We start from the raw sequence: 123,488 nt of genomic DNA on the forward strand, positions 1-123,488 counted from the left end.
GGCCTGGCCCGTGGTCGGGGGAGCCGCTCTGGCTGAGCAGGTGCCACTCTGGGATGCTCCACACCTGCCTGTGGTACCCACGGACCAAACGGGGAGGCAGCCAGGCTCACCTCACCCCACGCTTAGCACGTGTGCAGAAGAGCCCTGCCCTAGCTGCTGGCTCTTTCCCTGGGCTGAGCTTCCCCTCTCTCTCCAGGGCTCAACTAGCAAAAAGAAGGGCCCAGCCCGTGGGTGGGTGGAGGTGAGATTTGAGGCACAGAGGGCCGCTGGAGTTTGCTTTTCAGAGCAGGTCTGAACAAGGCTGGGGAGTCAGGAAGCATCGAGAGGGACCCAAGCCCTGCCAGGACCAGAGCTCGGGGGTCCGGCTACAGACCCCAGTGGTGTAGAAGCAGGGGCTGCAGTGAGCCCCTGAAGACATAACTGAGCTCTGCCAGTCATGTTGCAGCAGCACTGCTGGTGCTCTGGCTCTCACAGCTGCTTCTCAGCTGCGAGGGGTCGGGGGGAGAAGTCTGTCCAGGTGCAGCCCGTGCAGAGCCTTCACTTTTGGGGCAGCTGCCAAGATCCCTGGGAGCATTCGTTCCATCCTTTGATGCCAGAACATACCCTGGATGGTTTGCGGGTGCCTAAACAGCTAGGGAGGTGGTGTCTGCCAGGTGCGGGCTGAGCAAGGGGCTTGTATGGCTGCTGTGTGCACACTGAGGTGCAGGGACAATCCTGGGCTACAGGATTAGGAGTGTCAGGGATAGTGCTAGGTGATACACCTGTAAAAGAAAAGGCTTTGTGTAGAACGACTGGCGTGGTCTGCTTGGCAGCTCTCTGCAGTGTTGCTTACAGGGGCCCCGTATTGCTGCCTGTTTCTCAGTTCAGTGCTGTGTCCCCAGTCCACATGCCCCCGCAGAGAGGTGCCTGCAGGATCCATGGCATGAAGCAATGCACTGGTCCCGATCCTGTGACCCTGGTGCCATGTATGATCCCTGGAGGGTGCTGAGAAGGCTCCAAATGCCCCATCAGCCCCAGGATTTGAAGAGAAAAAGCTAGGAGAGGGCCTTAAAGCATCCCGTCACTACACACTCTCAGGGCCTGGAAAGCTACTGTTCTTCCTCAGTGAGGCTTTTGTTGCTGCTTCTGTGGGTGCCAGGCTGGGGGACAGGATGGCACAAAGGGGGCAGCCTCCGCCGGGTATGGAGGCAGCAGGCGGGACTGGCCGCATCTGTGCGGGCTGCACAGGACTCCTGTGTGTGCGTGTTTGTGTGTGCAGAGCTACCTCTAGCGGCCATGGGGCCCGGCCAGGCACTGGGACTTCAAATCAGCCTTGTTCCCAGTTCCAGCCCCAGGAGGGTGCCTCTGGGTACTCTGGCCATAACTGTTGTCCAAGACAATGCCATGTTCACAGCATGTTAGCGTTAGGCACGTACATTTATGCTGCTAGGTAACAGATACCATTATACAGACTCTGTGCTGTTAAGGAGGGCTTCCCCCAGCTCCTCCCTTGCTTCCCAGCCTTCCCAAATCTCTTCTGGTAACGTTGCTCTGTAGAGGTAGTTTAAGGTTTAGAGCAACCTGTTTTCTCAGCATCTGAAAAGAAGTACCTGAGATCCTTGTTTGTAGAAAAGGCCCATAGAGTGCAGATATTTTTCAAGCTATTTCACTTGTAGCACAGAGGGACTGCGAGCAACAACTTTCATAAGGCACTAGAAGGCACCACTGTAAGCTTCATGTGTTATTTCCAAGTGATTGTATTTCTAAACAGAGCATAAAGCATTGCATGTTATTAGCATCCTCTGTTTGAAGGACCAACTTCAGGAAAAAAGCATACAAGTAATTAATTTACTTCAATAATGGTCCATTTTTCTTTTCCTCTAGTTCTTATCTCTCATCAGTAAGTTCTCCGCCCTTCGTAAGTCCCCCAGATGGGACTTCCATCCTCTTTTGCCCAGGCAGAGTTATCATGAAGGGGTGGCGTCTCCAAGGACTGCTCTGGTGAGAGCTGGCTCATTCTGGAGGTAAGCTCATTTGCCACAGTCATGAATGGTGAGGAGTAAGATGAGGTGGCAGCGTAGCTGGGGGAGTAGTGGACATCTTCAAGAGGATGCAGAGGCTGGGCTCCGGGGATGGCTGGGGTCCAACCTGTGCTTCGGTATGGGGAAATGCCTCCGGACTCATGTGCAGAGAGGCAGCTGGCGCTGGCAGGCAGTGCTTGCAGAGGGTCTGAGCACGCGCCATCCAACGGGCCGAGACTGTCAGGTGAGGTCTGCTCCCAGGGCTCTCTCTGCGTGGAAGTGGGGAGAGAAGGCAGGAAAGACCCTTAAGAATAAAAGTTTGTCCTGGAGGTAATGGCCTATCTAGCTTGGCTTCACCAAGCCAAGCTATCTCCAGATCCTAGCTGGGAACACTCACAAGGGTTTCTGTTGCTCTGGAGCAGTATTTGGTGCTAAAACCATTGAAAGGAAACATCCATGCTGTCAATAGTGGGGAAGGCCTGGAATAGGTTCCCGTGGGACTGATCAGCCGTGACCCTGCATGGCCCAGGAGCTCTACCCTGGGAGGGGGGGTGTGAAAGGAGCCAGCAGCAGGGATGGGGACAGGCAACAGCTTGGAGCTGACAAAGGATATTTCTAGAAATTTAAGGACCTTAATGGAGTAGTTTTTTGGGGGAGCAGGGAAGGTTGTTAATTTAGGAGGCTGTCTCCAACAGGAAGAGGGGACAATTAAACAGAGGACAGGAACAAAGAGAAAAACCATTCCCTCTCAGCCCTGCCCCATCTGCTGTGTGCTCTGCTGTGGCTGTCTCCTATGACAGCCACATCCTTCCCACATGAGTCCCCCTGTCTTAACCCCAGCTTTAAATTGGGTAATCTTTCATTGGGTGGCTGAGAACGGTAGACTCACTCACTAGTAGGAAGTGCGCTGTGTCATTAGGGAAAGATGGCAGGAGAGGGGGCACAGAAGAAGGGCTGAAGAAGGAGCTGGTACCAGCTGTAAGGGGAGTAGCACGGTAATCCCCATGTTGGTCGGTGAGATATGGGTCCAGAAGTGCCGGGTAGCCCTGAGCAGCAGAGGAATCGCACGAGAAGGGCTTGGACCCTAGAGGAGATGGGTAGATGTCACTGACAAACTGCTTTGTGTTGTGGAAATCCAACTCAGTTGTGAAGGATCTCCTGACGCCGTAGTAACCAGCCACGGTAGATGAGCCTGTGGTAGTCAGAAAAAAAAAGGGTTGGCTAAAGGGAAACCATAATAGCAGCACCTGGGGAGCCATGGACAGCTCTGCAGGTGCAAAGTAGAGCCCATTTCTCTTTGTCATCACCCAGGGCAGGAGTCAATCCTGTCTTGAAACAGGTGTGTTAGCCCGAGTGCTTTTAGCACGTTGGGCTGCCCTGATCTAGTTGATGACCTCCATCTGCAGCAAACCCAATGTGCTTTGGGAAGCTTCAAGTGTGAGGCCAGGAGGAGTGAGGTTAGTTTTGCCAGCCTTTGCTTCTTCCTTGCTCTGCTGCAGCCCTTGGGGAGGAGGATGGGCTTACAGTTGCAAAACCACCAGCCTCTGTTGCAGCCTCAGTCCCCTTTCCCTGCCCAAGAGCTCAAGGGACAAAACAGGTCAGCTCCTGGTTTTGTACCTTCTCTCTCCAGCTCCAGGGAAAACTAGAAGACGCAGAGGGAAAAGAAGGGGTTCTGCATGGCACCTCTATCAAGAGAGGTGGGAACTGCTTTCATTTCCTCTCTTTCCTTTCTTTAGGAATTTCATGCAAGATTACAGGGGCCTTTCTTTTATTCTCATTGCTCCTATTTTGACTCTTTTGATTACTTTCCTCCTGGGGTCTCTCTGAGGGGTGGCCCTGCTCCAGTGCTCCTTTGCTCACTTAATGTCCTTTGGTGGAGGAGAGACAGGAGCAGTGTCAACTGGTATTTATCAAAGGTATTTATCGGTGGATGAAAACCTCACCTGGCATTTGGACATATGGTGACTGTGGTGTGCTGGTGCTGCCCTGCAAAAGATAAAGATATGTTAAAAAATGTTTTTTCAAAGCAAGGCAGCTCTCTAAGCATGTAGTTTGGGAAGGTGTTGGCATAATTCAGATGCACAATTTGAGCCTTGGTGCTGTCAGTATGAAGAGCTTAACTACAAGATTGCAAGCCTGGGGCCTCTGAAGTATTAGCAGATGTAGGCTAAGAGATTTTGAAGGTCTTGTGTAGAGCTGATAACAGTAGAAATATCAAGATAACTGGCTTCTTTCTCATTTACTGCAGGGTCCCTTAATGCAGGCATAATGCTGAGCAGTTATTTTGATGTTGGCACAAAACAGGTCTTAACAAGTTGGTATCTAAGCCCTTGGCTGGTGAAAACGGGCAGATTCTGCGCTGTCCATGTTCTAGCCCAGCTCTCCTGTGCTGTGTCTACCTGCCATGGAGCCGCTTTAGCTGGCTCTTCCTAGCAGAATGAGCAGGCTGTGTGTAGAAGGCAGTTATTTCTATCCCCTCTTTGGGTGCTACAGCAATACTGATAATAGTAATCTTTCTTGGTCCCTAGATAAGGGAAAATTAGCCCTGAGTGAACCTGGTGCTCATGGCGGGAAATTCCTTACAAAGCACTGGGCAAAGGCATCTGTTCTGAGCAGACCTCATACATGGAGTTTCATTGAGTTCTGTCTCTGGACCTCCAAAACTATAGAGCAGAAATATAGTGCCCATGGCTGCATTTACTTCAGCTGTGCTGTCACCCTGGCCAGTGATGGTGGCATGCTATTTTCAGTTTGCATAGCACAAACAAGAGGTTCCTGCCATAGCAAGCAACCAAATTTAGAGGTTTAGATTTGAATTAAATTTGCCAGTGCTAGGACTTCCTTTTACTGCTGAGGGAGGTTTGCAGCTGCTCCCTGCTCCATCATGAAAATGAGCTCTGAGCCCATGCAAGTCACATGGGCTGCAGGAGTGATAGGAGGTGTCAGGAAGGAGTCCTTTGGCTTGTGGGCAGATGAGAGTGTTCACATTGCAGGGTCAGGGCTGGGGCTTGCACCTGTCTCCAGCTGGGCCATTTCTGGCTGCAGACCTCAGTGAAGATCATAGCCGCTAATGCGCACTGCCCTGCGAAGCTAAAGCCTCCACATGCAAATCTGGTCTTAGCAGACACCCCTCTCTCAGCATCCATCTCACTTTGGTAATACCTTCTCCTGCTTCAGGGGTTTTCCCCACCACCTCCTCTCCCTGCCCATGGCTTTTGTACCCTGCAACCAGTTTGTGTCTGCATTCACTGGGGAGGAATCTCTTTGAAAGTAATGGTGCAGGCCTCTGCACTAGTGTTTAGACCCCAGTCTCAACACCCCACTGGGAAGTAGTCTAGTACTATCATCAGGCATCCCTAATGCTGTGTTTGAGGAAAAAGTTGAGTTAGGAGGTACAGGCGGTGCAGATGCTGCCTACAGATCAAAGGGCTGCAGTGATGAAAGCTGGGATGCTTTGCTGGGGAGACAGGAAGGTCCTGGGCACAGCTGCCAGCCCAGCATTTCAAATTTGGAGCATTTCAAATTACTAGTGCACCTAAGTTCATCTTTGATCCTGTCTGGCTAACAGCCACTGAAACTATCCAACTGTGTGCCATAGGCAGCAGGTCCTCTTGCAAACACCTATGATGGATGGCCACCGAGCTGACATTCGCTGCAAGGGCTTTGCCTGCCTTAAGTCAATTGCAAGAGCCTGCAGCAGCCCATCTTTGGCCTTCATCATAGCAGGCACCCACATGCTTGTAGAGACCTACATTTCACTTGTCTCCTGGCTCCTTATTAGGCGATGAATGGCTTGGCTTAATTGAAGCCCATTAGTTCATTTCCTCCCTGCATTATTTCCTTTTAGTGCTGTGGGACTGGGGTAGCTGGATCTCCTGCAACACATCAGTGTGTCTGTTTAGCATCACTTGAGCCCATAGCATATTCAGCTGTTGATAAGCCCGGTCTCAACCTGCCTCGCACGTGACCAGGCAGAGATACTGGCTGTGTTGTTTCACTGCCTTGGTAACCCAGGAGCATTGCTCAGCTACAAGGCTGCATTGGGGGGACTAAATGTAAAGGATCTGGGTCAATATAATGAACTGGTCCTGCAATGGGGACCTATGGTGCCCTTTGACCTTGCTTTGGCTTCAGCATGTCTTCTTTCTGGGCCAAATCTGTAGTACAGCAGCTGAAGTAATAAAAATCAATAAAAGCAAAGGTTAGTCTGGGCAGGGCACCTCACTGGTTTGCTGACAGCAAGATTGCTGAATGATCTATCCCTGGCCTCTGAGTGCTGCTGGGCATAGTGCTTCATCTGCATACCTACCAGTTTCCCCGCTTGAGAAAAGAGGGTAATCCTCTTATCATGCAGAGGGTAACTGCTTGTTCATGCCTACATAGTGGACAAGCCAAAGGAAAAAAAGTCAGACCCTTCCTAAAGCCCAGGACAAAGCCCTTCTGCCCTGCAGCTGATGGGAATTCAGAAGTCGAAATCGTGCGGTTTTCATCACAGTACACACTAGTTTCCTATCATTTGATGTGTGCAGGGCCTGGCTGTCATGAAATTGTTGCTGCCTCAGTAAGCAGCCCAGCAGCTCACCTCTGATGAGCAACGACCTTTCCTTAGCAGCACAGATCTCCTCCATAGACCTCCCCTTGCACAACAAAGGCTTACTGATTTTGGAGAAAAGATCATGTTCAAACAAAAGATGCAGCTAAATCACACTGCATCATAAATATACAAAAGGGTGTTCAGTTATCTGCCGTTTGCTTTGATTCTGGATTATATTATGTCAGATAAACAGAGCTGCATTTACAGCTGTACTTTTCATGATATGTTTGAGGAAATGCGGATGTTTGCCCTGCACAATAATTTTTCATCTCTTGTAGGGAATAAGCAACAGGGCTGATTTTGCATTAGATAGACGCACAACTGCTAAGCTTTGGAATACAAAGCAAAGGGCAATAAGGCAAGCAGCAAGCATTTTACAGTTCCCAGGGCTTTTGATTGCAGCCGTTGAAGCTGCTGCCTCCAGAAGGGGAGCAGATAAAGCATGATAGTCATCAACCAGGAGCTGTTTTCTCAGTGAGTGCAAACACAGCCGTTGCTTCCTGCTGCTCCCCAAAGCAGTTTTCGTAAATGCCTGCCTTGTGGGAGCATGTTTCCCAGTGACTGTCCATGGCTGGGAGGGTGTCTTCTGCCTTTCTGCATTAGCTGAAGGCTGTGAAGAGGTCTATGGCTAGATCTTGCTTTGGTTGGTAATGCCTGTGCTGTTTTTCTGCCTGTTTTGTTACACAAGCATGAAAGTAACAGCAAGAAATATACTTGCAAGTCACTTTGAGGTCTCTTTGTTTTCCTAAAGGCAAAAAGCCTGAGGCGAATGGCTCACGGGGGAAGAAACTCAAAACTACTAATGTGTGTCTTCTGCTGCCAGTAATTCAGGTCTCTGCTCCCACTGTTTCCTTCCAGGACACAGTTTCAACAGCTTGGCTGCATCCCCTCATCTCTCAGGGGCCCCGTTGCTCCCAGTCAGCCTGGAAGTGAAGTGCTGCTGCTCGGTAAAGGTGAGTCTTGAGAGCACACAGGGAATGTCTTATTGTGGCACGGGATGCCACATGCTGGCACCTGCAATATTCTGTCCTCTTCTGGGGACAGCATTGCTTTTTTGGTGAGTAATTGAGAAAAAACAATGTAGTGTACTATAATTTGACTTAGGTGTCCTGTTGCCGTAGAACCACTTTGAGAAGAAATCATCTTTTACAAACTGATGCTTGGCCTCTTTCCAGACCATAACATCACTGCATCTCCCCTGGCACTCTAGTATGCCAGAGAGGAGCTGAAAGGAGCACAACATTCAGGGAAGAACGTCTATTTTTGTGGCACTGAGTTGCTCAAGTGTAGCTAGTGAGAAAGGAATCTCACTTGAAAAGGTGTCATATGCAGGATGTGAAAGGACTGAGAAATTCAGCATTACTGATTTGCTTAAAAAAATAAGACTTTAATCCTCAAAGATTCAGTGATGTAAAAAATCAAGGAGACACCTGTGATCTTTTAGGGAAAATGTTAGTGTTGCAAATGTTTTTGCTATTCCCTGTCAATACTGGAAGTGCCCTGAACTCAACACAAATGCTCTTTAAACCAGAGGATTACATGCCGTGACTTTTCTAGCTTAAAAAAAAAAAGGGGGGGGTAGGGGGGAAGTGACTTACACTGAAGCGGGAGCCACTGCTCTGCCTGGATCGTTTTTCGGCAAGAAGATCTTTGACTGTGTGTTTCACTCGCACTCCTTGGTACACCCTTTTGCCAAAATCTGTAGGGACTGAAGGAATGAAACGAGCATTAGAGGAGTTCAGTGAAAGTGTAAAGCAGCTAGAAGAGGTTATTACAGAAGAAGGAAATTCATTGCCTCTGTACACCAAGTTTGGAAAGAAGCATATAAGGTTGATATTATTAATACAAAATCATCCCTTAGGAGCCCAACAGTGAGGGCTGCTCATTTGCAGAGAACAAAGACTAAGGTGCCCTACCCTGTATTTTAGCACTGGGTGCCGTGTGGTTTCCTTGCGGCTCCCTCTGTGCCAGATATGGCTGGCTGATGGGTTTTGCCTTTTGTTTTTCCGAAGAGAGCTCTGGGGGATCCTGCATTTCCCCTTTGGGTCAGCAAAATTTGGTTTAACTGTACAGCCCCTAATGCTTTCTGCAGAGATGCTGTGATTTAACCCCTCCTTGCCCTTCTGGAGTTGCTGGCTTTCAGCATGTCCCTCTGTGAGCTTTGATCTCAGTACTGCAAAGGTGGAAGTACCCCAGACGGTTGGAGTGGCTCCTCTGAATGGGGTAGTGAATTACAGTGTAGATCTCGGGAAAGGAAAAGGAGCTGACTGCTCAGTCTGCTTTGTATCCACAGCAAATACAGACAGGTACTTGGGGACTCTGTTGTTTTATCGAGGTTATCGATGAAGGCACAAAGAGGGGTCCAGTGTCTCAGCCATGTCACCCAAGAGGCTGATGGCAGGCCTGGCTCTGTTTTCTTGACCTGCCTGGAATACAGCACAACCTGTCCATAGGGTCTGTGGGACTTGGTGTGAGGCATCTGTCCTCTTCCTCTGCCTGGGTAAAGCTTTGTGAGATCTGTGTCGTGTACAGGTGTTTTGGCACAAGTGAGGGCAGATGGGTAGGAGGTACAATGCCATGGACAGCTCTTTTATCTTGGCCAGCAGGCTGTGCCTGAACAGAGAGCTCACACCTGTGGGGCCAGGGAGGAGTGTCCACATGGGCTTTTATCAAAATCTTCCAGAGAATAACTTAACTTTGAAGCTAATCCCTTGGAAAACAGACAGCTGTGTTTTCCTGAGGGTACACAAACAGCCATTCCACAGCTGATATGTTCGATCTCTAAAATCGTGATTTATATTTTGCCCTTCTGCTTTTCAGGATGTGTCATTTGGCTCCATTTATCACTTTCATTCATGTGGTGTTGTGTCCCCAGGTGCACATACGCATGGAAAGATTAGAAAGGCAAGAGCAGAGGGTTTAAAGAACACAGCATCATAAGTGCTAGCTTGGGATTACCCCAAATGTTTTCTGTTGGGCCATGGCAATTGCAGTTTTGGGCAACTGCAGTTTGGTTTTGGTGTTTGAGTACTAACCAGAGAGACTTCAGCCAAGACTGGGAACAAGGCAAACACATTGCAAGAGACAGTGCCCCAAAAAGCTTATGATCAAAATAGTCAAAATAGAAGTAAATGCCATGTCTGCATATCAACCAGTGGGTATCTGTGGAGAAGCCAGGACACAACCAGAAATGGATATCAACTCTTGCAGCTGAAAGGAAACTGCATACTGAGGCTGGCTCTTTTCCATGGCCCAAGGAAGAAATCTCCCTCACGCAGTTCCTGTTGAGGGCTGTTTTACTGAAAGCAGTTGGAAGTACCTGATGCGCACATGTAGCTGGAGCTCAAAAGCTGTGGCAGAGCAGGTATAACTGGAAGAAACAGCTATACTTTTTGGCATCGGAAACTATGTATCTTTGCATGAGAGTTCCTTTAGAGATAACAGCATTGCAATTTGATGGAAAAGTCTGAACTGTATAGCACAGTTCATTGAGCTCCATCATGGTTTGATACCTGCGATAACTCATGCAGCCTTCGCTAGCTGCATCCGGTTGAAGATTCAGACCTTGATTCAGCACTGAACTTCTGGAGGGACTGAAGCCAAGCAGACAGTCTTATGTTTAATTTTCAGAATGGGCATACTTATAAAATAGCACCACTGTAAAAGCTGTGAGCAGCTTTTATTATTTTATTCTGCAGTCTGATACTGCACAATCCTACAACCTCTTTGTGTTAAATGATCTTATTTCTCTGTGACTGTTTCTAGCAAGTGTCTGATGTTCTGCGCTTCTGCAGTCCTGTTTTCCAAATGCCTTTACTATGGTCTACAGACATTAGAAAAACACTTCCACACCTTCTTACTTTTACACATGGGTGCTGGTGCTATTGAAGTTCACTCGTATACTCACAGTTATTCCCCTGCTCAAATGCTTATAAGTAAGCAATGTAATGGCTCTCTCCTCTACCCCTCTGTTTAACGTAGCAGTCTAGCCTCACATAACTAAACCTGTTGCTTTCAGTGAGTTATTCAGCAGGATCTGATGATGAGCTATTAAAACTCCAGATAACTCTGCTATTGGCAGCATCAGGGAAGGGAATGCTAATTTAGGCCCGAGTTTATATAATTTTCAAGCAAATTGAATCATATTTCACAGCACTTTGATCTAACTGCCTTTTGGAAAAATACTGCATTGTGAAGGAATATAAATTCAGTCTAGAGAAGGCAGAGCATGCTAATAGATACTGTAAAATTCTCAAGACATTAAAGATGCCACACATTGATTTTAGACAATCCTTTCTGCCTTTTTTTTTTATAATATGCTGAGGACAGCATGGTGTGTTCTTTCCCTGATATTTCCATGAAGATGCATCTTTACGCTTGTGAAAAGTCAAGGTGCTGAAACTCACCTGTTTCCATTGTCGTCACTGCTGACAAGTCCCAGCTCTCAGATTCTGTAGGACTTTGCAGAAGGGCTGTCTGTCATGAGCTTCCAAGACCAGAGTGAAGTCAGTGCTCATACTCCACTGGTGAAGTTCCAGCTGACCTTGACGGAAATGTTTTCTAAAATTTAGTGATGTCTCCACAATAGCTTGTTTGGGATTTGCTTAAATGCAAATCTCTTGATGCGCTTTCCACTCCAATTTGCATGGTCAGTGTGGATCATTCCCAAAGAGTCTCTTTCCTGTCTGAGCTGACATTTCATGGATGAAAACTGAGCTGAGTTTTAGGGACAGAAAAAACTTGGGTTAAAGAGAAAGGCTGGTAAGTCTTGCAGTGACGAGCCATCTCCTTACAGGTGAGGAACCTGGCTGAAAAAACAAGGCTTGGGACAAGAGCATCTTCTTGTAAGTGTGAGATACCCGTGTGCTGTTGAAGATGCACACAGCAGGCCTTACTTGGGGAGTAGTACTGTCTGTTTTCTCAGTGTGTTAAGGAAATCATTTTCACAGCCTAGAGCATTTTTATCTCAGTGCTTTTCCACACACGCTGTCCCACAGGCAACCTTTTGGGTACCTGGTGCCTGGGTGACCTTCCTCCACCTCCTTCAGGCTGCTCCCTCCTTCCCACGTCATTTCCACTGACCAATGCCTCTGGGACCCCACAGGCTAGCTCGTGCATTGCACAGTTAAAACTGGCATCCACTAGCACCTGTGGGGAGAAGAGTAATGCTCAGCCAGGGACAGCAGGCTCATGGGGCTGTCAGGAATATCATTTAGCAAACCCACATGCTTCTAGGGGGAAAGCCAGGGTTTGGTTCTCTGTTATCAAGCACAGGGTCCCCTTTCTGAAGGTCTCACCTCCAGTGAGGTGCCAGGAGGGGAAAGAGCAGCCAGAAAAGGACGTGTTCTTACACTGCTGCTGGACCCAGATTAAAGGGACCTCTGGCCAGGCCTCCTATAGCCATTCCTCTGTTCCCAGCCTCTGGATGGTAGCAAGCCAGTTTCTGCAATATCTGAACCAAGAAGCAGAATTAAGCCTTTCATTCAATTCTTCTTAGCACTGTAGCTTATATCCTAGTTCTGAAACATATCCACGTTTGCTCTAAGAGAGCCATTTTCCTGCAACATGGCTAGCAGAACCTGTCAATATGGTGAGGACAGGCTGTGGTGAGGCAGATGATCTCTAGAGTGTTTTGTGTACAAGAAGAGTGGGCTGGTGTGCAGTATTGCTGTGCTCATCTTACATGAGCAGGACAAGACTGGCGCCAATACGTTCTGTAATTAAATATTTCTCCTTTTGTGGAGTCTGCTGCCAGCTTGCGGGTCTATTAGGTAATATCCATCCCTCTTCGTAATCCCATGCGCTTTCCCCAGCACTGGCCTGGAGATTAATTTGGCCTGTTACGTGAACTGCTTTCCTGGGGAAGGCTATTGGGTTTTCAAGTGTAATTGTTCTTCAGAAGAAAAATAAAAGACAAAGAGCAGCAGCTGGCAAAGGCTGCATCTGTTCAGGCCATCAAAGCAACTGGGGAAGGCAGTGCTGAAATAACATCCTGAATAATTCCCAACATTCTTAACTTGCAGAACAACTTTGGTATTCTGCCTGTTCAGACACAGAGCTCAGGACCAAGAGGACATCACACAATCAAGCTCATGGAAGACTTCAGCTCCTGTGTACAGAATCTTTCACCACGTATGTAAGCTTTCTTATATAAGACGGGTCTTATTTTGCCCCATCCATTTCTGGCCACCCCCTCCTGGTACCCACAGGTGTCTCGGATTTGGCTGACAGGTAATAGAATGGGCAGGAAGCACCATGTGGGTCAGGGGAGAATGCGCAGATGTAAAGTTGCAACAGAAGAGGGCTGTCTTTGCTTTGTCAGCAATAGGCTTGGTTTGCCACCTGCCTCCTGGCAGGCTTCCCAGGTAGTTTTGTCTCCTGTGCCGGATGTTTATATACTTTGGTCAGGATATACAAGCTAAATCCCAGCCCCATTCAAGCTAATAGCTTTGCACTGTCTAACCAGTCCAGGTGTTTTCTGTACTGATTAAAAAGTAATTGCATTGAAAACAACAGATCCTGCAGAAAACAAACAAAGAGATAAAAGCTCAGCCAGCCTTCTTTTAGATGAGATCCATCTCTTACTTTACGTTTTCATTTGAAAAAGCATCAGGCACAGCTTTTCTGTACGGTTTAGTGAATTTGGGCACGTGCTTTCCATTCACACCAGAGAGGAGAGCCAGTGTGTATGACAGGAGTTACAGAAGCAACGGTGTATTGGCGAGGCATGCTTTGTGGCACATTTTATACAATCCCATTTGGTTTTAGCGTGGCATTTACCTGTGCCAAAGCAAACTTTCTGACAATTGTATCTGCGTTTTGTCTTACAAAAGCCTGGAACAGCAGATGTAGTAGTCAATGTATGTTTGTTTGATTCAATCTGTCTTCTCCTTAGTGAGTAAAGAGAATTATGTTGCATTATCTCACAGCATGAACTGCAATACCGATGGGTTTTGTATCCGACGCTTGGCTGGGATGCCCAGTTGTGTGGCTTTTGACCGCTGCGAGGACTTTCTCGTTTGGGTGAGGGATGATTCTGGAGGCACCGGGAATTGACATATGTGGCAGCAGAAAACCCTGTTCCACCACAGCAAAGCCAGGTCCCGTGCCAAATCTTAACGTAAGAAAGGCGGTACCGGCTCCCGGGAATAGGGATTTCCCCGGACCGCACTCGAGTTATTCCCGCGGGTGTCGGAGAGGGGTGCCCCGGTCTCCTGCCGGTCGGCCCCCAGCGGTCTGGGAACCTTTGTGCGCCGGCGCCGCTTCCCGGCGGGCCCGCTCCGCCGCTGCACAGGCGCGGCCTCCTCCTTGCGCGGTGATTGGTCGGCGGTCCGGCGGGGGCGGCTGCTATTGGGCGGGCGCGGTCCGTTGGGTTCCGGCGTCCCCCGGCGGGGCGGGCCGAGGGTGAGTGGGGCCGGGCGCCCGCTTCGCCCCGCTCTGCCTGGCGTTCCCCCATCCTGCCTCGCCGCGGTGGCTCAGCCTCCGGCTTCCCTGCCCTGGCCGAGGCCTGCCGGACAGCGTCCGGGCCGATTTCGGGCAGTTGGGTGGCCGCCACGGTGAGGGAAGCCCCCGGCGTCCGCGGCCGGCCATGCCGCCCGCCAAGGCCGGCGGCAAGGAGGCCTTGGTGCTGCAGTGCGAGTGGCAGGTGTGCACCTACGTGGCCTCGAAGATGGAGGAGTTCTGCGAGCATGTGGCCCAGCACCTGCAGCAGCACCTTCCTGGCGAAGAGCGGGACGAGATGGACCCTCTCGGTAAGGAGCTGCCCTCCCTCCTCTCTGAGGTAGTTCACTGTCAGAGAGTCTTTCTTTCCCAGAGGAGAGCAGCGCAGCCTGTTGCAGGACTGGACTCTCATGAAAAAAGCCGTGGTGTTCCTCTCTCTGGGGGAACCTGAGCTTTAGTTGAAGAGTTTCCATCAGATCGTTATGGCCTGTATACCTCCTGTTTGTGTTGCAGAGGAATACACGTGTTTGTGGCAGGAATGCGGTTTCTGTTCCCCAGAGAGCTCAGCTGACCTCATTCGCCATGTCTATTTCCACTGCTACCACACCAAGCTGAAGCAGTGGGGGCTGCGGGCCCTGCAGAGCCAGTCAGATGTGAGCCATTGCCAGCTGGACTTCCAGAGCCGCAATATCATCCCTGAAATCCAGGAGAACTTTATGTGTCTGTGGGAGTACTGTGAGGTGAGAACAGGGGATCCAGTTTCACTTTCCTATGTGTTATCTGTGATGTGGTGGGAGAGCTGCTTCTGTCCTGCAGCTCACCTGCATGCCTCCCTCTTGGCTGTGTTTGTACCTTTGTGAAACCTTCTGTTGTGCTATGGCTGAGCTCATGCTGATCTTTTCAGCCTGTTTTGTCTGCCCCTGCTCCCCAACAGAGATCATTTGATAATCCTGAGTGGTTCTATCGGCATGTGGAGGATCACAGCTTCTGTTCGGAGTACAAGGCAGCAGGGAAGGAGAACCATGTGGTTCTCTGTGGCTGGAAAGGTTAGTGGGTGCTTAATATTGAGCTTTTCATTTATATTTAATTGGTACCTAGTAGAAAATGCTGCGGTTTAATTTTTTCAATAATTTTTCTCTGCAGTGATTGCAGGGAGGGAGACCCATGCCAGTTGAACACTAGTGATCTCACCCTGCTGTGACCCTGGTCCGTGGGCTTTTTGGAGCAGGGAGTTGATCCTTGCTAGTCAAAACAGAAGCAAGAAGCCTGCCATTTAGTCACATTGTGGATCATAGCTTATGTGTGAAGGATCTTAATGGCATTCTGTTGTTTCTGTTTAGACTGCGATTGTACCTTCAAGGGACGCTGCAAACTGCGGGAACACTTGCGCAGCCACACGCAGGAGAAGGTGGTGGCCTGTCCTACCTGTGGGGGGATGTTCGCCAACAACACCAAGTTCTTTGACCATATCCGCCGTCAGACTGCGCTGGACCGTAAGCTCCTGCGGGCGTGGGAGGAGTGGGTTGTGAGCAGTCCTCTGGCTGGGACGCTTGGTTTGCTAGAGCTGCCTGTTCTCTGTGAGCAAAGGGCATGAGTGAGCTTCGCAACAGCCTGGCTTCTCTGATGACTGGGAACTCAGACACTGATGAATCTCTGGGAAGTGTCTTGCAGAGGCAGGAGGGTTGGAGGCTGACAAGGTTGCACAGGGCTCACACTGCTGCAGCCAGAGCTGTTCCTTCTGCAGGGACCCAGGACTGAAGTCAAAGGCAGCAGCTGGGCACTTGCAGCAGCACTGGGATTTGCTTGTTGAGTTCCCTTGTGCTGTGCTGGTGATGTGTATGCGTGTGATGGTTGCTCCCCAGTTCCTGCAATGGCAGCACAAGGAGGCTGTGCAAAGGGGAGGCAGGTTGGCCTTTGCGGGTGTTGGGGTTTTTTTTGGCTTTGGAGTCAGTGTCTGGTATCTCTGCGTGGAGAGAAGGGTTCCCAGCTGCACTGTAACTACCTCTTTTTCTCACTTGCTGCTCTTTGCGCTGTTCTCTCTGCTTTGATCTCTTTTCTCACCACCCCCTCCCCTTTCTCCCTGACCCCGATGCTGCAGAGCAGAGGTTTCAGTGTTCTCACTGCTCCAAGAGATTTGCCACCGAGAGGCTGCTCCGTGACCATATGAGGAACCATGGTGAGTAAAGGCTCCTTGTCCCAACTGAGGCTCTGAAGAGTGTGTGCTCTCCCTTGCTTTGTGGTAATGTTTTTTCCATTCTTTCACACAGTGAACCATTACAAGTGCCCTCTGTGTGACATGACCTGCCCGCTGCCCTCCTCCCTGCGCAATCACATTCGATTTCGGCACAGTGAGGAGCGGCCATTCAAATGTGACTACTGTGACTACAGGTGAGGATCAGGGCTTTCCATCTTCTAAGACTGGTGATGGAGAAGCACACAGAGGCACGTGTGTATATGTTCACGTGCATTCAGCTTTGTTCCCTTATAATTTCCTTTTAGCTGCAAGAATCTCATTGACTTGAGGAAACACCTGGACACACACAGCAAAGAGCCAGCCTATCGCTGTGAGTTTGAGGCTTGCAGCTTCACTGCACGTTCCCTCTGCTCCATCAAGCTGCACTACCGGAAAGTCCATGAGGTAGGAAGGGAGCAGAGGGCTATTCTGCTGTGTATTTTCTCCCAACGAGGCTAAGAACTGCTAAGTGCAACATGCTGTAGAGAAACATGAGCAAAAAAGCTAAAGTCATGTGAAGTGCCCCAGGCTGACCAGGGGCGTAGGAATGTGAGGTCAGGTTGCATTTCTTTCTCACTGCTGCAATGATATGTCATGTCAGTCTTCTCAGGGAACCTGATTCCTCCTTCCATGTATATGTGTGGGTACTAGGCCCTCTCATCAGGCTCGTGGGGTATTCACATCCTTCTTTTTGCCCTTCAGGGTGACTCAGAGCCCCGGTACAAGTGCCATGTCTGTGACAAGTGCTTCACACGTGGAAACAACCTCACTGTCCACCTCAGGAAGAAACACCAGTTCAAATGGCCCTCAGGGCATCCTCGATTCAGGTACTTTCCATCCTTAGCTCCTCGCTACCTGCTCTCTAGTGCAAAAGACAGCTGGAGCTGCATTCTGTGTCTTGCTGGAGCAGAGACCTAGCAGTGACGGGGCTCTGATGTTTGCCTGTAATGGGCTCAAGACCCGTTTCCCAGCGGCTGGGAGGCAGTGGGCTGCAAGCATCTGGTGGGATCTGGCACAGTGACAGAGCAGTGCTGGGTGGCAGCTCCAGCAGTCAGTCAGAGATTAGGGGCAAGGGCAGCTGCATCTGGTGGGATGCTTCTGAGCCTGGCAGGGGCCAGGTCCAGGTGTCCTGCTCTAGAGAGAGCTGTTGCAGATCAGTCTCTTGACCGATGCTTCTCCTGCATCCTCTAGGAAAACCCAAAGCATTTCCAGAGCCTAAAAGCTGGTAGGGGAAGAGGATGGACTTCAAATGCTCCCAGCGAAGCAGAGCGGTGGAAGAAGATGGGCTTGGGTTGTGATAGAGGCCTGGCAGAAAGCTCAGAATCTGCCACATAGATGTGCTTTTAGGGGTAGGGGCTGAAGGGTTTTTATTTTACTTGCCTGGTATCATCTATGTAGTGCTGGGCATTGGAACCTAGAATATAGTACCCTTTCCTTGGCTGCTGCTTTGGGCTGCTACCTATGTCTTGGGAGGGGCTTGCATGACCGGCTTCATTACCCCTGCCTATCTTTGCTCAGGTACAAGGAACATGAGGATGGCTACATGAGGCTGCAGCTGGTGCGTTATGAGAGCGTGGAGCTGACAGAGCAGCTACTGAAAGACAGAGAGAAACAAGGGGAGGCACTGGATGGCCCAACTGAGTGTGTGATGCTGTCTGAGGGTGAGGGCAACCTGCAGGGCATTGTTCTGGAGGCCCCGGCAGAGGCTCCCCTGGTAGAGAACAGTGTTGCTGAGCTGCAAGTGGCCCCACTGTGGCCGGCACCTTGCTCTGCAGACAACCCTGAGTCAGCACGGCCGAGTGCCTTCCCAGGAGCAGGGCTGTCATCGGACCAAGAGCCCAGCACCCCAGCCAATCCCATCATCCATGTGGTGAACCGGACCAACGAGCACGGGGAGAGTGAGACTGTGTATTACGTCATGGCCAGCACATCCTCAGAGGAGCAGGTGGCAGCACCCAGTGGACTGGCTATGGAGCTGGAGGAGAATGTCATGGACCGTCTGCAGAAAACAGCTGAGGAGCTGGGCATCCAGATCGTGTGAGGTGCTCACCTGCCACTCTGCACGTGGAAAACTTGAGGTTCCACGGGTTGTGCTGGTGGGGAAGGTTGGGAAGTGCTTGGGGGCTACGACTGAGCTTGTCTTCACCTACCTGGAGCTGGCTAACTTCCCCCTCTGCTGGCCCAGCCTCACTGGCTGCTGGTTCTGGTCAGCATTGGGGAGGGGGGGAAGGACAGGTCTCTCTCAGTTCTGGGTCAAGTGATCTGAGCTGGAAAGAGCTGTCTGTCTTCTGCTTTTGGGGTAAGGGACTAGCAAGCTTCTCCTACCGTTCCAGGAGGTTTGGCCTTAGCCTGACATAAGTCTTCCCCTCTTGGTTACTCACTGGTGATGTGGTCCCTGCTGCTGTGCAGCTAAGTCGTCAGCCCTTGCTGAGCCTGGTCCTTGGCTAGGATCTCCCCAGGCAGGATGGTATGCTGAACAGATGCTGCGACTGAAGCCTCTTCCCTGGGGAGATGTGTGGCCCTTAGCGGGCTTGTTCTCCCCTATCCATACTTTGGTCTCAAAGGGATGGCACGCTCTACTTCTGCCTTCATCAGCACTTTCCTGTGCGTCATCTTTCCTAGGCCATTCAGCTGGTGCTGTTGGTGGTGTTTACACCACTGATCCTGTTACACCGCACTGATCTCTGTGAGGAGAGGGCTGGAGGTGCTGTCCTTTGCAGGCTACTGCTGCCCTGCAGCACTGGGGGATTGGGAGCTTCTTACTGCTTTTGTCCTTCTCTGGGTTTCCTCCCCACATTGGGGTTTGGGCTCCTGGTTGGGCAAAGTGGACTTTGGCAAGACAAATAAAAGTTAGACTGCCAAGCCAACCAGTGTCTGGTGTCTGTTTCAGCCCCGTCCCTGCCAGCCGTGGCATGTTGTGGTGAGAGGATGAGACTGAGTTGCCTAAACCCTGGAGTGTGGGGAAGTGGGCGCTGAAAAGCCACAGGGATCTCTTGACATGTCCTATGTGCTGCCCCTTGGTGCAGCTGGTGACTTGCCTTGGAGAGTGTGTTGTTCCACATCCCCAGAGGTGTCACTGGAAGGCCAGGATTAGCTCTGGCACTCTTGTTCCCTGCTGTCCTCATGTGGGTTTGATTTTTGCTGCCTTCTTCAGGGCGTGAATGTCAGCTGACTGCAATGTTATTTTTTGAATATAGGCAGTAGCCTGAGCTTGTGAGCAGAGCCAGCTTGGCCTTTGTCGAGTGATTTGGATGAGGATAGCGTGAGGCTGGTGTCCCTGGAACGACACTCAGGCCCTCACCACCCTGTGTGTGGAGATGATGGGCCCAGATGGAGGCAAGGAGGCTGCTGATCTCCTAGGCTGGACAAGGACTTTTTCCCCTCGCTTCCTTTCTCAAGCAGTTCAGCAAGAGCTGTTGGAATTCCAGGTTAATGAAGGAAATCACTTTGTGCTAAATCCTTAGCCATCTGCTCGCTTTCTAATTACAAACATTGTCGGTGTGATTCGTGGCTGTGCCCTTGGGTTGGGGTGATGAGAGCAACCCCTATGCCCTGGGTGAGGGGCTGGAATGAAGGGTGCAGAGCTGCCTGCTGCAGGCTGTGTGGGAAGGTTTCCTGGGGCTTGATCCATGTGTGAAGGCCAATGTGCACCCCTGCCCCCCAAAACTGCTTTCACCAAGGGCATGCATGCAGAGTGCCTCCCATGGGCCAGTGAAACGCATTTAGGGCCATGCACTGGGCGCATTGTTGTTGGGCTGAGGCAGGGTGGGAGGCAGCTGGCTGTCCTAGCAGTCCTGCAAGCATCTGCAGGAGGATGCTTGTGGCCCTGGGGAGGGTATCCCTGGGCTGCCAGCATACAATGTGGCCAGGCCTTGCCCAGCCTTCCCTGCCCATGCCTGGCCCTCGCTCCCTGGTACTTGGCAGAGCTGGGCTGAGGATACCTTCGAGAGAAGGGCCTCCTGCCAGGTTTGCATTCGCAGCGCTTCCAGCTTGGCCCTCTTTCCAACAGGCGGGCCTTGGGGGTCTGCTGCCGGAGCCACGGCTGCACCTGCATAATCTCACACTACAGCACTCCTGCACTACGGGAGTGCTAGGTGCTGGGAGCAGAGGCGAGGCTGTGGTGTCTGGGAGGAGTTGTCCCTTTAAACACTGGGTCTAGGGAGGGTAATCTGCCAGAGATTATCTGCTAGGGAGAGGATTGGCATTAAAGGGAACGTCTCCTCCCTTCCCCCATGTCCTACAGCATCCCCTGTCCTGTGTGTATGGAAACCAAGTTCACTTTCTCCTGGGCAAGCAGAGAGGGGGCCTTTGATTTGAGGGGCAAAGGGAGGAGGGCAGTGAGCGCTATGGGAGTGGGCCTCCTCTTCCTCGCCGTGCTGGCCACGCTGGTCTCCTGTGAGAACCTAGAAGGTAACAGAGTGCTTGGGGGAAGAGGGGCTTACAGGATCCCTCAGAACTGCTGGCACCTGGCTGGACCGGTCTTCCCCAGTACCTTTGTCATGTCCCTGTGCCGAGGCTTGGCACAAGGGAAGTGGGAGCTGGTTTGCAGAAGAGCTTGGGGCCACAAGTGGATGTGCTCCTCATGACAGCAGGGGTGGGGGGTGGGCTGAGACGAGCCTTCGCTGGGGCTTGTACCACCTCTATGTGGGTGTCTGAGGGCTGGGGAGGTGGTGGGAAGGGTGATCCTTGGCCCCCTGCCCCAGCCCTGCTCTGTCTTGCTCCCTGCAACACCAGGAGACCTGGATACTTACTGGTCTGGCACAGCGCCCATCTGCTTGGGGGGCTGCAAGGGGAAGCACAAGGAGCTGAAGAGGAGCCAGTGTGGGAACGGCAGCTGCTGCTGGCTGGGCTACAAGTCCTTCTGCCGAGGTACAGCCGGAGGGGGAAGTTTGCGGAGGGGTGCCCTGGGGATGGCTGCAGGGCTTGGTGCTGCCAGTCTGGGGAGGGCAGGTTTTGTGCCATGCACAAGAGCATGGAGTCTCTCCAACAGCCTGGTCCTTGGGCCACAAGGGGAAGCAGCCTGGGGTACCCACAGAGCCTGCCCAGCACCCTGGTCCTTGCCCAGGACGCGCAACTTGTCTGAGTGCCTCCCTTTGGGCTGCCGTTCTGTCGAGCAGGCTGCACAGAGCAGAGCGCTAGCCCCATGTAAACCTCCCTGTCCCCAGTGAACTGCGGGCGACCTGAAGCGGACTTCAACTCGGTGGTGCATGGCAACGACTGGTGGGTTGGCTCAGTGGTGCGGTACAGCTGTCGGCCTGGATTCCTGCTGCTGGGGGACCCGGCCAGTGCCTGCCAGTCCGACGGCCGCTGGACGCCCAAGCCCACCTGCCTCCGTGAGTACTGCTGGGTGTCACGCTGAGCTCGAGGGGACACCCTGCCTGCATGGGGAGCAGGTGGGAGGGCTACAGGCATGCCTCCAATCCCTCTTTGCCCCCAGCCTGCCGCAGGAGGGCTCTAGGGCTGGTGGGCACCCTGTTAAGTGCTCTGGTCCTGCTCTTGCAGGGATCTGCCTGCGAGGTCGGATTGAAATCAGCGAGCGGGATATTACCGGGAGGTGTTCCTCGTCTTGCAGCACCCAGGCCCACCTGGGAGCCTTCCTCAACCATGGCTGCATCAAGATCTCAGCCTGTGTCACCAAGCGCTCGGGCTGGGCCCGCTGGTTCCTGCGCTGCGACATCTGCGAGTGCGACTGCCATGTCCCATGTGGTGAGTCCCAGTGGTGGCTGCCCACCTTTTGTGAAGGCCTGCCTCGCTGGTGGGAGGGGCTGGCGCAGAGAGCTGGGGGTTGCCAAAAAGCTTAAAATCTGCTGCTCTTGCTTTCCTTATAGCTTCCTCTGCGTAGAGCTGGGCTGTCCAGGATTGTGGCCGCTGGCCCCAGACCAAGGGAGGCTTCCACCCTGGATGTCTGCTTCCCTTTGCCACATGTTTCCATCACTGTGCTCCTTCCATAAGCTCTGTCCATCCTAAGGCTGTCATCTAAGAGGAGAGGAGATGTTCTGGACTCACTCTCTCGCAGGGCTGCCTTCCTGCCTGGCTCCATCCTGTGACTCTCCAGGGGCAGGGGATGCTCTGTGGGCAGTAGGCACTGGGGAGCTGCGTGTGTTTCCTGCAGCTGGGCTTGGGGATGTTGGTGTCTTGGCCTCAGTTTGCCCGGCTGTTTCCTAGAGGAGGCTCGTATCCCCTTTTAGTGGGGGAGGTAGCATTTGTGCCTGCGCCCGTTACAGAAGTATTATCCCATCTGTGCTGCAGGTTGTGATTCCTCCCTGCCAGGTATTTCCTGCAAACAGGCCAGGCTCTGGCCTGAGAGGTAGATCTGCCCTATGTGCTTGCTGCAGCTGTCAGGCAGAGCTGGAGCAATCTTCAGTGGGGTGCATTTATGCTGATGCTGGTACCCGGCTTCAGCCGGGAAGAGCCTTGCGCTTCCTGAGGACAGCCCTGGCTCCCTCTGAAGCAGCAATGGAAAAAGACAGTGTTTTTATTCCCCCAGGGAAGCAGAAGGTGATCTGAGCACGTGTGATGGGATTGCCAGGGGAGCTGGAGGACCAGCAGTACTGCTGTGGGTAATTAAAAATATGTTTACAGGAAATCACACAGGTTTTCCAGTTATGCAAAGAGATTCTGCTGCCTGCTCTGTCCCCAGAGCCCTGGACATACGTGACAGAGCCAAGATGGGTTCCTTCTGCCACTGATACTGTCCTGGACACATGAGCCACCATAGGAACACTGTTATGGTCAAGGCCACTGTAGGAAGGTCCTAGCTGGGGACCAAATGGATGCTGAATGTGCCCATGGCACTGGCCACTAAGCCTTTCTGGGCACTGGACTCCCATCCCTGCTGGCCTTTCACCTTGAAACAACTCCACAGCAGGGTGCTGCAGCAGCTGCTGATTGCTGTATGGCCACCAACTTGGTCTCGGGAGCTCCCAACCCAGCCTCGAGCAGTTGAGAAGGAAGGGGCTTTAGCATCAAGGTGTTTGACTCCCAGACCCTGCTTGTGCCCACCTGCAGGGAAGCAGGACTAGGCTGAGACCTGCTAACGGTGAGTACCCTGGGGACGGGAGTCAGCATGCTGAACACAGAGCAAACTGGATGGGTCCAGCATGCCTTTTGCTCCACGAGGAGATGGCTTAAGACCTCCATATGGACTTTGTCTCCACAACTACCTCCTTGTGCCCTTCCCCTGCCCAGCCTGTGGGCTGCCCTGCCCCACAGTCTTTCCTGTGGCTGTATCGCACTCTGCCAAGGAACTTCATCACTGCCCTAAGCTCTGTCCCAGCCCAAGGCTGGCTGTGGGAGGGGAAGGCTTTCCTTGGCTCAACAGATGGTTTTTTAATTAATACTCTTGTTAGTGCCACTCATTTCCATATGTCTTTCATGTTTAAGTGCTGTGGTGGGTGAGAGGTGTGAGTAACAGCGAGGATGGAGCCAGGCGCGGTGCTGCGGAGGGCGGAGGTGCAGGGGGATGGCAGGTCTCCCACGATGAGCTGCACAGGGGAGTGTGTGCTGGGGGCAAAGCCCTAGGGAGGGAGGGGGCACCCTCCTATCAAGGCCCTTTGTGGTCAGCTTTTACCCCACCAGCCCTAGCTCTTGATGCCTCGTGTGGGCTTCCCAGGCAGTCTGCTGCATTGCAGCCCGAGTTTCACCCAGCTTGTGCCCCCATTGGGGTGTCTGCGTGGTGGGTGGCACCTGTCCCAGGTCAGTGCAGGGCTGAGCGGGAAGCAGGACCCTGGGATGTGTGGCCACTGGGTTGCAGGAGTCCTGGGATGCCCAGGACTCAGGGGCAACCAGATGAGGGAACCCCGGGATGCGGGGGCATTGGGATACAGGAGCCCTGGGATGCGCAGGGGCGCGGCCAGAAGCTTCCCGGTCAGGAGCGGACTTCAGGAGTGTTGTGCCCACAGGGTTTTGGGCTAAGATGGCAACAGAGGGAGCTGCAGCAGGCTCTGCCCCACACGGAACAGCAGCGGGGCGGGGTGCTGGGGGGCTGCGGCAACAGGGCTAGCAAACCCCAGGCTTCTGCGCTGAGGACGCTCAGGGCCTTCTGGCTTGCTGGGCGAGGAAATCGGGCCGGTCCCTTTAAGAGGATTTTTCGCTGCCTGGCACTGCTGCCTGCCTGGGCAGCCCATCCTGCCGCCCCGACAGGCAGAAGCAGCAGCAGGGACAAAGCTGGCGGAGAGGGGCACAGCCGGGCCCGGGGGGCTGCTAGCCACTGCTGGGCTAGGGGTTTAGAGCAACCCTCCCGCCCTGCCCAGCCCAGCCCAGCCCAGCCCAGCCCAGCCCAGCCCTGCGGAGCGATGGGGAGGAGACCCCGGCTGGGGACCCGCGGGGGCAGCGCCCAGCCTGGGTCCCGGCGCTGAGGACCGTCCGGCTGCCGCCGAGCCGCTCCCTGCCCGGCCCGGCCCGGCGCCGGCCCCCGGCCCCCGCCGCGGGCATCGCCCCTTTGTCTGCGGAGGAGGGAGAGGCGGAGGGCGCTGCGGCGGAGGCACGGCCGCAGCCGGCGGAGAGAGGAGCTGCCGCGCCCGCAGCCTGCCAGGTGAGCCTGCGGGAGCCCCTTCCCCGGAGGAGCCCCCTCCCCTGCCCGGGGTGGGGGGGCGCCGGGGGCGGCCGGGGATGGAGGGGGCCGGCGGGGAGCCGGGATGAAGGAAGAACATCCTCGGCAAAGCTGCCTTCCCCGCTCCTCGCCGCGGGGACGGGCTAAGCCGCGGAGAGCGGCTTGTGGGATTTAGCGCTCCTTGTAACGCCCAGCCGAAGGAGTCAAGGTGAGCCCGAGGGCGCTTTGTGCCCGGTCCCCCCCCCGTTCCCGTGGCCCCGCACCCTGGGGCTGGGTGCCACGGTGTGTCCCAGAGCTCGCGGCTGCTGAGAGGGGGATCTGAGTGCTGGGATCCCGCAGCCCTCCTTCCCACCTCTTCTTCCCCAGGGCTGGGGCTGGCTGTCGTCCAGCCCTGAAAGGGATCTGTCTGCAACGGGGAGAGGGGCTGGGAAGATCTCGGCGCAGCTCCTCGCGAAGCCGGCTTCCCGTTTCAGGGGACTGTGTGTGCATTGCAGCTGTAGCGAGGAGCTGCCTGCAGCCTGCACCTCAGCAAAATGTAGGTTAGCGAAGCATTAGGACCCTAGCCTTGGAGGTGAGATGGCTGCTGGGCCCAGCCTGCTCATGCACAGCTCAGGCTCCTTTTGCTGGTGCTGTGGGGATCCCCAACCTTCTGCCAGTCTGTGGTGCCGCAGGGCGATCTGGGGTTAGGATGCTCCGCACCCTGCTTGGCTCAACATCCCCCCAGCACCGCAGAGTCTTCAAGCCAAGTTGGGGATGCGGGGAGCTTGGCCGTGCTGCAGCAGGCTGTGGGGAGGACTGCAGGCAGAAGACACTGCCTAGCAGGAGAGCATTTGGGTAGATGTCTGTATTAGCATCATGCAACGGCCCCAGTTAAGTTCTGGCCTGGTCTCTGAGGCTGTGCTGGTAAGAGCCAGGAAGGTGAAACGAGCCAAGGGAGGCAGAGAAGGACTGGCACTAGCGGGGCCCCATCCCTGCTCTATTAAGTCATAGAATCGTAGAATCATTTAGGTTGGAAAAGACCCTTGGGATCATCGAGTCCAACCATCAAAGTCTTTCCCAGCGAGCCCATGGGGACTCAGCAGAGGGTCCAATCTAGCCAGGACTGCTCTGCCCCTGGAGCCTGGGTGAAGCACAGCATGCTTTGTCCAAGGAACTGTCTGGGAAGAGTCTGCTTACTTGGCACCCCATACCTGTGTCCCCTGAGCCCTGGCCAGGCCAGGCGGGGGTAATTCCTGGTGAGCCCTTAAGGACATCCAGGTGCAGCTGAGTGTCCCCCACCCCATGAGGGCAAAACATCAGCTCTCTCACCTCTCATCCTGTGCCCACTATGGTGGACAGGAGCAGGGCAGGGAGCCCAGCAGCAGTGGGACTATGGGAGCTGAACAGCCTGACAGCTCTGCTGCCAGAGCTAGACCCAGCCGCAGGAGGTGCATGAATTATTGACTGTGGAGCTGATCAGCTCCTCCTTGCTGTGAGCCCCTTGGTACCGGCTGAGCTGCCCTGGCCAGGTCTATCCTTCCATCCCGGCTGTGGGTGCCAGACCCTGGCCTTGAGAGAGGGGCCCACTGTGAGTCAATCCCCGTGTGTTTCCTACAGAGCAGCAGGATGGCAGAGAAGGGTATGGATCCTGCATGTGTCTCCATTGCCCTGGAGGACACAGTGTGCCACGCCAGCCCCCCAGATGCCCCGCTCCTCACCACCCATTTGAAGAAGGTGGAGAACCACATCACAGAGGCCCAGAGGTTTTCCCACCTCCCGAAGCGCTCGGCTGTCAACATTGAGTTCATCGACCTGTCCTACTCTGTGCGGGAAGGCTCCTGGTGGAGGAAGAGAGGTAGGAGCTGCCAGCTGAGGAAGGGCAGGGGAGGGGACCTGGCAGGGCTACCGCACCCCTCTCCTGTTCCGCATGCCTTGATCTCACCCGGGTCTTCAATGTCTCATTCTGTGCTGGATTCATCACTTCTCTGCCAATTCCTGCTCCAGGCATTCCCAGCCTCTACAAGCACAGAGTGCCTCAGCTCCCTGCCTGCCGGCAGGAGCTTGCCTTAGTGTGTGGCAGCGGGGCTGCACACCGGGAGCCACAGCAGGAGATGCTGGAGCTGCTTACCCTGCTGTCCCCTGTGGCAGTGGGGGCTGTCTGGGTGGTCGAGCTGTCCAGCTCCGTGGTCTGTCTGAGCGGCAGATCCTGTTTGCAGCCATGCTATGGCTGCCTGCCCTTGCTGGGTGCCCATGGGTGGAGGGCAGGCTTGTGTCCCGCAGAAGCTGCTGCATGCCTCTGCTGTGCAATGCCAGAAGAAAGTAGACCGCATCCCAGGGAAGCCTCTGTCCAGGAACGCACAGGGGAAATGGGGCAGATTTCCTGGTTCAGGGGCAGCCAGGAGGGATTAGTTTCCCCAGCACTGTTGATTGGGGTATGATGCCTGTGTGTGACGTGCCAGCAGCAGGAGACCCCAAGGGGTGCCCCAGTTCAGAGCTTGGCAAGGAGAATATGTGTGATTTGCAGGGGATTTCCTCTCTAGCAGCTCCCTGTGCAGCTGAGGCCACAGTTCCCTTTCCTGTCTGTGACTCTGGCCGAGAGCTCAGGGAGGGGAGAGGGGAGGCAGATGGTGGCTGGTGGGTGGTAGTCTGCTTTAATTAGCTCTCTTAGTTAATGGGATACCAATCAGGCAGCCCCATGAGATGGAGGGGGAGCTGATCTGCAGAAGCTGAAGGCAGGCAGGGATAAGCAGGGGCCTGGGGTGAGCAGAGCGAGGGCATGGGGCTGCTCAGTGGGGTGCCCTGCCAGCCAGGAGCACTGTCCCCAGGCAGGCTCTGCAGCTAGGGAAACTGAAGGACTGAAAGACAGTGGGACCAGCCCCTACATCCCCCTGGATGAGGTCTGCCTGTTTGTCTGGGATGCTGAGGAAGCATCCCAGGAGGAGCCATGGTGCAACCATGGGTTCCCCAGGGCAGAGTGTGCTGGACCGGCTGCTTGCTAGGGGGGCAGTGCCCTGTGGGGAGGAAGGGGGAAAGGCTCGGACAGCTGGACTGGAGAGGAGCAAGCCGAGGGGTGCTGGGATCCTGGGGGGGCAATGGGAGGGACTCTCCTCTCCCCCAGGCCAGGTGCAGGTGGAGGAGCAGGCGGGGAGCTCCCAGTGCCTTTGACCGCAGCCCCCAGGATCCGCCGCGCTCTGCTGAAGCAGGAGGTTACTGGCAGTCAATGAACGCAAGTAACCGCTGCGCAAGCTGCAGTGGCGCCGACGTGAGCAGCATGCGCGGTGCCGGAGCTGTGTGCGTGGTGCCAGGATGCGCTGGGGGGGCTGCTGGGCATGCTGGCTCTGCTGATGTCATGCACAGCCCCCTGTCCTCCTCCCCTCCCTGCCCTTGCTGCCCCTCTGCCAGCGGGGCCCACTCCTGGGTGCAGGGTGCCTGGCTCTGAGGGATGCAGAGGAGGAACAGGGAGCTTGCTGTGCCGGACCCCCTGTCCTGGGGATGGACAAAGCCAGAGGGGTCCCTTGTACCCCTAGAGTGGTATGAGGACCATGAACTGGTCTGGCCCTGGGACTCGCCCCAGCCTGTGGGCAGGGGATGGACATGTTGTCCTTGCCCAACACCACCTGCCACCACAGGGCACACGGGGGGGGCATGTTTCCAGCAGGGACACGCTCAGACCTGGTCCATGGTTCAGCATGGTCTTAGCACCCTGTATACCATTGCTCTCCTGACAGGGCTGTGTTTTGGGGGCAGCTCCTGAGAGCCTGAGGCTGTGCCTGTTCCCTACTCCGAACACATCATGTTCCTTCTGCCAGAAAATGCTAATCAGCTGCATTTAAAGCAGAGATAATTCCAGGTCTGATTAGCAGTGGCTGCTGACGGGTATCACAGCATGAATGCCAATGAAGGCAACAGCCGGGCATCCAGCAGGCTTGGGGTCTTTGCCTGCCCTATGCTGTCCTGTTTCTTGCTGTCCCTCTCCACTGGCCCTTGGGACTGGGATCTGACAACATGCTCAGGACCAATGTCACAGCCTGGTAATCTGCCTCAGCAGCTATGTGCCCTGACCCAGGGATTTCCATGGTCTTTGCCGTGATCCAGGGCATGTGCCTCTTCTGTGCTGGAAATCAGTGGGGCCAGCCAAGGACTGGGGTCAGGTATCATTCTGGAAATGACAGTTGCTGTGGCTATAGCCCTGGTGATGCTGATGGAGACAGTCTCCAGGCACATGCAGCCCCTGGCAGAATGCATGGAGGTCCTGAGGTCCCCCAGGTGCCCCAGTAGCACTGCTGCTCTTGAAAGCTGAACCTGTGCTGCTCTCTCTCCAGGGTACAAGACTCTCCTCAAATGCCTGTCAGGGAAGTTCTGCCAGCGGGAGCTCATTGGGATCATGGGGCCCTCAGGTGCTGGGAAGTCCACACTCATGAACATCCTGGCTGGCTACAGGTGAGGCTGGGGGGAAGCCAGCAGGTCTGGGGGTGCAGTACTAGGGGTCCTGTGCTACACCCGCACACGCCTCTTTCTTGCAGGGAGACTGGCATGAAGGGGCAGATCCTGGTGAATGGCCGGCCACGGGATCTGCGTACCTTCCGCAAGATGTCCTGCTACATCATGCAGGATGACATGCTCCTGCCGCACCTCACTGTGCTGGAGGCTATGATGGTGAGCGATCCGGGAGCCAGGCAGCATGCTGGGCTCTGTGGGGCATCCTGTGGACTGTGTCCTTGGGCACTGAGCCCACACTGACATCAGGCATTTCCAAGGGCTCTGGGACACGGGAACAAAATCCTGCTGTTCTTGCTCCCTTCATCCTGAGCCACCACTCCCAGCCCTCACGTGGGCAGGGACGGTGCCATGGTGCAGCTGATTGTGTTCCCTACATCTGACAGTCGTCTCTCCCTGCAGGTCTCCGCTAACCTGAAGCTGAGTGAGAAGCAGGAGGTGAAGAAGGAGCTGGTGAGTGCAGAGGAAGGTGGGCCCAGGCCCCCTTATCTCTCCCCAAGAGAGATACTAGGGGACACTAGGGAAGGGAGTGCCCTGAGGGGACCAGATGATGCCAGGGGCTCCCAGTGGTGGAGGTCTGAAGGGAGGTGGCAGGGATGGGGTGAGGGTCTGTGGGAACCTGTGGTGAATGAGGCTGTCTCACAGGTGAACGAGATCCTGACGGCTCTGGGGCTGCTGGAGTGCTCCTACACCCGCACCATCTCGCTGTCAGGGGGGCAGCGCAAGCGCCTGGCTATTGCCCTGGAGCTGGTGAACAACCCTCCGGTCATGTTCTTCGATGAGCCCACGAGGTGAGGCTGCAGGGGCTGGGGGACACCAGGGTGACCAGCACCCTCTGGAGCACAGCTGGGCTGCGAGACCTGAGGGTGGGATGTGACCGTGCCCAGCAGGGGTTCAAGAGGGCTGGGGCGTGGCAGAGCTGGGGCTGCAAAGGGATGCTTTCCTCCATTGACCTGGGAAGAGGGTGCTCACAAGGGGAGACAACTGGGGGCATCTTTAGGATATACTTCTCCCCCTCTCAACTCTCCCCTTCTCTCTCTGCTATCTCTTTCTCCTCCACCCCATCCTGTGTGGCCACAGCGGTCTGGACAGTGCCTCCTGCTTCCAAGTGGTTTCCCTGATGCGGTCCCTGGCACAGGGTGGGCGCACCATCATTTGCACCATCCATCAGCCCAGCGCCAAGCTTTTTGAGATGTTCGACAAGGTTTGAACTGGGCTAGGACACAGAACTCTTTGGGGGCACAGGGTCTCTCTGGCCCCAAGACCCAGGAGAGAGTCTGGGAGGGATGGGCTGCAGGCATTTGACCTGGGGCTTGTGTGGCACACAGCCCTGATGGCCGGGGTCTGGTAAGGGTGCCCTGTGTGTCACCCTAGGACAGGGAGGTGGGTAGGAGCAGGCAACAGTGCTCTTGGCTGCTCTGCACCTGACGTATCCTGGCCTTTTCTTGCAGCTGTACATCCTGAGCCAGGGCCAGTGCATCTTCAAAGGCGTCGTGACCAACCTCATCCCGTACCTGAAGGGTCTCGGCCTCCACTGCCCCACGTACCACAACCCTGCTGATTTCAGTGAGTGCCCCTACCCCAGCTGGGGCTCTGGTGAGGAGCAGAGGGTGACAAGGTCCAAACCCACTGCCAAGCCCTAGGGGCTGCCCAGCATTCCCCTGGGTTGCCCAGGGAGAAGGGCTGCCTGTGCCCTTCCTGTTAGGTGCTGTCTGGGCAGTGCTGCTGTGTGGTGTAGCATTGTGGGTTGGAGGTTGTGCTGGGCTGCCATCTCCCTGCCCCATGGGGTCATGGTCTGGGCAGGCCAAGCAAAGTAATGGCAAGGGCTGGCTCAGCACCTCTCAGGGGTCCTGTCCTCCTCCACAGTTATCGAGGTGGCCTCAGGAGAGTATGGGGACCTCAACCCCGTCCTGTTCCGTGCTGTCCAGAATGGCATGTGCACCATGGCCGAGAAGAAGAGCAGCCCCAACAAGGCAGATCCATCATGCCCGGCACACTGTGTGACGGTGAGTGGGGATGAGAGGAGCCTCCTATGGTGACAGGGAGTGGCAGGTAATGGGGTGCCCACCCAGCGACACCTCTGTTCCCCCTGCCCTACAGTGCACAGATATCCTGTGATGCCTAGAGCCCCTTGGACATGGTGGGGAGCATGGAGGTGTTCAGCCAGCCTCTGCTTGTCTTGAGCAACAGCTCTGTGCTTGCAGCTGTCAGTGCCTCTTCTCACCATGGGTGCTCACAAGGGGCACCCCAGGAGCATTTGGGTGCTATCCTAGTAGGGACCCCATGTTGTGAACTTGACCCATGTCCCTGACTTGTCTGTGATCTTGCAGGACGTGGACCACATCGAGAGCCACACGTTTGCCACCAGCACTTCAACCCAGTTCTGCATCCTCTTCAAGAGAACCTTTATCTGCATCCTAAGGGACACGGTGAGAGCAGGGAAGGCTGGGCCAGGGCTGAGGGGATGGGGGCCTGTTGGTCGCTAGGGACAGGCGGAGACTGGAATCGAACGGGGAATGGAGTGGGGCTCACCCTTGAGGAACAGGCAGGCTGTCCTCTGCTCCCCTGGGATGCTCATGGGATGCAGCTCTGCCTCTCTGAGTCCCTATACCCTCTCTATCTGCAGGTGCTGACCCACCTGCGGTTCATGTCCCACATCTGCATTGGGGTGCTGATTGGGCTGCTCTATCTGCACATTGGCAACGATGCGGGCAAAGTCTTCAACAACACCGGCTTTCTCTTCTTCTCCATGCTCTTCCTCATGTTTGCTGCGCTGATGCCCACCATCCTCACCTGTAAGGAGCTCCTTCCCCCAACACCCATTCGCTTCTCCCAACCCCTGGGGCAGAGGGAGGTGCCCCAGCTGTGCGGGAGTGTGTCTGCTGGGTGGTGTATGGTGGAGCCAGATGAATTGGGCAAAAGGGGTGAAATAAGAGAGGAGAGGAAAAACATTCAAACAAAAAGGAGGGGGGGAAGTTCTCTTTGGGTATATTGCAGTTTTGCCCTTTATTTAATGCTTGGCTATAATGTACTCACTGGCTTAAAGCAGAATGCTGGCAATATTTTTTTGCTGAGAAAACGTCTGTAAAACTGCATTTTCAACTGCTTCACCTCTCTTTCACTTCCTCAGAAAGTTTGCATAAAAACCCCCAGCCAAGCTGACTTTTCCATGCAGAAAATTCCCACATCGAGCACTGATTTTTTCCCTGGTGAAGATTTGAGCACCTGCTCATGGCACAGGCAGGAGACTGCCTGGTGCTCTGTGCCAGGCCAGCATCACATCTGCCTGCACCAGGGCAGGTGGGAATGGGGGCTGGAGCAGCCCAGGCCAGGGCACTGCTGGCTGCTAACTCCATGTTTCCTTGCAGTCCCCCAGGAGATGTCTGTATTCCTGCGGGAGCACTTGAACTACTGGTACAGCCTGAAAGCCTATTATCTGGCAAAGACCATGGCGGATGTGCCCTTCCAGGTGAGCTTTTGACTGGACTAAAGTGTGGCCCTGATGCTGATGTGCCTTCCTTGGCACAGCCCGGCTACCCCAATGCCATGGCTGGCCTTTGGGGGGTCCCTGTGGCTCTCCATCCCCCAGGGAGGGTCTGTGGGGTGAGGATGGCCATGCGGAGCAGTCTCTTTGCTTGCCTTTCTCCAGGTGATCTGCCCCATTGCGTACTGCAGCATTGTGTACTGGATGACGGGCCAGCCACCCGAAGCCACGCGCTTCCTCCTCTTCTCTGCCCTGGCCACTGCCACAGCCCTGGTGGCCCAGTCCCTCGGGCTTCTCATCGGAGCTGCATCTACTTCCCTACAGGTCAGACAGGACCCTGGCTTTGCCTGTTATGTGGAGACAGGGGGAGAGTTGCAGGGGGTCCCACGACAAGGAGGCGTGGCGGGAAGTGTTGCCCATAGGTATGCATGTGAGTGCCATAGGTAGTGCGTGCAGGGACAGGGACGTGACACCCAGTGGCCTCTGCTCCCCAGGTGGCCACCTTTGTGGGACCCGTCACTGCTATCCCTGTCCTGCTCTTCTCGGGCTTCTTCGTCAGCTTCAAGACCATCCCCACCTACCTGCAGTGGAGCTCCTACGTCTCCTATGTCAGGTGGGACCCTGTGCTCTGGCTAGAAGCTCCCTGTCCTGAGCTCCCATGGGCTGGGGAGAGAATGGGGCTGCCTGGGGCATGTGGTGACTCTCGTGGTGTGCTCTGCCCTAGGTATGGCTTTGAGGGAGTCATTCTCACCATCTATGCTATGGAGCGTGAGGACCTGGAGTGCCTCGAGGACTTCTGCCCTTTCCAAAAACCCATCAAGATCCTGCAGGAGCTGGACGTGGAGGAGGCTAAACTGTACCTGGACTTCCTCATCCTGGGCATCTTCTTCATCATCCTGCGGCTCCTGGCTTACCTGGTCCTCAGGTACAAAGTCAAGTCAGAGAGATAAAGGGGATGCGGTGCCATTCCTGGGCCTGGCCTGCTGTGAGAGACAGTTCTGCAGATGGACAGAGAGCAGGTCATGGACTGTGCCGGAGGTGTCAGTAGGTGCCAGCCAGGCCTGGCTCAGTCAAGAAGGGTTTGAGACATCTCGGAACTGTTTTAACCTTTCCACACACTCTTCATTGCAAAAGTTTTTTACAGCCCTGGCATGTGCCACCCTCTCCCCCAGGACTGCCAAACCCCACAGAGCTTGGACTCCCTCTTGTCACCCCTGCCCGGCACTGCCCTTCTCTGCCAAACACATTGGGACACCAAGGACAGTCCCGTGGAGGCAGCTGTCTGCTGATCAAGGTCGACAGGAGCCCGCTCTGGGCAGGAGGCCAGCAGCGCCGTGGAGCTGATCCTAGGGCTGAAGGTGGGAGGAGACGCCTGCAGAGCATGGATCAGTAGCACAGCACACATAGCCCCATTGCTCGCTCTGGCCAGCAGCGTGTGTGTCAGTGCGAAGAAGAGCCCAGAGATGCAATAGGTCAAGTTGCACAAGGCTTTAGTGTTTCCTGTTCCTATAGCCACAGAAATTGCTGCATCCCCTTTTTCTTTCTGCGTAAATCCCCTCTTTCTTTTTTTTTCTTTTTTCTTTTCTTTCTTTTTTTTTTTATAAACCCCACTGCTTCCCAGTCTGCATAGAGGGGAAAGGGAGCCAGCAGGCAGAGAAGGACTTGGGGCTCTGTCTCAGCTTTCTGCTCAGATGCCATGCTCAGAGATGAGATCTTCAAAGCTGGGGATGTGGCAGGGTCTGTGGGAATGGGACAGTATTCTCAGACCTTAGGGAGTTTCACGTTCAGTCCCTGTTGTCTTTGGGGTTTGAGCCAAGAGGATAAAATCAACCCATGTGGAGAGAAGTGACTGGTCCCTTCAAGTGCCACATGGAATGGGGAGGATTTAACGTTCCCACACCCTGCCAGCACCAGGCAGCTGAAAAACAGGGCTGTGCTCAGCTGTGCCACTGCTAGAGCCTCTACTGCAGGAGAAGAGCTGGCCCTGAGCCCTCCCCTTGCACCGTCTTGCTTCTCACTCCTCTTCCTCCGGCAGAGCTGTGGCTGTCTCAGCAGAACAGGGAGGACAAGCCTCGCTCAGCACTGGCTGTGCAAGGGGGGGAATGCCAGCACCAGGGACGCCCGGCCTCAACACAGTGCAAACCTCCCGCGGTAACACTGTGCAGAAGGGGGTCCCAGCAGTGCCAGAAGTGGAAAGCAGGTGAGATCTCGGAGCGGTTTGTTTGCATTGCGTGACCCTGACACTGGGAAGGGCTTTGCACTTTGTGACTGGTATCAGGAAAAGGTCTCTTTTGACAAGTGTCTCTGGTGGCTCCTCCAAAGTCACCTGCCTCTCCACACACCTTGCAGAGGGAAGGCATTTTGACACCTTGCTGGCTTTCTAAAGGAACAGAGCTGACACCAGAGCTCGCAGGGCATCTGCACATGCTGTATGTTGTTCCCGGCACAGCACGCTGCTTAGCCACATAGCACAGGCCTGTCTCTGTGGGTGTGCTGGCACTGGTGTCACCAGGCTGCACTGGTCACCCACCCATGTGGGAACCCATTGCTTTTTAGTGAGCATGGACATGGGGAAGGCAGCCCTACCCCATCCTGGCATGCTGGGACCTGGTTCAAGAGCAGTCTGTGAGATGCTGCTGCCGGCACTCTGAGCAGCAGGGGATTGCAATGCAAATGCCAGATTTCAGCACAATCCTTGAGACTGTTCTTTGCTTTTACTGGCTCATGTTGGGACTGCTCCACACAGCAGGATCTGGCTGGCCTGCAGATGGATGGCAGACGTGTGGCAGCACTGATGCTGGGTGCTCAGCAAGGTCAGGTTTCCCCTGCTTGGACAGCATTGCTGAGAGGAACTTGTAGCCATGGGGCTCTCCTGCACAGAGGGTTTGGAAAGAGGGCACGCCCTGATGCCCTTTCCATGTTGAGCACTGGGGTTTTCCCAGGGGCTCTTGTCTGACTTACCGCTGTCCCTCACAAAAATCCCCTCCGCTCCTGGATCTTCATTCACTGACAGCCCTGTGCCATGCCCTGCGATGGACTCATGCTGGCTTGGGGGGCTGCAGTCTCCTGGGTGTGACACTGCCAGCTGCAGAGTGGGGAGTGGTCCCCATGTCTGCTCCGTCACCAGGTGTATGGAGGGGCAGGGAGCCAGGGGAGTGGTGGAGCTGCAGCCTCTCACCCTTCTCCATCTCACTCTCTGTGGGGCTGATGGGACCAGTGCCCCACTTCTCTCCTGCTCTTGGGCTGTGGCTAGTTAAGCCTTGTCCAGCGCAGGGTGCGCACTGCTGGGCTGACAGTTTTCCCCTGGATGGATACCAAGTCAGCAGGAGATGCCAGTGGTGCAGCTTTGCACAGTTCCTGCCTCCCACCTGATACCTAGCAGCGGGGGCTCTCGTGGTGGGTCCTGCCTCCTGCACGCTGGAGGCACTGCTGTCCCCAGCACTGTGTCCTGCTGCTGTCTGCACCCAGCACATCGTGCCTCCTGGGCCACCCCTGTGCCATCCTAGCCGGCGCCACCACCACTCCCAGAAGGACCAGGATGAGAAGAATTAGCGATGGCCCATGTGTGGAGCAGAGGGGGGTACCAGCAGGTGCCTGTGACTGCCACTGCCCATGTCCCCTACGCAACAGAAGCCTTCACTGGCCAGTCTCTGCTGATTGCGGAGAAACCCCATGGGACAGGCTGCCTGAGTTCAGTGTGGCCAGAAGGAGACTGCCGGGGCAGGCAGCTCCACAGGTGGCTGCTCAGACCAGCCTGCCCAGGATGGGGCAGTTGGCAGCACCCCCAGGATCTCCAGGACAATTCAGCACAGTCCAGGCCTCCTGTGCTGGTGAGTGCACGGGTTGCAGAGTCACAGCTGACCAGATATGTGGCCACTGCAGGGCAGAGGGCCAGGACGAGCTCTGGAGATGGGCAAGGGTGCTGGGGAGTGTGGGTCATGGGGGAGGCACCCCTCATCCCTAGGGCTGCTAGGGCAGCAGGAGGCCTGAGGTGCCCTGCAGAAGGGCACTGGCATTCCCAGCAGAGCTGGCAAGTGAACGTGTTGGTACAAAGGGGCTGTGATGAGCAAGGGATTTGGGCACCCCATGGCGCAGAGGCAAATGGTGCCCAAGGAGCGAACTGAGCTGAGGTGCCAGAAGGGGGCCATCCATTGCCCCTTCCCTCCCAGTGAGGACAATCCCAGAGACGGTGGAATGCCCAGAGAAATGCAAAGGGACCGAGCTTGTTTGCACTGAGCCCCGCAGGCTGGCATGGCTGGGCCAAGCACTCTGGATTTATTGCCCCTCTGCTGCCTGGGTGGCTGCCTGTCCTGCAGGACAAAGGGGTTGTCTCTGCTCTGGCATGGCAGAGGGATGGGGTGCAGCTGCCCTGCTCTGGGGGGGCCTTAGTGGAGGAACGCTGGACCGCTCCAGCCCACTGTCTAGCAAGCATCTCTCCGGGATGGTCTTTTCAGGGCAAGATAGGCACCGAGCCGGGCTATGGCTGGACCCCTTGGCAATAACACTGGTCGTTTTGTGGTGTGGGGCTGGGCGTGCACAGGCTGGGTCTTGCCTTGTCCTGAGTAGGTGGGAAGCACCGACGTGCTGGGCTGGCATGCAGCAGCGAGGATGCACTTTATCAAAGCAGGGGAGCGGGGCTGTGGGTGCTTCTGTCTGCCAGAATCTCACCAGGGAACGTGTCTGGATAATCATGAGGAGTGTGATGGAGGAGAGCAGGCTTCTTCCCCCACACCTCCTCTCCCCTCCGGCACGCTGCCTTCCCTTCCAATGCACTTTGAATGGATGACAACGTGGTTCAGGCCATGGCTCCAGCTCCCTGGGAGCACCGGTTGAACCTCAACCCATCTAAAACTGCTTCAGCCCCTTAGCCTGTCTCCTTCAGCCCACAGGCATGGCTGTATCAGGTACTGCCTCTCCCACATGTGTGCTGTGAATGCAGGCAGGCAAGCAGGGTTATGGGCTCTCACCTCCACGCATGTCCAGGCCACCCTTTGTCACACGCACAAGAAAAGCCAAATGCGTCATCACCCGGCTGGTGCTAGGGTTTGCTGGAGGGGAGACTGGGCAAGTGCACGGAGTGGATGGGGCTTCTCCCAGGATTTCACCTCTCTCAAATTGGGCAATAAAACAGTGTTTCATCCACACCAATTGTCCTGTCCCTCTGCCACGGGAGCTCCTGGTGCCATAGGCAGCTTTGCGTGTGTCCCTGCCACGCTGGACCCGGTGGTTTTCCAGCCTTTGCCTTGTCTGCATGTGCAGAAGAGGTTGTACAGTGGGCTGCACGTGTGATACAGCGTGGGGGTGGACCATGCAGAGAGTTGCATGTGTGGAAACCTGTGCTCCCACACAACCAGAGGTGAGCTGCTTTTTTCCTGGGACCATTTGCCAAAATAAGATGCAGATAGCAGCTCAAAGGGAGTCTGCTCTCGCAGCCGTAGCTCTGCTGTGGTAGCCATGTGTGGGTGGCATTTGCCTGGGTCCTTCTGCCTTGCTGGGGGAAGGATGCAAGTGGGGCCAGGGCACCACTGCCTGCAGCTGCAGCCTGGCAGGAACCAGGCAGGGTAGAGGTGAGCCCCTGGGTTCTGGGGGGAGCACGGGGCTGCTGGCAGGGCCCTGCTGTCTCTACAGGCTGTGCCACACATGCAGGTAAGTGGCTCACAGGGACAGGGTGTCCAGGTCCCTGCTTGCTGCTGGTGCTCCGGAGGGCCTCAGGAGCTGTTGAGCAGGTGAAGATGTTGCGGCTTATTTCAGTCTTTCTGAGATGCCAGCTGTACTTGTTGGATTTCACACATCAATAAAACTTATATTTATAGTGTACTGCCTGCATGCCTCCCCTCCCTGAGCGGCCAGAGAGCATGCACGCAAGGGGAGATGTGCGTGCCTGGGTACACCGACGGGCATCCCTGCATCGGGGTGTGGAGGGTGGGTGCCGGGTGGCAGCACGCAGACAGGTGGCTGCACACATTGCTGGGGACAGGCACCGAGTGTGTGCAAAGGTGTGCAGGGACATGCGTGTTCGTGTGAGCGTGGCCCCCAGGGTTAGCTGGGTGTGAACCCTTGGCCCCAGCACCCCTGGCTCAGCACTGCCTGTGGCTGGCTGGGGTGGGCTGGCGCTTGCCGGGACAGCACCCAGGGACTGAGCAGGGTGCGCACAGCCCTGCAGACACACTGCTGGGCTCTGGTTTCAGCACCACCTTACCGGGTTTCCCGAGCAGATCTGCAAGCGGGGAGAGGGTAGGTATGTATGTCTGTGTGTGTGTGCATGTCCATGAATGTGTGTTACACAGCCAGGGAACACCAGGCAGTGCTGGGCTGTCCGGCCAGCACAGCTTACTCTGGGCTCTTTTCCCTGTTGGGCTGCTGTTGTCCTGCTCCCTGCACCACGCTCTGTGAGGTGGCGGCAGCTGGGCACAGGGGGATTTCACTCCAGAGCAGGGCTTGTCCTTGCGGGATCCTGTTGTACAGCCGGGCACCAGCTGGGCATGCAGAGCCACCAGATGTGTCCAGAGGAAACCCCCCCTTGTAGCACTGCTGGGAAGACCCCAAGACCACCCCCACACCGTGTGTGACCCTGTGTTTGGGGGTACAGGTGTTGTTCCCTGCCATTGTGCCTGCTGGCCTCTCTGCCACGTCCCTGAAGCGGGGCTGTGGCTGCGCTCCTCACCACGCTCGGCGGAGCTGGCAGCCGCTGTGCGCGGGGCAGGACGGGACAGGACAGCGTTGCAGGAAGTTACGGCTGCAAAACAGCCACCTCCGGAGAGGAGCCTCTTCCCAGGACAGGGATGGAAGGAGGTGGCTGAGCAGCACCGGGCTCTTCTCCGCCGGCCCCACAGGCTCAGCGCCTGGCAGCACAACCACAGGGAGCTGTGGGCTCAGCCTCCCTGGCAAAGACTTCTGCTGGAGGTAACCTGCCACTTACGGCGTGGCCATCACCCTCTCCTTGCTTAGTGCCTGCCTCACCATTGCCCTGGGCTCCAAGTCCCTGCACCGCCAGTGCCTCCGCCACTCTGTCCCTCCGGATACAGAAGCAGGGAGGCGGGAGGCCGCAGTAATGAGAGAGTGAGGACGTGCGTGCCAGGCATGCGGCAGGGCTCCCTGAAGGGGGACTGCAGCAGGCGGGCGGCATGGGGGCCTCCACTTGGCAGCATGCCCTGAGCGGCAGAGGGGGCTGGGAAGGGACCGGGAGCTGGGCATGGGGTGCATCGGGGTTCACTTGCTGCAAAGGCATCAAGGTCAGGACACCAAGGTTCAAGGTCAACTCCACTGCCCCCACCCTTGTGCCTCAGTTTCTCCGTTGGGATAATATGATGAGGGACTGCAAAAAGCCCAGGCTCTGGGAGCTGTGGGCAAGCTGTCACTCTGCTCGTCCTCCCCTAGCTAAACGCAGAGAGATTTGCACACTGCTCCTTCCTATCTGCTGGGGTTTGCTGACACCCTCCCCCTGTGCCTCAGTTTCTTAGGATGTTGGGAACCATGAACGCAATCCGTGCTCCTGAAGGATCACCCTGCTGAGCTGGGGTGGGAACTTGAGTCAGTGCCGGCATAGCCGGTTCTGCCGGACTGGACCATATCAGGGCAGGTAAGGCTGGGCAGGGTGCTGTTGTGCCACATCCCTGGGGAGCAGAGCTGCTCACCTCATCCTGCTCTGCCCCACAGAGCCAAGCCTATGCAGGACAGCTTCTTGGGCACCCCAGACCTGCTAAGCCCCTCATCTACTGCTGTAGACGGGTGCTTTGCCTTGGAAAAATCACACAATGCAGCCTGGAGGGACCAGCCCCCACAGCCCCCTGACCGCTTGTGTCCTGGCTACCGCTGGCTGCAGCCTTCCTGGCTGCTTAAAATGGGAGGCAGCTGTGCTCAGCATCTCTCCGTGTTGCAGGACGTGGCAAAAGGGCTCAGTGGCTGCTAAGGACATGGCAAGGGCTGCCCGCTGGGGGACAGCGCTGCTCAGCAGGGCAGGCCACCACAGGGCAACCCTGGGGCACACCTGGGGCTTATGTGGGTGTAGGTACAGCCTCAGGCTGCAAAGCTGGGCTGGTACAGGCACCCAGCTTGCCTCGTGGGCTGTCTCCTCTCTTTCAGACAGAGGATGTCACGGGCCATTCAATGCCAGAGCTGCCTGCCCTGGGGCAGCTGGACGCAGCTGCGTCGATCCCTGCCTGGGAGCAGTGGGACCCGGAGTGTGTATCTGTGTGCTGCTTCAGTGCCAGGTGAGCTGGGCTCTGTGCTTGGGGGTCTGTGCTCTGTGACCCTGAATCTGTCCTGCGCCTAGGGAAGCCCTGTCCCTAGTGGACATCCCTCCCCAGCTGCACAGTGGAGTCTGTGCAGCCTGTGAATCACCCCAGCAAGATGTCAAGCCAATGAGCTTGGTGGTGTTAGCTTTGCTGGGCTGGAGAAGGCCATCTCTGACCATGTGCATTCTTCTTCCCCCCAGGCACTGCAGGCAGCACCTTCCTCAGGAAGATCCTTCATGCTAGCAGCATCTCCTTCCCCAGGTACAGTGCCACACAGCTGGGGCCTGGTCCATTCTGCCCTGTGGCTGTTCTCCATGGCACCTGGGTGGCTGAGCTGGCTGCCTTGGGACCATCGGGACTCTGCGGGCAGAGACACTGCTTTGCCTCCACCTAGAAAACAACCCAGACCCAACTCCCTGCCCGCTCTGAATTCTACCCAACTTCTCTGCCTTGCCACGGGTTTGCTGGGGATGCACAGCACATGGCTTGCTGACCTATCTTCATTTCCTAGCCGTGTCCTTGCCCTAGCCCTGTGCCCTCCCTTGGTGCAGAGGACAGAAGGGGTGAGCTGGCTCTACTCAGCACTTTCCACAGCACTCACTTGTGATCTGCTTACCCTGCCCAGGCAGGGCTTGGAGCTGCTGGCCCCTGCCCTCCTCCTGACACTCTCCCATCTCTTGCAGGGGCTCTGTTCGCTACCAGGGAGGGTCCCATGAGCGCTCCATCCAGCCCAGATCCTCTGGCCACGGCCTGTCCCAGCTGAGGAATGTGGCCTCTTCTGGTAAGCTTGCAGCCCTGTGCTGAAGAGGATGGACAGTTTTACACAGCAGACTGGGGGCAACTGCAGTCCCGGGCAGTGTGAGGGTCAGCAAGAACTGGGTTCTGTCCTCCTCTCTGCAGCCACCTTGCTGCAGTGGCTTGGGGCAGGCAGCTTTCCCAGTCCCCTGATAATGAGAAGCCCTTGCTTTGTCAAACACCTCTCTCTTCCTAGATGCCATCAAGAAACACCAGAAGAGCCTGTCTGCATGGTTCAGCCACCAGCCCAATGAGGAAAGGCAGTTCGGCCCTTCCTTCTCGCTGGACGCAGTCCATGTGGACCCAGTGATCCGGGAGAGCTCCCTGGAGGAGATTCTGAAGCCCTCGCCTGACCTAACCATCCAGAACCAGCTCCAGCAGCCCTGCAGTCAGGTTATCAGCCTCCAGAACCTTTTTGATGTGGATGCCTGTGGGCAGCAGGTGAAGAATGTGGTGCTGTACGGCACTGTGGGCACAGGGAAGAGCACCCTCATCAAGAAGATGGTGGTGGACTGGTGCCATGGTCTCCTACCCCGCTTCGAACTGGTCATCCCCTTCTCCTGCGAGGACCTGTCCCATAGTCATGCCCCCATCTCCCTGCGACGCCTCATAACCAAGAAGTATCAGCACCTCCGGGATGTGATGCCAATGCTGGGCACTTCCAACCTCAAGGTGCTTTTCATTCTCAATGGCCTGGAGCGCCTCAACTTGGACTTCCGTCTGGCTGGCACAGAGCTGTGCTGTGACCCTAATGAGCCTGTGCCTCCCTCTGCCATTGTGGTCAACTTGCTGCGAAAATACCTCCTGCCAGAGGTCAGTGTTTCTCTCCAGCTCCTTCACGCTGGAGAAAGGCTGGGGGTGAGCCCTGGGGCTTTGCAGGCATGGCCATTGTGCTAATTGTTTGTAGTCCAGCTTGGCAGTGAGCAGACAGGCAGCCTCCCTTCCTGGAGGGACTCACCAAGGTCACCTCATGTCACTGTTACTGATTTGTCTCTGTGAGAGACAAGTCCTGGTAAGGCAAAGAAGGAAGTCTGCTGGTCTGTGGTCTTCCAGACATGATATATGTCTAGCAGGGGATGGGGAAAGCTCTTCTGTACCCTCTGACTGGGCCAGATTTGAACCAACACCCTTTGCATAGCAGCTTCTTGAACCCCAGCCCCTGGGTGGTGTGATCCTTGTGTACGTATATGTGGGTTACACTCCTGGGACCCTGCTGAGCTTAGATGAGTGCCACAGAGGGAGCAACTCCAAACTCACCTAGCCCTCTGCTTCCAGGCCAGCATCATTGTCACCACGCGCCCATCGGCAGTGCGCCGGATCCCCGGCAAGTATGTGGGCCGCTACGCCGAGATCTGTGGCTTCTCCGACACCAACCTGCAGAAGATGTACTTCCAGATGCGTCTCAGCCAGCCTGGCTGCAGTGGAGAGAACAGTGTTAGTAGCAGCTCAGGTGAGCAGGAAAACTTGGTGGAGATGTTGTCGAGGAACTTGGAGCGCCACAACCAAATAGCTGCTGCCTGCTTCTTGCCTTCTTACTGCTGGCTGGTGTGCACCACGCTGCACTTCCTCTACTTCACCAGGACAGTGCCTCCCAGCCAGACCCTGACTGGCATCTACACCAGCTTCCTGAGGCTCAATTTCAGTGGGGAGGTGCTGGACAGCACTGACCCCACCAACATCTCCATGATGAAGTACGTGGCCAAGATGGTGGGTAAGCTGGCCTACGAAGGGGTGATGTCCCGCAAGACCTGCTTCTCAGAGGATGACCTGCAGCAGTGCTTTGAGGTGGAGATGAAGACTGAAAGTGAGCTCAACCTCCTGGAGGTCTTCCGTAGCGATGTCTTCCGCTTCTTCCTCACTCCATGTGTGCAGCCAGGCAAAGAGCACACCTTTGTCTTTACCATACCTGCTATGCAGGAGTACCTGGCAGCCCTGTATGTGGTACTGGGTGAGAAGAAGACCCTGGCACAGAGGGTGGGGAAGGAGCTGTCAGAGGTCATTGGGAAGGTGAGTGAAGATGTTGCCGTTGTTATGAGTATCATCTCCAAGGTACTGCCCTTGCGCTTTCTGCCAGTGCTCTTCAACCTGCTCAAAATCTTCCCTCGCTACTTCTCCCGGCTGAGCAGTAAGGACCGGGATGCTATTGCCCACACCATGGCAGAGGAGCTGTTCAAAGAGGAGGACTACTACAACGATGATGTCTTGGACCAGATCAATTCCAGCATCCTGGGCATGGAGGGCCCCATGCACCACCCTGATGAGGCCCGTGATGACGAGGTCTTTGAGCTCTTCCCCATTTTCATGGGTGGGATACTGTCCCGCCGTAATCGCGCCATCCTGGAGCAGCTGGGCTGCTCCATCAAGAACTTGGCAGCCTTTGAAATCGCCAAGGCCATGAAGAAGACAGTCATCAGGAACAGCCGCAAGGGGCTTCCCCCCTCCGAGCTGATGGACTACCTCTTCTTCCTGCATGAGTTCCAGAATGAGCGTTTCACAGCTGAGGCCATCCGCTCCCTCCGGACAGTCAACCTCTCATCCGTCAGGATGACCCCTCTCAAGTGCTCTGTCCTGGCGTCTGTCATGGGCACCACGTGCCATGAGGTGGAGGAGCTGAACCTGACCTCTTGCAACCTTGACACAAGCAGCTTGAGGATCCTCTTCCCTGTCCTTCTGCGATGCAAAGCTCTCCAGTGAGTACCACCTTCTTCTGCCTGTGGGCAGTGCTCAAAAATTGGGCTCTCCCTCACCTCTGCCCATCACAGGAACACACTCGGAGCCCAAGTATGGCAAAGGCAGGGAAGGGCATGCGTGCCCCTGTTTATCCTCAGTGCAGACATAGGGGACTACAGCTTCCAACATGCAACACTCCTGGAGCAACCCAGCACTGCATGCTGGGATTTGCAGTCCCAACACGCCCTCCCGTAGGACTCTTTGGCAGCTCTCTGCATCTGGTACCACAAGCTGGACTGCCAGCTCCCCTGGCTGACCCAGGTCCCTCCCATTGCTTGCCCCACCGGAGCCACCCAGTATTCCCCTGTAGCTAGCTCTGCTGCTGCTAGCTCTGGGCAGGAGATACGCAGCGCAAGGGTGGGAGTCTGGGCTGCGCAAAGGGCTGGGCTGCGTTCCAGTCCATTTGTGGAACTGCAGTCTTCCTGGCGCCCAGGGGGTGGCGAGCCGTGCTCAGCACAGATGGACTCGGCTGTGCAGCGGGGCTGTGCAGCATTTCCTTCCTCCAGATGCTCAGGAGGGCTTGGTGGGGTCCTGATCCCCCCTCAGACCTTCACCCATCCCCTGCAGACCCTGCACCCCCTTCCCCTGCCTTGCTCCTGCTGGCACTGGCTCTGCTGGCTGATGCTACCCAAGCTCTGGTGCAGTTTCAGTATGCATTCTTTTGGAGAGGAAGCCTTGTGTGGCCTTGTCTGGGGAGCCCAGGTAGGATGGTGATAGGGAGGCCCAGGGGAAATGGAGAGAGCAGGGCTGGCAGCCCCACAGGTAACAGCCATTTCGGTCCTGCCACCTCCATGTCTTGCTCTGCATCAGTTTGCAGCTCAACAGCCTGGGCTCTGACGCCTGCAAGGAAATCCGTGACCTGCTCCTGCATGACAAGTGTGTGGTGAGCAAACTGCGGTGAGTACTGCCTCTGTCTTTGCATGCAACTGTTTCTGCTGCTCACCATGTGCCCTGCACCTGGGCCCCCTGCCTGGCCTTGGCAGTGCCATGAGCTCTTGTGTCCACAGGCTGGCAAATAACCCCGTGGGTGAGCAGGGGGCACAATACCTGGCCGAGGCACTGGCAGGCAACCACTCACTGACCCATTTGTCCCTGCTGCATACCACGCTTGGGGATCGGGGCGCCGAGGTCATTGCTCAGCACCTGGCTGAGAACCAACACCTCCAGGAGCTCAACCTGGGCTACAACTCCCTGACGGACGCAGCTGCCCTGCACGTGGTGGAGGTGGCCAAAAAGCACGCGACGCTGGACAAAGTGCAGTGAGTTCCCCGTGCCCCATCTCTTCCATTTTACAGGCAATGCCTCTGAGCCAGTGTCCCTCCCTGTGGCAGTCCACAGGGAGCCCCTGTCTGCCTCTGTGTCTTGCCTCCCAGCCCTCACAGTGTTTCCTACTCCTTTTCTCTCAACCCACAGTCTGTATTTCAATGACATCAGTGAAGACGGCAAGCAGGCTCTCCACAGCCTGCGCATGGACCAGGATGGCGTCAGGGCACTGGTCTTCCTTACAGCAGGCACTGATGTCTCCGACTACTGGTCCCATATCCTGAACGTGGTGCAGAGGAACCTGCCTTTCTGGGACCGCGAGCGGGTTCGGCAGCACCTTGCCCTCATCCTGCAGGACCTGGAGAGCAGCCGGAGACAGACTGCCAACCCCTGGAGGAAAGCGAAGTTCCTACGAGTCGAGAGTGAAGTCAAGAAGATGCTGGGGAAACTGCAGCATGGGACCCTCTGACCTGCTGAGCATCCACCCGGCCAGGGAGGGAGCAGTGCTGCTGGGGAGGAAATATCAGAGTGTGCCCCGGCAGCACACCCCCTGTGCCCTTATCCGCATGGAGATGCCTAGCGGTCGTGTGCTACCAAGGCTGTCAAAGGTGCTGGGTATGTGGGGCTCAGCCCTCACCTGCAGGCAAGGCTGAAGTGTGGGAGAACTGTACAGAGACCAGGCCAGGAGCAAATGTGACTTCTTGTTCTGGGCTTGCAGAGACCCAGCTCCTGCACTCTGGCCACTGCTGGCCTGGCCATGAGCCACAGCAGTGGCAGAGGGGCAGGACTCAGGCTTGCTTGTGAAACCTTTGGTAGCATTAAAGCGCACTTCTTTGTTCCCACTAAAGCACACTAGTGCCAAGACTCAATCTCCTCTGCGGGCCCTTCCTGGGGGCGGAGAGCGGAGGTGCTGCTGCAGCCGTCCCTGCAGCAGTTGGAGTGGAGGGCTCTGGCCCTTCCCCATCTCACGGGGCTAGGATGGGGCCCTTGGTGGCAGCTGGAAACTGGGATGCCAGGATCTGTTCCCAAGCTGGGTGTCCCAGGGTGCTGATCCCTGCTCCCAGCTCTGCTGGGCAAGGGCTGGCAGTGCCCCAGGGCTGGGAGGGCAGGGGAGACGTCTGGGCTGTTTAACCATTAAACCTGGGGCGTCTTGGAAGAGGCGGTGAAACTTCCCTGCCACTTCATCCTGTACCTTGCTCCCTCCCGCATACCCTGCAGCCATGAAGCAAACAAAAGGTATGTGCCGGGGCAGCGGGGCTTGCAGAGACCCTTCGCCACACGCATGTCTCCAGGCCCTGTTTCCGCAAGGAGCAAGGCAATGTCAGAGCCCAGGCAGGCTATGGAAAGGAGCTAGAGGCATCCAGGAAAATGGGGGTGCTTGGCAGGAATCTTCTCTCCTTGGGCTTGGGGGTCCTTGTGCTGGAAGAGGTGGGGAGGAGTTTTATGGGGAGGTGCACAGGGGAAGGACTCTGTCTCCATCTCCTTGCTCCAGCCAGCTCTCTGGGACCCTGGTGACCCTTCTTATCCCTCACTCAGAAGCTCTGTAAACCCCTAGGACTAAACTCCATCTGCATACTGCTGCCTGGGCCTACTTTGCCCCCAGTGCTGCAGGACCCCGCTGGGCTGAGTGGGTGCCCATTGGACCCCAGCAGCAGGTGTCCTACTGCTTTGAAATGCAATGCAGGCAGAGGGGCTGGTGAGGCTGCGTGGACTTGGCAAACCCACCTCACCTGGTGTGGCGTACTCAGCCTGCAAATGGACAAGCCCTGAGTGATCAAGAGCGTGGGGTCTGCTCCTGGCCCACCACCTCCAGCACTGACCTCTCCTCTCCCTCTGCAGGGCTCGAGGGTGACAAGAAGTCCATCATGTAAGTGCTGAGCTCCCTCTGGCCAGGGGCTTCCTGGGGCTCATGGCCACACAACCGGGCTATGCTGGGGCGCATCCTCAGCTGAGGTGGTGTGGGTCACGGCTGCCAATCCCAGCTGCCTGTCCCAAGAAGGTCTTCTCTGAGTTGTTAACTCAGGAGAGATGTGGGGACAGTCCAAGAGGGATATCCCCTCCTGGCTTTCCGCAAGGAAGAGGAGGGACTGGAGCTGTGGCCTCAGCTGGCCCTTTCTGGGAGGAACGGGGCTCCCCACAGCCATGCTACTGCACTAATGCAGCCTCTCCCACCCTTTATCATTGCAGAAAATTTGAATTTAACCCCAAAGATGGGATCGACAACCCTGCCTTGTCGCTGGCTGAGGACACGGGTAAATACCCTCGTCTCTGTCAGCATGGGTTCTGGCAGCTGGGCATCACTGGGGTCCTGGGCTCTCTAACACCAGGGAGCTGTGGGGAGGTTAACGTGTAAGACAGCAGAGAAGCGGGGATCCCAGCCTGGGGTGGGGTAGAGAACCTGTGTTAGGATCCCTGCAGGGCCCAGCTCATGGACTGTGCCCTGATGCAGATGGTGAAGGCGTGGGGGAGCCCCGCTTCTACCTCCTGAGCAAGGACAGCACGGAGACCTTTGGCTTCTGCCTCCATGAGGAGCTGGGCTGCCAGGGCCACGTCATCCGGCAGGTTGAGCTGGGGGGGCTGGCCCAGCGCAGGGGACTGCAGGATGGTGACCGGCTCCTCCAGGTCAACGGCCACTTTGTAGACCACATGGACCACCGCACGGTAAGCTGGGAGCACGCGGGGTTGTGGGAACGCCCAGGTCCACTCTGGCTAGTGTCACAGAGGGTGCGGGACCCTGCTGCCCTCCAGGGCCCTGATCCCATAGGCTGTGGCTGGAGGGGTGCCCTGCCCAGAGTTCACAGCCTGGGTCCTTCCAGGTGGTGCAGAAGATCAAGGCCAGTGGGAACCAGGTCCTACTGGCGGTGCTGGATGGTGGCTCCTATGAAGCAGCCAAAGTCCTGGGCAGGGACCTGTCCCAGATGCTGCCGGCTGACATCCGCCCGCGCCTCTGCCACATCACGCGGGACAGAAGTGGTTTTGGCTTCAGTGTGTCAGGTCCAGAAGGTAAAGCAGGCAGCAGGATGCTGGTGCCGTGAGCCTCCCTGATGCAGCACCCTGGTCACCCCAGACTGCCTCTTCTCCTTCCTGCAGGCGTGAAGGGCACCTTCCAGCTGTCGGTGCGGCAGGATGGGCCAGCAGAGAGGGCAGGGGTGCCACCAGGCTCCTGGCTCCTGGAGCTGAACGGAGCCAGCGTGAGGAGCTACTCACACGCACAGCTCGCCAGAAAGGTATGTGGTCCTGGTGCGGGTGGGTGGGGGAGTGGGGCCAGCAACGTCACTGAGCACCCTGCGTTTCCCATCCAGCTTAAGCAGAGTGGCAACAAGGTGACACTGCTGGTGGCATCCAGTGCCGTGGAGGAGTTTTACCGCCTGCGGGGTCTGCAGATCACAGCTGCCTTGGCGGACACCTCCTGGCTCCCCTTCAAGGTCCGGGAGCTGCACATGGTGAAGGGTCCAGCTGGCTACGGGTTTCTGCTCAAGGAAGATGATTGCATCTCAGGGGCCATAGGTGAGGGGGTTGAGGGGTCTGTACCTGAGCAAGACATGTCAGAGGGTCGGGAATAGCTGCAAGCCTTCTGCCCATGGCAGGACCCTGTCCCCACCTGCACAGGGGGTCTGCAGTAGCAGTTCCCCTCTGGCTGAATGCCTCTGTGAGCATCTCTCCACCCTCCCTCTGTGGCAGGCCAGTTCCTGTGGGATGTGGATGCGGGGCTGCCAGCTGAGCAGGCAGGGATGAAGGAGGGGGACCGTCTCCTGGCTGTGAATGGTGAGAGCATTGAGGGGCTGGACCACCAGCAGACAGTGCTCAGGATCCGTGCCCGTGATGACCAGGTGACGCTGCTGGTCATCGACCCTGCTGGTGATGAGTTCTACCAGTCGGTAGGTTTTGGGGACCCAGCGTGGTCCCACCCTGGTTGGGGACCCATGGGATGCTGCAAAGCTGGATGGTGGGATGCGTACCTTGTCCCCAGGCCTGCGCAGTGAGGTCCTCTCTGGGGGATCTGGCTTGCCCTGAAGCACCAGGAGCTGTATGGCAATCACTCTTCTGCTCTTCCAGATCGGGCTGTCCCCTCTGCTGTTCTTTGTGGATGGTGACCCTGCCTCAGGCTCCCGCAGGCCCTCCCTGCCCTCTCCCAGTGTGTCCCCTGGACTCTGTCATGTTGAGGTGGGACCAAAGGGACCTGGGTCCTGGCTGGTGGCTGCTGCCAACAGTATAGAGATCACACAGGTAACCTCTCTTGCCAGTGCTGTTCACAGCCTGGCACTGCTCTGAGTCCTGGCACACTCCTGCCCTGCCTGTCCTAGGATTTCCCTGGCAGGGAGGGGGCTGTGTGGTCCCCTGGCCACAGGGGAAAGGCAGAAAGATCCCTCCAACCTGCCCATGGGGCAAGGGTGGAGTGGGGTGGGGTGGGTGGATGTGTGCTGCCCACAATACTCCCGCTGTGTCTCCACAGAGCCTGCGCCAGGAGGAGCACAGGAGGCTGCACCAGGCATTCTAGCGGCTCAGGACCACCCTGCCTCCGGACAGGCTCTCCCATACAGTGCCTCGACTCAGGCCACATCCAGCCCCATGGTGCCTCCTGCCCGGCTCCCCAGAAAGCACGGTGCTGCTCAGCATGGCTGTTGCATGCATAGCTGCTGTGTCTCCATGCCCATGATGGGGCTTACAGCTCCCAGAGATTCATCTCCACTGACCAAGGCTGGCTCCAAGCTTTTATTAACCATGGCGATGGCTTCTTGTAACCTGAAGACAGATATGTGTGTCTTTGCCTGCCCAGCTACCTCCAGGGGTATCTAGGGACATTGCACCGAAGCCCTTGCCCATCTCCAGGCTCTGGGAGCTACCGGGAGAGCTGAGGCACTGCCCTCCATGCCATGACCCAGGGGACTGGGTAGCATGAGGCTTGGCTCAGCCCAGGGCTGGCCTTCAGGCCATTGTGTGAAGGGGAAAGGGAGCAGCAGAGGCTGATGGGGCACTGGAGTAACCCCCCACCTCTCAGCCTGTTGGCTCAGGTCTGCCCCTGCATGAACATCTCTCATGTGTTCCTCCTCTCATTCTCCCTGTGAACCTATGGGCAGTGAGTGCCCACCACCCATCACAGCACTGTTCCTGCATTACCCATTTGGGGTGTGATTAAAGGACAAGTCCACACTGCTGTTCATGTGCTGATGTTATGGAGAGAAATGTGACTTAGCAGTACATCCTAGGGCCAGACAGGACCCATCTTCTCCTACCTAGCCTGGGGACAGCTGGGGAGTTGGGCAGTGGATGTGGGAACCTGACAGGGGGTGTGCTGATGGGGAGGTAGGGGCTGCGAGCCTGTCCTGTCCTGGAAGCCCCAGGGTGCTACATCTCCAGGGGGCTGAGACTGAACTCCTGTAAGCATTCCTTGTGCTCTACAGCGATGGTTGTTCCTACCTCTTCCCAGTCCTGGCTGGCCTCTTCTGTCTTGGCCAGCACAAGGTCCAGGCTACCATGGGAGAAAGTGGATAGTGAGGAGGGGGGACTGTGCTGCCAGGGGGAGTGACCCACAGCCATGTCCCCACTCACATGGAGGATCTTCTCATACTCCCTCTCCATGGCATAGAGCTTGCCCTGCAGCTGGGCGATGGTCCTGTCCCTCTCTGCTAGTGCCTGGCTGGCAGTCTCCTGGGCCTTCTGGCTCTCCTGGAGCCTGGTGGCTGTGCGGCACAGGGACAGAAGCAGGGGACACTGAGCATGTCGGCACAGGAGCCTGGCACTGCTGACCAGTGCACAGAGGGTGCGGGCAGTGTGCGGCACAGCCCCTGCCCAATCCCCCTCATCCCCAGGGTGGCAGAAGGCTCCTGGACAGAGGTGGGATCACAGCATCCCCTTTGCAGTCAGCATCTCCCAAGGTTAGGGATGCACTGGGAACAGGGTCAGGCTTTGCCTTCAGCTGCTGCGGTGCTGACAGCACAAGGTGAATGACTCCCATCTCCTCTTGCCCTCCCCCCGCCCCCGCTCCAAGTGCATTTTGCTGCGCTGGAACAAACACCATCCACACCCACCAGTGAGGGGCGGGCATGTCAGGGGACCATACTGAGCTGCTCCTGCAGGCTCTTCACAGAATCACAGAATCTTCATGGTTGGAAGGACCCTTAAGATCATTGAGTCCAACCAAACAACCTACAATCTCTGCCACTAGAGCATGCCCTGAAGCACCACATCTAGCCGTTTCTTAAACACCTCTAGGGATGGTGACTCAACCCCCTCCCTGGGCAGGCTGTTCCAGTGCCTGACCACTCTTTCAGTAAAGTAATGCTTCCTAATATCTAACCTAAACCTCCCCTGCCGCAGCTTCAGACCATTTCCTCTGGTCCTGTCGTTATTCACCTGGGAGAAGAGGCCAGCCCCCACCTCTCTGCACCCTCCTTTCAGGGAGCTGTAGAGGGCAATGACGTCTCCCCTCAGCCTCCTCTTCTCCAAGCTGAACATGCCCAGCTCCCCCAGCCTCTCCTCATATGCCCTGGTCTCCAGACCCCTCACCAGCCTGGTCGCTCTCCTCTGGACACGCTCCAGCACCTCAATGTCCCTCTTGTACAGAGGGGCCCAGAACTGAACACAGCACTCGAGGTGAGGCCTCACCAGTGCCGAGTACAGAGGCACGGTCACTTCCCTGCTCCTGCTGGCCACGCTATTCCTGATACAAGCCAGAATGCTGTTGGCCTTCTTGGCCACCTGGGCACACTGCTGGCTCATGTTAAGCTGGTTCCACCAGCACCCCAAGGTCCTTTTCTGCCGGGCAGCTTTCCAGCCACTCTCCCCCAAGCCTGTAGCGTTGCTTGGGGTGGTTGTGATCGAAATGCAGGACCCGGCACTTGGCCTTATTAAACCTCATACAGTTGGCCTTGGCCCATCGATCCAGCCTGTCCCGGTCCCTCTGTAGAGCCTTCCTACCCTCAAGGAGATCAACACTCCCACCTAGTTTGGTGTTGTCTGCAAACTTACTGAGGGTGCACTCAATCCCCTCATCCACATCATTGATAAAGATATTAAACAAAACTGTCCCCAAGACTGAGCCCTGAGGGACACCACTGGTGACCGGCTGCCAAGAGGATTTCACCCCATTAATCACAACTCTCTGGGCATGGCCATCCAGCCAGTTTTTAACCCAGCGAAGAGTACACTTGTCTATGTCATGATTCGCCAGCTTCTCCAGGAGAATGCTGTGGGGGATGGTGTCAAAGGCCTTACCAAAGTCCACATAGACAATGTCCACTGCCTTCCCTGCATCCAGAAGGCGGGTCACGTGGTCACAGAAAGAGATCAGGTTGGTTATGCAGGACCTCCCTTTCCTAAACCCATGCTGTCTGGCCCTGATCCCTTGGCTGCCCTGCACTTGCCGTGAGAGCTCACTCAAGATGATCCTCTCCATGATCTTTCCTGGTACCGAGGTCAGGCTGATGGGCCTGTAGTTCGCTGGATTCTCCTTCTGACCCTTCTTGTAGATGGGCGTCACATTAGCCAGTGATCTGGCTCCAGATGGAGCCTGCCCAGTCATCTGGCACCTGCCCTGTTGACCAGGATAGTTGATAAATGATGGAGAGAGGCTTGGTGAGCTCTCCTGCCAGCTCCCTGAGTACTCTTGGGTGAATCCCACACGGCCCCATAGGCTTATGTACGTCTTGGCGCAGAAGCAGATCATTGACTACTTCCTCCTGGATTATGAGTGGGTTGTTCTGCTCTCCATCCTTATCTTCCAGCTCAGGAGGCTGAGCACCCTGGGGATAGCTGGTCTGTCTATTGAAGACTGAAGCAAAGTAGGCATTAAGTATCTCAGCCTTCTCCTCGTCATTGGTTGCAACTTTACCCCCCGCATCCAGTAAGGGATGGAGATTCTCCCTGGCTTTCTTTTTGTTGATGTATTTATAAAAACTTTTTTTGTTGTCCTTAATGTTAGTGGCCAAGTTGAGCTCCAGCTGGGCTTTTGCCTTCCTAATTTTATCTCTGTATAACCTAACGAGATCTCTGTACTCCCCCTGAGTTGCCTGTCCCTTGTTCCAAAGGTGATAAACACTCCTTTTATTCCTAAGTCCCATGCAAAGTTCCTTATTCATCCAGACTGGCCATTTTCCCCGCCTTTTAGACTTGCGACACTTGGGGACAGCCTGCACTTGGGCCTTTAAGATTTCCTTCTTGAAGAGCGTCCAGCCTTCCTGGACCCCTTTGCCCTTCAGGACTGTCTCCCAAGGGAGTCTCTCAACCAGTGTCCTGAACAAGCCAAAGTCTGCCCTCTGGAAGTCCAAGGTGGAGGTTTTGCTAACCCCCCTCCTTACATCGCTACAAATTGAAAACTTGACCATTTCATGATCACCTTCGCCTCCAAGCACTGGCTGTGGGCTGCTGTCTGCTTCTGCAGCTCCTGGTATTGCCGGGTCATTTCTGGGAGCCAGGGAAGGGAGAAGGGAACAAATATGGTGAGTATAGGAGGGACAAATAGGTGATGCCTGTGCTTGGATCCCAGCACCTGTGACCAGGCAAGGGCTCCAGGAAGGCCTGACCTGAGGGTTCCCCTTGCAGGGTGATGCATCAGAAGCAGCCATGTGTGCACCCTCTCCCTGCCAGGCAGGGCTGTGACAGTGCCGGGGTGGGGGGGGCAGGAGGGAGCCCTGGAGGGAAAGTTTTACGTCTCTGTTGAGCGTGGGAGAGTGAAAATGAGCACGGAGTTTGGCATGTGGCAAAGACCGCAAACCTCTGGCTGAGGTTTTACCTCTGCTAAAATCAGCCCCTTCTTGAGCACTAACGGAAATGGCAAGGCAATGGCTGTTGCAGGCTGGGAAGTCTCTGCCTCTGTGGTCTCCTCTGCCTGTGCTGAGTACAGGCATCCGGGGTGCAACAAGTCTATGTCCAGATCCTTTGCATGCTGACAGCACAGGAGGGAACAGGGCTAGCCAACAGCAGGGTGCTGTGGGGCTGAGCAGTCAAGGCCAAAGGGAGAGGTGGGGTAAGCTTGGATGGCTTTCCCCAGCAGCACCAAGGTGCGGGGTCCCTGCATCTGTCCCACTGCCCCCTCCCATCTCTGCCCTCACCTTCACGAATGTCTCGCTTTTCTTTCCGTGCCTGCTCCAGTGCCTTCTCTCCAGGCCCACAGCCTCCGCTGGAGCACTTCATTGTCAGCTTTTGCCTGCCAGGTCACGTACCTCCAGGAAACTGCAAGCTGGAGACGCACAGGACTGCAATGGGAACAACGTGCTTCCTGGCAGGTGACCCACAACATGAGTACCAGCAAAGGGCACCATCCAAACCATTCTGGGTGGCTATTCCCTGCCCAGTATCTCCTTGGTACATTGACTCAGCAGTGACTTATCCCTAGCCTTTCTCTGCTCCCAAAGCCAGGGGGATGTGGACATTTCCTCAAGCCCATGCCTGGCCCCAAGCCCTGCCTGAACCATAGTGAACGTCATAGCAAGAAACCTCCCCTTCGTTTCAGCTCGGCAGTGTGCTAGGGAAGCATTTCCAGGGGGGGGTGCCTCACCGCAGCATCCCTACCACCTCCCATCTGCTTTCATCATTATTCCTCTCTTTCTCTGCCATCTTTGCAGGATTGCTGGCTTCTGTAAGCAGCTGCTGCACTGTACACCAGGGACTTTTGTGACAGCTCTGGCTCTCCCCTCCAGCACACCACTCCCCTCAGTGCTGTGAGTCTTGCCCTGGGGACTGTGGCTGGATTTGGATCTTCTTTATAAAATAGGAGAGGAAGGAAGGGAGAGGATTTTAAACTGCTTTTTCTGCTCAGGATGCTATTAACCCCAAATACCTGTGAGTAAGCAGGTGATTCCTGGGTGCCCTGCAGTTCTTCAGCTGCACACAGACCTCATTGTGTGGGCAGGGCAGCGGGAGCAGGGAGCAGGTGTGTGGGGAGGCTGCAGGGCCATCCACTGCCAGGGCAACCCAGGGAGGCCTGGCAGGGACACATGGTCCTGCCGGCGGAGCTGGCAGGGCAGCAGGCTGGGTGTGGAAAGCCAGATGAGGTGGGCCTGGGCCAGGGACAATGGTGGGAACCATTCCCCTGTGCAGACACAGAAGCTGGCATGCACCTTGTGCACACCAATGCACAGGCATCTGAAACCACTGCCCAGCCATGCAGAGCTGAGCAATCAGGGAGGCATCAGTGTGTGTGTGGGCCTGGCAGCTGGCTGGCAGGCAGTGTGGGGCACACAGAAGGGAAGGGCAACACACACTTATGCCCAGCTATGGCTGGAGCAACCAGCAAGGGACCTAGATGCTGCTCTCACCCACAACCACACATGAGATGCACACAGGCACCTCTCAGCTGCCAGCTGCCAGGCTGGAGGGAAGCGATTTCAAAAGAACCAGCATGATGTGGCTTTCTGGCGCAGCAGTGGTGAGTGGCCACTGTGCTGAGCATGTCCCTGGACCCGGCAGGGTCCTGACGGAGAGAAACACGTGGGAGCCCTGCAGAGGGGTGCCGGACTCCTCGTTCCTGCAGGGAGGGAACAGTCCCAAGCAAAAGGTACCTTTGCTTGAAGTCTCACATGTAAATACAGCCACGACTTGGAGTGAATCATGCCCAGAGAAGCAGATAGTTAGGAATGCAATTGCTCAAGCATGTTCCCTGATCTCTTTGGACTGGGGCCATGGTGATTTTTATATTTGGCTCTACAAAGCTGGTGTAACCCTCCCCAGCCCTCTCCCCAGGTACTTGTGGTATCCCAGAGCTGGCCAGGGCACCCTCCAGTGGTCAATCCGGCTTGACTATTAGCCAGAATCCATTAGCATCTAATGGGAAAAGCCTCAGGAACACAGCCTCAATAAATGTTGACATATTTGAGGTCAATATAATCCTTAGGAAAATTTGCCCAGGTAATTAAAGCCAGACAAGGAGCTGCCTGTCCCAGAAATATTTACCAAGCTTTACCAAAGGCAGTAAAATCAAGACAGAGAGTTTTATAACAAATCTATGCAGGGCTTCCTCGCTATATCCGGTGCAGCATGCTGCTTCCTGCTGTCCTGCTCATCTGACACCTCAGCAAGCCATGTACTATGTAGGTGCTCATCATGAGCCCCGGTCCCAAGCAGAGACTCGTGGAAGAAAGCAGCGCTGGAGCCAGGGTGGTGAAGAGCAGCACTGTGCTTTGCTGTGACACAAGCAGGTTGATGTACGATGTCCGTGCGCAGCCAGGGCAGGGATGGGAGGAGAGGGACGGCATGCACAGCCTCGTTGTTGGCAGGACCGCAGCCTGAGCAGAGAGCCCTGCGGCCATGCCCCGGGCTGGCAGGGGCTGAGCAGCAGCAGCAGTGTGGCACATACCTCCTGTGGCAGATCATGTACCAAGGCAGGGGCTTTTCCGCGCTGCTGTGGCTTTGCACACCTGGCACCCCAGGGATCCCAGCTCCCATGCAAGAGTGCCGCACCTGTTGGGTGCTGCAGGGGAAGCAAAGAGGTGAGCTCTCTCATGGGGTTCATCTCCAGTGTGGACGCCAGCTCCCCAGAGGCTGAGGCTGTGCTGTCCAATTTCCAGGTCTGAGCTCTGGGCGATCACGCTCCCCAAAGTGAGACTGGACAAACTGCGGCATTTGCTGGTGGTTTTGTCTTTCCTCCTTGAAGCCTGTGTTGTGAAACTGACTGACCTGTGTACCGGCCTCAGCTGCCTTTTGTGAAAAGGAAGTATTCTGCCTGGGAAAAGAGGCTGAAAAGAGGATCTGAAGGCAGTGAAGAAACAGAACTTACTTTTGAGCCCATGTTGGGCTTCTGAGGGTTTGGTGTTGTCAGCTCTGCCAAAAGACTGACCTGCTCCCTGATCTCCTTTTCTCTCCCTGTTCTTCTGTCTGCTCTCACCCTGTCTGTGTGACCCCCGGGGATCTGTTGGAGCCGGGCTACAAGTAACGCAGATAGCAGCTCCAGTGGGCTTTTCCTTCCCCTGCCTTTGCAGAGGGAGATGCCTCTCCCTCTGCAGCCAGGTGCCTTCCAAATGCACCACAGTGCTACTAGCTGTTCCCATTTTCATCCCTCCGAAGGAGATGTTGGTTCAGCTCCCTGCGGCTGGCTTTGCTCCTGCCTGGCATCTGCCACTGAGCACAGTCCCAGCAGCAGGACCAGTGCCCGGGATGTTCCTGCATCCTCCATCCTGCATCCTGCACCTTTCACCCTGCACCCTGCATCGCGGGAGTGTGGTCCCGGGGGCTGCGGAGTGGGGTCGGTTTCTCCGCCGCGGGGGCTGGCAGCCCTGCTGCCGGGGGCTCACGTTTGGGGTGCTGTCCCCGCTCCGGGCCGGGCTCAGCCCTCGTCCTGCCGCGGCCCGAGCGGGCGGAGGGCCCGCTTCTGGTTTCCCACGGCCGGGGCGAGGAGGTTTCGCCAGGCCGGTGGGGAGGGCGGAGGAGCCCGCCGGCGGCAGCAGCCGCGGGGGACGGGGCGGAGGCAGAGTCCGCCCGGCAGCCGCGCAGAGCCGTTCCCGGGGCCGCTTCCCCGTTTTCGGTCCGAAAGAAGAAAAGGGAACCCGGCTGCTAGAAAGGGGAAACGATCCTGTTTCGCAACCTGCGAGACCGTGGCCGCGGGGAAGGGCACGGCGAGCGAACCGCCGCCGGGGCCCGGCTCCATCCCTGGAGAGGAGCGGCGGGAGCCGGGCAGCGCGGCCCGGGCACCGCCCTCGCCGTTCCCATGGTGACCCCGCCCCGCCCGCCCGCACCAAACATGGCCGCCGCGCCGCCCTCGCCACCTCCCTGCGCCTGTCCCACGGCGACGGGGCGGGGCCTCCCGGCAGGGCCGCCGCTCGCCCTTCTCCCTCCCCCGCCGACCAATCGGCGCCGGCTCCTCCCCGGCGGAGGGGGCGGTCTCGGGCGTCGCCAGCCAATCGGCGCGCGGCGTGGCCGGGGCGGAAGGCGGAGCGGCGATAGAACCGGGCTCCCCCGCCGCCGCCACCGCCCGCGGCTCCCGCTGCCGCCGTCAGCCCGGCCCGGCCCTGCCCTGCCCGCGGGAGCGCCCCCGCGCCCGGTTGCCCTGCAGGGCTGCGGCCCGGTGCCGGACGGGGGCGACGGGTCGGGCGCGGGTGTGGGCGCGCTCGCGGCTGCCCCCCGCCCCCGCGCCGCCCTCATGTCGGCGCCGCTGAAGAAGGGCCCTGGGGGGCTGATCGGGCTCATGAAGGACGCCTTCCAGCCGCACCATCACCACCTCGGCCCGCACCAGCCCGGCGCCGTGGACAAGAAGATGGTGGAGAAGTGCTGGAAGCTGATGGACAAGGTGGGCCGGCCTGGGCGGGCGGGGAGGGCTGTGGGGCGGCTCCGGGGGGTCGGGCTGGGACGAGAGCAGGCCCTGTGGGTTGGGGTAGGGCCTTAGGCCGGGTAGGGGGCTGGGAGGGGCCGGGGGTTAGGGTAGGGCAGTGAGGGCTAGGGCAGGCAGGGCTGTGCAGGGCTGGGGTAAGGCTGGGCTGAGGAGTTTGGGGCGGTGGGGTGGCTCTGGGGGCAGAGGGGGCTCTGGGGTGGGGTAAGCTTGGAGCTGCAGGGCTTTACAGTGTTGGCTGGCGGGGGAGAGAGCTGTGTGGCTTGGGGTGAAATGTTCGGGTGGGGGCGAGAACTGCGCGGGCGCAGGATAGGGTGGCACAGTTTTTGCGGGGGGAGGACGTGGGAGTTGGTGGAGAGGTGTGCGGTGGAGGAGAGGCCAGAGGCGGGGTAGGATGTGAAGCCTGGAAGGTGTGAGGGGAGAGCAGCAGCTCTGCAAGGGATGAGCTGCGTGCAGGGCTGTGGGGGAAACAGGTTGGAGAAAGAGGGGAAGACTTGGGGCAGAAGGTGCAGACCTGCTCAAGAGGATCCGGAATTTGTACGGTTGTATTCTTGTAGAGGCTGGGGTGGGCAGTGGTGGTGCTGGTGGGGGGAGAGAGGCTGGGTACGGGTAGGGCCTGGTTGGGAGCTGCAGGTGCATCCTGGTGGTGTCAGCAATAAGTCCTACCTGTGTATAACTGCATGAGGGAAGAATTTGGGATTTGTTTGTCTGAAGGTGAGCCTCAGCCTGTGATAGAGACTGGTGTGTGGGTACTGGACGGTGAGCCTGAGCATTTCTATTGTGGCAGTTCAGGTTATTCTTTTCTGAATTAATAGGGACATGTTACCGAGGTCAGCACAAAACCTTTTCCTTAAAACTGGGAGCTAGATAAAGACTGTAAAAGTCTGAATAAAGCCTTCTGCAATAAATGCATGTAGTTACACAAAGATAAGGCATGTGAAATCTAATGTTAAACAATGAAAACCTGTGATGCTGGAGTTGGAAAGGCTATCTTCCAGTCCCACGCCTTTATGTGGGGCACTGCACTCTGGGGTCATTAAGACTCTCTCCCCTCCTCCACGTTCTAAAATGCCAGGAAATAGCTGTTGCCGGGGGCAGACACCAGAAACTTTGGCCTGATGGTGTGTTGGGGTACGGCAGTTGATTTAGTAGCCTGGCTAGGTGTGTTGGTAAATCCATTGTTTTAAGAAATCCTGGTGAGTTGTTAGTGGATGCTAGCATTATTTATAGAATGACCTAGTAAGTGAGCGTAGGCATTCAGAAGTGGGCATAAAATAAAAATCTTCTAACACTTTTCATGGTATTTTGATTGATCCTCTGATGTTATTACTGTTAACCCCTGAGAACTGAGGCTAGGCTTGACGTGTTGGGAGTCTAAAACGTGCAGTGCATTTTATAATGCTGGGTTCAGGGCCCTGAAAGTAGTGCAGAGTAAGAGCATTGCCAAAGTTGCCTGCAGTCCTTGGGGAGTGTCACCTCTTCCCCTCTGGGAGCAGAAGCAGGGCTGATGGGCATACCTCATCCAATTGCCCTGCAGGCTTATGCATTTCAACTTTTCTTTCTCTTTTCCCTGCGTTGTTTATGCATGCAGTGTCTGAATCTCCTGCAGTAAGTGCTAAAGCAGGCAGAGTAGATGACTTTTTTAAAGACATATTAAATTATGTTCATGCCAAGAAATCACTTTGTGTTGGCTGGCTCGACAAAAGGCATGCTTTATAGTTGTGCCTTGCTGTGCTTGTGATGAGCTTTGATCACTTTCTACAGAGAGAGATTGGGATAAAGAAAAAAGTCTTTTGAGAAGTGCCAATGGCTCTCTTATAAACATTGAGGGCAAGCATAAGTGCTAATGTGGGAAAAGTAGTTTGAGCATGGAAATGCGATCCTCTTAGAAATAAGTTTAACTTGCAGATACAGCTTGTGAGAATGCACATCTTCATTCATGTACATGTGATATAGTTGTGAATGTCAACCTGTGTTTGACCTCATAGCCTGGTCTGTTCAAAGGAAAAGGTTGGCCTGATTACCTTAGCTTTTTGAATTGCAGTGGGATGGGTTTTGGGGGGGGGTGGGGGGGCATATGTTTGGTTTCAGATCTACATAGCCAGTCTTTGGCTGTATACCCTCTCCACCATAATACCACTTACAGAAAAAACAAGGCTGCTGTTGTATTTGTCACAAGTTAAAGTAACCTCTTTTAAATGTGCACTGACTTCATAGTTTTGCTTGTAGGCAGCATCCAAAAAGCTCATAGGTGTAGGCTTAATTTTTAAAGTCTTAAAGAATTAGTTGGTCAGTCTGAGTTGTACAGGAGGAGAAGTTTGGCTGCGAAAAGCCTTTCAGATTTCAGTTAGACTTTAGTTGTACTTATGCACACTTATGAAAGCATATCTGAATTAAATCTTTTTAGTTGTGTAGCAAATTGCCAGTGCTCGTGAAACTAGTGGTGAGAAGGGTTAAGTGGATGGGAGGTATTGAAAATGGGTTAGTCTTCTGGGCCAAGTAAATGAAATTGCAGGTGCAGATAAAAAAACACCAAAACACTTGTGTGCATGTTTAATAGATTATGTGTTTGCCTTTTAGAAATGTGTGCTCTATCTGTGTGCATACAGTACATTCACAACCTGATTTGTTACTCTGCTTTGACAACACCAGCTAATTATTTATTCGTGCATCTCTGTTTTCAGATGTGACTGATGAATTTCCTATGCAAGTTGATTCTTGTCCAAATATTTTCCCCATAATGTTCTCCATAAGCTGCCTGATGTATTTCTGTTTTTCAGATTCTTTTGCTTAAAGTTCTGATTTTTCTGTCAGTACTAACTGTTCCTCCTGCAGTTGCATGTGGTCACATATAGTAGGGGTGTAAAACAGCCCTTTTCATCAATGTGCAGCAGGATGTTCACCTTCAGCTGAATTAGGTGACGTTTATGCATTTATCTATGGAATAGAAGTTGAATGTGTGTTTGGAAGCTGAATGTGTTGTCAGGTGTCTGGTGAGCCTGCAAGCTTGCAGTGACAAATAGCACAGTGGGCAACATAGCAATTACCTTGCAGTGTCTTGAACCCAGTAAAGTGCATAGATTGGTTCAAGAGGGGGGAACTGCTCTTAATTTGTTTTTATTATGCTTGCTCATCTTATCACTGTCTAGCAAATAAGGCATTGCTTAGTATAAGAAAATGTATGATGTATTGACTGGTGAAAACAGTTTGTACTTTTTCACGCAAAAGGATAAGATTAGGATTCAGTTCTTGCAAATGCGATCTGGGCAGCAGATAATGCAGACCACTTGAGTTCATTGCTGTGGATGGTATAAGTGGTATAGTCACGAACTGCTTGGGATGAGGTATAAGGGATGTAGCAGAAGAATGGTACAGTACATGTAGTAAGACATGAAGGAGGAAGACGAACTTTGAGATAAAGCTTATCTCTAAACAGCAAACTGACGTCATTCAGTTCCCAAAGATCATATAGAGAAATGCCACTGTAGGTCACCTTTGTTGTAAGTAGAAGAGAGGCCAAATCCAAATTCAGTGGGAGGTAAGGTGCATTTGAGTAGATTTTCTTTTGTTGCTGTCTCAAGATGAAATGAGATGTGATTTCAATAAGAAGTTAGCTATTAAGCTCTTAAAGGAAGGAAGGAACTATGGCTTTTCAGAACTGAGCTGAAAGGAAAAACTGTTATCTGGCACAGAAGCACCTGGGGGCTTGTCAGGCCTGGAATGCTGTGACACTGTCCCTTGTCTTAGGCAAGCAGGTGGGTGCTGTCTGTGCTGGGGACCTTCTGCCAGAACAAGAAATGGGGTGTTGTATCAATGGCTGCAGCAAACAGGCTGGCACTAGCTTTTTTGTGGGTAGGACTGGGGATGAGCAAAATGGGGAAAATAATGAACCAAGAGGATGGGTTGAGAAGCTGAGGGAGGGCGATTCAGGGAGGAAACAGCCTGCTAGTGTTGCAGCTGGTGAGTCTCCCTTGAGGGGCCACAATTTGTGTAGGTTTGTGCCCTCTGTTAAGAGCACACTCCACCCTTCCTAACAAATACTGTGTATTGTTAAATGAGTGCATTTGCTTAGGTATCTCATTTTTCCTGAATGCTTATTCCTTGCTTCTACTAACGTGTACCTAATCCAACTATGTAACCTGACTGCAGTATTTAAAAAAGCTCATGGTTCTTGCTCTATTTCTCAGGTTATCCATGCATTGTGCCTGTGACAGTGCTCTGTATATAGTGTTGCTGTTTTCCTATGATAGTTACCCAGTTCCTTTATTTGTGCAAGTCTAATGAAGCAGTGCTGAGGAAGAGAGATTTGAAAACCAGAGATCAGTCAAGGCAAGCTGCAGAATCTTGAGGGGAAAGACTTAATTCCAGGCCTAGAAAATCTAGATGAGATTTCTTTTTTCCTTGAACAAATAGATAACAGATTCTTTCCTCAAAAGTGAGAGGGGAAACTATTTTTTATTTTTGTTCTCTTGAGTTTGGAAAATGAAAATCAGTGAACTCAATTTTAGGGCCCTTCACAGGCCTCTTAGAATCTTTGTGCTAAGCTTAAAATGCTTTACTGGTATTTCTAAAAACCCCAGAATGTCTCTGGAAAAGGCTTGTTCCTGAGAGAACAAAGCATAAGCCAGGGAAACTTGGATGAGTTTGGGTGGTAGTTTAAAAACACGGACTGGTTATGTTTGTTGCCATCACACCTAATTGAAAATATTTGCTGTGTTTTGCTCAATTTCCTTCTATGTTGCTGATCCTTGTGGTAGGCAGGGTAGCTTGCTGAGGGGCGGCTGTTCCCAGGGCTGGGAACATTCCTTTTGATGTCGTCACGATGCTGCAAGTGCACACGTAGAGAAACAAGCAAAATGCAACTGGTTTTGTTGCTGCTGTGTTATAAAACGACCAGATTTGCTCAAGAGGCAGCAGTTCCTAGTTACGTAGCTTTGTTTGAATGCTTATCTTAGCTAATTTTGGTCTACTTGGTAAATAAAGAAACTCATTTGATAATAAAATTACAGCAGTTTGGGCCTTTCTGTTAACTATTTGAGATATCCTTGCAAGTCACTTCTTGGGAAATGTTCTTATAGAGACAATGAGAATGAGTGGTTTGCAGAACTTGCTTCTGCTCTGGGGAAATCTTTCTAATTTATATTGAAGTTTGTTACATTACTGAAACGCAGTGGGTCTGCTGCTTCTATAGCTGGATATTTTCAAGGGGTAACAGCCAAACTTTTCTGTTACAGATGACTGAGAAAAGTGCATACTCTGACTTGTATGCTTGCTTAATGTTGCTTCCTCATAAGAGCTGACTGTGGTTTTATTAAGGTTTTAAACTCACTGTGTACTAAACGATTTCTGTTGAAGAAAAGATTTTGCTCTCCATAGCACAGTTCAGCTGTGTCTGAGGAGCACATTTAGAACCTATGCATGCTGCGTAGTGAAACTAGTCTTATTCAGGGGATAAATGTGTTGACTCAATTCATTGATATGGTTCATTGTACAATGTTCACAGGCTCCACGGAAGCAGCAGTTGAGGCATCAGAATCAATTGGATAAGTCAGTCGTCTGACCATCCATCTCATTATCTAGACCTCCTAATCCTTGGCAGCCTCTTCAAAATGGAGGGAAAATTTTGCTAGGTTTTTTCAGTGTATTCTTGCAGAGGCTTTTTCAGGCAGGTAATTCTTTTAATGACAGTCAGGTTTTTCTGTTTGAGTATTGATACACTGGGTGCTTTTTGCTGAAATTGAGTCTTTCTCAGTCAGCTCTTATTAGAGGCACTACTGCAAGTCGGATAAAATCAGAGATGTCAGTTAACTCAACAAGGTTGCTTTTTGCATGTACCCTGAATGGCAAACTTAAATGCTGAAGCACTGTTTCAGAACAAATTACTTTGTTTAAGGGAAGTAGGTATTTAACTATGCATTGTAGGGAACTAGTCAATTCCCCTTGAAGGTTTCACAAGATTTTATGGAAGTGATGTAGATTGTTCTTTTACCTTTTCCTACCCATTACCCTTAAGCTTTGCATTCTGCAGTGCTACATTGCTTGATACCTGTAATACCCCTACACCTGGCAGTGTGATTAGTTTGGACCTTATTCATGTGCTTGGTATTAAGCAGTCAGATAACATTCATTTTGGTGAAGAACTTTAGGAAACTGTATCTACATTTTGTACCAGCCTTCCTCTCAAGTTTGATGTAAATCACAGAAGCTAGAAGCTGTTAGCCAGCAGGACAGCAGTAAGACTATACCAGCTGCTGGTTCTTAGCTTGTAAACTTCATCTGATACTGACCATGCAACTCTAGAGTTTCAGCCCTCTTTATAACTGAAAGTGCACCACTAATTTTTCAAATTGCTGCTTTGCCATTACCTCTCTCTATCATTCTCTGTCTAGATAATGGAAAATTTTGGCTAGCACATAAACTTATCCTGAGCTTTTGGCATGTAAGCTCTATGTTCCTGTAGGTTAAAGACCTATATTAAGCTCAGTTTGCATCCTGAGTTGTTTGTGTACAGATACAACTGTTGTATTGCCTGTGAGTTCTGAACAGGAATATTCTACTTGTAGTTAAGGCACAAGTAACATAATGGAAAAGTAGGCACCTAAAATTATTTTATTGATGATCCAATAAATTCACTGTAGATAGCAAAAATTTGGGTTGATAGATTCAAGCTCTTAGCTTTGAGAATATGTGATTTTGCTGCTAAAAAAAAAAATAGGGAACATATGGCTTGGAAGGAAGAAAAATGAGTTTTTTAGTTGTATACCAAGCAGAAGACAGGTTGAGGTAATCTAATAACTCTTTAATCTAATTACTAGTATCACTGTGGATGTGTTTTTATTAAAAAAAGGCAAAAAAAAAAAAAACAAACAAAAAAGAAACCCACAGCAATTATTGTGAAGAATCTAGTTTTGCTATGAGATTCATCTAACAGAATTTAGAAGCAAAATTGATGCATAAGTCAGGACACAAGTTCTTGGGAGCTAAACTTTTACCCAGACTCCTCATACCATATCTATTATGCTACAGCTTATTTCTCATTCTTGCACAGAAAAATTCCTCTGCATTCATTCTTTCTTGGTGGTTGTCATTATTCATAAAAGCTGTTGTTCGTCTTAGTCCTTGTATGTATTCAAGGAGGAAGAAAAGGAGATTCTTCTAGCACTGTTGCCTTCCAAAGACTTTCACTTTGGGAACACTTACTGGCATCAGTGATATCGGTAGCAGTGGAGCTTCCTCTGTGGGTACATTTGTCCCGAAAATATGAATCGGTGTGAAAAGTCGCTTTTGCAGCCAAAATCAGGGCAGATAGACAGGTAAAGTTCTGCCTATGGGCATGTTCAGAGTCTGAAATGTGGCAGGAAGTACTAGACACGTGTATGGTAAGTTACATCCTTGCTGTTTACAAACTCCAATTGAATTTTCTTGAATTTCATTTTTGAAAATGCACTTGGCAGTGAAATGCAACCTAATGAAATATAATCACATGTATGTTGGGAGTTTTGTCAGTCCATGTGCACTTTGTCCATAAACTCAATTCTTTTATGGTAGCTGGGCTCCCTATCTGGACTTGAGCAACAGGTGTGGTTTGTTGAGAGGGAGTGTTTCAGTGTACTGTCTTTGTAAGTAATGCTGAATTGTGTAACTAATCATGACTTGCTATTTTTAAGTTTTCAAAATGGTATTTTCTTCATTAACCGTAGGTGGTGCGTTTGTGTCAGAACCCAAAATTGGCTTTGAAGAATAGCCCGCCCTATATCCTAGATCTGCTGCCTGATACCTACCAGCATCTACGAACCATCCTCTCACGCTACGAGGGGAAGATGGAGACCCTAGGAGAAAATGAGTATTTCCGCGTGTTCATGGAGAACTTGATGAAGAAAACCAAGCAGACCATCAGCCTCTTCAAGGAAGGGAAGGAGAGGATGTATGAAGAGAACTCTCAGCCTAGGTAATGTGTAGGAATGTTTTCAAATCTTTGATATAAATTTGCTTTAGTGAATAAGAGCTTGAACAAATGTCTGCTGGTTGGTACATTATCTGTACATGAAAACAGACTTTGAAGAGATAAAAGTCTAAGTGTAGAGTTTTAAGTAAACTATACTTGGGTATATTGAAATCTGAGAGTGGAGTAAGTGTTCAGAGCCTATATAGCCTTAGTTGTCGTGTAGTTCAGGTGTGCTAGGTTAATATAAACAGTGAAGTCTGCTATGAAAAGGTTTTGCAGTCCTAGGCAAAGAGCATAGAGTCCTGGCAAAGAGCAAGTCCAAGGCATAGAGAATGCCTTGTGAGAGATGATGATAAGGTTCATGATGATCTTTCTGGCAATTTTAGGAGACAGTAGAATATTTTGTTACATAGGGAAAGAGTCATCCAGACTAAAACTTGCTGTAATTAGTGTTTAGGTTTTACAGAACTTCTCATTTTTCTGGAAGCAGAAACTCTGGTATTTCCAGAGGTGGGTGGGGAAGTAACCTTGCTTTGTGGGAATAAAACATCTTACTAAAACCCCATAACTTTCATACATTGGAAGCTTCATATTTAAGGTAGATCAGGGTCCCACACTTGTGAACTCCTCTTTCATTTTGTTCAGAAGGCATAGCTGAGATCAAGGGACATCTTCAAGGTGAACAGCACTTACTAGGGATAGGTGGAGGTAGAAACTGCAATTGTATCTGAATATAAGGCTCTCTTGAACAAAAGAGCATGAATTTGATGAGCACTGTAATGTACTTGAAAAGGTGTTGCTTTCTTTCATCCAGCTTTAAGGAAAGGAGAGCCAAGTTGATTTAAGAGTAGAATAAAGCTCTGGAAAAGGTTAATCTTTCATATTTGTCTAACTGTTGGCAGCAGGCCTAATGTACAGAGATGTACAAAGCATACAGTTGTAACTTTAAACTTATTTCAGGATTTTGGAGTAGGTGCTGAATTAAAAAAAAAAAAGTGGAAAAAAATGAAAGCCACCCAATGGCTGAATATATTGCTCTAGGGAGAATATTGGAGGGGTGGAGTGGAGAAGTGCTGGCACATGTTTCTGGTATAGTGAACTCCATGTAGCATATTCTGTAATACTGAACTCCAACAGAAGACTGATAATGGCTCCAGAAAGCATTGTTAATACAGTTTTATTTTTCATTGACGGTGTTGAAGAATTAAGAAATGGAAGTTTTTCTGTATTGTTTAGCATCATGTCTTTGAGATTATAAGAGAAACTTAGAGGAACTCTCAGAGTTTGAGACAGGGTTTGGGGAGTGTAAATATGTCATCTTCACGTGGTATACTTCCTTATTTTAAAAGTTTAGTTATCTGTATGAGGCCTTCAGGAATTGGGTTCAATGTAACGTGTGAACTCAAAAGTTAGATGTTACGTGATCTGCTTGCCCTGCTTCCCCTGGCTTTGGGAGACTGTGGTTAGTAGGCTTGTTGCAGGTGAGAAATGGGTTTTGGAAGATGGTGCTAGCTGGAATTTTCAAAAAGCGTTATCGAAGATAATGGATACAGCAAATACGGGGAGAAAAGAGTTCATTAGCCTGGCACGTTTTGTGGATGAGATGATATTTAATGGAAAATTGCATTTTATTTTTAGTCTTCACTCAGATCAAAATGAGCCACAGTATATAAAGCATTTTTTACTGTGAATAAATTGATTAGACTGATTAAAATTAATCTCTGGGTCTTCTGCTAGAACTGGTCATCTTCTTGTATCTTCCTTTGAGATATTAACAACACAGATTATCATTCAAGACTGTAAGTGATTTTTTTTTTCCACAGTGCAGTGGGTAGCATTTGTCTTGAAAATGGTTTTGTTTATTGCTCCCATGTCATATAGTTGATGTTATTTTCTAGAACACTTGCTTTTTGCCTCCAGAAGTAGGCTAAAAGTGTATATGAAACTATTTAGAATTAATTTGTGATATTTGTTCTGATCAACTGTGTGTGTATTGTGATCTCTCCATCATTAAGTATGGAACATCTGATGAGTAAATGATAGATAGCTACGTCAATGATAAGTCCAACATCTCGCCTCCAGTCCCTTGTTTTTCAGAGAGAAGCAAAGAGAAATAATTCCAGAGAGTTAATCATCCTAGTCAGTTTGTAGTCAAACTAATTGACAAAAAGGGGCGGAGGAAAACACAAATCAATAGATCTGAACTTCAGAAACAGGATTCCAGTAGAGGCTTGCTTTCTCACAGAGGCGATGGGAGTCTTTGGGGAATTGCTAATTGTACCATTTATGAATAAACAGCTTAGCAGGGAAGCAACTGTGGTGAGATTTGTAAACAAGTGTAAAAGCAGAATCACATCCTGGCTAATCTCATTACATCTTCCTTAGCTTTTCACTCAGACCAGGAAGAAGCGTTACTGTTTTGCCATAAAGGGGAAATACCAGGCACCCTTTTCCTGAAGGTGCTGGTAGTGAGCATGGTAACTTTCTTAATTCTCAAATTTTAGAGTAGTCAGTGCATATAATTTGTATATCTGCAAGAGATATCTGCACAAAGAATGGCACTTTTGGTTCAGCGATGGATTCTCTTAAATGCTGCGCATCCAGTGTCAGACTTTGTGATTGTGTGAGCTTTTGGAACCTGAACACCTAAAGAGCTATTTATTTCATCTGAAATTTAGGTAAATGAATTTTTGCTCTAAGTTCACCTTTAGATTTAAAATGTATATAATAATTTAAGGTGAATAAACTTAAAAGATTTTTCTCACCTTATTAGGAGTTGAAGAAAAATATTAATTTATTTTATTTTGTAAGAATTAATGAATTCAGGTATTCAAAGTGGGAGGGAAGCTTTCTGGAAGATTGTCAGCAGCCTGTGAAGCAAACAAATATGACCTGAATCTGGTATTCACTGGAAATGTACTTGTGGCAATGTGTGTATATATAAAAAATTCTGGTTTGCTTTTGATCTCATGCAAGTTTACAGCTAATGCCTTTAAAAATCTAATCTGCTTTACTGAATAATCGTTTTGTCTGACTTTTTCTGACTTTTTTCCTCTTGTCCTTGAAGCTTCTTTCTTCCTGTCTTCCAGATTTAGCATTAATTTTGTTTCCTGTTACATATGCTTTTATTTTCCTCCCCCAAATATCTCTTGATTTAGAGCAAATGCACTATTTTTCCGTTTGCATAACGAGTGTGAAAGCTGTGCAGGTGTTTGCTATTAGCAAACAGACCAGTCATTAGAAATGACTGAAATCTCTTAGATCGTAGGATCAAAATTATCTTGATCGCTTGAACCTTCTGTTTTTATTATTTCTAAATTGCTCTTTGTGTATTTCCTCTCAAGCTTTTTAGAGACTCGCCAGTGTGATGCTCCAAGGTGGATTGAGGCAGAATTGGAGCACAGCTGCGGAGAGCACCATGTCTTGTAGCTGCTTGTGCTGCTTCGAGAGCTCGTAATAGCTGCAAGATGTGTGTCATGTAGTGTTGAGTGGTTTGGTACACTGTGTTGTGTATGTGTTTAGAGTAGACTGTGTGGGAGTATAATATGGATGCTATTTGCCACTTGCTGTAAGGCAGGCAGTTTAAAATCCAGTAGTAGAAAATAAGATTGCAATTGCATATTGAATGTTTAAAGGTGTGTATGTAAAGAGAACACAAGCCTTGGTGTATTCTCTGCCTTTCAAACTACAGTGGAGGAGCGGAGCTGCTGAGAACAGGGTTAGAAAAGACTTGTGTTAACATTCACTGTGCTTACGGATGTGGGTGAGTGTTTGTTCCTTCAGTTTTAAACTAGTTGCACTCATAGAGTTGTTAAAAGGGAATGCAGCTCTCCTATGTCATACCTTAACCATCAGCGTGCTGAAAGCATCCTCCTGTTGTGGCTAACACCACAGTTAGCCTCACGTCCAATGCTATGAATGCTCAATGGCTTCCTTTCTTTTCTTAGGACTGTAATGGTTTTTTTGTCTCTAACTCTGTGGTTTTGATGTATAGTCATTCAGCTGAAATTGTTACTCTTGCATAAACTCATACTGCGATTTTTGTGAAGAGAACTCATTTTATTAGAAGAGCTTTAAAGATGCTATTTAAATTCTGCTTTAGCTTGTTTCCATATCTGTTTAAAAATTAATGCTCTTGAGAGTGCTTTTAAAGCTATGCATGCACTTACTAACTAATAAGTACGTGCATTAACTTCTAGTTACTGTTTAAAGACTGAGTCTTAGCAACTAGATCGCATTCTACTTCGTGACTTTTGAGTAGGTGTGCGTTTTTAGTGGGTTTTTTAGTGGAGATACTATATTGCTCCTCCAAGTTTTGGCAGCTTAGGAGCTTTTTTGTCTCTTAAAACAAACTATGTATTTGGGGATCTGGTAAAATAAAATGGTAACCTCTGCAGGCTTTGATATTGGAATCAAATAGTATTTCAAGAGTTAATCATTCTGGGTATTTTGTTATATGCTTGCAGTAAGCTAAAGGTAAGTCATTTGATAATTGGTTGGCTGTGCTGCAGTAATTAGCAGGTATTCTTGAGGCTATACACATTTCCAAAGCTGTTGGTTCCTATTCTTTATAGGTCCACTGTGCTTTCTAATGCAAAAGGTTTTTTAAGACTTGTCACTTGAAGTTTTAAAAACAAAACAAAAAACCCACTCAAAGGTGAAGTTTGTAGCCTATATAGCTGAAACAGTGCAATAAAAGAAATTATGTAGAGGGTAATTAGCAGATCTATATGCAAAGGAGAAACATACACCTGTTTTGCACAGAGTAGCTTGCCATGCTGCCTACAGCAGTAAACATGTGACTTCTCTGACCCTGTAAACATTGTGCATTTCTTAAGTTTACTTTTTAACTAGTGGTTACAAAAACTGGTTAAACATACTATTTTTCCTGCAACGTGATGGTTCCATTGATTGATAGTGCTGTTAATGCTAATGCCACAACTACTCTGAACATGCTGAAGTTAGCTAAGCTCTTGATTACAGTTTAATTTAGAGACCCAGTGGTTATGTTGGAGTATTTTTTGTTTCTGTTGCAGAAAGCTTTTACTTCTCCAGACCCCTTACTTGCACAGAGGAGCTGTCAGTTGTCAGTTTTCCTCACTGCATAAATTACTCATTGCAGCAGCTTTTTTGCAGTTGTGTAAATAAATTATACTTCACATGGCAGAACAGAAAAATAGCTTGCTGATCAGCAAGCTAGGGATAGGAATTGTCTGTTACTTGGGAAAGGATGAATTAGGCTGAAGAGTCCATTTTTCATGAATGAGTCAAATTTACTGCTTCTGTTAAAACAGTCTTTTATGAGAGAAAATTCAGAAAATTTGTTTTCTAAATAAAATCAGACAGCTGCAAATGTTTCCATGTGAGAATGAAGTTATGCAAGCTGGAGTTAGGTGAAAGGCTGAGGAGAAGTAATCAATTATTTGGGATGTAGACTGGATGTTCAGGAAATAGCACAAGTTATTTTACTAGTTCAGCTTGCATACTTTGGAAACAAACTGTTAACAAACACAGTTAACAAAACTAACATATCTGTAGAGGAGAAAATGGGGCTAGGCAGGGAATATCATAAACCTTTCCATATTACACGGAGTCGCAAAAAAGGTTTGGGAAGCTAATCCATATTTAACTGTTGTCTTTCTGACAATAGCCTTATGGGATGCTGGCTCAGCAGGATTTCACATTCTTTTCCAGCTCCAAGGTAAAGACTTTCTAATTTACACAGGAAAAAGCTACCAGTATTTAATGTTTAATGGAAATGGCCATGCATATCTCTAAAGGGGAAGGAAATGCATGAAGAATGACTTGGGGAAAAAAAATTAGATTTTAAAGAGGAAAAAGTTGGAAAACACTTGTGCTAAGCCATGAACCAGAAAAGCCCTCTTGGGGGAAGGGGGGTTAGTGCTCTAATCTCATATTTTAGAGTGGTTGCACACACTCCTGTCCAGTGAAAAAGACATAGTATAGAATGTGGAACTCAAATGGTGCATGGTTTGTGTGAGTCCTCCTTCTGTCACTTCCTTCTAATACAGCTAACACTCTTTTTTTTTTTTTTTTTTTGACAAAACCCACTAGTGTGAAGTCTACATCTGCATTTAAATTAGAACATCTTAAAGAAAAGAACAGGCTCCAAAGCTCCTCACAAGAAAGGTTTCTTTGCCAGGCTCCAGCATATGAACACTAACTAACTGCTTATTACCCAAGAAGAAATTAATTATCATTTAAATGTTGTTGGAGAGAGGAATGTGAATTATTTCTCTTTAATTTGGCTTTAAATTGTTAGTTTAGGTGATAGCTGTGGAACTTAAATAGCACTTCGCATAATTGGCATAAGCTTGTACTTATTTTAGTTTTCTTTCTGTCAAAAATTGGATCACTGTCTTGAAAATAAGCTTATGGGTAAATTTAAGCTTTCAGATTATTACATAGTAAGGAAGTAAGATTTTTATTCTTCTTTGCTCTCAGAATCTATAAAATTGTAGAGTTTTATGGAAGATTAAGTCTAAGGACTTGGTATTGTAGATGGAAGTGCAAGTGTGTTATTTAGTTTATAGTAATTATCTTTTGAAACGTGGATAGATTTCTCAACACTGTCAAAAATGTGTTACTACTACGTGGCAACTGTATTGTGTTTCTTGGGTGCTTGGCTTGTGTATTAAGGGCCAAGATGCCATGTTTTGGATTTCTGTTGATTTGAAGAAGCCTGAAGTCATGGCCCTTTCAGCCAGAAAACAAATTGTGTTTTGGTGTGTGAAAGATTTTCTGAACTATAAGATAGTGTTGGAAAAAAACCTCAGCTTGCTAGAAGGTACTGAGGAAAACTAGGCCAACTGCTTCCCAACGGTTTGAAGCAGTACCTTCTGTGGTGGTAGTTTGTGAACTTGCTGGCTTTGCCCTGTTTCCATCTCTGGAAGGTGGATCAGATGGCACTCAGTTATGTGCCAGCCACAGCTGGCTCAGGTAGTGTGACTTGCTGACTGCTAACCATCCTGTGGAAAGGACTGTAAAATTACTGTAGAGGATACGTAGGTCACGGTAAATGAGGGGGGGGATCTGTTTCTAAATATCTCAGCAGGACAGCTACAGGCTGTGCAAGTACTGCCATTAGCTGCAATCCTAGAGTCTGAAGCTTGGAAAGTAAATGTATGACGGAGTTGTATGTTGTACTGGAGTGTGTATGTTGCAAACTATCGTGGGTTTAGTATTTTGGCAGGATGGGAGTTGGGAGTGAAGCGATAGAGCTTACAGGTACTTCTGCCAAGGAAAACCCAGTGGTGTTATGGTACTGTTTTGAGGCAGCTGAAAATCAGGTCTTCAGACACAAAATATTGAGTCTTCCTTGATTTGGAAACAGGGATTTTGTGCTTTGTTTTTCCCTTTAACTGAAGCAAATAGCCCCTGAAATATAAACTTTGACTGCAGTGCAGAGAGCTCAAATATAAGTATAATGAGTAGTGGAGTTCTGAGCAGTAAGTTTTGTTGTATTGACCCTTGAATCTGGTAAAAGAATTAATCTGTTACACAGGTGAGAGGTTGTCCTGTATCTTGTTAATTCTCTGAGGCCATGTTGAGCTTTTTAAAGTCCATTAATCATATCAAATTAATTATTCTCTTTAAAGTGCTTTCTGTAATATTTAAATCCAGAAAAAGAAATGGATTTTCACCCTCTTAACATTGAAAGAAGTCTAGCTTGTTAAAAATATAACGCAAGCATTTGTGCCTAGAATAATAAGTCCAGATCCTTCAAAGGCCAGTAGGCTGGTGCTTCTGGTCAGGACACTGGACTGTGTTGTCCTTTCTGCTTCAGATCAGTCACATCCATTTGCATAACGATATAAACATGCCAAAGTTTTCTCGTCACTTGTGGCCTACAGTATATTTTGTGTGACATTTTAATTGTCATGCTCTACTCGCACAACTCAAGGTCTTTAAATATATATTATGTGAAAAGTGACAGGATTCAGAAGACTGTAAGGAAATTGAGTAATATTTCTGTCCTGTAATATCTAAAGCGCTGATAAAGGCAGTTAGCCTATAGAATTTCTTGCTTCTTTAAAGCAACAATTGTTGCTATTTAAAAAAAAAAAGTAGAATGGTAAGAAATACTGCATGCGGAGAATGCCTTTTGCTAGTTAAGTGTTACATTTTGGGCCTAGACATAATTAATTGGTAAAAAGGGGGGAGAGAGAGAGTAGAGGGAAGCTTCACAGCAGTCGTAGCTGTTGTACACAGATTTGTTGCAGATATTAAACAAAGTAAGAGTCTAATGCAGTGGTTGCAGTCATTTCTGATTTGGCTTTGGGAGGGCTAGCTCAGGTGCAGTATCTTATGAATGTGGCAGTTTAGCTTCCAGATGCAGCTAGGTGTGTGTTCTGTGCATGAGCTGGCATGCTTAGCCAGGCACGCTTGTGCCCGTGGCATCCACTGCTGCAGAGTAGGCAATAGGGCTACTCTGCGTTCAGGTTATTCAAGCCTGCTGTTGAGAGCGTGTGATGGAACTAGGATTAGATCTAGAATGGACAGAAATATCTGGTCCTGTGGTTTGTGTTCCCCTTCCCATTTTGCTGTTTTAGTAAGTGAAGTCTCGAAGTTGCAGAATTAACCATCTCTACAAAGAACGAAACAGTAAAGCCTGTAGTTCTTTAAATGAAAAAGTATGTTTGGAGCTGAACCTCCTATTAACCAGAGGTGATAAACATCTTCTGTGTTTCTCTTTTTCCAAAGGGTGCTGGGATGAGCTAGTCTACAAAAATCAATGCAGCATTAGCTGATGCTGTAAAATTCTATAGTACAAGCAATTAATTTGCTGATTCCAAAACGTCTGCTTTGTTGCTAGTCTGCTATATTAGTTTTCCTGTGGAAGTACTGTGAATGTTACAGAGCAGTGGCCCAGCATAACTTTGTAAGGTGACTTCTGTTGAGCCAGTAATAGTTAAATGGAATTTCATTCACTTCCTGTGTTGCAAGTTTTGTTGAAAGTAGTTCCGCTGTTTCTATTTTTAAAGCTGATTACTGTGTGTAGAAGACTATGAAGCTGTCTCAGAGTTATAAAAAAGATATCTTGGGATCAACTCAGGCGTTTCCACTTACTGCTTATATGCATAGGCTAGAGTTCTATGTTAACATGAAGAGCATGCAGAAAAATTCTTGCTGGTGTGGTAGTAGGATATAAGGTACAGTTGTTCTTCCTGGAACCAGGCGCAGCCACCTATCTGCTGAAATTGGGTCTGACTGCTCATGTCTGGTGCATCGTTCGTAACATCTGAAAAGCATGCCTTATATGATAACCTTGCAGCTTTGTGGTTTCTGAAAGGTGCATTTTACTTGTTGGAGACTCATTAAAAGAGCTGATTTTTTTAAGTTTTTGATTATTTTTTTTAGCTCTTAAATCTTCAAAATACAAAATTGTTAGACGTAAAGTAGTTACAGGAAAAAATGTTTGGCTCCTTGCAGGACCCAAGAACTGTGGTTTTGGGGTGTGGTTTTTTTCTTAAGTACTGGATCTTGCGTTTACCTCTAGTGGATTCTAACCCTGTCACCTAAACATCATCTGGTGCCAAGTGTCTTAATTCCAAAGTAACCCTGGAAGTGAGAGGGTAGGAAACTTGTATTTCGTTAGTTACTATTTCTTGCAGTAGTACTTAGTAGGTGGATAGTATTCTGCAATAATGAGCATGTGATAAGGAATTAGAAATTCCCTAGCTGTAATTCTACCTTCCAGCACTTTCTCTTCTTCAGCTGCCTCACCTGGAAAATGTGGTAAAAAACATAGTGAGGTTTTTTGAAATTCTTCTGAATATGAGATATTAAATTTTATGAGGCACAAAGTCCTGAAGGAAGTCTTATCCATCAGTAGGCTTTTGAGTTCTGATTTACAGGAAAGCAAGCATTAATTGCTCAACTAGTGAAATAATTAGGGTGTACTTGCAACTCTGCATGTCATAAACTTACATGGAGAGTTACTGGAGACATAAGACCGCGGTACTACAGAAGCCAATTGGACTTGTGAGTTGTTTAAAAAAAAATAAATACAAGTTTTCAGCAGTAGCAACGAATAAATAATAGTACAGTGATTACAGTGTGTTTTCGCTCAGTTTAACTGAGCAATCATCTCATTTCCAAGCCACAAGTTTATAATTCTTTCAGCAAGTAAACAGAGAATTTCTGAAGAAAGGAGGCGGTGCATCTGAGTTGTCTTGGGTGAACATGTTAATTCTGCAATTCTGTGAGGACAGAAGCAATTAGAAACTGTCATCTGTTGTAGGAGCCTTCAGTCAATAAGTTTAGTGCTAAGGTGTCAGACACTCCCACATCTTGTGTAATGTTTTTCCCTTAATATTCCATTAGAATAAATAAGTACTTTTTAGAAAATGTTCTGTAGACATTACTCCAATGTACTGAGTGCATTTCTTGTGAGCTGCATTTTTGGGTCATGCCCCTTGAAACAGCCAAGCTGACATGTAGGCAGAGCCTTCTCTTGAGTTTTGAATAGGATGATTTTATAGTAACTTAGGTCCTCTGATTTGTATTCTTTTTACCCTCTTGAATCTTCATTCATTCATTGTTGCTGTGTAATTTTACACAGTTTGACACTGATTTTATGAAATAAAGCATTTTCTTGAAAGTGTGTTGAAATGAAGTCAGTTGAGTCATGTTCAGTTTAATTTTGTTTTGGGGATAAGGTGGAGGTGTGGCTCTGTTTGTCTTAGCTTCCCGTGAAGAATCTTTGTTAAGCACGGCCTATTCTTAGAGCGGCTGAACATTATTTGTGAAAACTCAGTGTTCACATTTGTAACTGAAGTCAGTGGGATTGCAAATACAAAAATCCCTATGAAAATTCAGTCCTATATAAGAAATGTGCACTTTCGTAGTTGGCTGTTTTGTGTTACACTCTTAATTCCTCTGTACAGTCATGTTTGTAGCATGCTTTCAACTGAATGAGCTTTACAGACGTGACAGTATGTACATGTCAAATTATAGCATGTGAGAACAATATTGTGACTAAATCATCCAGTGGGGCAGTCTCCTTGCTATGTGTGAGGAACAAAATTATACTGTGTCAATTGGTTAGCTGTGAAGTAGTTGAGAGATATTGGAAGAAAATGAAAAAAATCTAGCTGGCAGTGGCAGAAATGGTAGTACTATATTAACATTGCCTTGAGGTGAGAAAAGTGTTTTAGTCATTTGTAACTTGAATGAATTTAACTAATCGTGTCAACATAGCTGAAAGAGGCAATGCTCCGATTAAAAGTGTCCTCTGCTGTTAATGGTTTTGCAAGACTGAGCCTATATGGTGGAAAAACACTTTTGTCCAGCAAACAGGAAACTGGAAAAGAAAAATCTGCTACAGGTCTGGGGGAGGCAAGAGCACCAGAAACCCCAGCTGGGGCCCGGCCCGTGGAGGGGCTTCAGCGGGAGCTATGGTGCAAATGGAAGTGCCTGCTCGACCTTCTGACTTCCGCTAAGATGTGTGGAGCAAAAACAGTCATGAAGCAGGAAGGAAGTAGCACAACCACAGCGGAGGGGGCACGGAGGAGGGAGGACGAAGAAACATGCCTGTTCAGCCTGCAGAGCTGCCGGCAGGCCCAGCCCAGCCTTAGGGGACACTGGGTAACTGAAGAAACAGTCTTGCTTCATGCTGGCCTTTGTTCCCCAAAATGGTTGCTCAAGACCTGCATCTTTAGAGCCCTGTCAGTGACAAGGTAGTGCAATTTTACAGGAGAGTATGTACAGAATTACAGAGAGTATGTACTTCTTCAGTACAGAAGCTGAACAGGCTCTGGTGATGTTTCTGGGTTGTTAAAGAAACAGTTCTCTGTTAACATTGTGTGTGCAGAAGGAATAATGCCTCCATGCTAGAGCTGCAGATATTTCTTAGTAAAATATTTGGTTACTCTATAGGGTGGAAGAATATTTGGCTTTCTAAGCTTTCACTTTTTATGTATGTGTTTGATTCACTATCTAACAATAATAAACTGAATAGTCTCTATGTTTGTGTGAAAACATTTGCAGGAATATGAAATTCTACATAAACTGTAGCTGTTGCTCTGTCTCTCAACAGAAACATGCTGTAGTTTTTCGTTTGAAGCTGGTACAGGTGTTGCCTTCAGCTCAGTTGCAAACGGTGAGGAGAGCCAACTGATGTGGCCTGCGGTCCCTGGGTGACACTTTCAAAAGTGCTTATATGACAGACGTTTACATGCCACTGACTGTCAGTGGGCTTTAGGTGTTTAAGTCAGTGATTCCCAAACTGCGGTTGGCATACCTCTGGTGTTTAGCTAAAAGTTTGAAAGAGGGCCATCGTGGTCTAAAAGAAACATGGAAGATTGATGGAGGTCTGTGACCAAAAATGTTTGGGAATCTCTGGTCTAAGTCATTTAAGTCGTCTTTGAAAATATTACCTTTTTTTCTGGAAGAACTCTTGCTTCCGTTTAGTTGAAACAATGGAGCTGAGGACAGTTGCTGATGTTACTAAAAATAAAATACAGTCTTAATCACTGAACTTTGATAGTCCAATAAAAAATGTTCACTGTAATTGCAAGCATTTATTTGATCTGTATTAATTTACAGATGTGTAACTTGGCTTGTTAAAATAAAGGAGTGCACTCTTGAAAAAAAAATGATTGTCCTTTTAGCACAGGATGGGTAACTAGTTGCTGTATGTAAAAGCTAGTTACTAACATAAAATGTTCTGTAATTTGCTTTTTATGTTTACTTCCTGTGTTTTTCCTGTTATTTATCTAAGATACATCTGAATATTTGTAAAATATGATGACCTTAAGAATGGAAAATGTTCAGGTATTAGGAACTTCTTTGTAAAGAGTCCCTCAGTGTGTGTGTAAAGAAGGAAAAAAAAAAAAAATCATTTGTTTATCCATCCTTATGCCTGTGGAAGTTCTTACTTCTCTTGCTGAAATGATGCGCTCAGCTGCGTGCAAGCACTTCCTGTAACGCAGCTAAGGGAGAAGGCTCTTAGGCAGAAGTGGTATGCAACTGGACGCAGAAATACATCTTGACTTCTTGCAGTGTTAACTGTTGCTGTGTTTAAACTCTGTGCTTGATCACTTAGCTTCTTGTTTGAGGGTCAGATTGCACATGAATTCTGCATACTAACCCTTTAAGGAAAGGATTCAGAATTTAATTCTTACCAATTACTTCCGTGTTAGTGTAACAAAGTAATTAGCAGGTTTTGCTCCAGCCTCCATTTTTATGAACTCAGTAAAAACAAATAGCACCTCTTTTTTGCTTGAGTTGCAGATGGATTAAATGATTCATAATAGTGTGGTGTTTGCTTATTTTCCTTGCACTGCCATAAACTCTCATCTATTCTGTGATTTTATGGACAGAAGACAGCTTCGGGAACAAGCTCTGCAGCTAGAACCTCTGATTTGCATTTTTTCTAGTGTTTGTCAGCCAAAGGCATTGCAGGGACATGGTGGGAACCTGCCCTCAGGAGTGAGGGAGCTGGGGTGTGAGTTTACAGTTAAATCATCTCTGTGGCTGTGCCTCGGAATCTGAGCCTCCTCCTGGTAAACTCAACGTTGCTTATCTGCTACTGGAAAAGGGGAATACACAACTTTGAATTACTTATACATTACACCAGGGTAGGGAGATGCACAAACAGATACTACTGGTAAGGTAACAGCCTGGTTTTGTACTGCTGCAGCTTCTTTGTATATCCATACAGCTAGGTCCTGAGCCACTGATCTTCATAAATGTGATTGTGATCACATAGGAAGCCATTACTCTGCTGTTCTGCTACAGCCTAGTTTTTCCTACGTGCAGGATCCTGTACAGTTTTGTGGGTTTTTAAGACATTCTTCCTAAAAGCAGAAGGTGAGAAATTGCAGTAGCGCTTCAAAGGTTTAACAGAAGTGCAAAAGCAAGGTGACTGGAAATTGTGATACAGTAGTAAGGCAAGCGGACTTTCTGACAGCCTCCCTCTGTGGAGGTCAGTTAACTGACAGAGAGTAGTGAACAATAAAGCTTTTCAGTTTGTGTTCATAGAATCAACCAACCACATTGTATAGCTGCTTTAAAATACAAACAGTTTGGATGTGTAACACATCCAGCACCTGCGTGGTTTTACTTACATTAATCTTGAGCACCTGTTGTTATTAGACATGTATGAAATTGCAAAAAGCAGCATCTCTTGCTGTAAAGCTGGCACCTTCTATAAACACTCTGAGCAGCTTTTGTTGCTAATTAAAATGTAGTTGAACAAATAAGAGAGGAGAACTACTGTCAAAGAAGACTTATAGTTTTGAGTCCTGTTATCTTCTGGTCTGCCTCGACTGTATCATATAAGCATGGAGAAAGGGTTCACTGAGTAAATGGTAGGATGTATGTCAAGCAAAGTAGGTCATGTCCAATTGAGTTTAGACTCTCTGAAAGTATGATATGGAGCTAGAAGACCTAAGCCCAAATGTCCAGGGAATTTTTTTCAGAAACGTTGGAGGCAGTTACCTATCTCCTTTAGCTGGAGGTCAGTTCTGCAATCAGGCAGATTACCAGGATAAGTACTTCAACTAGGAATAGCATGTCTGAAGCAAGTGGTATCTGAAAAATGACCAAGATAAAGTAAATTGGAACCAATCCAACCAGAATACTAGAAATTGGTGAAAGGCTGAAACCTGGGGGGAGCATAGTTTGCTGCCAAGCACAACTGTCTTCAGGGAGATGGCACGCTACAGTAGTAGTATACTTATTGAGAGAGCTTGGGAAACAAGGCATTAAGAAAATACTGTGTGACTGGGGATGCTTCTAGCCCCTCTCTAAATGATTCAGTATTTTGCAGTCTGCAAAATAACTTGTTGCTCAGTGTCTGAGCAGTGCCTTGGTGGTTGATGCAGTCTCCTGACCAGCTCCGGTCTCTTGGACATATCTTAGAAGTTATCCTTTCCCATGTGATACTAGTTCCTTCTTTTATCTTCAAGCATGTGACGTAGGGGTGAAAAAAAGCCTCTGGCCTAGAAATACCCCTGTCTGTGTTCAGGAACTCCATTTTCCTAGCATCTGGAGAATGTAATGGAGCCGAGGAGAAGAGTGTCATCCTTTATTTGGATAAAGGAATGAGAGAAAGAGGTGCCATTGGTGAATAGGTATTTTTTTTCCATCTACAAGTAGGAAGATGACCTCTCTAGTGTGTAATAGTGCTATTGTTTGACTCCTAAGTAGGAAGACTGTTATTTTGGTATTCCTGTACTGCTACAGGCAGTAATGCTTTAAGGTACCCAAGCTAGCTCTATTTCTGCATAGCACAGTTACAACATAGAGCTTACTTCCTTAATGTAGTCTCTAAGACTACATGGAGGGAAGAAGCAGTCCTGGGCTGCAGTTTGTTGCCAGTGTGGTGCCAATCCAATGCTAGTTTCTTGCGAAGCATGTAACCCAAAATGCTTCCAGTGATGCTGTGTCCTCTCTGCTAGGCGGTAGTCCTCCTGACATCTATTTCTGGAAATGCTTTGCACATTGACTAAATACAAAGCAGAGAATATCTCTTCTCATCTTCTCCCACTTTCCCTCTTCAGTTTAGGAAAGGGCGTACCCTGATGGACTAGAACACTGATGACACATGAATGTCATCAGGCAGAGAACAGACTTGGGGTACCAATTGGTAATTCAAATTGGATAATTACTCAACACAATATGGTTGAGCGCCCTGACCCTATGTAATTTATTAACGTTTTAGAAAAACTCTGCAGGTGTTTTGACCTTACCTTGTGATCTGGGCCTGTGATTATTGGTTGGATGTTCTCTGAGCAAATATACTGTGTTGGGACCCTCTGGAAACTTGGAAAGACATTCAGCTTACATGATCCAAGGCAGTAGTACTTTAATGCGCTCTCATAAGGAATTTTCAGATGCAAGAGCAAAGGAGTCTGATGATGTTGTGGCTCCGATTATGCTGTTACTTCATAAGTAAGGTCTGAATATTGGGTTTGGATATTTTCTGTAAATGTGTTTCCTTGGGGCAGTTTGCCTTGGAAGTAACCTGCCCACCTCAAAGAGGTTATGCAAAGTTAGTCATTGTGGAAAATGTCTTGACAGACACAGGCCTTGCTGATAAGTACCATGTGATGGATGTGGTCTGAATGCCGGGTAAAGACTTGAAAGGTGGTCCCAAATAAGAGGAGTTTTCTAGGCTGGGATACTTCTTGAATTGCAGTAGATACTGTTTCTGTTTTGTTCAGAGTGCTAAGCCACATCTGTCTTTTTTAAAATAAATGTTTGTTTTTGCGGTCCTTTGTAGGCGTAACCTGACAAAGTTATCCCTGATATTCAGCCATATGCTGGCAGAGCTCAAAGGTATTTTCCCAAGCGGCCTTTTCCAGGGAGACACATTCCGGATCACCAAGGCAGATGCTGCAGAATTTTGGAGAAAGGCTTTTGGTGAAAAGTAAGTTTCAAACTGCTTAAAAATAGAGATGTAGGAAAACATTGCACACAGCACTGTGTATTTTTAAAAATTCTTTTTGCAGTTCAGAAAGGTCTTTGTCAGGTTAAAATGAATGATGAGAGAGACCTACTAGTCATTTGGTCCACTGTCGGGTGTGAGATACAGGATTATTCCTACATTATATTTCCCAGTTCTTTGTCCTGTCTTGTTTTAAATGTGTCAAGTGATGGGTCTTTCCCCATTTTTCCTAGGAGACTCTTGTACTGTCACAGAGTTTCCCTCGATTATTCAGCTTAAATTTTCCTCTCCTTAATTTAATTCCTTAACTTGTAATAAGCTCCATGAACTATGCAAAGTAATCTGCTTTCTTCTTACAAAGGTTACTATGCCCCTAATATTAGTTGTCCTTTAGCTAAGCCATTATATTAAATTCTTTTAATCTTCCCTTCAATTAGTCTTTCCAATCACTTAGTCACCTTTCTTCTGGCATCTCTGAACTTTTGTCGGTTTGCATAATGGCTTTGTTAAGATAGAATGAAGGAGAAAGCAAAGTGCAATGTATGTTTGCGTGCAGATTGTTGAAAAGTCATTTTAACTTTTGTATGTAATAAAACACTAACTAAATGAACTATAGAGCAATGTTTGATGATTAAAGTTAATGGAATTGGGTACTGCTTTCTAACTAAGGAAACTAAGATACTTCACGTAAAGAATGTAATTAGTAGCTGTCAGAACAAAAAGTAATAATATATTTACTCATGAATGACACAGTTGTCTAAAGCTAGACTTGTTCTTTCTGTATTATTTTTTTAAACTATCTAGACCTCTACTAAAAGATTTACTGTTAACTCCTCCTCTGCCAGCTGCAACATTACGAAATTCTTATCAAATGATGGTGTTGTATACAGCCCAGAGTACATACAAGCATTGACATGATTGGACTGCAGAAAAAGAGAAAGGAGACAGCGGAACTGGACTTCAGATGCCAAAATTTTGCATATGCAGAGAAGATTGTCTGAAGTTCATTTGGCTGCTAATTTCCTGCAGCACCAAGAAATCCTGTGCTTGCATAGTATTGTAGTATATATATAATAGTATTAGCCTGTGGCTAAGTTTGATTTTCTTCTCTTCCCGTATCATGAAATGCATACTCACAAAAAAATGTGTAAGGCATGTATGCGGTGGTGGTCTTGAGACATATCACATTTACAGATGACTTGGTTTTCCCCAGGACTATTGTTCCTTGGAAAAGCTTCCGTCAGGCCTTGCATGAAGTGCATCCCATCAGTTCAGGGCTGGAGGCCATGGCCCTGAAGTCAACGATTGACTTGACGTGCAATGACTACATTTCAGTATTTGAATTTGATATCTTCACACGACTTTTTCAGGTAAGAATTGAAGAATGTGAATCAACTGAAATGTGTCTCTGTGCTTCAGGTTAGACACTTTTCCCAGGACAAACTATATTTTACGCACTAGAATGGCATTATTTATGCTGTAAGAGATTTGATCATCTTGCCCTTCATCCCCTAAACAGTTCTAGTAATACTTAGGACCCTATATTGTAGTGAAAGTGTGTGATACTTCTGGTCGTAGAAGAAAAAACTGTCTAAATATATACTGCAACTGTAAGGCACATTCAGTATCCTCCCATGAATCAATTTTTTCCTTTCAAAGGTCACTTTTAGACTGAAGTTCTGACACAACTTCTGGAAGGCAGGAAATGTGAAGCTTAGTTTATCAGTCTGTCTTTCCTTGTCCTTTACTTTCTTGTCAGATTTATTTTCCAGGGGGTGGGTGTTAAGGATGGAACACAAGCATGGAAATTTGGGCTTCCTAGCTAATGTGGCTGGGAACATCCTGAACATCCTGACACAGCCAGGATGTTGTGGACATGTCTGTGTTCTGTGCACAAGAAATATCTATATTACTGAAGTGATATTAACAGTAGGTAAAATTCTAACCCACAGTCCTTAATAGTGCTAAACTCAAAAACACAGCTTCTGATGGTGCAATTGGGTATTTACAAGAACAAACACTTACTTCTTTGGCTCTGACTTGCCTTTTCCCATGTGATAGGGTGGGTTGTAATTAAGATATGTCTAGATGAAAAATTCCCATGTTCGGTGTTGCAATGTAGCTGATCTCATTCAGTACTTTTTCCAACCATAGTACATAAAGGGCAAGTTAAGAGTTGCTGCGATTTCCAAGAGATGCAAAGTTCTTAGGGAGAGCTAATATCTTCTTTTAGACAAGCTGAGAAATTTGGAAAAATTGGCTGCGATTTAGACACTCGAGACCTTCTCAGGATTGAGAGCTTTCAAATGGTTGTTATGACTTTTTATGCATCATTTTCAGGAATATTTAGCATGTATGTGCTGGTTTATTTATTCAAATATTAGACTAGCCAGTAATCTTTGCCACACCCAAGTGAGGTTAGGTGGTTAAGGAATAGTCACAAGCATCTTACATACAGTGAAACTGAGACAGAGAGGGGAGGTCGCTTTCCTGAGGCTATATAGGAAGTCAGCGTTAGAGATCAGACTAGTTGTGGTTTCTGGTCCTGTGCGTAATCTTTTTAATCTCCTGTCTTTATCCCTGTTTTAGGAATGAGTCATTTTCTCTGCAGAAGCAGCACAAATTGGTAGCTATTCTTGAGCTGTCTTTTTGTGACCTTAGTGACTTCTCCCTTGGTATTTATTAAAGGAGTTTTGATTAAGGTCTGTCTTAGGTGATGTTTTTATCATCGACAAGAGAGAAACTCAAATGCTAAGGCTCCTGCATGAGAATGTAGGTTTTAGTTCCTCTACTGGATTTGTGGTGGGATAAGAGACCTGTGTCTTTACTCAGGAACTGATCCCTTTGATTAAGGAATATTTGTATGTGTGATATCTCATAGAAGTGCTTGGTTAATATATTTCTTTGTTGTTTCTCTAGCCATGGTCCTCTTTGCTCAGGAACTGGAATAGCCTAGCGGTGACTCATCCTGGTTATATGGCATTCCTAACATATGATGAGGTGAAAGCCCGGCTTCAGAAATTCATTCACAAACCTGGCAGGTTAGTGCTTGGCAGCAGTGGCTTTTTTGATCGTTCTTGCTAACGTTGCTGATTACTGTACTGCACTGACTGAGGAGATTTGGTTTATTTTATCTTTGTCCTCCTTCCTCAGAAGTTTAAACTGTGCAAAAAGTCTAGCTTGCCCTGTATTTGGAAATTATCCTCCATGTGGTGGCTTACCTCCTGCCCACCCCCACAATTGTCACAACAGCTCCCTCAGGCATGAGCAGAACACAGAGGCAGACACTGCCAGAGTGAGCCTAAACAGTGGGCTGTTTAGGACCGTGAATAAGGGAATGTATCTATAGGTCCCTTAACTTTCTGGTGTACATGCATAAAACCAGGAGAGCTGAGGGGATTGCAGCCCCCAGAAGCAGTGTGTATGTTTGAAGTAAACTTCAGACAGACAAGGCAGCTGGCCAGCATTTGTGCTGGCAGAAAGCAGCACGGTAGGCAGAGTAGGCTGCAAGGTAATGTTGCAGACTGGGTGGACTTCAGAGGGTGTTGAGGGCGACACATGCTTCTGCAGGGGTTGTGGACCTGAGCAGTTTTGGGTTACCTAATGTCCTGGGTAGAATTTGGCCCAATACAACATGGCTAATGGGTTTCTCTTTATGCAGGAAGGACCAAGTGTCAATTTCTGGAGGTTGCTATTGTACTGTTAGTTCTGTGCTGATTTTAAAAATGGAAACCTTGTGTAGTCTGTTTGTTGGTTTTGTTGATTTTTTTAAGGTTAATTTGAAACAAATGATTTTAACTTTTCTTGCTCCGGATTCTGGGTTTAATTTCACCTGGAGGCCAGTGCTTGGATGCTTTTCTCACTTTGTATCAGATTGTAAATTCTCCTTTGATCTGCCCGGGGGTAAATTGAGGAAAGCCAGTATAAATCATCAAGTTATTCCTACTAGTTTTTGTTTGCTGTGTTAAGATAGCCAGACAAAGACTGCCTGCTTGACGTTTAATCTTTTCTGTCTGTTACAGTCCAAACTGAAGTTTCTTTTCCTTTGTGTGTTTTTAGTTATATTTTCCGATTGAGTTGTACACGACTCGGTCAGTGGGCCATCGGCTATGTCACTGCAGATGGGAACATTCTTCAGACAATCCCCCACAACAAACCTCTTTTTCAAGCACTGATTGATGGCTTCAGGGAAGGCTTGTAAGTAACTTTATAAAAATTAAGTTTTTTTGCCCTTTTGCCCACTTTCACTGTGAGTTTGTTTTAGAATTCTTAATCCTGAGGTGAGGTCTCAAAGTCGGTTGAATGGTAAAACGTACCCTCTGAGTTCATCACACATTATCTGCTTCCCAGGAGAGCCAGCATGTTGTAGAGTTCAAAGAATCACTATTGACATCACTGAGCCCCTTTTGGACATGTCTCAGCTCTTCCTTTTTATTTAGACCTTGATTCAGCAAAACCGTTCAATTATGTGAATAGTGCCATTGATGTCAGTGGAAAAATTCATATACTGAACTGTTTTGGACCTCGAGAATACTCAGAGAGCTATCTTTTGCACTGGAGAGCCGTACTGTCCTTTGCAATAGCAGACGATAAGTGTGCGTCAGTGTTTCCCTTGTCATAGATTCTTTTCCAGTCGAGTCCTTAATTTGAGCCACTGCAAGTGATATTATGGCATCAGTTTTCTTACTCTGGATATTACAGTTTCACTATAGGATGCTTTAAAAGTAGTAATCCAGGACCACGTATGACATCCTGTTTAAAATAAAAATTGCCGCCAGGAAGGAAGACAAGCTTCTTTTTATTTTTAAGAATGACATGTTTAGGTTTTGTCCAATAGGAAGATTCTTCAAAAACTTCTTTTGAATTTAAATACCTTGAATTCCCACCCTTCTTCAGCCTCATTCTTTCTTTCCTCCACCATCCCCCAAAGAACCTTGTGTGTGTGTTTGTGTACATCTGTATATGAATAGATATAAACAGATATCTTTTTTTTTTCCCCGCGACTGCTTACAGTTATTTATTTCCTGATGGCCGGAATCAGAATCCTGACTTGACTGGCCTGTGTGAGCCCACACCTCAGGACCACATTAAAGTTACCCAGGTGAGCAAAGCATTCTATCTCATCAAACTTGCTTGCTTTCTTCCTAATTTCTAGCCTCCTTAGCTGTTTATACAATTCTGTCATACTTGGTATCCCCAAGGCTTGTTTTTAAGGCTGATGTATTGTATTTTACAGGAGTTACAGAAATCTTTGAATGGTAGGAATGGGTAGAGGGAATTGCAAAGGTTAGGTAAAGCTTTACCTGAGCTGACAGATTTCAAGATTTTTTTTCAAAATGTTCTGCCAGATACTCATTCTTTTGTGCCATCCAGCATATCTTGAGCCCTGCTTTCCTAGACTGTTCTTGGGACACCTAAACAAAAATCTAGGATAACTTGAAGCCCACTTTTTTTCAGAGCTTGACAGATGTATCTAATACATAAATTATAGTGAAGTCTTTGCAGACTTCTTTTCTCCTTTGCAATGTGTTCTTATGTTTGGAAATTTTTTGTCCTGTGAATCTTGTGTTGGGTTTCTTGTAGCTATGACTTTTCATGATTGTTATTTTACAGTATCAACCATGTCTGTCTGTCTTTCCCCAAGGAACAATATGAATTGTATTGCGAAATGGGCTCCACATTTCAGCTGTGTAAAATATGTGCTGAAAACGACAAGGATGTGAAGATTGAACCATGCGGCCACCTGATGTGCACGTCCTGTCTCACTGCATGGCAGGTGAAACATTACCTCTTGTTCATCTCTCTGAGTGAAGCTAGTTGCTTTTTTACAGAAGCAGTACATTCTCTCCTCAAAACTGTTCAGTTTCCTTCAGGTATGGAGATGATATAGCATAACTGAGGACATAAGCTCATAGTTCAGTAATATCAGTGCCAGCTTCACCAGCTCAGGGAGAAACTGGTTAGCTGCCTAATCTCTTAATCTAGGAATAGGCAAGAAGTGTGAGGACTTGCTAAAAGGCTGGTTTTGTACTTCAGAGGGAAAATACTCCCCATAATTGTAGCAGAGTTTGCCTTTGTGTCTTTGTATATTACCTGTGTGTTTCATTTCTGTATCATAGTGGCTGTTGTAACGTATCTCTTCTCTTCCCTGAAGGAATCAGAAGGCCAGGGTTGTCCTTTTTGCCGCTGTGAAATCAAAGGCACGGAGCCAATTGTAGTAGACCCATTTGACCCCAGAGGAGGAGGAGGATTATCACGGCAAGGGGCAGAAGGAACTCCATCACCCAATTATGACGATGATGATGATGACAGAGCTGATGATTCCCTCTTCATGATGAAAGAGCTCGCTGGTACCAAAGTAAGGTCACTAGAGCGTGTGCTAGTAGATGTGGCAGTATGTACAAAGACTGCATGTTCTCCATCCGTTTTCTGTGGTCTTAGTGATTTGTGCGTGTGAGGGTTGTCAGGCCTTATAACAGGAAAGAATCACTCACTATGGAAAACGGGGATTTACGTTCACTTTTGCCTGTTCAGTTTACACTGTCAGTTCTATTAAGCAATGGTGATCACACTTCGAAATCTTTGATCTTTTGTGGGTTGTCTTGAGAGAGTCCTTGGAGGGTGAAAAGTCTGGCTTGACCTATTGGAACGTAAGGTCTAAGTTTATAACATTTCTCTGTGTGCTTAGCAACGCTGCTTTTGATTTATTAGCCATAGTTCACTCATATCAGCAAAAATTCATCCATCTTCCCCAGTGATGTATACAGTCTTCCAAAGGTCCTGATGACTAACTGGGTAGAGGGCAGGCTATTATGCTGAGGAAGTCAGTTCGACCGTCATCTTCTTATACGGTGTCTGATAAATTTGTATAATAAAGGTGTGATAACTCTCTGCCATTAGTGGTATTTCCTGCCAGGAGATGTTTACAAGACAGGCATTCTTTATAGCTCCTTGCCTGTTTTTTTCTAAAAGCTCATTGCTGCTCTTGCACATCTGCACTTAGCATTGTCTTACTGCATAGGGAAGTGGATTTGGATTTGGCTAATTTTTAATAGTTGAATTTACTAAAATAAGCTGCCTTTTCTGATCAGGAAGAATCCTCTACACTGGTTTACCTGTGGTCATATTTCTCTTTGGTTTTCCCTCTGTGAAGTAGCGTACTAAATAGTAAACCGTTTTCCTGGAGGTAGTTTTCGTACACATAGCTTGGAGAAGCAAAGCAGTTTCCTCTGTGTGACATCCTGGGGAGGTTTGCAGTAGGCTAGTACTCTTTGGCATTAGTGAGTTCAGACCTGTGTAAAGCTTTTCAAAGTTAGAAAGCACTAGCCTTGCTTGTAAAATAAACTTTATGAAAAAGAGAAGAACAGGCACTGGTCTGATTTGTTAGGTGGACAAACAACTTTCCAGGGACAAAAATGGAGGGTTTGGTGCGCACTAGTGATTGCTGCAACAGCCATGATACTGTAGTCAAGGTAGTTTGCGCAGTGGTGCCTGCAGTGATCAGTCGGTTTTGCAGCAGATATGCCCTCTTGTGTCGAAAAGAAAAGAAGCTTGCTCCTGCCCAGTAAGGCAGGTTTGTTGCTCTAGCAAAACAGCTTGTCTTTTATTGTGCCATTGCTAAGTGTGCATTTTTAGTTGTATGCCACAGCTAACCCCATTGGTGATCTTCAAGGCTTGATGCAAGTCAAATGCTGTTGTGCTGTGAAAGTGCCCTCATTTACTGGTGTATGGTTGTTACTAACGTAGTAATTTGTTACCAATAGCGATATTGAAGCTAGTAGAACTCACAGTGCTTGAAAGCTTCTCTAGAGAAAAGGACTTCTGCTGGGTTTTGTCATTTGTTGATTTTCCCATTGTTTTCTTTTTCAGGTTGAGCGTCCTCCTTCTCCATTCTCAGTAGCTCCACAGGCCACCCTTCCTCCCGTGCCACCGCGACTGGATCTTTTGCAGCAGCGAGTGTCCAATCCACCTGGGGCTTCCAGTCCTGGGACCACTTCAAAGGTCAAACGCACTGTTTCAACTATGATTTTGGTGGGGCAAGTGGAAAGACGAGCATTCTGGTGAACGCTAATGTTCTCTATGACGTCCCTAAGCACTTTCACACGAGATGACTTCTTCCTTTTCTGTAGTCCTGTTAAGCCACTTTCCTTCCATTCCCCATGAGAGCCTAGTCTGTCCTGAAAGTAAATGCATCCTTCTGGAATCCATGGTACACAGTCCCTTTTTGCTGTTTAAAAGCCCTGTCTTTTCTTCACAGTCGTCCATGCAGTTGCTAGAAAGAAGCTGGTCTTAAGCTGAAGTGCTTGCTCACTTAGGGTGGCGGGTGGCCTCCTGTTAACTACCAAGTTATTGTTATTACCAGTATCTTCATTGATTTTCAGTCTCAGCCACTGTTGCCTATGCCCTTTGGAGGCGCATTTGTGGGCTTGTGTTTTGTTCTAGCTAGCAAGCTGGGTGTGGGAAGGTGTCATATTCCTGTCCCAACTTTTCTTCACAAATTTTTCCATTGAGCATTTTTTGAGATTGAAAACTAAGGAAGGAATGAAATGTGTGTGACTGAGAGAGAGTAACTGGTTTTCTGATTGACTAGCTGAAGGCAGCAGTGTGATCTTGGTGGCATTTGGTCATTGACTGTTGAGATATGGCAGCTCTTAAGTATGAAATTATGCTTGAAAGGTCAGGCAGAAGGAAATATCCAATTTGGTGAATATTCATTGCTGACTGATGAATGTTAACTTATATAAATAACCCACAATTGAATCTTTCTTCTAAATTATGGGTATCCTTTGTTGGGAATCCAATCTAATGCTGCTGTAACCTTTTTTCTTCCTTCAAGAAAAATAATCAGGGATGTTTTGGGCCTAGCTGTAGCTGCACGTAGTTACTGTGTTAACTCTTCAAGCCTGTAGAGAAGGTGTCTCTGGAGGGTTAACTTGTGGAGACGTGGAGAGTTATCTCCACATCCTTTGAGATAATTTCTTGTAAAAATAGATAAAAGCCAAAACTCACCTTTCTGCCACCTGCCTCCCTCCTTTTTATGTTTTGTGGCTAGACTAGTTTGTTTAACAATATTTTGCATTCTTCTGCTTTCCAGGCTGCACCTGGTACTCTTCACAAAGATAAACCTTTGCCAATCCCACCCACGCTCAGAGATCTCCCACCTCCACCACCTCCCGATAGGCCACATTCCATTGGGACTGAAGGTCGACCTCAGAGACGTCCCCTGCCCTGCACGCCAGGAGACTGTCCTTCGAGAGACAAACCACCCCCTGTGCCCTCCAACCGTCAGGCGGATCTGTGGCCATCCAGGCCGATTCCAAAAGCCCCATCTGTAGCTCTCAGCCCTGGTGACCCTTGGGCTGGGAGAGAACTGTCAAACAGGCACTCGCTTCCCTTTTCCTTGCCCTCTCAGATGGACTCCAGGGCTGACAGCCATCGGCTTGGGAGCACGCTCAGTCTGGACAACCCAGTGGTGAGTAGGCTTATTGGAGGTGAAGGTAATCTGTGAGGAATTAAGTCTTCCAAGGTGCCCTCTTCTCATAGTGTACACCTGAACGGGGCAATTTTGTGCCAAGGGAGAGATTGAAAGGAACTGATGAATGCCCAGCAAGGGAGAATAATGGGAGGACTTCTTTGGGAAGTGCTTTTGTGCCTCTTGGGGGCAAGGCTGAAATCCCTGTTTGAGCAGTCACGAGCCACAATTTCATGATCACTGTTGACCTTTCAATTTTGAAAAACTGAAAATGTTTTGTATTGGAGCTGGTATACTGAAAAAGTGTAATTTACTCTTCTCAGTTTTCAGTCCCATAAAACCTGCACACAGTAGCTATGATTAGTTTGAAACAGTAAAATCTGTGTTAAATTTGGATCTGTTACTATTACCAATGTCATGGTGTGTCACTTTGTAGTCCAACATATTGTTCTCTTAAAGAAATCCCGGGCAGTTCTGCTTTCTTTGATTCCATTCCCCTAATTTTTCCTTTTAAAACCTCTAGCTTTCTAAAACTGAAAGCAAGTACATTTTTAGCCAGATTGTCTAAGAAAATGATGCTTGCACAGTTGTCATTCTGTCTCTGTATGTGTGTGCTTGTCTGCATCCCTTTCCTCTTGTCCTCGATTTTGGCCTTTTGGCCTCTTTCAGCTGAATTTGCCAAAGCCATTGGAATCTCAAAAGATATGAAGTTCCTCCAGTTTTTGTGTAAACAAGCAGTTGGCTACAGGAGAAAAACCCTGCTTGTGCCCTCACTGAGGGAAAACTGTCACAGAACTACTGGATTTCTAAGGTGCTGTAGAATGACAGCTTTGCAACTACACTGGTGTTTCTGATTCCTGGTTTGGAATTTTTTCTTTCAGAGCTTGAACAGTGGTCCAACAACAACCTCAGAGCCTGAACACCCCAAAATTAAACCCTCCTCATCTGCCAATGCGATCTACTCCTTAGCTGCCAGGTCTGTTGTTTTCTAGCAAAGGTGCTATTTTATAACTTACAGAATGATAATTGTAGGGCTGTTTTTATGTTGGTGCCAAGGACAGAATTTGACACAACTCTGTCAGCCTTAGTTTCAATCTCTGACAGATTCAAAATACACAGTCTGGTGAAAGTAGATGAAATCAGCATCCTGAAGATCTGTGGATAGTGCTGGTAGTTATCCTTGGCTGTGGCAATAGGAAACAGCCTACTGTTGTCATTAGCTCTTTTATGAATTCACTTCTGAGTCAGTCTTTATGTGAAGTAGGTGATGTATAATGTACATGATATTGTCAACTTCCTTTTGCATAATGACCTCGTGCCAGTGTGACCTTGCAGCTAGTCTGCTGAGAATCCTGAAAGCCAGGTTATTTCTTTAGAGAGAATCACTATAAGATGACTGCTTGTTACTTCTGCTGTGGATTTTAAAGGCCACTCTAATATTAATTAGATTTGGCATAAATGTTTTTTTGATGTTTACATCTTATTTCTTCTGCCTCCAGACCGCTGCCTGTACCAAAACTGCCTCCTGGGGAACAGTCTGAAAGCGATGAAGACACAGAATACATGTCACCATCCTCTCTGCCTGTAGTGCCTCCAGGTCCTGCTGTACAAAAAACGGAGATGAAAATGCCTTTGGAAATGACTCAGAGTTTACGGTGAGATTCTGTTTGTATGTGCTGTGCTTCCTCCTCACAGCTCCGGGAAAGCATATTTGTTCACTAGGGTGGAGATTTTGCATGCTCAGTTTACTGAATTTCCCCAAGTGATATTCACCAGACCAAGACTAACATAACTAACTGTAAATGAAATACGACCTCTGCTCTTTCGCAGAATCTTTATACAGTATTAAAGGAGTCAGATAACAATTCCGCGCTCTTTTCTGCCATTAACCTTTTGAGAGCAGCAGCAACTGAAATTCAAAAGTCTATTAAAAGGTTGTGTTCTGGTGGTATCAATCAAACTCTTTTAAGCTGATATGCTGTATTGCAATAGACATTACTAGAGTATTTTCTGGAACAAATATTCTTTCACAGAACATCAGTGATTTCACTTTGAAGCAGGGATCTGTACAGAATCTCACAGAGACTAAGTGTTGGTGGTTGACCACTGTCACTTGTCTGAAGTGACATATGTCTTCTCTCCCTCAGAGTTTTAGACTGCGACCAGCAGACGGATGGCTGTATGTATGAAGCAATGTACAACATTCACTCCCAAGCAGCAGCATCTGCTTTCGAGGCTGTCAACACTTCTGGTGAGTGGGTGTACTAAAAAAAAAACAACCGAGAAACTGAGGTACAATGAATTGGTCCCAGTCCCAGTTGGAACAGCATTTAGGCTAAATTAAATGTTACTTGCATTTGCTGTTAAAATAGCTAGGATGTATGTAGAAACATCTGGGTCTGTGTACTGCAGACTGCATGTGGGGATGTTTTTGAGAAGCCTAGTTGGAATGCACTGTAAAAATACTCAACAGTTGTTAAAAAAATTGCTGTCTTGAAGGTTTTTTTTTTCTGGGCATCAGTTGTCGGCCCACATCTATCATTTATATTTTTAATCCAACACTACCTTCTGGAAAGAGCATCCATTGAATGTGGGGTTTTGGCAGCAAAACCTTAGTTCTGTGTCCTGTCAGTGTTTGTGGACTACAGGGTCTGCCTTGGGAGACAGAGGCTGTGGTCAGTCCCAGAGCTCAGCATGTGTCTCTTATTCTAGATGAAGGGGATCTGGCAGCAGCTGCTGCCAGCAATGGCCCCGAAGAGTCAGAAAATGAAGAAGATGGCTATGATATCCCCAAACCACCGCTACCAGTTGCTATTGCTCGTCGCACACTGTCTGATATCTCCAATGCCACACCTGCCTTCAGCCGAATGTCTTTGGAAAATGACCCTGTAACAGGTTAGACAACACCTGTACTCTTCATGTTGAAGTGGGTACTGATGGCTTGCTATGCATGTTTGAAATTTCTGTCACTAACTTGAGATTTTTTATGTAAGCTGTGAAGTCATGTTTACAAGGCAGAATTCCACTGGTTTTTAGGTGTTCAGTTTGATTCACAACTTGAATGCGCTGCATTGGTCATTTAATCACTGAGCTAGCAAATCACATTTAAATCACGGTTAGGAAAACCTTTCCTCAGCTTAAAGGATATTCCTTAAGCCAGTGTTTCCTACAGGGCATGGCATACCTTTTGTACTAGAGTGTACAAGAGCCTGAAGCCGAACTTCAGAACATTACTGCTTTTCACTGTTCCAAGTAAAAGATGACATGGCTGACCTTGCACAGCTCATCTGGCTCGGGTTTCGGGTGCGGTTGTTGCCAGCAGATGGCACGAGTGTACTGTTTGATGCTGTCAGTTCCTTTGAGCAGGGACCTAGTCACTCAGCAAGGTCAGCTTTTTGTCCCTGGGGAGTAGAGGACATCTTGTCCTTCTGGCTGCAAGGCGCATTCTCTGAGGGAAAAATCAGAGCTTTGACTCTCCAAGAACCTTTCTGAATAATGCTATCCCTGCAACTCCCAGCGTCCTCTCTAAGGGAAATGGTGAAGCTCCTCTTGTTGGGGGATTTCAGTGTCTGAACACCCTGGCAATTTGCCAAGTAAGAGGAGTGAGTTTTTTGTTTCTTCTGGAGGTGGATGGGAGGTAGAGCCTCCTGTAGCCAGGACTACTTAGCCCAGTGAGTCTTCTGTTCACCTGCTTCAACACTTCCTCTTCCCTGAGCTTGCCCTTGTACAGCACACAGAAGAGTTTACTAGTGAAGAGAAGTTTATTAGCTTTTGCCACTCCTCCCTGCTCCCTGCCTCACTTCTTAAGTCTGTCATTGCATCTGTAGAATGTGGCTGACAGGGATAAGAAAGGGTTCACATCCTCCTCCTCTATGAAGTACTGAGCTTAATCATTGACGATTCTTTGTTTCTACAGCCCTGAAACAAGAGTGCTGTTGTCCTGCTTTGTAGTGTTAGGAGATCTGCTAATGAAAAACGCTGTGGAAATGCTGATTGTTACTGCTCTGGGAAGCACATGTGGTTATCTGAAACACTGGGTACTGGCTACTGCTGAAGCCTGGTGTTAAGCAAGCCTGACTAGCCTTTTTGCAGATTTATGTTCTCATGTGTTGTGCCCTTCAGTTTAGCTTCTTAATCATTTACCAAAAAAGCTGTGCTAATAGTTGCCCTTTCAAATTGACCCCATGGACTCTGAGATTTGATCCAGTTCAAGCTGAAACAGCTATTTCAAAAGACAATTTGGGGGAGAGAAGTGGCTAGTCCTTTTGCTCAAATGTACAAAAAGCTTTTTGTGTGTAAGAAGCTTGTACTTTGAAGATTAGGGAGTTGAACTGCATTGTGGTTGGTGAGGAAGCTTCAATGAATTTGTTTCCTGAAGAGCCTTCTCTATCTTAGTGCTTTTGGTATGAGTTTTTCAAACAGACTCCGCAGTGACTGCTTCTTTTCTGATGAGGACTGCAATGCCCACTCTTAAAAAGGGATTGTTTGGACATTCTTAGTCTTATGGATTTGTCTGTTATACACCAGTTCTACTGCTTGAAAACTCTTCTCTTGAGTTCCTTGAGGAGTTTCTCCAAAGACAAATAAAATTTTCTTTAAGGTGATGTCAAATATTCTTGCAGAAAAGTTTCTTGTTATTTTCAAAGTAGGAAAAAATGCTTTCTGCAATGATACAGGAGGTTAGAACTCAAAAATGATCAGATGTTGGATTAAGACATTAAGCAATGTGTTGGAATGTTTGGTGTCGTGTTTGGTCTATTGGCTATTCTTTTTTTCTCCCCAGGAATAGTGCATGATGTGGCTACTGCCGAGTAACACATACGAATGACTAAGAGGAGAGGCAGAACAGGCTGAGCTTACTGATTTGCCATAGCTGCCAGCCGTTAGGTAGGGTGAGCGTCAGCAGGAGCTCTTGGCGCGTGGCTCTGGCCTGCTGATGGGCTGGCAGAGGAAGAGGAGCAGACCCTTCAGAGAACGTAATTCAGTTGCTGGAACGATTGTGGTGGATGAATTGTAACTGATGGATCTGGTTATGTGCATACACTCCCTCAGCACGCTGCAATGCAGACCACAGTTCTGTGAGGAGAGCTCAGCATCTGGACAGTTAAACTGGGGGTTGCTGTCTGATTCTAGAAGGAAATGGGATGTTTGGTAAAGTTGCATATTCTCTGTGTCATTTTTTCCCAGTAGGTCTCTGCTTCTTATACTAAGGCTGATACCTGAGCTCTGCTCACACACACACATCCATCCCTGCTTTTTTTTTTTTTTATTTACATGGTCTTATCTTAATAAATGAGCTTTATGTGGCCTTCTAATTAAAAAAAATCTCCAGAGCAATTTTTGCACATGAGAGGGGAAGCTGAGCTAATCTGTACTGTTGTGTGGGAGGATAGGCTGGTTGGAGAAAGTGGCATAGCTTTCAGTGGCGTGTTTTTGAAGTGCCATTTATCAGTCTAATGTCATTCCCACTTTGTTCCAAGCAAGAATCACATGTCCTTTTTTGATGTGATGCATTTGTTTCTCCTTCCAGGTTTTTCAGATGGCTCTCAAGTTCCAGAAAGGCCGCCGAAGCCGCTACCACGGAGAATAAATTCTGAGCGGAAAGCAGGGAGCTGCCAAGCAGGTGGAGCCAGCAGTGGGACCAGTGCGTCACTGCAACTCTCCAGTGAGATCGAGAATCTAATGAGCCAAGGCTACTCATATCAGGACATTCAGAAAGCACTGGTCATTGCGCATAACAATATTGAAATGGCCAAGAATATTCTCCGCGAGTTTGTTTCCATTTCCTCCCCTGCGCATGTGGCCACATAGCACATTACCTCCACGCCTACAACTTCTGTGGACCAACTGCCTGGGCAGCCGTAGCCCAGCTACGCACCAAAGGGGAAGGGGGTTCCTTTAGAGACTTCGTGCTGAGTTCAGTCTTGCCTCTTAAGAGAATCAGTTATCAGGTTTTTGTGGTTCCAGATTTCAAAGCAGTGGAATGAAGTGGAGCAGAATGGTGTTTTATAGTGTATGTCTTGGAGTCCTTTACCCCTACCTCTTGTTTGAGAGAACAGATTTATTTCCAGGGTGTTGGTAGAGAAGGGTATCGCAACAAGGGATCCCCGAGCTGATACCCTGGAGGCTGGGGGGAGTGTTTTGTGCTGTGAATTCTAAGTGAACGCTCTGAGAAACGAAGTCTCGAGGTCGGTGTGGTGTGTCCTGTGGTTCATGGTACTAGGTTTGGATCTGTTCGCTGCTGTGTGTCTGGCTCACGCTTTTTAGAGCAGCTGGGAGGTCACTTTCTGCTGGGAATAAATAGGAGACCTTGGAAGAATCTTTCGATTGCTTCCTGTTTGCCATGGCATTTCCCTTTTGCCTGTAATAATAGCATTTATTACTTATGATTCAAGTCCTCCCTTTTTGCCTGGAGGTAGCGTGACTAGTTTCTGTCAGGCATTTTATCTTGGCAGTGCTGGGAGTTTGAATTCTCTCATATGTGTCCTCTTGCCGGCAGCACTGGCAGCACCGGATTCCAGGCAGCTAGATTTGCTGAAAGTTTTGCGTGTTTTTGAGGGGTGGAAGAGGGTGGGAAGAATTTGACTGAGAGCAAAGAACTGGCTGCTGCTTCTCCTTTTTATAGCCTTGAGCATTTTGTGCTTCAGTGCTCAAACTTGGTTGTAGCCTTGCTGGGCTTGAGCAGCCGTCACTGGACACTCCTATGTGCTCTTTCTCTAGGAATGTTGCACCTGGTAAATATGATGTTTTATTTATCTTAATTGCATGGTGGCTGTTGCAGACTAGTGGCCTTCACACACATTCCATCATCTCCTTCAGAGAGCTTTTGCAGGAGCCAACTGTCTTTGTGCCAGGCTGTTTTGTGGAACTGGTAGATGCAGCTGATGTATTTGTTGGTATGTTACCTGCTTTGCAGTAAAAGAAATGCAGCAGTTCTCTGCATGGCTATCCAAACAACATGGGGGCTCTTCTTTCCATTTCCATTACTCTAAGGTATTGCCAGAGTTTGTGTTAAAACAGATCTGGGAAACTTCTGTATTTGTAAAACGATCACATGGCTTTAAAAGTCAGTACTGAGCTGTTACTTTGAAAAAACCTGACTTGCATACTCAGCTACTTAACTCTGTTCATATATACTTAATGTGAGAGAAGTGTGTGGTTCCTTTTGAGAGGATTTAAATCAAGTTAGGGATACACAGATCAAAGCCTGACAAACAAGTGCTCTGTGTGCACTGAGAGGCTATTAGCCTTTTGAAGCATGTCTAGCCTTATTTGCATCTCTCTAAGGGCAGCAGTAGTCACTAGGCAAAGGGTTGCAACTTGAAATTTGGTTGGAGCGATTATGGCAGTTGGATGCATTTTAGCCTTTTAAAGGATATCTAGTAGCTGGGCCCAGATCTCAAAGAAACAACTTACAGTTGGCGGAGAGGACTTAACAAGTATTAGCAAAGGGAACTAAGCATAAAATGATTGTTTTATGTAGGGTATAAATTTCTCTCTAGATCTACAGCTTTATAAATTGATGCAGTGGGTTCCAGACAGTTTAAAAGCATAAACTGTCTCTCTTTACTCCCCATCTTTCTATCGTAAAGAAAACGTTCCCTGAAACCGTAAGGAGATCTCCTGCAACACTTACAGGCCATCACCACTGTTGCTATTTTGAGGCCAGGGTTGAAAATTGGAAATGCATCACAGTGATGAGATTTATGTCAGTGGGTACGGTGCTCTGCAGTGGTGCAGAGAGAGGTTGGGCACAGCAAGGCCAGACTCCTGGCCTTGCAGAAGGTGCTGAGCTGCAGAGAAGGTGATGTCAGCGTATACCGCACTTGGGGAAGAGCTGTTCTTGTTCCTCTGCCCTCACGTGCAACAGTCAGCGGTGTCATGAATCCTTGCTATGTGAAGTGCTCTGCCAAATATGCATGGCAGCCTTGGTCAGTGTGTCTGTGGGAGCTTCTAGAGAAGCAAGCCCAGCACTGGTGCTGCTGAGACAGGGACAGGGGACAGCTCTGGTTGTTCTCTCAGTGGATCTCCATTACACTTGTGAGCCTGAGCAACCAGTCCTGGCGTATGAGAGTAGTTTCCTGGCTTTGTCCTGGAGAACCAGGTAAGCCCTTTGGTAAGGTAGCAGTACGGTTTTATTTCCCTCTTTTTCATATTCTCTCCAGTGCTGCCGCTAACTGTGTTGAGTATGGAGCTACTTCATTTCTGACTTGCTGTATAAACTCAGTGCAAGTGTGTCCAAGTGTGGCGTGTGACTGGTTCACACAGAGGGAGGTGCTGCTGCCAAGGCTGCGTAAGAGCCAAGTCCAGCCAACTAGAAAGCCTTAACTCTTGTCTTGCGCAGTGTGCGTGATCAGAGTAGTGATGCCCTGTCCCATACAAGCCCTTTATTACAGGCTTGTTGTAATGTTAAATTAAATCATGCCTTGCAGAGCTATTAGTGGCCTGTCTTTGGGTCCTATGGGTATTGTTCCAGGTATTAGAGATTAGAGAGAGCAATCTTTGTGGCACGTATCACTAATTTTTCTGCATGTGTCCTTTCTGTGCACTGTTTATGTCTCAAACTGATTTACGAAATTTAAGTCTTGGCTTTTTTCCTTAGAAATGTAAGCGTTTGCTAGCACCACTGAAGTGCAGCAGAGTCCTGACCATGGCTCGTGGCTGTGCTCTGTGAAGTCAATCCAGGCACTGTACACTGTATTTTTCTTCTTGTCCTTTCAGAAAGGTAAGCCTAAGATTGATTTCTCTTTTTTTCCATCACCTCCTTGATCTTTATTCTGAAGAAGTTAACTTAATGACGCTACTTTAAAAAAAAAAAACAAAAAAACCCTAAAGGTCTAGTGCCTTTCTTAAGGGAATGCTGCATCGCTAGGCTGGATCTGAGTATCCGTCCCTCTGTGGAAATGAAGAGCCCAAATTAGACAAGCTGTAAATTTGCCTTTGAGCATGAGACTGCTTTGAAAGGGGTGAAAAGAAGGGCAAGAAAGATGGGCAATTGTCACTTCTACTATGACACTGTTTTGTAGCATTTCAACTGTGGAGGTTTCCCACTTTACCTGTTACTAACAGTGACTTGTCTGGACTGGTGCTATACTAAGCATGGTGTGGAGACAGTAGAATTGTAGGACAGGATTGGTTTTGCTCATAACAAAATATGAGTTCTGCTCATAAAAAATGCTTGTTTTCTCCCTGCCTCTCAACCTCGGACACAAAGCAAGCAGAAAACACTTTGTACAGTAAGACCTGAGCACAAACTGTGTGGGTCCAGTATATGTCTCTGCACGGCAAGCAGCAGGTAGCTGTGGAAAGCAGGCAAGTATCATCTGTTCTGAACAGGGTTTCCGCCTGACTTAGTGTGTCCAATGCCACTGTAGCTGCGTGGGAATCTGCAATGAGACATATCCTGCCAGGGGTGTGGTAAATCTTGTCTGCTGCCTTGTCTGTCTCCGCAAGTGCTGCAGCTTGAGGCATGCAGTGTCTCTGCTGGGAACCAGTGGACTTGCTGTCACTACAAACAGCTTTTCTGCCTGTCCTTCACTGAGCCCTTATCCTGGGGGAGCTGGACAGGCTCGGAGTACAGCATGTTGCTTCCTGCACTAGACTGATTACATTACTGTAGCTAATCCTGAGGCAGGGTCATTACTGTAAACGGTTTTTCAGTTGAGCAAGAAAGAATGCAACTCCCAGGGCACTTTCTTAAAGGTGCCACTTTAAATATCAGTGAGGAATAAGGACACTTATTTTTAAAGTTCCTAGTAGAAATCTTTTTTGAAATTCCCAGTGGGGGAGGAACAGTTGTTCTTTCTCTTGAATGACAAATACCAATTTGTATAATATCAGTGTTAAAAATGTTGAGATTTTCACAAAATATTTTAAAAAGTATAATAGTGTCATTAATATAAAAATATAATAGCAGTATTTAATCCTTTCAGATCTGTAAAGAATAAGGAAAAACAGAAGGTAAATATTCCTACAGAGAGTAGCTGAGCTTTAAGGTTCACTTGGTTTAAAGTCCTCATTTTGTTTGCAGATGCATTGTTAATGTTTAGAGGTTATACTAATGTTATTTATTAATTGTTTCCATTCTTATATGCTGCCCACTAAGAGCTTCTTTGTTTGGGATTTCATTCACCTGTGTCAGTAAAAAGAAAACAAAACAAAGTTTTATTTTTAAATAAAATTTCCTTTGTTGTAGCATACCGTCTATGTTGTGTTGGTTCTGTGAGTCCTGGATAAAGAATATCCTGCTCAAGCCTGTCTCAGTCATTTTGGTCAGGGCGCCCGAGTCGGAGATGGTCAGTAACTCACCTGTGACTCTTCCAGACTGCCACTGCCTTGAGCTATTGCACTACTACCACAATTAGCTGCTCCATTCCAGTTCATGTAACGGACACTAACAGAGGGCAGGAAAGAGTTATATACAGTTTATACTAAGAAGTCTAATGATAAGAGTGAACATATTCTAATAGAATCGAGTAATTAGATTACGTGATTATTATTCAGTTGGGGGTCAAACAAGGACATAGAAGTTATCTGAGGCCAAGTGAACGCTCAAAGACATCACTCTGGGGGTCAAATGAGGACACGAGGGGTCACTTGAGGTCAAATGAACCCACAAAACATCCATGTGGGGGTCAAATGAGGACACGAGGGGTCAAATGAGGACACGAGGGGTCACTTGGGGTCAAGTGAACCCCTTAAAACATCACCGTGGGGTCAAACGAGGACACAGGGGTCAAATGAGGACACGAGGGGTCACTTGAGGTCAAACGACCCCTCAAAAAAATCACTGTGGGGTCAAACGAGGTGAATTGGGGTCAAACGAGGTGAATTGGGGTCAAATGAGGACACAGGGGTCAAATGAGGGCACGAGGGGTCACTTGAGGTCAAGTGAACCCCTTAAAAAATCACCGTGGGGTCAAACGAGGACACAGGGGTCAAATGAGGACACGAGGGGTCACTTGAGGTCAAACGACCCCTCAAAAAATCACTGTGGGGGTCAAACGAGGTGAATTGGGGTCAAATGAGGACACAGGGGTCAAATGAGGACACGAGGGGTCACTTGAGGTCAAGCGAACCCCTTAAAACATCACCGTAGGGTCAAACGAGGACACGAGGGGTCACTTGAGGTCAAGTGAACCCCCTAAAACATCACCATGGGGGTCAAACGAGGACACAGGGGTCAAATGAGGACACGAGGGGTCACTTGAGGTCAAGCGAACCCCTTAAAACATCACCGTGGGGTCAAATGAGGACACAGGGGTCAAATGAGGACACGAGGGGTCACTTGAGGTCAAACGACCCCTCAAAAAATCACTGTGGGGTCAAACGAGGTGAATTGGGGTCAAATGAGGACACAGGGGTCAAATGAGGACACGAGGGGTCACTTGAGGTCAAACGACCCCTCAAAAAAATCACTGTGGGGTCAAACGAGGTGAATTGGGGTCAAATGAGGACACAGGGGTCAAATGAGGACACGAGGGGTCACTTGAGGTCAAGTGAACCCCTTAAAACATCACCGTGGGGTCAAATGAGGACACAGGGGTCAAATGAGGACACAGGGGTCACTTGAGGTCAAACGAACCCTCAAAACATCACCATGGGGTCAAACGAGGTGAATTGGGGTCAAATGAGGACACAGGGGTCAAATGAGGACACGAGGGGTCACTTGAGGTCAATCGAACCCTCAAAAAAATCACTGTGGGGTCAAACGAGGTGAATTGGGGTCAAATGAGGACACAGGGGTCAAATGAGGACACGAGGGGTCACTTGAGGTCAAACGACCCCTCAAAAAAATCACTGTGGGGTCAAACGAGGTGAATTGGGGTCAAATGAGGACACAGGGGTCAAATGAGGACACGAGGGGTCACTTGAGGTCAAGTGAACCCCTTAAAACATCACCGTGGGGTCAAATGAGGACACAGGGGTCAAATGAGGACACAGGGGTCACTTGAGGTCAAACGACCCCTCAAAACATCACCATGGGGTCAAACGAGGTGAATTGGGGTCAAATGAGGACACAGGGGTCAAATGAGGACACGAGGGGTCACTTGAGGTCAAGTGAACCCCTTAAAACATCACCATGGGGGTCAAAAGAGGACACAGGGGTCAAATGAGGACACAGGGGTCACTTGAGGTCAAACGAACCCTCAAAACATCACCATGGGGTCAAACGAGGTGAATTGGGGTCAAATGAGGACACAGGGGTCAAATGAGGACACGAGGGGTCACTTGAGGTCAAGTGAACCCCTTAAAACATCACCATGGGGGTCAAAAGAGGACACAGGGGTCAAATGAGGACACGAGGGGTCACTTGAGGTAAAACGACCCCTCAAAAAAATCACTGTGGGGTCAAACGAGGTGAATTGGGGTCAAATGAGGACACAGGGTTCAAATGAGGACACGAGGGGTCACTTGAGGTCAAGCGAACCCCTTAAAACATCACCGTGGGGTCAAACGAGGACACAGGGGTCAAATGAGGACACGAGGGGTCACTTGAGGTCAAGTGAACCCCCTAAAACATCACCGTGGGGTCAAACGAGGACACAGGGGTCAAATGAGGACACGAGGGGTCACTTGAGGTCAAGTGAACCCCCTAAAACATCACCGTGGGGTCAAACGAGGACACAGGGGTCAAATGAGGACACGAGGCGTCACTTGAGGTCAAGTGAACCCCTTAAAACATCACCGTGGGGTCAAATGAGGACACAGGGGTCAAATGAGGACACGAGGGGTCACTTGAGGTCAAACGACCCCTCAAAAAATCACTGTGGGGGTCAAACGAGGTGAATTGGGGTCAAATGAGGACACAGGGGTCAAATGAGGACACGAGGGGTCACTTGAGGTCAAGTGAACCCCTTAAAACATCACCGTGGGGTCAAATGAGGACACAGGGGGTCAAATGAGGACACGAGGGGTCAAGTGAACCCTCAAAGATATCAATATGGAGGTTACCTGGGGACATAGGGGGTTAACTTGGGTCGAGCGCCCCTTCAAAGAAGTCACCGTCTAGTCGAATGTGGTTAATTGTGTCCAATGAGGCCATGAGGGGTTAAATAACATGAACTGGTCTCAAATGAGGGGGCACGTGGGGTTCAGTTGTATCAAGCACCTCCAATCGAATTAAAAGCCAAAGGAGCCTGCTGGGTGCACAGGGTCCCGTGGTGCTGTCCGTAACGTGCACTACGTCTTAGACTGAGAATCTAAGTCGGGCCTGTGGCTATTTCAGGTGTCAGTACAGTTAGCCAGCGCAGGCTGCTGCCTTCCAAAAGCCAACGTAGTGACAGAGTTGTCGCTTAGTGTTAGCATCGACCTAGCTGCTAGCAGAGCTGGGTTATAGAACCAGGCACAGTGCAACAACAGAACTGCTAATGGATTTATTTAGTAGTGGTTATTAGTGTCTACCATAGCTAGTGAAACGATTCTCTCGTAGAACTTGATAGATTCTAATACTGCAATTATCGATGAGTAACTATTGGTATCCACAGAAGCTACTGCTGGAGTTATTTGTTAGGGTTATTGGTATTCATCAGAATTCACTAACAGAGTTGGTTTTAGCATTATTAGCATTTACAGCAGCTGTTGCTAACAGAGAATTCTGTTTATTGGTTATATTAGATTAGAATATTAAGGTTATCAGATAACAGCTTCTGTAGACACTAAGTTACTAATAGTAATTCAATTGTTAGAGTTGATTCTACTAAAACAAGTCTATTAGTAATTATTAGCATCAACAGCAGCAAGTAGTGAAGTTTTCTTATAGATTCTAATAATCGAACTAGGTATTAGTATCTATAGTGGGGAGTAATGCAAATCGCTATTTCTACCCGTACAGTTATCTGTTAGAACACAACAATAGTTATCTAAGAATAGTAGTTACATTAGCTGGTCCTAAAATTATCTATCAGAATTTATCAGACTGTATTTGTAGATTTATTAGTATCTACAATAGCCTGTAATAAGATTTGCTTGTATAATCTACCAATATCTAATAACAATAATTCATTAAGTAGTTATCATTATCTATATTAGCTAGAAATACAATAGTCTAGTAGAATCTATAATAGAATCTACTTATAGAATTATTGATGGTAGCTATAAATGCAATTATCTATTAGAATCATTAGAATTCATGAATGGAATGCCTTACTAGTATGCTTAGTAGCTAGCCATACAATTTTGTCCCATCATCTACGAGAATCTTTAACAGAATTATCTATTCATAACTGTATTAGCATTATTGCAATTATCTATTAAAAATTATTACTATTTACTATAATATACAATATTTATATTATAAATAATTATATAAAAATATAAATTAAATTATAAACAAAATAATGTTACTATTTCTATAAAAACTATTCTTATTTGGGGGTTGGAACTAGGTGATCTTTAAGGTCCCTTCCAACCCGAACCATTCTATGGTTCTATGATTACTATTAGCATCTAAGAAATTAACTACCTATTTGTATTTAGTATCTATAGTAGCTATGAATACAATTATCAATTAAAATCTATTAGAATGTATCAGTAAAAATTATCTATTAGGATCTAGAGTAGCTAGTATATGAATAACAGTTAGAATCTATTCAAATTCTGTAAGGGAAAAATCCATTATTTTTCCGTTACCTATTAAATAGATATCCATTCATATCTATTAATGGCTATAGTAGCTATCAATACAATTATCTACTATAAGTGTCTCGATATCTATTAGAATTCAGTGATAGACTTATCTGTAAGTAGTTATTACTATCTATATTAGCTACCCACACAACTACCCAACAGATTCTACTGTTGGGATCTATCAAATTATATTGACAGTATTATCTTTTAGTATCTACCATCACTGGTAATATAATTATATCTTACAATCTAATACAATGATTATCTATTAGAATACCTTAGCAGACTTACTAGTATTGGTAGTTATTAGTGTCTATATTAACTATTAATGCAATTACCTATTACAATCTACAGAATAATCTGTTGCCAGCTACAGAGGGTATAGATGTGTCATGTCAGAACCTCAACAGGATTATGGACTAGTAGCTACCAGTACTCGTTAGCCATTACCTCCTAGTATTCGGTTTCGGACTTGTGCACCACCCGTTCCCAGCACCAGCTCATACGGACAAACGCAGCACATCTTCCTGCCCTGGCGGCGGTGCAAAGGCAGGCTGAGCCAACCCTCTTCTGCTGCCTTCGTCCAGGAAGCAAAGGCCCGTTTCTGGCAAAAGTCGCACTGGGGCAGCGTGTGCTGAGAGCAGCCAGGCTGAGACCCTGGGGCAGCGTCCGCCAGCCCAACGCTCATCTGATGAAGCCCGTGTCCGAGGTGAAGGTCCTGCCGTTGTGGAAGCAAACCTGTGGGTGGGGGTGCCACCTGGCCTTGGCAACCTGCTCCTGGGGAAGGGGGCCTTGACATCAAGCGGGGACGGGGGAGACACACTGCCCTTACCCTCCCCATGGGGCTGCTGCCAGCGGGAACAAACTCAGAACCCAGCTTTGAACTTAGTACTTTATTTTCACATATATAAAAAAAACCTTGCAAGTTTCAGACAAAACTTCTGGAAATTTACACACAATCCAACAAAAATATATATAAACCAAAGCTTCTGCTTCGACAACACTTGTAGCTCACGAGTATAGCTCACCGCTTGTTAGGGCGCTGGTTGCAGGGCTGCTGTGTGGCTCCCTGCTCCCGGCAGAGGATGCTGGGGGTGCGCAAGGGGACATCTCTCCTGTCGCCCCGCGTTAGCCCCTTCCCGAAGGGCCAGGGGAGCTAGGCTTGCAGAGGGCATAGCACTGAGAGTACATGACTTGGAGGAAGGAGAGGCTGCAGGGGCTGATCCCTCTGGGAGGCAGAGCCATGTTTGCAGGCAGAGGGCTGGGACAGGCCGCTGCAGCGGAAGCTAAAGGCAGGCTGCTTGCCCATCTCCCCCTCCACCACTCAGCTGCTGTAGCACCGGCACAGCTGTGGGGCCAGAGGTGCCACGGAAGCACAGAAACAAACCAGTTTTACGCGGGGCTGGTAACTGTTCAGCACAAAAAGAACCCTGAGACATTGCCGACTGGCCCTGGCCTAATACTCTTTAAATTTGGGGGGGGGGTGTGTGTGTCTGGGACCCGCTGTTGCCAGCAGCTGCGCAGCCCCCCTAGAAGCAATCCAATTCCCTGGGAAGTGGGGAGAGGGAAGCCTCCCCGCCTCACGTCAGCAAGGCCACACTACAAACCAGAGAACCTAAGGGCTTGGTCTGGCATGTGCCTGAGAGATGGGCGCCCCTGTCCTTGCTCTGCCAGGTACTTTCCTCCTGTAGGATCACAGCTACCCGTCGTGGAGCTCCCTGCCTGCACAGCATCGCCAGGACACGCTGGGCTAAACCAATGAGACAAGAACAGCTGAAAGGAAAAGCAAAGCACTAACACCTCCCCAGCAGCTGGCAAATGCTGCTCTAACACACCACTTCCATTCTTCACTCGTATAACCTGCACACCGCTACATCTAAGGTGCCTGGGACATCCCAGAAGTAAAAGTAAAATTTCACCAGCTCCTCTGAGCAAGTTTGGGGTAAAACGCATCAAAACCTTCCCACACACGTACAGGACAGATTTCCTGAAAAAGCCTCAAATCCTTCCACCAGGTAGCTTAATGGGGTATTTCTTTCTAATATTGCTGTTGGCTTCTCTGTAGTAGTAAGCAAGTCCAGCTTTGCTGCTGCTAAGTTGACAACCTGCAAGCCCACGGTTGAGGTAACGGATGGGTGGGTCAGGGGGGTGTCCCCTGCGCACTGGGTCTCAGCACTGCAATGCAGTAATCGTCTCTGGCTGTGCTCCCCAGGTACTGGAGCAGGGGTGGGACACGGCAATCCAAGAGCAGGAAAGGTTTGAAGGAAGAAAGCACTTAGTAGATTCCCTCTCTAGTTTCTCAGATCGATGTATTTCTCGCTCTTCAGTCCGCCAAAACAGAAAGAGGGGAAAAAACCAGCAGTTAGGGTTGAACATAAAACCAGGTCCTCTACTGCTGGTGTCTGAGTGACAGACAGCAAAGTGATGTGGGAGAGCTGCCAGCCCAGGGCACCCCGTGGCGGCTGAGCGTCTGTCCCAGGGCAAGAGGCAGTGAGAGCGAGCTGCTGGGCAGCGGGACCTGGGGGGGGCAGTGTTATCTCTTGGCCTAAGGCAAATAAAATTGCAGCGGGCTCAGGTGCCTGTGACTCCACAGGACACACAAGTGTGGCAAGCCCTGCCTTAGCATGGTGACAGTCCGGCACCGATACTGCCGATAGTTGCTCGAGCCCCTGGTGGCTCTTGACCCCAGATGAGAGGTAAGCACGCAGCTCGGGAGACTCATCTCATCCTTCACTGCAAGCTTTGGCTCAGAGAAGCCAGAGCAGGGCCCGTTCCTGCAGCCTGTGCTCTGACTCCCGGCCAGAGACGTTTATGTAGTTCCTTCTCCCAGAGCCCCCCTGGGGAGCCCGGCTCCTGCTCCAGGGAGGACGGAAGGAGGCAGTGCCGAGCAGGCTGGGCAGTGGTCAGTGTGCTCCCTGGAGGTGCCAGGGGCTGGCACGGAGCAGAGCCGCACATGCGCAGGGGAAGGCTGCTCCTACGTCCTTGGAGCAGAGAGCCGTGGCTTTGTCACCTCCCCTCCCTCCCACGGCCCTTCTCGAGCGTTGATGATGGATGATGGAGGCCCATGCAGGGTGGGGAGTGCCGGGAGAGGAGCAAAGCGTTTACCTCGATGCACCCCCCTACGCTCCTCACCTCTGCTCCCAGCCCCGGGAGCAGCCCTGGCCCTGGGGAAGGGCTGTGCACGACGCTCTGTCCTACCTGGTCTGCGGCAGATCTCTTCTCGCCGTTGGCACCCTGCAGGAGCCCCGCCTCTTCGGAAAGTTTATCTGACTTAACTTCAACTACAATCTTGTCTTTACGTGCCTCTGGCTTTGTGCTAGGGGAGGGAGGTGACAATTTTGAGACATGTTTGTGATACCAAAGAGGGCATGTGGCCGGTTGAGAGAGGCCAAGCCCTGGGGCTCCATCCCAGGGGATGCTCTGGAGTGGGGCCAGGGCAGAGGAAGGCCAGGGGTGAAAAAGGCTCCAGCTCAGACAAAGCTTTGGGCTGCCCAGTCCCTCCCTGGGGAGGGGTCCCTTGGCTGCTCTACCACTCTGCTGTCCTCCTCAGCGCCTCCCTGCGTGGACGGGGCGAGCAGTGTGGACCCCAGGCTGTGGGAAGCCGGAAGCACTGCCGAGACCCCAGCGTGGTGCCCCCCAAGGCTGCATTATTGCCTCCCTCCGCGTTGGGCAGGGAGAGGCTGGTGCAATGAGATGGGAAGCATGAGTGATGGCAAGCACCTCTGGCCCCAAGGGCTCCCTAGGAGGGCGGGCGGCAGTGCTTACATGTCCTGTTTCCCAGCGCGGCCACATGGGATCTTGCCTTTCTTGTGCAGGAAGTAGATGACAGACCCCAGCACGGCCACCACGAGGATGCAGACGATGATCGCCACAATGATCACCCCTTTGCTCTCTGGTGTCTTTTGATCTAAACACAATGGGAGAGAAAGAAGTTAATGCCTGTCCCACCCTGATGCTCTCCAGCTTCTGCATTACTGCACCTCCCTGGGGGCAAGGAAAGGATCCCTTCCCCCAAGAAAGCACCACGAAGACTTCAGTTCCCAGTGCTTCTCCGGCTCCCTGCAGGACACAGATGTCAGTACAAAAATGCTCCACGAGGGCAGTTTCTGTATGAATGTACTGCTTTCTGCTCCCAGTTGCCATGCCCCTGCATGCCGTTGGAAGATGACTTACAGGGTTTCCTGCAAGCCATCAGGCCATCCCTTTGCTTCCTTGCCCAGTGGCTCTGGGCTGCAGGAAGCTGCATTTGATGGCCTCGCTGGGCTACAGGCTGAGGACAAGCAGGCAGCTTTGACACGGCCACAAACAGGTGGAGCGTCTGTTCCCCTAGAGGTTTGGCAGGGAGAGGAGCAGCGACAGACGTGGTGCTAGAGCCAGCAGCCAAGGCTCCCTCCCCCGGCCAAAGGCCAGCACGGCTCCCGTCGGTGGCACAGTCCTGCCAGAGCCTGGGCTGACAGACAAACACACACAGCGCAGTGCAAGACTGACCTTTTCTGATGGACTCCACTGGTAGAGCAGGAAGGGAGGGAAAGAGACAGAGCTCAGCCACGCCACGGCAGCACGGCACACACAGGCGCCTGTGCGAGGGGCACTAATACATCTCTGGGTTCCCGGGGCAGAGGGCAGTGCCCAAGACTCACCCAGCAGCTGGATGTGCTTCTCGCTGACACCCAGCGCGTTAGAGACCCTGCACATGGCTCCTGCCCGCAGCAGGTCGTGGTTCACACGCACTGTCAGGTTGCTGGCAATGTGCTGATTTTCAACGTACTCATGAGCCTGCGAGGGGAGAAAGCAGCAAAGGATTCAGCGCCTGAAGCAATGCGTAGCCCTTCTTTGGGTGGCCACGGCCTGTACCCAGCACCCTCCAGAGCTCTCACCGTCCCATTGACATTCCAGTGGACAGAGGGCCTGGGGAAAGCGATGGCCTTGCAGGTCAGGTTCACCACCTCATCCTGCCGCACATACAGCGGGGAGCTGATGGCCACAATCCGCGGCTTCCCTGTGGGGATGGCACATCAAGCACCTGCAGCTCTCGCGGGGGAACAAGGATGACACTGGGTGGGACGGGACTCTGGCAGGGCAACATGCCTGCACACATGCTGGTTCTTACCCTGAACAGCCACAGCCACCTGCTTGCTCCGCTCCAGCCCCGGCACACTTGGTGCAATCACCTTGCAGCTGAAGTTGCTGGAGGTTTCGAAGGTGAGGTTGCTCAGGAAGAGCTGGTTCCCTTCCGCGACCTTCCTGCCCTGTTGGGAAGTGATACCCCCCACCAATGAGCCCCGAGCACCAGGCCCTTCTGCGCTCAGCTCCCCGGGCTCTGCGGCTGTCCCAGGGGGGCTCAGCCCTCCCTCCTATGCACAGCGAGGAAGCCTGCAAGCACAGGACCACCCTGCAGTGCTGGCCGGGAGGTGAAGAGGCAGAGATGGACAACACAGGTCTGTACAAGAGGGACTCCTACCCCTGGCCTCCCTCAGGAGAGACGGAGCAAGCTCTGCCCGGCTTGCTGCAAAGCCCAGGCTTGCCAAGCCTGAGCGCGACAGTACCCGAATGCCTGCTCACCTTCTCATCCCTCCACTGGTAGTCCAGGGCCACAGGGCTGTGGGCATCACAGCTCAGCCTCACGCTATCACCTTCCTGAAGGGGTGAGGATGGCTCCATCTTCACACGGACCCCTTCAATGTCTAGGAGAGGGATGGAGACCAGGGAAGGGTGAGTAGGAGGAACGGGGCACCAACCACGAGGTGCACAGGGTCCCGTCCCCCGCCTTACAGTTCACAACAAGTTCTACATCCTTCTCCATCTGTCTCATATCATCCAAGTCCAGGGTCTGGCATCTGTACAGGCCGCTGCTGCTCTTATTCACACCATGCAGGTTCAGCACCCCGCTGTTGGTGTCTGCCAGTGATGTCAGGTCCTGCCAGCTGTTCTCCAGCTGCAAGCAGTGGGGAGAAGCAGAGCCCTTAGCCCCACACAGGCACCCTCTATCCCAGCTGCTGCATCCCACTCCCCAGAGGCCTCCAGGCAGGGGCTAAGGAGCACCATACAAGAGGTCTGCCAAGGGAGAGGTGCCCAGGTCCCCTCTGGCCTCACCTCCCTCTTATAGAAGCTGAAGACAGGCGCTGGGTTCCCGTCAGCCTCGCAGACCAGCTTTATGTCGTCCCCTTCCTTCACCAGCGCCGAGGACGGCATGACCTGCAGCTTCACGTGCTCTGCAGGGTCTGGGGGAGAAGGGAGCGGATAGGGTTGGTGTGCGGCCCTGCCATGCAGCACCAGGCAGCAGACAGGGCCCCCAGCCTCTGACTTACAGAAAACAGTGACATTGACTCGCTGTGACTCCACGGTGCGGATCTGTCCCCGCAGCCAGTAGTGCACGGTGCAGTAGTACAGGGAGTTGCGGTCCTCCCGGGTGACGTGGGCGAAGAGGGTGCTGCTCACTGTGTACAGCCCACTTGACTCGCGAGTCAGAGTGGTTGGGATCTTCACCACTGCAGGGGACACAGACGCTGTTCCCAGCCCGCAGGGAGGCCACAAGAGCAGAGGAGGGCTCCCTTGGGAGCACAGGGCTCCTATGGGTGGCCACGGGCTGCCAGTCCCCAGCCAATAAGGCCCTGGATAGCACAAGTGCCCCAGCCCCTCTCCCAGCAGGCAGGTGCAGTTCCTCATGTCCACCCCCATCCACATCCAACTCACTCTTGTCCTCTGGCTGCAGCTTCTCCCCATTCTTGTGCCACGTGATGTTGGGGTGTGGGAAGCTGTTCCTGCTCACGCACTGGGCAATCTGTGGTGTCAGAGAGAGCCTTGGGCACTGGGTGCCCCCATGGCGAGAGGGGAGCGGGGAGCCTGGCACAGCTAGAGCCTCTCCTCACCTGTGGGATGTCACTGCTCTGCACGGAGATGCCTCCTGGGTTCGCTGTGATCTCAGGGGCCTCAGGGACCTCTGGAAAGAGAAGCCACCTCACGCGTATTAGATGGGATGGGATGGGATGGGATGGGATGGGATGGGATGGGATGGGATGCCCCACCAGTCTCTCAGGGTAGATGCATGGCCATGCTACCCTCCTGCCCCATCACTCACTGTAGACATGGAGCTCAGTGCGGTTCTCGCCTTCACCGTGGCTGCCTGCCCCAACCTGGCACACGAAGGTCCTGGCATCCAGCACCGTCACCCTGCTGATGGACAGGGCTTTGTCCTCCCCCACCGACAGCCGCCCCTTGTAGTCCGCGTTCTCCTCCAGGATCTCGCTGCCTGTGATGTGGCACAGCCTCACACGGTTGTTGCGGTGGTCGATCTGCAAGGTGAGCAACCAAGGCCAGGCTGTTGGGGAGCCCTGGAGAAAGCCCCAAGGTAGCTGCCACCCCAGCCCACCACCCACCACTCCTCTCCCAGGTCGGCACTCACGTAGAACCAGTTGATGTAGGTGTAGGAATCATTTCCAGGAATGTAGAAGTTGCACTCAATCCTGGCTGTGCCCCCACTCTCCACTTCGACCACTGCCGGCATGGAGACCTCCAGCTTGCTGGCTGCAGCTGCGGGACAGAGCCCATCAGTCAGGGCAGGAAGGATGGGGAAGCCCTCGTGTCTGAGCCGACGAGGGAGCTGAGCCCCGGCCTGTCCCTGTCTCCACCCCACAAAGGGCACGGGGCAGAGCCGTGTCCTGCGCCGGCATCCCCCAGGCACTGTGTCCCAGCCCAGAGGGAGTGCCAGCCAGGAACACGGTCCCACTCCTGCCACCACGCTGCCTTCTGCGTCCACAGAGAGCCCTCAGGATCAGGCCACCAACCCTGTTCCCAGAGGGAGGACGTGGCACGCTGTGCTTGTGCTGCCAGTTTTCCCAGGACACCTGGAGACAACCACCCACCTCACTGCTGCTGCAGTCCCTGCCAGACCTGCCCTTGCCATGGCATCCCAGCCTTGCTGAAATGGGCCTCTGAGTCTCCAAATTCCCACCACCACCACCAAGGCAGAGAGCCGCTGCAGCCTGCCTGGGGATGGGTATGGGAAGGGGCTGTATCCCACAGCCAGTGAGCAAGCAGACCGCCTTGCCGGCAGCCTCAATTGGAGCCCAGGGCAGCCCCTCACACCCCAGAGCATGCTTCTACCCCTCCCTGGCCCGAGCCAGCATCCCAGACCAGCACCCACCACGCCCTACTGGCCCCAAGGGCCAGGCAAGGAGGTGTCAGGAGGTTATCAGAGGGAGGGGAAGGGGCCGGGTGCTGGAGGCTGAAGTGGGCAGCACAATGGCTGCACCTTCCTGCGCCCCGGGACTGGAGTCCTGATGTCAGCCCATGCAGCCCCCGCAGTGGCCCTGGAGCTGGGGCGTGAATGAGGCGCTGTGTTCCTCTGCAGCAGGACAGGGCACAGGGAGCAGCAGCTCAGGAGGGGTGCCCCAGCCAGCTCTGGCTGCCTGCTGCTCCCTTTCCCCCCTCCAAGGCAATAGGGCCCGTTGGGGAGGCAGCATGCCCCTGACCACCATGACTGTGGCGCAGCCGGGAACCCTGGGTTCCTCCCCAAGCTCTGACCCTGCCATCCGGGTAGCAACGCAGAACCCAGCAGTTGGAGCACCCACCCCTGCAGCGTACCCAAGGCGAGCCCCTTGCTGCTCCTCTGCCACTTGCTCATAAAGCAAACCCAGTGCTGCTCGCCCATAGCACAGATGGCACCAGGGACCCGCACCCCTGGTGAGCAGACCCCGGCAGCACACCTTCCCTCCCAGCCCAGCCACCCGCTCACTTGCCCTCAGCGATAATGGAGCTCCTGGCCATGCTCCAGAGCACAGGGGAAGGTAATGGCTATCGATCCAGGACAGGGAACAAAGCAGCTTCCCGAGGGGCTGAGGGCAGAGCAGCCCCAGGCAGGCACAGCACAAACAAGGGCTGCATCACAGCAAGGCTGGGAGCACCATTGCCACCAGCCCTGCAGGTGTCAAAGCAAGGGGGGTCTGCACACCCTGGGCTGGCACACAGCCCTGCAGGAAGGGACAGAGGTCTGTCCCCTAGCAACAGGGCCAGCCCGCTCGGCACCCATGGCTCAGCCCAGGTATGGGAGCTGGGGATAAGAGGCTGGAGGAAGCCAGCTGTGTCAACAGCTCCCTTGATAGTGCTGCTCGGTAACAGCCACGGAGCCTCACAAGTGAGGCAACTTCAAAGGGCAATGCCGCGCCCACAAAATACTCTTTGTCTGGAGTGGGTATGTGGTGGCACAGTGCCAAAATGCAGCCAGGAGCCCTTCTGCCACAGCAAAAGACACAGCTCACAGGACTAGCCACCTCAGGACACCCCGACAGACAGCTTTTGGCCCTCACCCATACCATCAGCACAGTACAGCTGGCACTAAGCAAAGAAGGACGAGCAAAGCATTGCACAGGAAAGGAGGTGCTAGGAAAACAGGTGAAAGCCCCAGAGATAGGCACGTGCTGGGGTCAGGAAACTGCACCACCGAGCACACAAAGGAAAAGATAACTTTGCACCGGAGGCACCTGTCCACCTGTATGGCCACGACTTGCCTGGTGCGTCCGGGCACCCACAGACTTGGGCAAGCCTGGGGCAGGACTGCCCTCCGGCTGCCCCCCTGGACCCTCCCCCGAGCCCTGACACTTCTGGGCTGCAGGCAGCCAGGCCATGCATTACCCCCCCATCATTTTTAGACCTTCAGGATGGGCCCCAGGCACAGCCAGCCCCTGAGAGAGGGAGAGCTGTTGACCCACCCCACTGACCCGCTCGGCATGAGAGCCCTCATCCAGGCAGCGAAGCAGCTGAAACCATGAGCTCAGAGCTGGAGAATGGATGGCATCTGGGGCTGGCATAAGGCACACGTCCCTCCCACCCATCCACTGCCCTTGAGGAGGTGGACATGGACGCTGCAGCCCCCACCCTGCCTGGAACAAGGGCTCACTGCTCTCCAGCTCCTCTGGGGCAGGCTGGATACTAGCCCTCCCCCGGGCTGGAAGGAGCACTCAGTGACACTGCAAGTGTGGCTAGTTGGAGGACAGAAGGGCCCCCAGAGCCCTGGGGACACAAGGCTTTCTCCTGCAGCTCCAAGACCCCACAGCCTGCCAGGTGTGTGGGCAGGCTTGGAGCGGCACTGGGCACAGGCACCCTGGCACAGCAGGCTCTGGGGACATGGAGATCTTCCCTTGTGCTCAGCATGGCTGCATACACCGACTCCGTGGGGGAACCTAGGCAGGGCTGGAGACCCATCGGCCATGTGTGGAGCAGCCCAGCTGCAGAGCTGAGCTCCAGCCTGCACCACGCACCCCAAGTGCCTGGCACAGCTCCAGCAGGAGACCTAGAGATCTGGAGAGGACGTCTGCAGCAAGCAAGCAGGGAAGGGAGGAGAGCCCCCGTGCCTTTCCATCTGGCTGGCGGACAGCCGGCCGGCAGCCAGGGCTCCACAAGAACAAAGATTTGCTTTTAGAGCCGGGGAAGGGGGTGGGGAGTAGCACGGCCCCTCCGCCAGCCTCCTGTGGAGCCGAGGTGTGTGGGGAGCCAACGAGGAGTGTGGCTGCGTTGGCGGCGCAGAGCCCCCAGTACAGAGCCCCCGGCACGGAGCAGTGAGAGGAGGGGCACCAGAGGGGTCTGGAGCCGCACGTGGGATGCCTGAGGTTTCCGCGGATTTCTGTTCCCCTCTCGCAGAAACCAGCTGCGGCCAGATCCCTCCTGCTCCCAGCACATGCACACATGCTGCCTTCCTCTGCCCTGGCAAGGCCGCCTTTCCTGCACAGATCCCTGAGCCGGGGTACCCCAGCTCCGAGGGGTGGGATCACCTGCACCCCTTCTTCCTCATAGAGAGGAGAAACAGAGTGCAGAGCCCCGGCCCTGCAGCGAGCAGCACCACCGCCAGTGCACAACAGCCTCCGCCCCAGCACAGCCCTCGCCGTGCTGGGGATGGGGAGGGAGCTAAGGATGGGCAACTTGCACCCCCAAAGTAACTCCAGCACCCCATGAGGACCCAGCCATGTACAGCGGGAGAGGAAAGGTTCACAACCCCGGCCAGGTGACAACATCCATAGAGACGTCTAACAGCTGGAGACTGCAGTGCAGAAGGAGCCAGGGTGGCACTGGCAGCCCCAGTGTGGGCTCAGTACCCCACCCTGGCAGCACGGTGAGTCCCCCGACCTGCCTGGAAATGGCTTGGCCATGGCCACTCATGCTTCTGGGAAGCATCAAGCCTTTCACAATGGCTGGGCTGCAAGCACATCGATGCCACCAACCGATAATCGCCTCACTTGGCACATGGGCTGTGAGGAAGGGGATCCCAGCACGGGCCAGGGGTGGAAGCAGCCTGCCTTTGGCTCGGGCGTTCAGCTCTCCTACAGCGCCAACGCCTTCGCCAGAGCGGGCTTCCCCAGTGCCTGGGGCCACCTCCGCAGCACGGCTGGGCAGCGACAAGGCGAGAAGGCGGCAGGGAGCAGCCAGCGCACCGGGACTGCACCCTGGCCTCCGGCGCGGGGAGGGCATGCTGCGGGGAGCAGGGCAGGGCAGGAAACGCAGCCCCCCCCGAGGGTGAAAATGGACTGGAAAGAGGTTAAAAAAAGAAAGCACGAAAAAAGCCAAGAGAAACACAGTGCTCAGGGAAAAACTCCTTAGAAGGAAAGGGGTGGATGCTTCCTAATAACTCCACCAATTCACCCTGCTGTACACTGAACACACGTGGGGGCAGAAGGCGCCCTGCCCCTCCCACCCTTGCCCGTGCCCCACGGAACGCGGCTCCAGGAGCCTGCCTTCCGCCGGCCACCTTCCCTGGCCACCGAGCCAGCCTCCCCGGGGACGCAGAGGCCACCCCTCACGCTGCCCTGCCTTAGGGGGGGCTGCAGAGAGGTCCCGGGAGCGGAACGGGGAATGCGGCGCTCCCGGCTCCCCCCACCCCCGCGGCGCCCGGGGACGCGCAGGCGAGGCCGTCCCCTCGAGGGGGCTGCTCCCACCCCGCAGCACAATTTTAGCATTCCTGGCCCCAAGCCAGGCAGCGCCCCCAAGGGCGTCAGCGCTGCTGGCTGCCCGGGCTGGCCCCGGCGCGGCTCCGCGGGGAAGACCCCCGCCGGCTGCCGCCCCTCGGAGCGCGCAGCCCGGCGTTTGGGAAGGGGAGCCGGGCAGCGGCGAGAGCGGGGGCCGGCAGCCGGCACGGGGCGAAGGGGCACCCCTGCCCGCGGACGGCGGCGTCCCGCCACCCGCCCCGCAGGCGGCTGCACCCGCGGCTCCGCAGCGCCGTCCCCGCCCGCCCGCCCCGCAGGTGCGCCCGACGGCCGCCCCGCCACCGACCGTCCCGCCCCGGCAGCGTCGCGCCCGCGGCCACTCACCGCAGCAGAGCAGGAGGCAGCAGCCCCAGCCCAGGGCGAGCCCGGCCGCCCGCCGCCCCCCAGCCATGCCCGCCGCCGCCGCCGGCCTCCCGCGACTGAGCGGGGCCGCGGGCTGACGTCAGGCGGCGGCGGAGGCGGAGGAGGAGGAGGAGGAGGAGGTCGGCGCGGTGCCTGCCCACCGCCCGCGGCCGCTTATCACCCCCCAGCGGCAGCCGGCCGGGCGTCACCGCGCCGAGACCTGCAGCGCGCTCCCGAGCGGAGCCCCGGCCCCCGCGGGCATCGCTCGGGCGGTCGTCCGGCGCCCCGGCTCTCCCAGACGGCCCCCCCGAGCAAACCCACACCCCCAAGTCTCGGCACGGGCCGTTTTCAGGCATTTCTCGCTCTGCTGGAGGGGCTTGTTCCAGCTTTGCTTGCAGACCTGCAGTCTGCCAGGTCCTGCCGGCCCAGGCTTGCACAGGCCGATGGCAGCAGACTGCCGGGCGCTGGAGGTGGAAAACACTAAGCAGACCCGGCGGAGGGGGCAGAGGCGTGGGGCCGAGGCGGTTTTCACAGGGGCTTGGGGAATGCTAGAAAGGGGGCAGTCCCTGAGAGTCCCACTTGCAGGCGTCAGTGGATCCGGCTGGCAGTGCTTTGGGGCAGAACAGACCCGCTCCCCTGCTCAGCCCCGCTCCGCCCCAAAGCCCAGCCACAGCTTCTGCATTGTGGACCCAAAAATAGGGGGACCAAACCACTCTTCATCATTGCCTGGCCTCTGAGAGACACCTGGGGACAGAGGGGTCTTCAGGGAGCAGCTGGGACACAAGGGAGGTGCCATCCCAGGCAGGTCACTGAGGTCTGCAGGGTTTGCGCCCCAGACCCTGCTCCACCTCAGTCTCCCCGCATGCAGTGCCCCCGGCCCTGCAGGGAGGGTCCCTGCAAAGCCCCGGCCCTGTCCCCGAGGCAGGGCTCAGCTCCATGGCGCACAGCGAGCTGTGGCCCGAGCCCCCGCGCAGCTGTTGAATAGGGTGGCTGTGGAAAAGCCGTTAGTTGCGGTGGCTGGGGCAGCACGCCTGGCCCGGAGCCGGCCCGGGGGCGGGGGGGCTCTCAGGGCTGCACAAGGCTGCTATTATGCAGGGGTAATCACCCAGCCCAAACACAGCCCGGCCCCTCCTGCAGCCCCCAGACAGGCCCCCTGCATGGGCTGGGGGGAGCACAACAAACCTCCCCAGTTGCCCACGGCCAACCGTGCAGGACACCCGGGCCAGTGCCCCAGCCCCATCGCAGCCTGGCTTTGCACCTCAGTTTCCCCCCGGGTCAATCAGAGCCAGAGGGACTGTGTTGGAGGAGAAAGCACTTGGGCTTTTCTTCTCCTTCAAAGCTCTTCTGCCTCCCACACTCTTGCTCCCCATTCACATAGGACTCCTGAAGCTCACTGACCCATGTTCACCCCACCTGAGGACAAGCCCAGGGCTGCCACAGCATCTCCCGGGAGCAACGAGAGCACTCTCCTCCAGCTGTGGGCCCAGGGCCTCTGAACCTTCTTATATCCTTTCCTCCACTTGATTTTCCCACGGAGTGAGCTGCGCTCCTGGCCCCAGGCAGCACGGGCTGCACCTCTCCGACCACCCTCAGCCACTCTGGGGCCACAGCATCTCTCCCAGGCAACCCCAAGCATCTCTCACACCATCCGCCCTTTAGCCCCTGCAACCCTGTGCTGGCCCCCAGCCCGAGCCCTGCTCCCATGCTGGTGCCATGCAGCAGCCCTTCCCATGCCCTCCTCCCCCCTCCTCTCTATGCCTGGCCAGCCCCCCCACAAGACTTTCTGAGCCAAATAGACTTGATGATTCATCGGAAATGATTAAATTTTTTCCCCGCGAGATTAGTTGCTTAAAATGGCAACGCTGGGCAGTCATAAGGCTCATAGCCCTCGTGTCGCTGTGCAGAGGGGAGGCCTCCTCCCAGGCAGCACGTTCGCTGGGAGGAACAAGTGCAAGGGAGCTGTGCCATCATGCGCAGGCTGCTTGTGAGATGCTCTCCACCACAGCTGCAGTGTGGGGATGCTCTTGCAGCCGATGGTGGCAGGAGCTCCCTGTCTGCAATGGGAACAGCCACCCCTTGAGCAGGCGTCCCCTTGTCAGGGGACCCCCTGACAACATGCTCACACTTTCCCCTCCCTCCGAGGGGCAGGATGCAGGACCAGACAACCCCTAGGATCTTCTCCCCTTGGAAGAGGGAAGGGGTGTTCCATTTTGCACAAAATACCGTGATTTAAGCCCTGCAAATGCCACCCTGTGAGGGAAGAGGGCCCAAGGGGTCCCGCTTTCCCGCGGGAAAGCATCCGCCAAGTGAAACAAACAAGTGGGAGAACCCAGATGACACACTGCTGGTGCATTTTGTTCCAGTGCTAACTTTTATTCTGTATTAAAAATAAAGTAAAATATTGCTAATAAAACTTCTGCAGAAAATTCCCAGCAGTTGGAAAGGGCAATGCCGCTCCCTGGAGAAAACAGGCTGGCCAACCGCTGTGGTAGGAAGTGTGCCACCCTGAAACAGCCTCCCGCTGTTACTGCAACGGCCGTGCCTCCAGTTGGCTGGGTTTCTGCTTTTCAAACTGTTTAACTTTGAAGAAAACTTTTTTTTTTCCCCCTACTGAACTAATGGTTCTGGGGAAAACAGGCAGGATTTGAAAGCAAGGCATGAAATCACCCCTCCACGCTGTGTGTGGCACCCAGTGTGCTTGGGGTCTCTGCGTGGGGAGCACAGCAGGCTGGCCACCTTCGTCTTCCCTCGCTGTGGCCTTATCTCACGCCTTCTTATTTATTTGCTTGCTTAATGGATTTGGCGTCGGCAGCCATTCACTGCTGTGCAAACAAACAGTGTGGATTAGGCTCCTGTGTCACGGCCCCACGCGCGCAGCCAGGGTAGGAAGGTCAGGGTGCAGGGGTCTGTCCCCAGCCAAGGCACGGAGCAGCTCTTGCTCTCTGGCAGCTGAGGGAATAGGGGCGTTTGGGCGCCCACAGCTCACAGCGCTCTTCCCCTCCAGCCCTCCTGGGGTGAGAGGCTGTGCCCGGGCAGGTGGCGCTGCCCCTGGGGGCAGTGGGACTCGCAGCCCCTGGCAGAGCTACTGACAGCCAGGGAAAGCTGGGGACTGCAGGACAGCTCGCAGGCACAGCCCGCCCAGGGCATGGCTGATTACCCCGGTGTTATCTGAGCGCTGCAAGTTGCAGGCACTATTTGGAAGTGTGTAATTGCTTTTGCCTTTCTCCTCTGGCTCCGGCTGAGCCTGGCTCTGTGCAGCCTGAGGGGAGTGATAGCCAGCATGATGGCCCCTTTCACCTTTCCCTGCCCTCCCAGTGAGACCCTTGGGGCTCAGTCCATGAGGGAGCCGGTTCCAGTGCGGGCTGTATGAGCAGGCAGCAGGCAGCATTCTTCTCTCCTGCTGTGCATGCCCTGACGTGCTGCTCGGCATGCCCCAGGTGGGGATGGGGGGCCCTGTGCCTTCCCCAGCCCCTGCAACTCCTGACCATGATGGGGCTTGGAGCAGCCCAGGGGGCCCAGGAGGGGTCTGTGGGGAGCCTGGGGTGCTGTGTGCTGTCTGACTCCCAGCGAGCCCCCCACCAGTGCCGGTGAGCAATGAGCTGTCAGCTGGCGCTCGTTCCTCTGCGGCTGCGGGGTGGATGAAAGGCAGACGTG

The 123,488-nt window shown here is 51.1% G+C and overlaps 8 protein-coding genes across 15 annotated transcripts; 5 read left to right on the plus strand and 3 right to left on the minus strand.

The window, feature by feature from the left end:
• Window positions 1–1,876: 1,876 nt before the first annotated feature.
• On the minus strand, window positions 1,877–11,137 carry POU2AF2 (POU class 2 homeobox associating factor 2). Its single transcript, XM_063355444.1, has 5 exons — window positions 11,001–11,137; window positions 8,193–8,302; window positions 3,944–3,986; window positions 2,894–3,192; window positions 1,877–2,269 (listed from the first exon to the last, which is right to left on the minus strand). Exons 1-5 carry the CDS (start codon window positions 11,008–11,010, stop codon window positions 1,877–1,879), a joined length of 855 nt encoding a protein of 284 aa, XP_063211514.1. The 5' UTR covers window positions 11,011–11,137.
• Window positions 11,138–13,953: 2,816 nt separating this feature from the next.
• On the plus strand, window positions 13,954–19,134 carry HINFP (histone H4 transcription factor). Of its 2 annotated transcripts, XM_063355543.1 has the most exons (9): window positions 13,954–14,345; window positions 14,548–14,774; window positions 14,969–15,080; window positions 15,375–15,527; window positions 16,133–16,210; window positions 16,302–16,422; window positions 16,534–16,672; window positions 16,970–17,094; window positions 17,786–19,134. In XM_063355543.1, exons 1-9 carry the CDS (start codon window positions 14,183–14,185, stop codon window positions 18,306–18,308), a joined length of 1,641 nt encoding a protein of 546 aa, XP_063211613.1. In that variant the 5' UTR covers window positions 13,954–14,182; the 3' UTR covers window positions 18,309–19,134. The 2 variants fall into 2 exon arrangements, with proteins under 2 accessions (XP_063211613.1, XP_063211615.1); XM_063355545.1 differs by lacking the exon at window positions 14,969–15,080 and having other exon boundaries at window positions 16,138–16,210.
• A 5,131-nt stretch (window positions 19,135–24,265) lies between these two features.
• ABCG4 (ATP binding cassette subfamily G member 4) lies at window positions 24,266–38,595 on the plus strand. 3 transcript variants are annotated; one of them, XM_063355542.1, is made up of 15 exons: window positions 24,266–24,800; window positions 26,420–26,652; window positions 29,120–29,237; window positions 29,321–29,453; window positions 29,697–29,747; window positions 29,940–30,085; window positions 30,375–30,498; window positions 30,746–30,860; window positions 31,161–31,300; window positions 31,625–31,723; window positions 31,921–32,089; window positions 32,663–32,763; window positions 32,944–33,102; window positions 33,273–33,391; window positions 33,503–38,595. In XM_063355542.1, exons 2-15 carry the CDS (start codon window positions 26,424–26,426, stop codon window positions 33,726–33,728), a joined length of 1,929 nt encoding a protein of 642 aa, XP_063211612.1. In that variant the 5' UTR covers window positions 24,266–24,800; window positions 26,420–26,423; the 3' UTR covers window positions 33,729–38,595. The 3 variants fall into 3 exon arrangements, with proteins under 3 accessions (XP_063211612.1, XP_063211610.1, XP_063211611.1); XM_063355540.1 differs by having other exon boundaries at window positions 24,267–24,800; window positions 26,415–26,652; XM_063355541.1 differs by lacking the exon at window positions 24,266–24,800 and adding an exon at window positions 24,920–25,026 and having other exon boundaries at window positions 26,415–26,652.
• Window positions 38,596–38,777: 182 nt separating this feature from the next.
• NLRX1 (NLR family member X1) lies at window positions 38,778–46,650 on the plus strand. Of its 2 annotated transcripts, none has more exons than XM_063355539.1 (10): window positions 38,778–39,016; window positions 40,231–40,357; window positions 40,861–40,988; window positions 41,213–41,273; window positions 41,696–41,793; window positions 42,004–42,620; window positions 43,083–44,497; window positions 45,348–45,434; window positions 45,545–45,796; window positions 45,951–46,650. In XM_063355539.1, exons 3-10 carry the CDS (start codon window positions 40,868–40,870, stop codon window positions 46,267–46,269), a joined length of 2,970 nt encoding a protein of 989 aa, XP_063211609.1. In that variant the 5' UTR covers window positions 38,778–39,016; window positions 40,231–40,357; window positions 40,861–40,867; the 3' UTR covers window positions 46,270–46,650. The 2 variants fall into 2 exon arrangements, with proteins under 2 accessions (XP_063211609.1, XP_063211608.1); XM_063355538.1 differs by lacking the exon at window positions 38,778–39,016 and adding an exon at window positions 39,493–39,681.
• Window positions 46,256–50,439, plus strand: NHERF4 (NHERF family PDZ scaffold protein 4). Of its 3 annotated transcripts, none has more exons than XM_063355547.1 (10): window positions 46,256–46,415; window positions 47,640–47,667; window positions 47,988–48,052; window positions 48,250–48,461; window positions 48,617–48,803; window positions 48,891–49,027; window positions 49,103–49,307; window positions 49,482–49,678; window positions 49,857–50,027; window positions 50,254–50,439. In XM_063355547.1, exons 1-10 carry the CDS (start codon window positions 46,256–46,258, stop codon window positions 50,296–50,298), a joined length of 1,407 nt encoding a protein of 468 aa, XP_063211617.1. In that variant the 3' UTR covers window positions 50,299–50,439. The 3 variants fall into 3 exon arrangements, with proteins under 3 accessions (XP_063211617.1, XP_063211618.1, XP_063211616.1); XM_063355548.1 differs by lacking the exon at window positions 46,256–46,415 and adding an exon at window positions 46,796–47,036; XM_063355546.1 differs by lacking the exons at window positions 46,256–46,415; window positions 47,640–47,667 and having other exon boundaries at window positions 47,710–48,052.
• Window positions 50,440–51,146: 707 nt separating this feature from the next.
• Window positions 51,147–55,355, minus strand: DRC12 (dynein regulatory complex subunit 12 homolog). The gene is given in 7 exon segments (XM_063355504.1): window positions 51,147–51,279; window positions 51,355–51,481; window positions 51,862–51,878; window positions 54,122–54,203; window positions 54,851–54,899; window positions 54,901–54,994; window positions 55,297–55,355. Coding segments are annotated over 7 exon segments (561 nt in total).
• A 3,293-nt stretch (window positions 55,356–58,648) lies between these two features.
• Window positions 58,649–103,073, plus strand: CBL (Cbl proto-oncogene). The gene is made up of 16 exons (XM_063355243.1): window positions 58,649–59,019; window positions 66,759–67,006; window positions 83,256–83,402; window positions 84,634–84,790; window positions 86,340–86,461; window positions 87,480–87,617; window positions 88,434–88,521; window positions 89,065–89,196; window positions 89,575–89,778; window positions 91,290–91,421; window positions 92,515–92,892; window positions 93,774–93,868; window positions 94,392–94,547; window positions 95,040–95,143; window positions 95,605–95,787; window positions 98,423–103,073. The coding sequence occupies exons 1-16, from the start codon at window positions 58,873–58,875 to the stop codon at window positions 98,701–98,703; spliced, it is 2,712 nt and encodes a 903-aa protein (XP_063211313.1). The 5' UTR covers window positions 58,649–58,872; the 3' UTR covers window positions 98,704–103,073.
• Window positions 103,074–108,385: 5,312 nt separating this feature from the next.
• On the minus strand, window positions 108,386–119,950 carry MCAM (melanoma cell adhesion molecule). Of its 2 annotated transcripts, XM_063355350.1 has the most exons (15): window positions 119,817–119,950; window positions 114,923–115,050; window positions 114,599–114,812; window positions 114,390–114,460; window positions 114,214–114,301; window positions 113,829–114,008; window positions 113,614–113,741; window positions 113,293–113,455; window positions 113,083–113,204; window positions 112,631–112,769; window positions 112,398–112,519; window positions 112,161–112,296; window positions 111,286–111,427; window positions 110,719–110,836; window positions 108,387–109,841 (listed from the first exon to the last, which is right to left on the minus strand). In XM_063355350.1, the coding sequence occupies exons 1-15, from the start codon at window positions 119,881–119,883 to the stop codon at window positions 109,812–109,814; spliced, it is 1,848 nt and encodes a 615-aa protein (XP_063211420.1). In that variant the 5' UTR covers window positions 119,884–119,950; the 3' UTR covers window positions 108,387–109,811. The 2 variants fall into 2 exon arrangements, with proteins under 2 accessions (XP_063211421.1, XP_063211420.1); XM_063355351.1 differs by lacking the exon at window positions 110,719–110,836 and having other exon boundaries at window positions 108,386–109,841.
• Window positions 119,951–123,488: the final 3,538 nt, after the last annotated feature.

This window comes from Chroicocephalus ridibundus, chromosome 18 (assembly GCF_963924245.1).
Source record: "Chroicocephalus ridibundus chromosome 18, bChrRid1.1, whole genome shotgun sequence".
Lineage (NCBI taxonomy): Eukaryota > Metazoa > Chordata > Aves > Charadriiformes > Laridae > Chroicocephalus > Chroicocephalus ridibundus.

Coding starts and splice junctions, on each gene's coding strand:
- POU2AF2 (XM_063355444.1), bottom strand. Junction 3,987..8,192: donor GCAGTGGCTCCCGCTTCAGT/GTAAGTCACTTC, acceptor TATCTTTTGCAG/GGCAGCACCAGCACACCACA. Junction 2,270..2,893: donor ACACAGCGCACTTCCTACTA/GTGAGTGAGTCT, acceptor ACTTCCACGCAG/AGAGAGCCCTGGGAGCAGAC.
- HINFP (XM_063355543.1), top strand. CDS start 14,183: ATGCCGCCCGCCAAGGCCGGCGGCAAGGAGGCCTTGGTGCTGCAGTGC. Junction 14,775..14,968: donor GTCTGTGGGAGTACTGTGAG/GTGAGAACAGGG, acceptor GCTCCCCAACAG/AGATCATTTGATAATCCTGA. Junction 15,528..16,132: donor CCGTCAGACTGCGCTGGACC/GTAAGCTCCTGC, acceptor CCGATGCTGCAG/AGCAGAGGTTTCAGTGTTCT.
- ABCG4 (XM_063355542.1), top strand. CDS start 26,424: ATGGCAGAGAAGGGTATGGATCCTGCATGTGTCTCCATTGCCCTGGAG. Junction 31,301..31,624: donor GCCCGGCACACTGTGTGACG/GTGAGTGGGGAT, acceptor GTGATCTTGCAG/GACGTGGACCACATCGAGAG. Junction 33,103..33,272: donor CTGCATCTACTTCCCTACAG/GTCAGACAGGAC, acceptor TCTGCTCCCCAG/GTGGCCACCTTTGTGGGACC.
- NLRX1 (XM_063355539.1), top strand. CDS start 40,868: ATGTCACGGGCCATTCAATGCCAGAGCTGCCTGCCCTGGGGCAGCTGG. Junction 41,794..42,003: donor GAGGAATGTGGCCTCTTCTG/GTAAGCTTGCAG, acceptor CTCTCTTCCTAG/ATGCCATCAAGAAACACCAG. Junction 45,435..45,544: donor TGTGTGGTGAGCAAACTGCG/GTGAGTACTGCC, acceptor TTGTGTCCACAG/GCTGGCAAATAACCCCGTGG.
- NHERF4 (XM_063355546.1), top strand. CDS start 47,710: ATGGCCACACAACCGGGCTATGCTGGGGCGCATCCTCAGCTGAGGTGG. Junction 49,028..49,102: donor ACGCACAGCTCGCCAGAAAG/GTATGTGGTCCT, acceptor TTTCCCATCCAG/CTTAAGCAGAGTGGCAACAA. Junction 49,308..49,481: donor TTGCATCTCAGGGGCCATAG/GTGAGGGGGTTG, acceptor CCTCTGTGGCAG/GCCAGTTCCTGTGGGATGTG.
- CBL (XM_063355243.1), top strand. CDS start 58,873: ATGTCGGCGCCGCTGAAGAAGGGCCCTGGGGGGCTGATCGGGCTCATG. Junction 88,522..89,064: donor ACCACATTAAAGTTACCCAG/GTGAGCAAAGCA, acceptor TCTTTCCCCAAG/GAACAATATGAATTGTATTG. Junction 95,144..95,604: donor CGAGGCTGTCAACACTTCTG/GTGAGTGGGTGT, acceptor CTCTTATTCTAG/ATGAAGGGGATCTGGCAGCA.
- MCAM (XM_063355350.1), bottom strand. CDS start 119,883: ATGGCTGGGGGGCGGCGGGCGGCCGGGCTCGCCCTGGGCTGGGGCTGC. Junction 114,461..114,598: donor CACTGAGCTCCATGTCTACA/GTGAGTGATGGG, acceptor TTCTCTTTCCAG/AGGTCCCTGAGGCCCCTGAG. Junction 113,205..113,292: donor TGTAGAACTTGTTGTGAACT/GTAAGGCGGGGG, acceptor TCCCTCTCCTAG/ACATTGAAGGGGTCCGTGTG.